General features: G+C 38.9%; 5 protein-coding genes and 2 long non-coding RNA genes across 12 annotated transcripts in view; 3 read left to right on the top strand and 4 right to left on the bottom strand.

Moving 5' to 3' along the window:
* Positions 1–1,317: 1,317 nt before the first annotated feature.
* On the bottom strand, positions 1,318–6,801 carry LOC110040122 (uncharacterized). Its single transcript, XM_089286422.1, has 2 exons — positions 6,674–6,801; positions 1,318–3,707 (listed from the first exon to the last, which is right to left on the bottom strand). Exons 1-2 carry the CDS (start codon positions 6,798–6,800, stop codon positions 2,761–2,763), a joined length of 1,074 nt encoding a protein of 357 aa, XP_089142548.1. The 5' UTR covers position 6,801; the 3' UTR covers positions 1,318–2,760.
* Positions 6,802–9,294: 2,493 nt separating this feature from the next.
* On the bottom strand, positions 9,295–21,343 carry LOC149113795 (beta-1,3-galactosyltransferase 6-like). 3 transcript variants are annotated; one of them, XM_089286420.1, is made up of 4 exons: positions 21,223–21,343; positions 20,982–21,010; positions 13,235–13,567; positions 9,295–12,444 (listed from the first exon to the last, which is right to left on the bottom strand). In XM_089286420.1, exons 3-4 carry the CDS (start codon positions 13,529–13,531, stop codon positions 11,611–11,613), a joined length of 1,131 nt encoding a protein of 376 aa, XP_089142546.1. In that variant the 5' UTR covers positions 13,532–13,567; positions 20,982–21,010; positions 21,223–21,343; the 3' UTR covers positions 9,295–11,610. The 3 variants fall into 3 exon arrangements, with proteins under 3 accessions (XP_089142546.1, XP_089142547.1, XP_089142545.1); XM_089286421.1 differs by lacking the exon at positions 20,982–21,010 and having other exon boundaries at positions 21,223–21,338; XM_089286419.1 differs by lacking the exon at positions 21,223–21,343 and having other exon boundaries at positions 20,982–21,215.
* An 18,033-nt stretch (positions 21,344–39,376) lies between these two features.
* On the top strand, positions 39,377–53,659 carry LOC149113794 (uncharacterized). 3 transcript variants are annotated; one of them, XR_016206342.1, is made up of 4 exons: positions 39,377–39,646; positions 40,245–40,410; positions 43,019–43,193; positions 47,106–53,659. It is a non-coding gene; the product is annotated as an uncharacterized LOC149113794 (long non-coding RNA). The 3 variants fall into 3 exon arrangements; XR_016206340.1 differs by lacking the exon at positions 47,106–53,659 and having other exon boundaries at positions 43,019–43,362; XR_016206341.1 differs by lacking the exons at positions 39,377–39,646; positions 40,245–40,410 and having other exon boundaries at positions 42,931–43,193.
* On the bottom strand, positions 53,569–80,366 carry LOC149113793 (uncharacterized). Its single transcript, XR_016206343.1, has 5 exons — positions 80,284–80,366; positions 80,132–80,195; positions 64,444–64,514; positions 61,582–61,680; positions 53,569–56,618 (listed from the first exon to the last, which is right to left on the bottom strand). It is a non-coding gene; the product is annotated as an uncharacterized LOC149113793 (long non-coding RNA).
* Positions 80,367–82,849: 2,483 nt separating this feature from the next.
* Positions 82,850–97,428, top strand: LOC110068635 (short transient receptor potential channel 4-like). Of its 2 annotated transcripts, none has more exons than XM_020776043.2 (18): positions 82,850–82,996; positions 85,265–85,312; positions 86,115–86,251; positions 87,015–87,209; positions 87,603–87,819; positions 88,094–88,146; positions 88,669–88,696; positions 89,424–89,709; positions 90,050–90,403; positions 90,977–91,003; positions 91,289–91,481; positions 92,357–92,500; positions 92,954–93,032; positions 93,210–93,334; positions 93,639–93,794; positions 94,569–94,734; positions 96,075–96,298; positions 97,005–97,428. In XM_020776043.2, exons 2-18 carry the CDS (start codon positions 85,288–85,290, stop codon positions 97,203–97,205), a joined length of 2,610 nt encoding a protein of 869 aa, XP_020631702.2. In that variant the 5' UTR covers positions 82,850–82,996; positions 85,265–85,287; the 3' UTR covers positions 97,206–97,428. The 2 variants fall into 2 exon arrangements, with proteins under 2 accessions (XP_020631702.2, XP_089143563.1); XM_089287437.1 differs by having other exon boundaries at positions 86,052–86,251.
* Positions 97,429–99,205: 1,777 nt separating this feature from the next.
* LOC110068417 (uncharacterized) lies at positions 99,206–107,826 on the top strand. The gene is made up of 6 exons (XM_089287444.1): positions 99,206–99,889; positions 100,011–100,285; positions 100,848–100,962; positions 102,512–102,634; positions 104,327–104,560; positions 105,023–107,826. Exons 1-6 carry the CDS (start codon positions 99,823–99,825, stop codon positions 105,331–105,333), a joined length of 1,125 nt encoding a protein of 374 aa, XP_089143570.1. The 5' UTR covers positions 99,206–99,822; the 3' UTR covers positions 105,334–107,826.
* A 2,194-nt stretch (positions 107,827–110,020) lies between these two features.
* Positions 110,021–121,896, bottom strand: part of LOC110068419 (mitogen-activated protein kinase kinase kinase 1-like) — a 15,413-nt gene continuing 3,537 nt past the window's right edge. Inside the window, exons 5-17 of the mRNA XM_089287431.1 lie at positions 121,279–121,392; positions 120,871–121,141; positions 120,548–120,635; positions 119,767–119,896; positions 119,308–119,511; positions 118,900–119,021; positions 117,235–118,243; positions 116,368–116,511; positions 115,046–115,208; positions 113,872–114,003; positions 112,886–113,028; positions 111,805–111,936; positions 110,021–111,213 (exon numbers count right to left, since the gene is read on the bottom strand). Coding sequence (XP_089143557.1) covers positions 111,067–111,213; positions 111,805–111,936; positions 112,886–113,028; positions 113,872–114,003; positions 115,046–115,208; positions 116,368–116,511; positions 117,235–118,243; positions 118,900–119,021; positions 119,308–119,511; positions 119,767–119,896; positions 120,548–120,635; positions 120,871–121,141; positions 121,279–121,392 — 2,799 coding nt within the window. The 3' untranslated portion in view covers positions 110,021–111,066. The remainder of the gene's footprint in view (positions 111,214–111,804; positions 111,937–112,885; positions 113,029–113,871; positions 114,004–115,045; positions 115,209–116,367; positions 116,512–117,234; positions 118,244–118,899; positions 119,022–119,307; positions 119,512–119,766; positions 119,897–120,547; positions 120,636–120,870; positions 121,142–121,278; positions 121,393–121,896) is intronic.

Here is a 121,896-nt window from a genome sequence, read left to right as displayed (position 1 = left end):
GTCGCCGCTTGTGCTGCTATGGGAGTCTCTTTCACCGATGCTGCAAGAAGCAGCAATGCTTTCCGTCAGAGTGTACTCTTCAGGGTACATGAAGGTGTAAACATAATCTCTCACTTCCTGCTCAAGGTTGGTGGTGATTCTGCTTCTTGCAGCATTGGTGAAATAATTCCCTTCCAAGAGCTGTGCGGTGTATGGCCCATCTCTTCTAAATAACGACGTGGCAACATCCTCAACTTTAATACACTCTTCCGGGACGGCCGTTCTAGGAGGGTACACAAGGCATTGTGGAAGATCATTTCCTAGCGGGTTTCCAACACAGATTCCATAAACTCGTTGGACGTTGTTTTCAGTCCGCTTCCTCTTTCTTTCATTTGACTTTCTGCGGTTTTCTTTTTTCCTTCTCCTTTTGTTGATGTGCTGTTTGAGTATGCCCTTGAATATGCTGTTATAATTGCTCTTATTTTCTAGTGCTTCCATGTCCTGCGTGACCTTCGTCAACTTAGCTTCCATACATTTGATCTGTTTTACATTAAAACTGTGGGCATTCATCAATTCAGATGAGGGAGATGCCAATGAGAGGCCAAATGCCACACGCTCAGGGCGAGCCATAACTAGGAGATCCGAAATTGACTTCTCTTTCTTTTGATTTGTTTTTCAAACAACAGCTCTCTGTAGTATAGGGATTGTAAATATTGTCTTCACAGTGAGCACAAAACGTGAAGTAGGGGGATAATAGAGCAATATTAAAAAAGTTGAAATCTAAATATTGTTTGTTCAATTTTTTTTTTGGGGGGGGGTCATCCCAAAAAATGACCACTATAAGGGGGGGGCCACGTGAAAAAATTGGTAAGCTGAGGGGGGGTCATGCGATGTTTAAATGGTGCTTCCCAAATCCCACCAGCCCCCCCTCCCTCATAAAAAATGAACGGTCCCTTACAGTACGTCTTAATAACTTTGAAGGTAAGTTTCATGATAATTTTGTTTCTATTCTCTATAAGATCATGATAGCTACATGAACGATGCTGTCTAAGATTATTCTTTTAACTAAACTGTCTTCTAACTTACGTCAGAACACTTTTGTTTTTCGTCGATTAATATAGGTAATCAAATGATTTCGAGTGCAATTTGGAATAATTAAGCACAAGTAAATTTTATTAAGACTAAAAAAAATTGGACGAGCCGGGCTCGTGAAAGTTAGTCTTTAAAAAATTTGCGAGTGCTTATTTATTCCAAATTGCACGCGAAAAATCATTTGATTACTTGTTAATAATGTACAAGTGACAATTTCTGTCACGCTTCAGTATTTTACGTCAGAAATGAAGCGTCAAGTTAGTGTATCTTTATTGTATGAAAATTAATTCAAGCGTAAAACTTCATTACAAGTCATGTATGAAAACTGAGCAGTTTCGTTTAACTGTGAAAAGTAGTCTTTATTTTACATTTGAATTGAAGAAATTGACCACAAAGCAAAAGAAAACCTCCCTGCTGTTTTAATACGACTTTTTTTGCAACTGTTTTTTTGAGTGATTGAAAAACTCTGTGCCGCGTTCAAGCTTGTCTTCGCCGAGAAGCAACTCTTCAACCCAGCACAAGTTGCTTTAAACAAAATGCCGAGAAACACAAAGCTAAAATCTACCAAGATACTGATTTTCTTAGTGACTGAAAGACATTTATTAACTTCTTCATTGGACGTTGTACAGGTTAGATTTGCGTTTGTCGCGTTTTGTTTGTGAACTATCTTACCTAATCTCTAAGCTTTGTTTTTTCGCAAAAGTAGAACGCTTGCCCCTTTCGTCTTCAAAATTAAGATGTGGCAGGTTCTTAGGGCGTCTTGTTGTTGCGTTCCTCTTCGCGTTTTTTGAAGTAGTACTAATGGAATTTTAAAATTTACTTTTTAAACTGGGATTTTGTCATGCCGTCGTGATCGGATCCGGCATTTTTCAATTCAGCCAAGCTCAAGTTTATGTTTTTGTCCTCACGTCGTCTGTGTATATTTCTTATCTTACACACTTCACGATAACTAGTTTGTAATTTTTGCTGAACTTTGTGTTTTGCTTTGTTATCAAGTCTCTGTATTTAAACTGATTTAGGTTAAGAGTTTGAATCTTCGTCCACCTTTTGTCCCCCGTTTTGTTTGGCCGGCTCAATTTTGTCGGAGCTGTCAATCATTTTCAATTTCACCGTTTAGCACTCAATTTCACTCTGCTTGCACTGGTGAAATTGCCCTGATTTGGGATTATTTGACATGTTCTCAGCCAATCAGACTGCAGAAATTCTTACTCAGGGGGGTAATCGTGCTCGTAATTTCAAATCGGCCACCGTATTTTAAAATCACTCGCGCGATTACTCCCTAAATTGTACTCCAATCGGTCCAATTACTATTACTAACAGTTAAACATTTAGCCCATTTCCCAACTATCTCCGTCTATATCAAATATATCTAGAAATTTCCAATAAGGCAGTACCTCTGCCTCCCCGGGGCGCTCCCTAAAATGGCATCCCTTAAATGGCCTCCCTAAAATAACTAGTGTATATCACTTGGTTGCACTAGATTAACACACTGAAACTAAATCCTACGATTGGTTCCTAGTATCCAAAGTTCAGGTAGTTGATTGAGAAATCTTTTCTTGGCTAAAGCTTTTGCCAAACTAGTGTCCAGGACATCACTGGTAACGTAAATAAAATACCTAACATTAGACCTAAAGTGCAATATTGCAATGTTCAACTGTGGTCAGATGCTCTATATATTACCTATGTCTTTCAGCTTTGGCCTTCAAAATGTGAGTATGGCACAATCGGATGGCGATGTGTTGTGTTCATACAGTAGGTGGTTGCAGTCTCGCTGTACCTCTTTAATTGACTGGTTTTTAATGTCTGAAACAAGGTGCGGTTTTGGTGAGCTGTAGGTGCTTTGTTTTGAATGTCCTCGATTATGACAGGTATTCGTTTGGAAAACATCGTGTGCCCCCGTGGATAACCACGATGTTGTCTGTTGGAGACAGTTATAGCTACATACGCGAGCGCCTGGCCTCGGAATATCAGCTCTGTAGAATAAATTACATGTAACTGAGAGATCCACCAACTCTCTTGGTCGTATTGTGTAGGGCAGGGCAAAATGTGCTTGATGGATTGATGATGAAAAGCGTTAAAGAGAGCATCGAACCACATCACTGGAACGACTATCGGTGGTTCTTTGATACCACATATCGATTGTCTTCTTTTCAAAAGCGCCCTACCATTATTGTTATAGTTTGCAACACCCACTGCTGGTTCATCATCCAAAAGCCATTGTTCAAAGGCTCTAAACGGTGACAGTCTCTTTATTTCTTGAGAACTAAACGAGTTGAATCCAAGATCTACATCATCATCTAAGAAGATGTAGTAATGGTAGTGACGTATTCTCTCTATTGCAACAAAGTAAAGCAGATTTCGCCCTGTGGTCCAGGTGCTTTCTTTGGCAAATACATAGGAAATGTGTGATGGCTTCTCGTCTTGACATTCCTCTTTGTAACTTAGTACTATTACGTCACAGTTGCAGGTCTTATTATCTCCGATCCTTGTCGATGAGGCCAAGTGTTGAGGAAGACATTGTTCGGTTTGAGTGAGATAAATGAATGGCTTTGAAGTTATAGAAGTTGACTTGTCAGCTGTTGTCGTTACTGTCGAATTGGATTCGGCTTCACGGAAGTGGGCAACTCTTGAAGTAACTATTTTAGCAAAGATCAGAAGAGAACGACAAAGAAAATTGATTTTGTTGTGACTATTAGAACAATAAATTAGAGTTTCTTTCACACACATTCCGGGAAAAGTCACGTGGCCTTGAAAGCGATTATCAACGGTTTTACATAGACGCTCGCTCCAGTTTTCTCTTTCGGGGGGAGGGGAGGGGGTGGGTTGGTGGCTGTAGCTTTCTAAGTAATCGTAAAGGTTATTAGTTACGTACTTTAAGAAAAAAAACAACTTTCTAACTTTCTGATTGGTGTGCTGAATCTTGGATACCAGGCTTTATACTTATGTTTGACCGTATATAGAGAAATATTGCGGCAACTGGTAAAGGAAAGATCTGTCGGAAAAAATGTCTGAATAACAGTAGATTTGGTACGCTTTTCTTTTTAAGGAAATAAAAGGAAACGCTATCATGCAAACTACAAAAACCAATTAACTGTCAATATTAGTTCTTAATATATGGCTCTCTCCGTGAACGGGCAAAATGAACTGAATCCGAATCCAAGATGGCGCTGTCTTGTCCCTTCAGGATTACCCGCTGTGTCCCGCCAAAAAGTGTTCTGTTTCCATATAAGAGATTCTATATTGACCAAGCGTGAGGTCAAGATGGCTTGGTATTGGCCTCATTCTTTGTTTTTTTCTTTTGCGTGTCATTATGGACTTAGACTCTGTGACGGTCAACAAACACCCAAAAGAAGAACTTGGCTAATATCCAGCCTTATTGTCCAACTGCAGCGAATACCGTCCAAATAACAGTGCAAATATACAGCGATATTGTACAGTTATTTTGTACAGCAAAAAACCTGTTTGCCGTACAGGTCGGCGAGCGCACGCAAAACTGTCACACTCTCCCTCTTGTTATTGATAAATTTATTGACCACAACAGTTGGATAATAAATCTTTTATGAGATGTTTTGGTGTGTAGTATCGCTTTTTATTATCCAACTCTGCTTCGTAGAGTACAAATAACGCCCGAAACGAGTATAAATATCACACGATATTTCTACTCGTCTCATTCCTCCTGGCCGTGTAAAAGGTTAAAGAGCTTGGCAAGTCAGAATTTTGGGACAAGAAATCTTTGGATAATAAATCACTTATTAGATGTTTCGGTGTGTAGTATCGCTGTATATTTTTACTCGTTGTTTGTATTTTGAATCGTCCTACGGGCTCGTCAAAATACGGCACAACTCGTAAAAATATACAGCGATACTACACACCAAGACATCTAATAACATATATATATTTTTACTCGTTGTTTGTATTTTGACTAGCCCCCGATAGGGCTCGTCAAAATACGGCACAACTCGTGAAAATATACAGTGATACTACACATCAAAACATCTAATAAGATATATCTCTTGACCTCACGTTTGGTCAATAACCCATATTTAACAATTAGATTATGAGCTCGAGATTTCTATGAGGTGATAGTTGATAAGGCCGAAGGCCGAATCAACTATCGCCTCATAGAAATCGAGAGCAATAATCTAATTGTTTTAGTAGAATTCTAACTGAATTAACACAAATAATGGTTTCCAATTATTTTTCTACCCTTTATTGAACTTTACACTTTAACAAAATCGCACGTATTGAATTGTCCTTGGTAAATTTGCAGTTGCTTTTACGTCCGCGCACTCTTTCTTCAATGATTTCAAATTTTTAACTCAAGAAACTGTTAATGTCCTTCTTTCAGTCTTCCCAGGAATTTAATTATCCATTTACATCTTAACTTTCTTCCAAAACTTCGGAAAAACGATAAAAACGTCGCATTTGGTGGACGACCGACAGCCACTGCACCCTAATTAAACAATAGAGTGTTTATGTCGAGGAACTATCGGCTGATAGTTGCCTTGCGGAAATTTGCTGTTCCTAAAACAAATATACAAGTTTTAAGAACATCAAATTTCCAAGGGCAACTATCAGACCAATAGTTCCTAGACAGTAACACTCTATTGTCTTTATTGTTCACCATTAAATTTCTTCCGCGCGCCAGTTCAAAAATCGCATTAATTTTTTTAAAATTTTTACGATAAAAGCCGTGAAAAGCCAAAGAAAAAATTTGAGAATAAAAAACAGATAAAAACCCCATATAATTCAATTTCAGTTGCTTCTTTTCTATAAGCCCGCTTGTTTACAGAAAACTTTTCACGGACGAGTACTATCCATCCGGGCATTTTTCTTGGACGGGCACTATGGGCTTATAGTAGGGAGCTTAAGCAAACCACGACGACGACGGCAACGAGAACGTCACCAAACAAAAGCTTTAATGACAAAAACAATAGCTGTGCATGTCCGTTATAAATCTTTGTACATTTCTTTGCCGTCGTCTGCAAAACAACAACGTAAAATGAGCAAGTTCTGCGTCGTCTACAAAACGTGGACGACGACGGCTAATTGTTCGTATTTCTGTTTGGAACTGAACTCCGTCGTTGCATATTTAGCTTAAGCACGTTTTTAGAGCCACTGGCGTACTGAACAGATCTAGACAATGGCGAATTTCGCTTGTAAAATATAGGTTCGTTTTTTACTAAGCGTCGTCCTCGGTTTCGTCGTCGTCGTTGGTTAAGCTCCCTAGTGTCTTTCCGCAGATGAACAATATCGCGTCACGTGATCAATTTAAACCAATAAGAATCGGAGAAAATGTAGTGGTGAACTGTAATGGCTGATAGTATACGAGTAGTTCAGCCAATCAGATTGCAGCATTTGCATTAGTATACTAGTAAAATTCTACTAAAACTAATTAGAGTATGATACGAAATGATGTAATCGAAAGGGCCTGTGCAAGGACAACAAAAGAGGGTTAATTGCAGATCTCGGCCGATGGAAACGAAGCACAAAATTTGTCATTCAATATCCTATGGCAATTAAGGTCACTAAACTTTACACTGATGTTAATAGGAATTCGCTGTGCATTCTTGAAGGTAAAAAAAATGTAAGGTTTTCTTACCTGTATAGTTTGCATCCAGTCTACGTAACTTAAATGTTGAACTCCAGTGTGAAAGAATAATTATAGCCAAAAAAGACAATCCAACAAAGAGAGCAGTAAACAACTTCAGGAATTCTATTTTCTTCATAACTTCAGCAGATTAGTAGTAGCCTTTTTCCAGCACAAAACCTTAAAAAGAAAGATACTGAATTATATAGTGTGATGAACCTATAAATGTACAGCATGTAACACCATAAACCCCTAACACCTACAACAGACGTAATAAGGTTAACCGTAAATGTCATGAACCGACCAATTCCAATTGACAGTCACATGATTTCGAGCGCAGTTTGGAAAAAAAATACGCACGGGTAAATTTTATAAAGGCTAACAATTTGTAGCAATTTAGTGTCTCTACGAGTTTATATTTGTTGTAAATTGTACTAGGAAAGCAGTACGTTTTTTCATCTTTGAGGTTGCAGAATTTGCGAAGGAAATCAAAAAGCAAATGAAAAGCAAAAACAATAGAACAAAAATGCAAAGTGAACAAAGGGCCTGCTGCAGTTCTCTAGGCTGAACTGTTTTTCAAGGGTTTGTGAAACTATCTGCCTTTTTTGTGGCTACTCTTGCTAGGTAACGTAGCCACAAGTTAGGATAACTCCTGCCTTTCTCGCCAATTTTTATTGACTACTTACGCGCAACGTAAACGTTCTGGTTGGGAGCTCGAGTTTTCAGGCTGAAGAGTTTATTTATGATATGTTTGTCCTATTTTGGACTAGTAATCACACACAGCATTCAAACAATGTGCACAGCGAGTTTCTTTGTAAAGAGATTTTAGGCTTCTTGAAGGCGTGGAGAGAATTTTCTGCGAAAAAGGTCGCGGAAACGATCGCGATATTGTGAGATGGGCATTAGTACAGTTCAGCATTGCGAAATGCTATATGTACTATTGATCCCAAATGTACATACATACATAAATACAAACTTTATTGAAGCTCCCTAACTGGGGTTTTAAGCTACAATAGAAATGAAAAATGCAAATGTATGATCGGAATAAACCGCGGAATTCAAGATATTCAATTTGATTATAGATGAACGGATATATGCCGAATTCCAGCCTTCAGAACAGCCACATGGCAATAACGATAAGATAATACTAAAATGTTTACTATACTAAAATGTTTACTAAACTAATGTCGGCCTCTACATAAATGACATTATGGCGGTATCCATAATCTCGTGTTTTTTTCTGGACTCGTTTGGGACAAATTGACGTATTCCAACGTTTTGCTTGTGTATTATCAACTATAGTATTGCATGAATATGGAGCAAATCTTAAATTACACATGTACACGCACACATACGAATTACCATTACAAATTTTATGACGTTAATAATAATAATTACGTTCTAATTCGCTACGCTCAAACGAACTTAAATTATTTTCCCCTTAAAAACATAGATAAATAAATAAAATAAATTGATGGTTGGATGCTCAGGCAGTCCAACCAAAAGGACCGCGAACTTCACAAAGTACAAATAAATAGTGGTCTTACCGCGAAAAAGCTGCAAATCACTAGAAGACTTAAATCTTTTCGAAGTGTTACCGCTGTTACTCTTTGCTTCTTGTCGCTTCTTCTCAGCGGCAGCTTTGGCTTTGCGAATCTTCTTCTCATCTTCAGAGTCTGAGGCTAAATCGTCGGACTCATACTCTTGGACAACAAGCCAACCATCTTTGTTCTTGTCAGCGATTTTGATCAACTTCTGACGCTTTTTGATGATCCATTTTCCTTCTGCAACCAACTTGTGAATATCAGCCGGACTGTCAGTACTGTCATCGATTTGTGCCAATATATTGTCCAACCGCAAATTCACCTCGAACTGCTTTCGGTTACCTTTATACTTAATGTCCGCGGCTTCTTTATCGGACTTCGCACTTCGTTCAAACTGCTTCCCTTTCTCTTCCAACCGCGAGGTCAGATAGCCTTTAAAAAGCGAAAAAGCCTCTTCGACCAACTCTGACTTCGAAGAAGAGTTTTGAGATACAACGTCGGCTTGGGCGATGGAAGGCGCCGAACCACTCTCTGTAGTAAGGCTCGCAGGAGTCTTCTCACCCATCGAAATGAAATGAAATAAACGCCAGGATGGAGAACGCGGACGAGAGGAATCTAGCAACTCTTTGAAGCCTTAAATACTAAACACCAACCAATCACAAAATCCCTGGAGACACGCCCTAACGGCGTGCTGCAACAAAACACGAAAAACATAAACTGCTAACGAACTGTATCAACTTCGTAACAGCGGAAAATATATTATACATGCAAATGGTTCAGCGTGCTGATTGGCTAAGAGCACGTCAATTAATCCTAAACAGTGCAGAAAGTTGAAATTTAATTGTATGTATATTATTAACAAGTAATCAAATGATTTTCCTCGTGCAATTTGGAATATATATATACGCAATCGTAAATTTTTAAGAATTTAAATCGACGCGAATTTAAAAAATTGCTGTAAAATTCGATCTAAACACTAGCGAAGAGGGTTTGGGATATTTTAAACCATAGTTAGTGGGGGGGACTGGTTATGAAGACCAGCAAACTCCAAAGGGAGTTTTAGTCCCCACCCCCACTTTTTCACAAGGATGATGTTTTATTTTGTTTTATTATGAGGTACCAGACCTCCCTACAAACTTACACATCTGACCCTCATTTTCAAGCCCTCCCCCCCCCCCCCCCTAGTGTAAAATAGGCTCCGTCCCTGATATTTTAGATATACATCGTAACGTGTGCTGATTGACCAGCTACTACTGTTGTCTCTGAACTAAGGCCAGCTAGAGGAAGTTTTATCGCAGTCTTCTATAATTAAACAAGTATACATTGTTTAATATATAGACATGTATTTTTTCTATGCTAATATTTCAACTTGCACATATGAATGTAAATAATTTTTATTTTTAATCGGTAGCTGCCGGTTTCGCCTCATGGCGAGTTCGCCCCCACCAAGTTCGCCCCCACATCGACTCAACTTGATCGAGTTCGCCCCCAACCAGATCGAGTCGCATATAGAAATTATTCCTCGTTCTTTTATCCACTGCCTCATTAGATTACTGGTGGCGAGGAAACTTCGCTTGGTGGAGAGGTGACTTCCCTTGGTGGAGAATTCATTGGTGGCGAGACTCCCTCGAACAAGCAAACATACATAGACTGAAATGGTTCTTCGAAAACGTTCAATAACTCGATGACAACTACGTAAACACGAACACTAAAAGTTGGGGTCGAACTCGAAATAGAAATTTTATAGCGGGGGCGAACTCAGTGGGGGCGAACTCGCCATGGGGCGAAACCGGTATCCTTCTTTTAATCAGTTGTTGTATTGGCATCCCTGAAATAATGTTCAGTTCTCTCAAATATTGATTGAGCATTTTTTGACATTGCCCACAAACCACCATGGTTTAAGGATGAAGTTAACTTCTGGCATTCAATGGCATTCTGGTCTTCTAATTTGCCAGCCTTAAGGATGGAGATTGCCTGCTCACTTTCTGATGATTTACTAGCATGCTTTGTATGAAGTTTATGAAGCACATAACCTCCAATATACTGTAGTCCAGCTTTTTCATCTGACAGTTTAGTTAATGGGGCACGTGTATAAATGCTTTAAATTTTCTCCTTACTGTGTGCTAACATACAAACAGTAACCTTGGTAGACAGTAGTGTAGCGGCGTCCCCACCCCCGGCCACTTTTACACAAGGATGAGGTTTATTTTGTTTTAGTATGAGATACCAGACCTCCCTACAAACTCTCGCCCTCGGCCCTCATTTACAAGCCCCCCAGTTGAAAATAGGCTTCGTCCCTGATATTTTAGATATTATTATTATTATTATTAAAGATCCGCACAGCTATTGAATTCACCATCAGCTATTGATGATATTGAAGCTGGTTTCGTCATTGGCTCCGGGCAACAACAAGTTGCCTAGGGAAGCCAAGAAACACCCCTTGTTTGCTTTTTCTCTTCTTTCTACATCTCCAGCACCTTTCTAAGAATTCTTGCCGACCCCAACAATGCACATCTCTGGATCAGTCCAACAGGAATGCCCACCTCAATGGCTCTCAGATTGTCATTCAATCTCAGTGGTATTGATCCCAATGCTCCCGTTATTATTATTATTGTTATTGTTATTGTTATTGTTATTGTTATTGTTATTGTTATTGTTATTGTTATTGTTATTGTTATTGTTATTGTTATTGTTATTGTTATTGTTATTGTTATTATTGTTGTTGTTGTTGTTATTGTTATTATTATTATTATAACAAACTGGCACCAACTTCTTACCATCTCCGAACTGTCTCTGAAGAGAATTTAGATAAAGTTTTGATCGACTCGTAGATTTATACTAAAACAATCATTAGATAATTCGATTTGCATGCTTCATAGTTGACTCGCGCTGCGCCTTTCGTCAGATACGCGACAGAAATCACGAGCTAATAATCTAAATGTTTTATATAATAGAAGGTATGAGAGAACTCCAAGAAGCTGTGGGAATACTCTGTTACGTTCATTGTGTTCCCACAACATTTCTTGTTTTCTAAACTTCGTTTCAAAATGTTTACTATTTCTTCGACGAAAATATGAACATGACACAAGAAATATAAGTGATAGAAATAATGCACGAACAAATTTGACTGCCTTGTTAATGAAATGCTATGTATTCAATATCTTAAATCAGCACTGAATGTACAATCTGATTCTCTTCTTGCTAAAGTATTCATGTAATTAGCTTGGTACTCTCCGTATGCAAATTCGCTTCAACTTAGCCTCTTCACAAACCGCTTTTTATCATTAATTATGTAACCTTGATAATGGGGCAAGATGCACCGAAACGTCGGTTTCTATCACTTATATTTCTTGTCTCGTGTATTTCCAAATCGTTTCTTATAAAATATGAACGTTGCAATTTTTTCTAATTCTTTTTATTCCCGCCAGCTTGTGAACTCCCCTTGGAATTGCCGCCCCCTTTACTCACTGGTATCTGCTTTTTGGGCCTAAAATTTTCTCGACTGTAGATAGCCGGCATAACTGTTGAATTATTCCACCTCGGGTTTTCTCTACAAGGTCTGGGATCGAAACGAAAGTCTCGTCCAAACACACGGTGGTCAAATCTCGTAGTCTTGCAATAAGTTGAAAAGTCGGGAGTAGGCATCGCATCTTTTGGACCATCGTTGTCATTCTTCCCAAATGCCCTCATCTCCTCAACGTAGGTGCCGTGAATCCCAAGATACGAGTCGCACACCTTGGAAATATTTTGAAATTTTGGCAAAAACGAAGCGGGCGGATGATGATGCAGTCTTGGATCATGGAAATACCTTTTGGGCAAGTTTTGCATCCACAGGCCTATTTGCTGACCACCAAACGGGTGACATAACGTCTTGTTCTCGTCTTGCTCTACAAATTTGTGGATCACATCGTTTGAAAATATCACGAACGCCTCATCCACCCACGTAATACCTACTTGGCAGTGAAAATGTCCCCAGACTAGATTGCTGGTCGGCCTTAAGGGAAGCTCATTTAGAAGTCTCTTTAAACACACAAAGTAATCGTCATCGATCTTCAGAAGGTACTTGAAATCAAAATTAGCATTCACCCATTTGATTTGATTTAGAAAGCGCATCCCGAATTCCATGCCTCCTCGAAGCGGTTGAAATACCATGTCCTGGAAGTCGTTTCTTTCTTGGAGTAGACTGATACGCTTAGAACGATCCTCAATGATACCATCGGTAACAAAGAAGCATTTCACCTGTTTAAGACAAATTAACTGCGATTAGCAGTTTTCTAAAAATGTCTTTAGAACACATGTACATCTCTAATTATCTTGGAAAGAAATAATATATCTACTTCAGCTTGCAATTCGTTCAGGAGGGTGTTATTATCAATCAGCAAGAATATACTTTCAGCCAGTGAGTAGATGAAGGCCAAAATCAGTCCCAATTTTTCTTACGAAACGGCGACGTGCATTGACTTCGTGCTCTGATTGGTTCATTGTGATTCGCCATTTTGATATCTTTGGGTTTGGTTTTACCACACTTTTCCACCTTAAATGGTGGCTCACAACGGTTTTCAGCATTTTATCAGCACTTTGATGTCATAAGTAAGCTGATGCCATAAAGAAGCTGTTGTTTCGTGCTTCACTAGAAACAGCGAAATAACTGGCCTGGGTTACAGAAAACAGGATTTCTCCCTCTTCAGACGAAACCTCTTTGTTAAGTTGGTTAAAAACGTTTTTCTTTTTGAAGTTTTTAAATTGTTTATTCGAACAATGATTGAAGAGATGTTTCCGTATCTTTTAATCGGACAAGCAATCATTATCCCTAAGTAATTTCCGATGCCTCCGCCAATCATAAAAGTCCAAAACTCTTGCTCTGCAAAATTAGGAACCTACGATATCACTTTTCTCAACATTCCCTAAAAATAGGTATCCAAAGGGTACGTGGGCGGGATACCTCATTTGAATTAACGGACACGAGCCTATGACAGTAGTGTGATATACCACAGGTATCCCACACCAAAATAACTTTTATTATATTTACCTGGCTTTCTGTGCAATGTCTCCACCATGTGGACCTGATAGCCATTCTTCTGTCGGACTTATGTGGTGCACTGTTGGTAACAACCAATAGATGCACTCGTTCCTTGCCACTTCCTAAGTCGTTAAAGTTCATCAGTTGAATGAAATCGTCTGGAGGTGTTTCGTACAGTAAAATGGATGCGTTTCGTAGCAATCGCGGCATGCCTAAATGTGTTACATTATAAACCATCAAAAGTAGAGAGCTTGCGAATCCCAGACCAAACACTGTATATACAAAGGATTTTATCCTACACTTCATGATGCGTGGCGCCGGATTGAAATGCAGTTGTTAGATCTAAGAGAAAATTGGTCAAGAAAATAACATCTCGATTAGTCACGATATATCTTCTTGCTAGTTGGTTAGTTTTAATGTTCGCATGCGGTGACAGTGCCTTTTAGTTGGACTTATAAGGGTAAATGAAGGTGTATAATGGAACATGAAGATAAATAAAGGAGTATGCAATTAAATGACGACGTATGAAGGTGTATGAAGGTGTATGAAGGTGTAAAGAACCGTGTAAAGAAATTGATCCATAATGCGAAAATTTCATACTGGAGGCAACAATTTGCTGACACCGACAATAGCAAGAAATTCTGGCAAGTGGTAAAGAATGCACAAGGCATCGGCACGAGAAAACCAATTCCACCAGTCTATGACAGAGATAGTAACATCCTAACAAACGATTTCGACAAGGCCGAAGCTATGAATGATTACTTTGCAAGCATTGGAACTCAGCTTGCTGAAAAGTTTGACCACGATGCCGTGACTGCTCAGCCATTCGAGACCATTTATCGTATAACACCCACCATAAACCAAATTGGCCTGTCCGAAAAACAAGTTAAGCTGAAACTATCTCGGATAAAACAAAAAACAGGGGGTCCTGACAAAATAACGTCACGTGAAATGGCGGAGGCAGGCGACACCCTCTTTGAAGGTCTCTTCAGTATATTTAAGAACAGTATTCAACGCGGCCTCCACCCGAGTAACTGGAAAATTGGAGAAGTAATCCCAGTTTTCAAGAAGGGGTCCAAGTCAGATTGTGCGAACTATAGACCTCTGACGATGCTAAATTTAAACAGCAAAATCTTAGAGAGTATTGTTTGCGACTCTCTAAACAATCATCTCGAGATGCATAGCCTTGTTCACTCAAACCAATGGGGGTTCAAGAAAGGAATCTCCACTGAATCATTACTCGTCTATCTCACTGAAATATGGAAAAAGGCAATTGATACTGGCCACAAAGTCGGAGTTCTATTTATTGATTTTAAAAAAGCTTTTGACACCGTCGACCACAACATCCTACAACTCAAATTATCACCTGCAGGAATATCAGGTGGTTTCCACGAGTGGATCGTAAGTTACCTCTCAAATAGATGCCAATTTGCCACTGTAAATGGAGTAAGATCTGGGCTGCGACCAGTCAATATTGGGGTCCCTCAAGGTTCCCTCCTAGGTCCTAGACTTTTTGCAATTTATGCAAATGATTTACCCAACTCGTCCGCAACCGGATTTATTCATATGTTTGCCGACGACACCACCGTGTATTACATTGGGAAGGAGGTTGAAGAAATAGTGGATGCGTTAAACCGAATATTAATTGATTTTAAAAGCTGGTGCGACCAAAATCGCTTGACTGTTCACACTGGCAAGACGGAAGCAATGTTAATCTGCAAAGACGCATTTGTCGGCCCTATGAGACCACTGATATTTGGCAACTCATACATATATTTCACCTCCAAATCTACCTGCTTGGGTGTTGTAATCGACCACAGCTTGACCTGGAAACCTCAAATTAAAATCCTCCACTCCAAATTTGGAGGGAAACTAAAATTCCTAAAGTCGATGAAAGGACTGCCTACCTGTGTTCTTGAAGAAATCTATTACAAAGGCATTGTTGCAAGCATAACCTACTGCATTGCCGTATGGGAATCCTGTTCATTGTCTTCATTTAACGACCTAGAGCATTTACACAAAAAAGCTGCAAAACTAATCCATAAACTCCCTAGTGGAACTCCTGATTGTGACGCCCTTAAAAGGGCTAAATGGAAGCCATTGAGTTACATCTACAAGCGGAGGCTCGCATCGATAATGTATCAGGTGCATAATGATATTCTACCGGAGCAGCTACGGCCCTACTTGGAACTCGCACAAATGAGACTAGTTACAAATTAAGGCGCTCGAACGACTTCTCGCTAGCACGTTATCATAGTGAACTCGGAAGCAATAGCATAAGGTATAGAGGCCCTATAGTGTGGAATTCCGTCCAAAAATTCATAAGAAACGTTACTTCTCTTCAGCTTTTTAAAGAAAAACTTAAACTAGCCTCAAAAACATTAGACCAAATACAGTTCGAGAAAGAGGCGTGCCTTATTAAATTTAAGAATAGTGCATTTTTATATTTTTAAACACTCTTTTTTATACTTAATTTTAATAGAAATGTAAATTTTAAGTCATTTTAAATTATCTTTAGTAGCTTTTGAATCCTAAGGATGTATTTTTAATAATTTTAGATTTTAGTTTTTAGGTATATATTTTATGGCAGGTCCACACCAGCCCTCTGGGTTGCCAGACGCAGACCTGCCTCATCAAAAATATATGTATGTGTATGTATGTATGTAAGGAGTATGAAGATAAATAAAGGAGTGTGAAGGTAAATGAATGTGTATGAAGGTAAATATAAAGATGTACGGAGCTGCATGAAGGTGTATAATGGGGGGAACCATTTAGCCGAAAATGTCGGAAATTGTGCGAGAAGCATCAAATAGACTGACTGCAACTGGTAAGAAATTTTCGAAAATTTGCATTAACATACTATTCTGCATTTTCGGAAACTGAAACCTGATATTTTTGGTTAAATGGAAAAGCGCTCAATATTTTTTAGTGGCCGTTTGAAATGTTTCTAACACTGGCATGCTGCTGTCTATACAGTATGAGGTTTTACAGTCTGTTTGGAAGTTTTAAAGTTTTCAAAAGCTTGGTTCCTTTTCAATCTGCATGTCCTAATTCAACTGCCGGAAGATCACGGTAGCTGGGAATATTATAGTATTTACTTTCATGATATTTATATGCAAAGGTTTTGTAATGTACAAGCAAGTTAAAATTAACGACACCATTTTCAAGTTCAAAAAGATCAGAAATAAACTGTCAGAAAAATATTAACATATTAAATAATTAATTAATATGCAATGTCACGCAAATGTCCAAACGGTAAATGTTTGGCGACCAAACATCATCAAACATTGTTTGGTCACCAAACATGCTGATGTTGAAGTGAGTGGCCAAACGGTTAAAACATGTTTGATCAAACACAGATCAAACTATGGATACAAGCCGCTGAACAAGCGTGGGACGCATGCGCGCGCCAAACATGTTTGAAACGGCTATCCAAACAAACAAAACATCGCCCATCAAACACGAGAACAAAAGAAGTGTTTTAAGTTGTTTGATCGAATGTTTGATGGCCTTTGATGACCAAACACGATCAAACACGATCAAAGAGCACCAAACAAGGTGGCCAAACGGTAAAACGCTAGGTCACCAAACAATGTTTGATGGTGTTTGGTCGCCAAACATTTCCCGTTTGGACAGGCCTTGAAGTTTATTCGTTCCCTAATTATAGCTGACAAACATGCAAGGTTCCTAACGGTCCATTACAAAATAAGATTAAAACAGTTACCTTATTTGAAACTTACTACAAATACATTAAATAAATAATATAATAGTTGTACTGAAATCAGAGCAAGCTTGTTAATTAGAGGTTTTCTAGTTCTCAATTGAAAACCTTTCAACAACAACTTTATGATAAGGAGCAATTAATGACAAGGCAAAATTATTGATGCATGGCCAGTATTGACCTGAAAATAAAGATGATATTGTTGTCATTGTTTGGGGCTCACGACACGCAAACCGAAATTCATTAAACCAATCAACCCTCGTCAATTTGTTGCTAAACGTAATCAGATAAAATATTCCACTTTGATCTGCATTTTGACGCAACCGACATAATGAGACAGGAACTTACATGTAAAAACTATCATTTCCCTTCTAAATCGTGAAGGAAATCCGAGGGAGCAACTACACAGTACAGGGCCACTTTTGAAGGTCCATAGATTTAGTGGCTCGTTTGGCTCGCCAGTGGATAAAAGGACCAAGAATAATGGATGATTAAAAGTGGCCCTGTATTTTCTAGTTTAGCGACTACACAATAAAGGGCCACTTTTGACGGTGCATAAATATCTCCTTATTCTGTAGTTTAGCCGAGCAATCAATGACAACGAAAAATCTTTGTTGCGTGGCCAGAAATAATGCAGCATGTATAGGTGGTTTGCAACCATTCCCAAGAGATTCAAATGACAAAGACTGGTGGCCATGTTGGATGACAGGAACAATAAAGCTAACAAGAATTCTTTTGTTAATGGTTATCCTACATGGCGGCAATGACGTCTGTAGCAAACGATCAAAGCGATCAACAAATTCCTCTTATTCATCAAGGAAAACACGCTGAGATGACAGTGACCCTAGAAGTTTCTTCCAGTCTTCAATGGTGTTAAATCAGCCGTGTTAAATATATTTCAATTTGCCCTGACTTCTCATCAAAATCTTAATTTTCCCTGGGTCAAAATTAAGATCGAAGACCATTTCCTAACCTGGGACTAACCATTTTTTGAGAAGGCTACAAAACGGAACTTTGGTCATTTCGCTGTCAAGTGATATTAAATTTCACTGGTGCTTCCAAGAACTCTTTGTAAACTAGCTTATTTAAATTAGAAACTGCATGATATTTACATTACTGCTGATACAATATGCTATTCAACCACTTAAGACACAGTCTTAGAAGCAAGCGAGGCATATCATACGTTATTCAAGATTAGCGAACGGGAAAACCGGCTATGCCACGGCCATGAAGTGAAAGTTGGAAAATGAATTCAGATGGCTAAATACCCGAAATTTTGAACAGCCACACGTACAAAGAACCGTTACTTCCTTTTTAAGCTAGCAAAACAGGGAAAAGTCCGACCTGGCCGTAAATCAACATTTTCCTTGAACTCTAAATACCGTAAACTCTTGTCAAACCCAAATCCAACACGATACCGCGCTGGACACTACAGTAGCTAACTTTCTGTCTTGCAGGCATTGTTAATCTTAGTGACGGAGTAACTGATGAAGATGAAGCCACCGCTGCGGGGGGCTTCAAAGATCTTCAGGCAGTATGTTCAGATCTGTTTCGTCGCGGTGGACACTCAAACTCAACGTCGATTTACAATCTTATTAACGCAGTCGACACAACTTTCGCGAATACCCCAACCACACCACGAACTTTAAACGAGGTTAGTCACGAAGTTCTACGAGAAACATTAGTTCCTTTCATATAATTTTAAGCACTTTTGGAATTTTGATCATAACTAACCTATACCTAAAGTTCACTTCCTCTGAAAAGTATGTTCGCAATTGACATAACATTGGAGAAATCAGTTGTTTCACTCATTAATATTGTGAGGTTCCTTCAAGCAGCTTCCTCTATGCTCAAAATTAGGCGGAAAGGAGCAACCTTAAAATTCCTAATTTTCTACCTAAACTTCTTGTTTGGGTAGTCTCGTCGATGAGAAGGGTTTTTGACAGTCAATAGAAGATAGCTCGTTAGTTATATGGCAACATACGCTGCGATACAGAGATTCTCGTTCGGTGAGCTCTCACTGAGCAGAAAGAGAAGCGAATCTCTGTCTCGCAGGGTAATGGCAATAAAGTTTGGCGAAACGTTCAGAGGAGGCTCGCAATTGTTGACGGTTAAGTCGTTTGGCTCGCCTTCAGCGCTGATTGCAATCGGTTATCTTCATATTTTCCGACGAAAAATTAGTGAAAATTTTTATCATATATTCTGTGGTTACACTGAAGTAAGACAAACGCAAAATTTCGGCCGAACAATAATTTTGCTCAATTTTAAACCGCTTTCATTATCCCCTTCACTTTATCATGAATAAACTACAGCCATGCTTACTGAAACGTTCTCATTCTCGACATAGCATCGAAGATACTGCACACGGATTAGAGACTTATATTGATTTGTTTCTTACTAAAACTTGTTGCTCAAACAATCCCATCGATAATGGGTGTTTCAAAAACAGTAACTCTTGATTAGCAATAGTCTTTGTGAAACACTTAAGAATCGCAGCCCTTCGTTCCGCCATAGTGGCTCGCCTTCAAAGCCGACCAAAACCGACTATCTTAACAATTTTCAAAGAAAAAGACAATCTTATTAACGCAGTCGACACAACTTTCGCGAATACCCCAACCACACCACGAATTTTAAACGAAGCTAGTCACGAAGTCCTATGAGAAACATTAGTTCCTTTCACATAATTTTAAGCACCTTAAGAATTTTCATCATAACTAACCTATACCTAAAGTTCACTTCCCCTGAAAAGTATGTTCGCAATCGACATAACATTGGAGAAATCAGTTGTTTCACTCATTACTATTGTGAGGTTCCTTCAAGCAGCTTCTTCTACGCTCAAAATTAGGTAGAAAGGAGCAACCTTAAAATTCCTAATTTTTCTCCTAAACTTCTTGTTTAGGTAGGCTCGTCGATGAGAAGGGTGTTTTGACAGTCAATAGAAGATAGCTCGTTAGTTATATGGCAATATACTCTGCCAGACAGAATTTCCCCTCTATTTCTGCTCAGTGAGAGTTCACCGAGCTGAAAGAGAAGGGAAATTCTGTCTCGCAGCTCGCAGGGTAATGGCAATAACGTTTGGCGAAACTTTCATAGAAGGTTCGCAAATATGGTTGACAATTAAGTCTTTTGGTTCGCCTTCAGAGCCGATCTAAATCGGCTTTCTTCATAGTTTCCAACGAAAAACTAGTGAAACAGTTTAATCGTCTATTCTGTGGTTACACTAAAGCCCTGTAAGACTTAAACGCAAACTTTCGGCCGAACAATAATTTTGCTCAATTTTAAACCACCTTATCATGAATAAACTATCCAGCCATGCTTAATGAAACGTTCTTATTCTCGACATAGCATCGAAGATGTTGCACACGGATTAGAGACTTATATTGATTTGTTTCTTACTAAAACTTGTTGCTCAAACAATCCCATCGATAACGGGTGTTTCAAAAACAGTGACTCTTGATTAGCAATAGTCTTTGTGAAACATTTAAGAATGGCAGCCCTTCGTTCCGCCATATTGGCTCGCCTTCGAAGCCGACCAAAACCGACCATCTTAACTATTTTCAAAGAAAAATACAATGGATTCTAAAACGTTGATTTGGTAGTTTGTAACCTAACTACAAAATTCCACTCAAATCGTATTAATGCGTTTTAATGTCTTACCCCATTTTAAATTTTTATATCGACTTGCCTATCATGGGTAAACCTTGTTAATGCTAAGAAAGTGTTAGGATAAATGCAACTTTAGACGGACACATGAATCTTATGGGGTAAGACACATAACTGCTAAACAGAGTTTCGTCTGTAACAGCTCGGATAGTTGCAGCTCCGTGCGGAAAAAAAATGGAGCAGGGCGAAAGGGCGAAATGATTTTCTCCATACAATTCGCGCAGCTATTAATCAGGACTGACAAACAAACTAATACTCAATACTCTAGAAACGTGTAGAAAACACTACATTGATCCTTATGCCGTTCTGACATAACCAAAGTCACCTGATGTACATATGTTTGCTAGAAGTGTTACTACTCGTGTCCCCTACCTGGAGAAATTGTCTGAGCCTCAATTTTCCTGAAAGAAACCACGTGATGCCAGTCAAAGGTGTAAAAATGAGTTCTGAGACTGTGGTCACGTTAACGAAATTCCACTTCATGTCAATTCTAAGCAAATAATATCCTATCGGCCAAACCAGCTAAGCTCACGTTCTGCTTCACTGTTCGTCAATGGGATTATGCTCAAGACGAAAATTTAATGCATAAATTACAATTAGGGACACAAACCACCTTTGTTTTGACACTTAGTTTAGCCGGAGGGTCTTCTTAAAATTGAAGTTCAAGTCCACTCCTTGTTTGCGACGTGTTACGTGTTATCAGCTGATTTAAGGCCCGTTCCAAACGCCGCTCCATTCATGCGCCGAACCACCCTGCAAGCAGAGCCTTTTCTTACGGTACATATGCTTTGTACCGAGAAAAGACTGCACGAATCGTGTCAAGATCTTATTGAGCATGCTCCGGGCGTTGCTAAGATACAGTTTCGAACCCAGGCCGGGTCGCCCTTTCACGGGTCTCGACTTCCGGTGGTGCGGATCGACTCCGTGCGAATCGAGTCGAATCGTTAAGTACCTCACACGAATCGACTCAAGTTTGTAGTCACGTTTCAAGAACGAGTAACGCTCATGTATCATTATTTCACGAGTCTTGACTTCCGGTGGTGCGGATCGACTCCGTTCGAATCGAGTCGAATCGTTAAGTACCTCACACGAATCGACTCAAGTTTGTCGTCACGTTTCAAGAACGAGTAACGCTCATGTATCATTATTTCACGGGTCTCGACTTCCGGTGGTGCGGATCGACTCCGTGCGAATCGAGTCGAATCGTTAAGTACCTCACACGAATCGACTCAAGTTTGTAGTCACGTTTCAAGAACGAATAACGCTCATGTACCATTATTTCGCGAGTCTTGACTTCCGGTGGTGCGGATCGACTCCGTGCGAATCGAGTCGAATCGTTAAGTACCTCATACGAATCGACTCAAGTTTGTCGTCACGTTTCAAGAACGAGTAACGCTCATGTATCATTATTTCACGAGTCTTGACTTCCGGTGGTGCGGATCGACTCCGTGCGAATCGAGTCGAATCGTTAAGTACCTCACACGAATCGACTCAAGTTTGTAGTCACGTTTCAAGAACGAGTAACGCTCATGTATCATTATTTCACGAGTCTTGACTTCCGGTGGTGCGGATCGACTCCGTGCGAATCGAGTCGAATCGTTAAGTACCTCACACGAATCGACTCAAGTTTGTAGTCACGTTTTAAGAACGAGAAACGTTTATGTATCATTATTTCACGGGTCTTAACTTCCGGTGATGCGGATCGACTCCGTGCGAATCGAGTCGAATCGTCAAGTGCCTCAGACGAATCGACTCTAGTTGGGTGTATTGGACATGAATGAAACTAAAGAGCCACCAGTTAAAGTTTTTATCCTCATCAGGTATAAGAGGGGTATAAATTTATATCTTTTAACAACTTTTCACCTTAATAGCTTGCTTCGTCTGGAAACAAACACATTTTGAATATCAGAGTTATGGTGGTGCGTAACATAAAGCCATGAAAGCATTTGTCAAAAAATAGTTACTTATCTCGTGACTTTTAACCTTTTTAGAAGTTAAAGTATTAGGTAAAGTGCTTAATATTTAGATGTTTGCTTGTTCAGTTCAGATAATCAGCCACCTAGATATCCAAGGTAACTTCCAGATGTTTACAATATTTGCCTGCTGCAATGTTGGTGTACAATGGAGGTACACCAACATGGTAGTTTCATACTGGGCTCTGTAAATTTGCACAAAATATTTCAACAAATATCAGAAGCTTGGGAAGATGCACAGCCTGTAGAGCTAAAACTTGGAAAGGTTTCTTCTTTATTAATCTTCTATAACATCACAATGTGTTGAATTTATCCACTGAATGGTCAATTCGAATTAATTTTTGTGTGACAGTGCAAACCAAGAATACCAGCTCTAGAACTCTATGTCTACTTTTTTCCTAATTTAATTAATTAAAAGTCATTTGCTTTTATGCTTATTTAAAGTTTTCATCAGCAATGTATATGCTTTCATGAAAGGTCAGCACTGGCATCATGTTTGTCAGTACCATAGTTGCATCTTGTGTCATTAATTGTTGAGTACTGTTTGAGAAGGATCAAGAACCATTCATTTGATGTATTTCATGTGATCTGAAGAGTTCATGCAAGTCTTCTGAGTTGTCTTGCAGGTAGGATTGTCAAAGTTTAATTAGCAGATCTGGAGAATGTAACTTTGGTATCTTTTTTACTTACTTTGTATGATTGCAATCAACAAATGACACTGGAAGATCTTCCTGTCTTTGCTGAGGCAATGTTGTCCACTGTTGCAATAGGCCTATTAGGAAAATTATTTCAAATATGATCCTTGTAACCTTTTCATGAAATATATGATCTTGAACATGATGACACTTCAGTCTGGACTTAAAAGAAGAGAGTGACACTTTTGCAGTGTTTATAAATTGTTTGCATTCCATCTAGTGGCTTCAACTGTCTTCTCAGTTTAAGTTTATTGTCCTGGTCCAAATAATTATAGACATCTTGATCTTCCATTTAGGTCTTGAAACCATTTGCATTCCAGTTAGTTGCTTTTCTTTTGTTGTCCTTAGTCTGTATTGAATGTGAAGGTTTAAAAAAAATATATAAACAAATTGGGATGTCAAGTCATCTTGGCAAACATGCATATCTGGGGTTATGCAATCCCAAGCTTCCTCTTTTTGAAAGAGTCAGTAGATCTGATCTTGTCCTTGCCTTTAGATCATGAAGGTTATGCAGTCTTGAGTGACAGTGATAACAATTGTGTAATCTAGATGTACAATAAGGATATAGTTCAGAATCACTCTGTCGTAAATGCTGTGTCTTTAGGGTTACCATACATGTATGCCTTTTGAAGTGTCATGCATCTAAGCGATGTAGCTAATTTGACATGTAAACAACAAAAACATGTCAGAGGATATTTTATTTTGAAATATTTCCTTTTTTCCTAAGAGTGATTCTTGTACAGTCACTTCATATATTTTTTAAATCCTATTTCAAAATTGTTCTGTAACTTTTATTTTCACTGAAATTGACTATGGCAAAATGCAGACAGTAACATATTAAATAAGCAAAAAAATTGCATTGACCTGTAGCTTTCTGAAGATGATGTGGACACTCCCGATAGGGGGCCTGGATAATTGGATGATTCATTTTATTTCAAAATTCTTGGTCTCGTTTGATAACCAGCTCTATAAGCTTTAATTTGATATAGGGGTTTAGGTATGTACAGTACAGTGTAAAAGGGGAGCATTACTTCTCTTGAATGCAAAACACCTCTCGAGGTATACGGTAACCTTAAACCATGAACTTATTGCTTCCTTCCATTTTTTGTGAAACAATTTATGACACAGCCACCTTTATGGCGGAGCTCCAAGCGGCCGCCGCCAAGCGGAGCCCCATAACTATAGAAACAGAACCACATGTACGCGTACAAATAAAAAACCATAGAACTATTTTTTCATGGTCAACATGGCTAGCAGTGTGGATCATGGCGGGTGCGTCCAAGGAAGCCAACGCCGCGGAACATGGCAGCCATAGTTTAATCGTCCATGTATGATATTGGACATCCATGTCATGGTCAATTGACAGCTTTCAAAACAAGGTATCTGCTGACCAGTATTATGTGACCATATCACAGGCTCAGCTAAAGAGCTCATCAAGGTCACCTGTTTTTTGAAAAGTTGACCGCTGACAAAGTACTGGTTTTCTATTGGATCGTGGGCTCAAGCTAGGTTAACTTGTTAATCAGGGCTGGGTTGTTCAGAAGTTATACTAGTGTTTTTCAGTGCTTATGTTTTATGTAGTTTGAGATTATTGAAACTCAAAACAGAAGGCCAGACATTATAAACAGAAAACCTCAACGCAAAATTACAAAACTCACATCAAAATCCTGGGTTAGCTTACTCGGACTTTGAGGAACCCCGCCCAGGAGCTCCACTTTTAGGTTTGGCTAAATCTAAATATTAGAATGTTTACAAATGACTCAGTGGTGGCGTGAATTTGTACATGTATTTTGTAACATAATCGTGCATTGCTATTTGCCTTCATGCTGTACATCCATCAATAATTCAGTTTTTTTTCATAAAATATGCTATTAATATTGTCTACCTTTTAAAAAATACTGGAATTCTACATAGCCTTAAGACACTTCTCAAAAGTGACTGTAAAAAGATACAGTTAAAGGTATGACAGCTGTACAGTATTAAGAACAACATACAGGAATATAATGAGATCCATTCCCTACTGCAAAATTGCAACATTCACAATGAAAAAATCCCCCAGGCATTAATGGTACAAAAAACACTTTGTGGATGAATACCTACATGTAGGCCACCATTAATAATTTTATAATTCAACTTCAATAATTGATGTGTTTTTTTCAACACGAAGATTGTGGACTACAGAGACTGTTAACTACTGGGTGACCCCATCAAATATATAATTTTGTAATTAAATTATGTCAAAAATTAATCAGTAAGCTACAAGTAAGTTATACCATCTACACATATTTTGCCTTCACTACATGTAAACAATTGATACACACTCGGAGGTTTTGATGCATATGTGCATTTGGTCAGCCAAATCCAAGATATGTTTAATTAAGACATCAGTAAAATTACAGCTAAATGGATAAAAAGTATATCGTACGTGCACCAAAATTGACCATGTAAAACCCCCAAAAATTGAAAATATGGACCGTGTATCCCCAAATGCAGTGACACCAATGAAATCATCTCCGTGTAGAGCTTTCTCTGCATGCAGGGTCACTGATTGATGTAGAAAAAATAGTTCATGTTCATGTGCAAAAGGGGAATATGGAGGTGCTATTAGCAATTTACCACGTTTCAGAAGAGTGTATGGATTTAGTATTTTGGAAAATTATATTCCATACTTGCTGCATCAGCAAGCCTAGTGTAATACTAATCATGCACTCGACATTTCAACAACAACAACAAAACCGAGGAAAACTACATAAACACAATATGCATATCACTACACCTGAATCAAACGAAGGATGCCAGAAATGTTACAGCAGTGCTGGAAATAATTTTTCTTCTTTAACAGGACATGTGTCCATTCAAATCTTCATTTTGGTCGGACATCTTATCAATTTGACCGGACATTAATTTGCATAATTGATTAGCATAATTAATTAGCATAAAAAAATTTATTAGCATATACTGTAAAGATTTTCAATACAAATTGTTCAAAACTGTATTTAAATGTGATTTATTTATCATTTATGATTAACTAGATGACTTTGTCTACTAAATGACTGCACCAATCTCTCCTGGTTATCTCCTGATTATATGTTCTTCAAGCAAACCTAGTTTTCTACACAGGAACCCATCACTAGGGGTGTGCAACTTCCTCAATTATTACTGTCCCGGTGTTTTCACAGACCGATCTTTTTTTAGTTTGAATTTACCGTGCATTCAGCCCCCGCAGGAACCTCAGTGACCAATCACAAGTACGGACTTTATAATTTCACCGGAAGATTAGGTCGTCATGTCCACCTGAGGCCTCCATTTTCTCCCCTTACCGATGCGTGCTCGTTTAGACAGGAACTGACTTTTTTCGAGGGAAAAAAAGCCTTAAAATAGACTGGTCTGTAAAATACCGTGACATAGGCTTGGTATGGGAGTTGCAGGCTCCTAGTGATGGGCTCCTGACCAAAGTCGACTCTAGGGTACATACATGAAGGGCTAACAGCATATCGCGGTGCATGTAATGCATAATAGGGCGATTTCTGAAAAGTAATTTATTTAGCAAGTACAGGAAAGATGAACACTTCTGCTTTATGATATGGCAGAAGCCCATAATGGGCTCCTGGATATGACTCAAACTGTCAGAGTCAAGGGCCCAAAATTAAAAAAATGCTTGAGTAGGCATTTGGCGACTAAGTGATAAAAATCAAGTGGAATTTTATTCAGAAAAGAACTCAATGCATAACATTTGCAAAGAAAGAATTTCCAAGACCTTTTTGGCCGATAATTTTGTGTATGCATTACAAAAGACACAATCGGTAGGCATACATGACGTACTTAATGCTGAAGGGTTTGCAATGCATTATAGGGCGATTTCAAATACGATCAGCCATTTGCAAGTTTTCCGATGTGGTGAAATCCTTTACAGCAAAGCAAAAGGACAGATTGCTTTCTTTTCTTATGTTGAATTTTATAGAAGCAAAGATCTTTCACTATGTATTTCTGGAAGGACATAATGACTGAGAAAATAACCGTTGCTGATCGTCAACACAGAGAAACGTAGTCGCCATTATGGTAGCCTGTGAACGCAGACGTATTTTCGGTAGTCGACTAAACCAGAATTTTTGGTCGCTAAAGATGAAATTTTAGCCGCATTGGCGACCGTACCGGTCGCAACTTCGAGCCGTTTTAACAATTTATATAACCAAATTTTATGGATGGACAATAGGTGTTGGTAAAATGTTCGGACACAATGTCCGATCATAATGTGAAATTGACCGGACATATTCAAAATTTGGTCGGACAATGTCCGATGACCGACTGTTATTTCCAGCCCTGTTACAGAAAATTCGTTTAAGATTGATTATCATTCCAGTTAAAGCCAACAAATGCATTTAGAAGCCGGGAAACGTCCAAAATCTTTAAGACTTGCGGTGTTCAAGTTTAAGAGTCCCTGTCCATAAATATGGAAAATAACTCGGCTAGGGTCGAAAATTCGATTTCGCTCATATTTTTACGGTAGGTAGGCTAGGGCATGACAAAAACTAGAGGATAGTTTTTTGGCAAAATATCCTTTTATTTCAAAGAAATATGCAAATTACCAAATTCCGTTAAAATCGTCATTTGACGCACCATTTTATCAAACAAGTTTGAGAGCCTCGCATGCAAAACCACATCATTCTTCCGTCTTTAAAACACTCAAATATTTTTGTGCAATGTTTAAATGTGTACTGGGTTGATTTTAGGGAATGTTGCGGTTTTTGTTGGGTGCAAAATAATTAAATTTCGAAGACATGTATTTCATTCACTTAAAAGTACGTCGTAAAAATAATTCACCTTCACCATGTGCGAAACCTTCAAATGGATCAAGCTTCTGGTGGTTGAATCGCAGAAGGATGGTCTACAGATTCCTGTAAAAATTTCTCTGGGCAAATGATTGTGAGCGACGCGAGAGCTTTTCAAAGTACGTTAAAAATGCAGATATTTGACCATCTGTCGTCAAATTTCAATTTACGGCTTAGACATATATTTTAGCACGCGCCACATGTCTTGAGCTATATTAAGTTGAAATAGACACAGAGCTGATAATTTCGAAATGTTCTAACCTTATTTGCGGTAAAAGGCAGGTCCAAACGCCGATTTGACGTGTTTCCGTCACCATTCGTCGCACATAAAGCAGACGTTTACTTTTGTTTACACAACGTCCGATGTACATCGCCAACTGTAAACTTATTTAATGGTCGAATACCATGAATCTATGACTCTCTTTCGACACATATGATCACCACTGCATCTAAGTCAAAAACGGCTAAGTGATTTGTAGATAGTTGCTTGCTTTGCACTCCACCAAAATATTACGTTTGATCATCGTTTGATCATCGTTTGATCTATTGCTGCTTGAATCCTTGCTTGCATATTTCTTTGAAATGAAAGGATATTTTGCCAAAAAACCTATCCTGTAGTTTTTGTCATACCCTAGCCTATCTACCATAGGAATATGAGCGAAATCGAATTTCCGACCCTTGCTGCGAAATTAAGAATTTGTCTGATTTTTACAGGCAGGCACTCTTAATAATTACTCGCGCTAAAGCGTAATTTGAATATTATTTTTTCCGACGGCTTTGCAGTCCTTTTTTCGGCCGTAGCTTTACCAGTCTTTTACCAATAACCTTAAAAGAAATTCAGCCAAACATCTCACTAAACCCAATAGATTAAACAAACAAAACGAGGAAGTCTCCATAATTTGTAAACGCAGTATGCATGACAACATAACGAGCGTCAAAAGCTGTCAAGGATAGCAAATCGATGGTTTTCCTTCTTCCAAAGGTAAACAGCGAAGAAATTATAGCAGTCTACAAAGTGGCTGTCCTTACTAACACAAAGAAAACTTCAAAACTCGCCTGGCAGTATTTACAAATACAGTTTCAGTTATTACTTTTAGACGTGAGGTTATCGGTATACGGCGAAAAACGACAGAAAACTAAGCTTGTTTGTTTACAATATGCAACTTTATATTCAACGACTCTAGTCTTATTTTTTGAAATTTATCAAATTTCTCCCAGTATGGTTCCAAATCAGATAATCAAGGAGACTTTAAAACTCCTATTGAAGATATAAGCCTTAACTTCTAAGCTTATCTCGCCGAAGCAACTACATAATTTTTATGGAAAATGCGAAAGTTTCTATGTAACAAAGTCGCTTACCACAATATGGCAGTTCACTTCAGTTTGAATCCTATAGGCAGAAACTTTCAGCAAAAGTTGCAAAGACTGAACTGAATTAATCTTTTCGATAGATCAACGAATCAACCACTTTTCCCGCTGTGTTTTTTCCTCTAAACACAAGAAACACGTTTGATTTCTCTTGTTGATCACCTCATGAAATCATGTGACTTCTTGGACGGCTGCACATCTCGACGCGCGAAGTTCTGTAGTCTTCTGAGTAAATTTTTCGGGTATTCCAGCTCTTTTCTATAGCCGTCGTTCGCTCTGCCTCACGGCATTGTTCGGTATTATTTCATCTCCTTTCTCAAGCCCTGACTCGATCTAATTCACAGCATTGTTCAGTACCATCTCGCCTCCTTTCTAGCCCTGGCCCGCTCTTTCGCGATCTTCTTCGTCACTTCTTTGGCTGTTAATCCTTGCCCTCTGTTGTTAGATCAACCCCTCCGATCGTTTGTTAACATAACAAATAAAAATAATTTTTTTTCCCTGACTTTTCTGAAGAATCCCGGTCAGAACAGATGGCATTCCTTAGCTTCCCCCGGGGGTTACCTCGAGACGCCCCTCCCCCTCCCCCAGAGTCTGTACGGACGGCGTTCGCTTGCTCGTACGCTTACGTCATAACCAAATTTTCTCGGCTTGATGGGTTACCAATTTTATTTAGCCATGGTGCTTCGCTGGCGCGCTTCGCGCGCTGAAGCTCCGCTAAAAAAAAATAGATTATGGAAATCGAAAAACAAAACTTCCACTGGATTTTCGAAGCACAATTCGTAAAGAAAGGGGAAGAAAACTTCTACCAGTGCGGCGCTTTCAAAGAGGTTTTCAAAGGGATCTGTTCTTTTCTGCTTTTATCCGTTCAGTACTTTTCGAGAAAAATCTTTCGAGCGGGTTAGAATGTAATTTTTGTCAGCAGCATGACGTCTCGTGACCAGTCATGCAGAGAAATGGCAAGACTTATTTTCGAACTAAACTTAGGATAAACACAGAAGATAAGTTTTTTCTGCCCAGTGCTTTCCAAAGAGACCTCTCCCGATCCAAACGGTGCGGTAGTTCTAGAAAAGCAGCTCTTTTCAACATGAATCTGCAAACTTTTGGAAATGTTATAGCAATTAAAAATTAAACATGCAAAAATTTGCGCGCGCATAATAAGATTTTTGGAGCGAAAGTTCTAAAAGACGGGAAAGAAATATTTTTACCGTCCTGCGCTTTGATGGAAACTTTCAAAAGGGATTTTTTTCGCCTTAACATGCTCAGTGCTTTTCGAGAAACGACTTTCGAAAGTGGTTAATAGAATGTCAGCAGCCATGGCGCCTCAGGCGAGCCATCCATACAGAGAAATTCAATAAAAGAATTATTTTCGAAGCACACCTAGGATAAGCACATAGAAGATAACTTTCTGCCAAGCGCTTTGAAAATGCTTTCAAAAGAAACCTCTTTCGATCCAAACGGCTTACACAGGATGAGATTTTTTCGGTGTCCTACTAGTAAATGTTTCCGGAGTCATCAATTTTAGAGTATTCGGATTCGATAGGCGTGAACACTGAAAGGATATTCGAATTCCTAACCGTTTTATACACGACGATAACTACGGGAACATTCATGATAAAAAAAAGAAACAAAAATTCATGATGGAATGGTTAACAAGTAGTTTGTTGCCTCGACAAGGTGAAACAAAATGTCGCCAAGAAGAAGGCCAGGAGTAGGTTGAGAGAGTCTGAAGTTTTCTTTCCACTTGCTGACCACGCGTTGTCCATCATGATGTCCCACAGGCATTTGTTCTGGAGTAGTCATGGTCTTCGATCGTGCCATCGTCTTCGTCCCCAATAAAGTCTGGAGAACGTCAACATTGACTGCGTCAATAACTTTGATTTCTGAGGAATATGGCCCATTATACTGCAAACTCAAAAATATCGGAGGCCGAAAAGTGTCTAGCCTGCGTTGCAGCCGGACGTGTCACAAAATCCCCGGTATACCGGTATACCGACTATAGCAGCGGTTTAGACTGTCTGCGACGCAGGCTAAAAAGTGTCCGGATTCGAAAGAAAATCGTTTACACGACAAATCTCTCCGGATTCAAACGGTTTCGTACGGTAAGAATATCGTTCGCGGTCAACAAGAGGTTGTTATTAACTTCAAAGAGGAAAAACGTACGGCGCTGCTTTGTGCGCATTGCTTGCCATACTTGCGGCTCAGACAATCGACTAGGTAATTTTTTTTTGAGAATATAAAGTACTTTATTGGTACGTTTCCTGCACTACTAGTACTTACATCAACTATCACATATATCGCTCAACCTACTTTACATTGGTTTCAACAGTACTAACGTTAACATTTCTCTTATGTATAACTTAACTAATTTCATTTTCTCACAAAAGCGCAAAACCTTAAGAGGTTTTGCGCTTTTGTAAGGGGCATTTTTTCGTAGCTAACTGACTAAAGCTTTCTATTCTGTACTTAAATAAAACTTTATTAACAAAGACAGAAAGATAAATAGCTTGGTTATGCATCTTACTGGTGTATATGTAGTATTTCATAAATAGGATTGTGTAATTAAATTTCTTTAATATTTCTTTTTCGTATGGGCCAGATGTGATACCAAATAGTTTCTCTTCCATTGTTGGATCAAATTTTGAGTTGTTGGCCGCGTTAAACCAGTCAATTACGTTGTTTACGAAAATCTTTACAAATCGACAGTTAAGAAAAGTGTGATCAATTGAATCTTTTTCACCTCAGTAGAGACATTCATCATCCGCTTTAATACCATATCGATGAAGCTCCTTTGTAGTAACTACAATCCTGTGAATTAATTTAAACTGGAATTCTTTCAACTTTGTCTCCTTGCAGATGCTCTTTAGGGAGGTCAAAATTTTTTTCCAGGCGTTCTCATCTAGTCTTATTATGCTGTTCCAATTCATTGGGCCAGTCTGGCTGACAGTGTGAATTTTCCAGTTTAGTGAACCATGGAAGTCTCTAGTTTTAGCATTATCCAGTTGTATTTGTGTAGAGTCGTCTAACTGAAACAGAAAGTTATTTCTTGTGTATAGTTCGTTTTCCAGTGGCTCTGTATTTCTCGCTTTTCTTTTGTTTTGTTCGACTCAGGTAATAATGCTCGCTGCATCGCTGCATTGGTAGAAAGAACGGCGGACTGTGATAAGGTACGGGAGGATGTCCTTCGGTTGATTTATTAAAACTTGGGCAAGCATGATTTTTTTTTCGGCATTTCACTATGAAGAAAACAAGGCTCCCCCTACCTTCTGAGGAGCTCTCTTGCTTATATATTCAGTGGTTTGTTTATATGGATGCAATATGCAAAGGTTTCTGGAAAAAAATGTGTCTTCGCACCGACATTTCTTGTATACCGCGAGAAATACACAAAGGGTTCGGAAACCTTCTTTAAGTTCATTTTGTACGGAAAAAAGTGTTTCCCCACGGAAACAATACCCCCAGCTTTCATTAGTGACGTGAAAATACTGCTGCTTGCCGAAAAATTGGGAAAGCATCTCAAATTCATAACATTTTTTGTTTACACGATGGACAAAATTCCCGCCCTTTTTCAAACTTGGAGCCTGACGCACAGCCAAAACTCGCGCAGGCTTATTACGTTTTTCCGCTCCGAAATTATTAACAGGTATACAAATCCGGCTTATGTGTCTAGGATACTGTGTTTTATGATGACATAAGGCTGAGAAGATTATTGTAACAAGAACTTGTAGTCCCTGAAGTGTGCCATTAACTCATTATTGGAACTTAGAAGAACTTAAATGATTATTTTAACTGAAAAGTCTTTTTCTTTTAGCCAAGGATGTAGGAAAATATCAGCGCCTACACTTTCGTTTCTATAGCCGGGGCATGGGATTGAGTGTGGAACAAATTGGCCCGATTTACACTGGAGACGGATCATCCGTCTGGGACGAGTTCGAGCTAGCTTGGGCAAAGGGTAGCTCGTGTGATTATCCGTCTGTGTATAAATACGGGCAAGCAGACGGATCATCCATCCACACGAGCTATCGCGATAATCCGTCTTGTGAGACGAACCATCGTGGATAACTCGTCAAGACGGATGGTCCGTCTTTGTGTATAAATGCGGGCAGAAGACGAACTATTTACGAAAACTGCACCTCGTTACAAGAAGCTAGCGGCTGTTTTCAATAAACTATCAATTTAAGATGTCGGACAAGTCAAATGATGGTTCGGACAGGCCCAGAAAGTCCAAAAAAGAACGTGTATGGACAGAAACAGAACTAAAAAACCTTGCGCTTGTTGTAGCGGACGAGAAAAAACAATACGCCGTGCGGCTTGGGGCACTTGCTTTGAAGAAGTCTTCGAACAATCAAGTCTTCGAAGAAATCTCAAATGACTATGAGAAGTTAATTTTGTCTGAGGAGTTCAAAGAAGAGAACGAATGCGAAAAAAGCGAGTCCAAAGGCCAGCAGAAAGACAGTGCACTGGACATGTCCAGCCAGGCTCCGTATTAAATGTTGACTAGAAGATTTGACTGTAGTATGTATGTATGTATGTATGTATGTATGTATGTATGTATGTGTGTGTGTATGTATGTGTGTGTGTGCGTGCGTGCGTGCGTGCGTGTGTGTGCGTGCGTGGGTGGGTGGGTGGGTGGGTGTGTGTGTGTGTGTGTGTGTATGTATGTATGTATGTATGTTGTGACTACGTATGTTTCGATTATTTTTTATGCAATGCACCTTTTTAAAGATTCATAATAAAACATGTTTCATTCATGTGTAGACTAAACGTGTTTAGGAGAGTGCACGCAGAACAAGTCTTGTCTACTGAAAGAAGACCGATAAGTCTTTGAAAACGCCCCTTATAGCGTGAAGGTGTCCCGAAAAATTACCGAAATTTCTTAAATTATATTAGGTTAAAAAGTTTTTGACATCTGGGATGTCATAAACTTTTAGGTATTTTCTGGTTTGTGCGTAGTTTTACCTTCATGTTCATCCTGGGCTTTTTTTCGGCGAGCGGGACGATCTGGCTCCAAGCAGTGCACGTGGTAAGATCCTTGTGTTCAGGTGTTAATGTCCCGAGGAAATGGGAAGGACTGCATGCGGCAGTCTAATTGTACTTCATAGTCAATTTTCCAAGTGTATGATCAGTATTTAAGTCATTGTAATTCAGAGGTAGATGCGAAAAGTCTCATTAGGTGTAATCGTAAATTTTCTGTCTCGCTCCAGCCTAGTATAGTTCCAGATCGATGATTTTTAAAGGAGCTCAGTCACGGTGTTTTGTCTTTTCTTTTTTTTTTTTTTTTGGCCACATACAAAATCTCCTTTAAATGGAAGGAAACCTGAAAATAATAGTTATCTAAGATAGAAAAACATCAATGAGATAATAATAAACCGTAAAGGAACAAGGATGGTCAGGGATGGCGAAGATTGACACGGATTGCGATCGACGAATTTGAAAAATTGAGGCTAAACTTTTCAAAATGTGCAAACCGTGACTGAGCTCCTTTAAGGTTTTTTCGTCTGAATGATTCATTTCTTGTATTTAAGCGTTAAACACAAGGTGGGGAAACAGACTTCTCAAATAGCAGCCAATCAGAGAAGGTATATAGTATAACGTCATCAGTCTGGAATTGCTCAAGGAGGGGTACGGGTGTGGGGGACGGGGGGAGGGTGGATTTGAGCTCCCGATAGGAGATGTACGTCGTTTCAGGCTGTGTTCATTAGAATCAACTGAAGGTATTAAACACGGTATCAGCGACTTAAGTTCGCAAGCAGAACATTTGGTCGCCTAAGCGGTTTTGGGATCCTTTGGGTACAGACGGGAAGGCTTAAAATGGTGGCAACGGAGAGCAAGAAAATAAAACAATCCTCGATTTGAAAGTACTGATTGATTCAGCAAGCACAATCCAGTGATTATTTTAATTTCTGAAAGACATTTCAGCGCTCAACAGACGCCATCTTGACGCCATCTTATCCACCCAAACGATCCCAGAAACCATCAAGCACTGAGGTTGTACTCAGTCACCCCACATTTCTAGATTATACGGATTAATAAATGATCTTTGTCTTGCGCGTAGAGACTAGAAGTAAGCTGTGAAAATATTAATCTATCAGTAGTTGTCGCTACCAATAAAATCATCATATAATTGCCACGTGCGCAAAATGTCAAATCTCTTCAATGACGAAATTTACATGACGTCATTTAACTACAACGAAAAACCCTCCAGTCACTGGGAGCGAGGTTGGGCAGTTCTTTTGCTGATATTTAAGGCTTTTGTGTTTGAATTCTCATTTGGGATTTTCAGAATTTAACGAGGAAAGAATATTAGAGAAAGAGGAAAAAAGAAAGTAATGGAGGGTGTTTTTATAGTTGTTCCGTATGAATGAGTCGATTGTAAACCTCAGAAAATGCATTTCTAGGCTTCTGATTGGTTCACTGATTCTTGAATATCAGCCATTATAATCCATCAAATATTTTCGCTAAAGCGCGATTGGTTTAAACGTGTCACGCGACTGAATATTCCCCAGCTAAAACTGGGGAATATCCGAGTGTTAGTATCACCCAACTAGTGGACTAATGCAAATCCTGCATTTTGATTGGAGAATACAAAAGCAAAAACCGACACAACGTAGAATGATTTTTTGAAGGTGTACTATATTTCGGCTGGCCAAACCAGCCTTCTTCGGGTGCAATGGAAGATTTTACATTGGTGCGTGTTTTTATGTAGCCGATATTTACGTAATACGGAAATACGCAAAAGTAATTGATAGTGTAAATTGAAGATAAGCATACGGTAAAATAAAATAACATGATAAAAGAACATAATAAAAGAAAACAAATGGAAACAATTAATATGTTTCTTCGCGGATGTTCAGACCATTAGGATCAATTAGGACCATTAGGACCATTAGGACATTATTGACCCGTGGCCCCAGCGGGCTACAGATCTAATTGTTAAATATTCTCCAATTTTCAAAACTGCGCGTGTTGCGAAAAATATTCGAAGGATAATAAACACAAAATATTGATGGACATTATCTGTTCCGAGAAGCGAACAGTTTTCCGAGAGCGTAGCTCGAGGAAAATATCCGAGCATATTTTCGCGCAAAATGGAAGCTATAATTTATAAATTTCCGAGCCAAATGGAGACTTGTTTATTTAAACCTGGTTTTGACCTTATGTGGAAAATGAGTGCTTATCATGGTCACAGAATGTCACATTTAACTCTACGACGTATGGTTGAACACAAATTAAATCTGAGAGGGAACAGGCTTGTCATGTTAGAAGACAACTGTATTATACAATTAACCAGGAGCCATAATCGGGGACGGAGACCGTAAGTCTTGGGATTCGCGCGCACCTATGATATGGGACAATTTTTCTATTTTTAGAACAAATTGCGCCATCCTGACGTCATATATCCGCGCGGATTCACGCACATGTCGGGGGCTCTCGCGTGGATGTTGTCACGTGTGATCAAATGGTGAGAGTTGAGAGAGTCTCTTGCGTATTTTTCACAGCGATGGCAGGGAATAAGGCGGGGAATACGAACCAGGGCGTTTATATGTAGTTTTATGCTCTGAGCTAACGGAAAAGGTGGGTTTTTCAGGGTCGAAAACAAGACTTCAATCTCGCGCTGGGAATGAATAATAAGATCTGCTCACGCTAGTTGTAAGCTTACGCGTATGTTTTTGCGTTTGTTCTGACTTAAGAATATAGCAAGAAAACTCTCTACTCTGGTATCGAGTTAATTTGTGAGTTTCTCAGACAATGGTTCATCAGAACCAAAACCTGGTTTGACGGTTTCTCATTGTTTCTGCTTGTCTGGTGAGTTTGCAAAAGTTTTTGAAAGGAAAGTCTGACGCGTACAATTAGCTCATTTGCATAGTGCAGCTCGTGCACTTTCAAGTCCGACTCGGTGTTTTCAGTTGTCAACAAATCTTGACAAAGATTTCTTTCGTTATCTTTTTTGCTGAGATGCTGTAACAAATTTGACGAACGCAAAAAAGGCAGCTAACATCATGTGTGTTTCTTCAACATAAGCATAGTGAAGTTTTACACTGCGAAAATGAAAATAGACAAGGAGTTTTGATAACTCGATCAACAAAATCGAAATCGTTATTCCAAGTTGATTAAAGAAAGCGTCATCGTAACTTTGCTGATTATTTCTGCTTTATTCACATATTTTCAGCTTAGCTTTTAATATGTTCTCAAACATTTATCAATCTTAAACATATTTAAAAACTATAGAGTTATTGTTTGAGTTCGATGTACGCTTTCACGGCGGAAGTACAGTTTGTCATGTTTACTGACTGTACAAAACACGCATCGGCGGGCGCTCTCATTCATCGATCGACAACAGAGAATTTACTGGATTTATACACGGATAAAACTGAGCAGTATATACGGAAGTGAAGTTATTGGGCCTTGATGAAACATCAAGCGTTGCTTACAATTCAAGCGAAACTCAAACGAGCAATTATTTTGTTTTACTTTTCGGTCGCGATAGACTGAAATTGCTCGCAAGCGTGTGGCAAGAGGAGCTAGGAAACTATGAAGTCCTGAAGCTCTGCTATATCTAAATATATCCAGCTAGTTTTTTTGCTTTGAAATGGAAAATCTGTTAATCTTCAACATATGTGAAATTTAAAGTAGAGTAATGTACAGCTCATGTAAAAGAAGCATCCGTCGGAACACAACTTGGTCAGCGATATATATAAGCTTACAGCGAAACATACCTAAATTCGGCACTGTCTTCCTTCACTCAAACTGGAGCAGCTTACGAAGAAAATACTTAAGCAAAATTCCAACAGACGTAAACGCGTTGAGTTGTGGGTTAAAAACATGAAAAATTTCGGGAATTTCGGACGCCATTTCCCCCGCGCGACATCCGCAAAAATCCTCGCAGCATGTACGCGCGTGTGCCGCAGGCGATGGCGCAATTTGTTCTAAAAATAGAATTATTGTCCCATATCATGGGGACAACCCCAATACTAGAAATGGCGCGCGCTTACGGTCTCCGTCCCCGATTATGGCTCCTGAATTAACTTGATTTATTTCTCAAGTCGTTTGATTGAGTAGGGTGTGATATTCTAGAAATCCTAGAACCGAGAAATAAGACCAGATCCCAGAGAAGTTTAAAAAGTTTCTGTTGCAAATGGGAGCAGAGGCTTGGGACAAGCTTTAAGGTCGGCACACACAAGGGGACTAGGGACTAGTCCCTGCAACAAGTCGCTGGGACCAGTCCCCTCGTGTGTACCGACCTTTATAGTCTGCAAATAGGTGATCCTCCGTGGTGGACAGGAGGTGAGGACGGAGGAGCACTCTGCTGGAATTTACGAGCCCCCAGCCCTTTCTCAGCCCCGAATTGGCGGCAAAACTTTGACAGTGCATACCAAGATCAGACATAATTTTTCACGGATTGCCTGAAACTTCCTTTGTCACCATCAGGAGTACACACACGCTCTGGATTTACATACTCCTGTCCAACGAAAATAAGATCCACTTACAAACTACTTCCGGACTGGAAAAACGAAAGTGTACATCGGCTCCATTAGACTTGAAGAGAAAGACTTCCAACTTGACACAGAACCCAGTTTTACTGTGGGTAACTTCCTGTGCGACGCTTCCACGCCTCCTGTTTGGCCTGTAAACGTTACAGGTAATGTGATACGCTTCATATTCTCAATTCTTGTCTGGGAACACGGTTGCGTTGAAAACGCGTGAGCGATGTTCACTTATCTCTAAGCGGTATTGTAACTGTGTTTCGAAGGGCGCAGGAGCTCGAGAACCCTTAAAGGATAAACCATGCTTTCATCTTTATCCCAGTCTTGTAAGAAAGAATGTGGACTCAGAGGCGAATTTTACCGCACGTTCACGCAGCAGTTTCCCGCTCTTTCCCGCGTATTTTCACGAGATGCGAAGTGTGTTCGTTTCCTTGACGCAAGAGAGACTGGGAACGAAAGAGAAACAAAACATGGCCGCGGAAAGCTTGTTAAAATGTTATTTTTACGCCAAACAATCGATGAAGAGACTGCCTTTAGTATTTTTAGCCTTTCCAAACGTATTTTCTGTTGTTTATATGTATTTCGATGCAAGAATTATGCCTGCAGCTGGCTGCAAAACACATAAAATGGGGACCACGTTGACTGACCTTCGCAAATAAACAACAGCCCGGTAGGAAATGCAAAACTGTTAAGGTAAGCTTAATCGTTAACTCAAAAGCTGTTATTTACGAATATTGGTTTTTATGCCTAGTCGTCGTCTCATTTTTTCCATTAGATAAGATTAAGATTTAACTTGCTCCAAGTGTCAGAAGTGTTTCACGTACAAAAGCGGGAATTCAAATTCTTACATCGCACACGTGCACCGTTGTTTTGAGCAAAAATATCGGGAAGCTACTGTTTGTTTGCAGGAGTCAATGGGGTGCGATTTCCCTCAAATCCCCTTCTTTTCCCGACTAATCTCCACCTTGTCCTGGGATAGGGTGGGTGGGTGGGTGGGTGGGGGGGGGGGGGTTTACATTGACTCTTACATATAACATACTTAACTCTCCCTCTCTCCCAGACCTTATTAGTTTCTCCATAAAAACTAAATTATTAATTCAAGATTTTTCGCCTTACCTCAGCACCAGAACAAAAGCTGACATAAGTTGTCAACTATTGTTCTGGCGCTGTTCTATTCGCCCGCAACATTGTCAAGCATGTAGCAGGCTGAGGATTATTACTTCAATGAAAAATTTGACTATTTTTAAACCCCAAGAAAACACAACGGAGGTTCTTTATATTTCAAATATAGTTTTTTCATTGATGAATCTTGGTGAAATCCCTGTCCCTGGGACACTGGACACACCTAAATGGACAGTGGACAATTTTAGACACATGATGGAAAAACTGGATGGGCATGAGTGGACAACTCTGGGTGGACAGTGGAAACGAAAAGCATTCAGACCTTGAACAACCAGGTAAATACACTGTCTAGTAATCATCTTGGATCATGTGTACTACAGAAATCTGCAGTCAAGTGTCACTCGATACCCTCGATCAGTACCCTGCAGATGCCTTTAGCACACATGATCCACCATCTTTGCTACTAGATGTTGTGGATAAAATTTAAGGCAAGGCAATGTGAACCTGAGGGAATCTCCTCATAGCTCTCATTGCTTTGGAACACCTCAAGTGCTATTAATAGTACATGTTATACTTTGTAGTGAATTAGACAGGAGGTTTAGGCTTTCCATTCAACCAGGAATGCTTCGGTGCAAAACATTTTAGAACATGGTTTTTGTGACATGTACCCCCTTTTTGAAAGCCCATAATGGGTGCTTTCAGAAACAACATGGATCATGTTCATACTGTACAAGTGATAAAATTATATTCATGCAATGCAAGCCAACTAAAAGTTAAGGGGAGTTTTAAAACCCAAAATTTTCAAAGAAAAATCAATTAACCAGGCTTTATCACATACGGAGCAAAATTACTGAGTGCTGACTGGCTGAGACAGAGGGCACTTTTGGTAATCAAGAGGGCATGATTACTTGATGCTGATTGGCTGAGCACACCTGCATTAAGTTAGTTTCTCGCTTCAAATGAATTTTCAGAAAGGCATTGCTTCTGAGTTTGATCTAAACGCAGTAATTTCATCTTAATGTGAATGAAAATCAACATGTAGCAAAATGGAGTCTTTTGGTGGAAAAGCAAAAGGAGTTTTCCATCCAAAATGTATTGATTTGCAGCCTGAAAAAATTTTGCTTGGGGACAGCTGGTGTCGCACGAAGCATAGAGTTACAGAATGGCAAGACTGCCAAACTGAAAGTTAATTTCTTTGTTTTGCTTTGGGTCACCTTATTAGTATCACAGGTCACTTTATCAACGTAAAAAACAGTGTAAATTTTGTTGGCATGTTAAGTTTAGCGGTAGAAATGAGAGTTTTGGATTCAAGAAGTTATTAGAGTTCGTTTGGACACTTGTTTACGTCTTTCATTGATCAATGAAGTAGTTTCGCGCCGTTGCAAGCTTCGAAAAACAGGTGAATAAAATAAGATTGCTTTAAGTCTTATTTGTAAAGAAATTGCTTTGAATGAATTGAGGTTGCTGTGTTTTGCGTACTATTATAGTAGGCGTTCTCTGTTCTACTGTTAGCCTGTTCTTTGATGACATCTGGCAAACCTGTTTACGCAACGGCAAAACCTTGAAAGTTTTTCTTTATGCAGAATTTTGCCCTTTATGTGATAAACAAATAATCGCAAGTGTCAAGTGTATTTTCAAAGTTTTCCAAAAGTTTTCAAGTTTTTTTCAAAAAGTTTTTCAAAGTTTTCCAAATTGCCCTTGTCACCTCACACCTCGGGCAATTTTGTAAAAACTTTGAAAATATGCGTGAAATTAATCCTTAATTGCCCTCGGGCCCATGTGATTACATATGCAAAGTGAAATTTTTCAATGGGGAAGGAAGGATTTAAACTGACAAACCTCCATAAGACAGATATCAGAGACCATTACACAGAGTTTCCATAATATGCATTTTACTCCTGGCTCAACCTTTACCTGTATCTTTTTTTCCATTGTTTTACCATAAAATCCCACATGAAAGCCCTGGGCTTATGTAACTTCATAAGGGGTTTTGAGTTGGCTTATAAACAGGGGGGCTTATAACTGAGGGGGGGGGGGGCGCATATAGGCTTAAAGCGGAATAAATGTTTCAGAGCGACTAGATGAAACGTATCTGAGAAACGAATTAAAGCTAACATACCATTACATTTAGAGCCATTGCCCTATGTACCCTATAATTACCCTATTGCCCTATCCCATAACTTTTGGTCAATTTAAAAATTTTGATGTTTGTAAAGAAACGGAAAAGGAACACACTTATACATTAGATTAGACTACGAGTAGTTCCTCTTTCGCTTAGTCCATTGTGGGTGATGCGAAAGAAAATCATGGGAGAAAAATGGCCATGTGAAATCCTGGGGTAAGGAACATGAAAGGAGGGACTTCCACCTACATGTAAGCCAGGTAGTTTGAATTATGCATTGCTCTCACAATGCAAAAATATGATTGGCTTATGACATTAGGAATGTTGACAACACGTTGTCAGCATTCAGTGAATGTTGACAACGCGTTGTCAACATTCGAGATACGCATGACATCTTGCAGGAATGTTTATCTCACTTTCCAGCAATATAAAGCTTTGGAACCGGAGCAAGTTGTGCTTTGCTAGCCATGATATTCTTGCGATTCTGCCAACATGCTTTGGAAAGAGTTAAATTTATCAAGTGTTTTGTTTGGCGAAGCTTTCTGCCTCGAACCCGAATGTGGGCGTGTGATTTTGCTGCTCCACAGCATCGTCCAAGAACAATTCAGTGAATATGAATTCACTGAGCTTGGCCTTTCTGCCCATCCATTTGAAAGATTGAACTGGACTTTCACTTGAAACTGGACATTCACCTGAAACTTTCCTCTTTAACACTTTGCAATAAATGTTTTTTTTTTTTTTAAAAAAACAATGGTCATTGGACTGAGTTCTTGATAATTTCACTATCAACAAGAATCTTTTCTGAATTTCTCAATACTTAGTCAGCAATGAACAAGATTGGACAGACAGTAGACAAACCAGGATGGGACACTGGATACACCTAGATGGACAGTGGACAATTTTGGACACAAGCATGATGGAAAAACTGGATGGGCATGAGTGGACAATGCTGGGTGGACAGTGGAAACCAAAAACATCCAGACCTTGAACAACCAGGTAAATACACCGTCTTGTAATCATCTTGGATCATGTGTACTAAAGGCATCTGCAGTCAAGTGTCAATCGATACCCTCGATCAATGCCCCAGATCAACACTCGACTGTGGATGCCTTAAGTACACATGATCCATCATCTTTGCTACTAGATGTTGTGGATAAAATTTAAGGCAAAGCAGTGTGAACCTGAGAGAATCTCCTCATAGCTCTCATTGCTTTGGAACACCTTGCTATTAATAATACATGTAATACTTCATTAGACAGGAGGTGCAAAACATTTTAAAATGTGGTTTTTGTGACGTGTACCCCCTTTTTGAAAGTCCATAATGGGAACTTTCAGAAACAACATGTATCATATTCATACCGTACATTTGTACAAGTGATAAAATTATATTCATGCAATGCATTGAAGCCAATTAGAAGTTAAGGGGAGTTTTAAAACACAAAATTTTCAAAGATATATTTCCTCCCAGATATAATGTTAGATTATGAGTAGTCCCTCTTTTGCTTAGTCTGTCATGTGTGGCATGAAAGAAAACTAGCAGAGAAAAATGGTCGCGAAATCCTGGTGGGCAAGGAGCATCAAAGAAGGGACTACTGCCTAAGCGAAGTCGTTTGAATTATGCGTTGCTCTCACAACGCAAAAATATGATTGGCTTATGTTAGGAGCGTTGGCAACAGGTTGCGAACATTCGAGATACGTGTGACATCTTGCAGGAATGTTTATCTCGCCTTCTGACAATATAAAGCTTTGGAACTGGAGCAAATCATGCTTTGCAAGCCATGATGTTCTTGCAATTCTGCCAACAGGCTTTAAAAAGATAACTTTTAGATTTACGCCTACAGGGTGAGATGCAGTAAAAATCATTACAAGATGCCTCCTTTGCCATCTTCTTTTTAAAACTTCTTTGGCAGTTTTGCTGAATGAATGAAGATACACTTCTCACAGCATGTTTTTGCCTCGTTACTCAGCTACTTGAAGAGTAGAGTAGAGCGATTTTATTCAGGATATCTCCCAGGGTTATTGACAACAGGCAATAATAAGAGGATGTCAAGATAAGAAATCCTACACCCAAAAATCAGTTGGCCGTGAAAGGTCAAACTCCCTGGCTTAGTCAGTAGTCCCTCCTTTCACACGCTCCTAGCCCTCAGGATTTCACGAGGACATTTTTCTCTCGCAGTTTTCTTTCATGTCATACACAATGGACTGAGCGAAACAGGGAGTACTCATAATCTAACATTAGATGGGCTTATATCTGGGGTGCTTATATCCGGAATAATACCTCTGTTAGCAAATAGAAGGGCTTATATCCTGGGGGAGGGGGGTTGGGCTTATAACTGGGGGGCTTCAGCATGGGATTTTACGGTGTTCCAAAAAAATAGAAACTTGAGATACAGGTTGTAAAGATTGACCCCAAGGCTTAGTATGGGATATGGATGCCCCTTGTGATACTCTCTTGATATTGGCGACACCAACATGCGACATTCAAAATTTTCTGTTTCCAGCATAATGTTCAGTACCACTTGTTTTACAAGAGTTGTGCATGCATGCAGCGATATTCCTGATCAAACATGCAGTCGAACCTCCGATTTCAACCTGACCACCTCTTGTAAGTGACTGCCTCTACTCAGTGACCAGTTTTCCAAAATACCAAAACTTTCCAAGTCAAATCACTATATTTGGAACCTCTTGTAAGCGACCAGCTCTCATAAGCGACCATGACCACTTTTGGGGCTGAAAGTTTGAAATTTTCATTTTTTTGCGAAGCTTCTTACAACACATTATTTTAATGTTGTCAGTTCCTGATTGAAGTTTAAGCAATGCAACTGGATGCAAATAGTTTTCTGTTAGCCTTAATTTACCTGTTGCCATGGAGGTGTCAAATCATGTGACCAAACAGTTGACAAACAAAAAAAGTTTCCAATAATGAAGTGTAATTTTTACAGTGTACATGTAGGTTAAGTTTGACCGCTATACATGTGGCTTTGAACGCTGTTTTTGTCAGAAAATATTGAATTCAGCATGGGCACTTCGTTCCCCTCTCCCTTAGGCTAAATTGGGTTGGGAGAAAATTTAACAAATTGAATATGGTTTAGTGTGGTCTGTACTCATATCGACAATGATATGTGTCATCACAGTCCCCTGTTTTTTACGACAATATCAACATCAAAGAAAATGTTTTTTTTGGAGCGCAAGCTGAAAAAGCCATTGCGTAACACATTGATGCGAACAGTGTTGTCTGGACTCTTATCGGCAATGACAAATTAACCAATCAGATTGCGAGATTAGTAGCAATTGTGGTAAAATACCAAAATTGCTTAAGTGCCTTTAAGTCCAGGCCAGGCTCCACTGTAAGGAGAAAAGAACGTGTTAAACTTTGAAATTTGATGAATGAACTCTGTATTTTTCTGTGTTCAAAGTACTGATCTCATGCAAGTGGACCGAACTTGGTGCAGCAGGCTTTCCGGAATTTTTGAATAGAATAAATTTGGTTAACGTTCTACAAATTCCACTTCAAGTGTTGTTCATGTACTGTAGTTTGGATTATGGCATTGTGAGTTTGAAATTGTTTTGGCCAAAAGAAATTGTGGTTTCCTTGCAATTTTGCCTACATGTGGCATTTTCCATCATTGGAATTCTTTGCTTGATTATTATTGCTTTCTGTATCTAAAATGCCCTAAAATAAAAGAATTGAATCATCAAAAATTTATTACTTTTTATATCCTCTCACTGATGATAAATTTCATCACACTATTATCAAAGAAGATTGTGGATCCACAAGCACTGCCAAGTGGATCCTCAGCTACTGTTAGTAACAATATATTATGATGCACTTCATTGTCAATAAGAGGACAGACACACAAAAAAGCTGGCATCAATATCTTAAATAAAAATAAGAAATTGTTAAGCATTCATCTTTAGGATTTCATTCTTTTTATGGGACAAATGTAGCTCCGAGAATCAAAAACAATGATCCTGGGCACCCTGAGAACTAATTTACTGTGCCTTTCAATAACATGTGTACTCTAAAATTCAAAGCTCAACCAACAAATGTGTTTTTCACTACTGGCAATTAATTCAGCGGCTCCTCCCAGCTTCAAACTATTGCCGAGCAATTGGTAATCAAATTGTTGAGCACAGTCCAGACAATGAAACAGTGCTCGGCAGTAGGTGGAAGCTTGGAAGAGCTGCCAAACATTTGATTGATGGTAGCGAAAAAACGTATTTGTCGGTTGAGCTTTGAATTTTAGAGTCCGCATGTTATTGAAAGGCACAGTAATTTGGAAGCTCAGGATGCTTGTTGGGTATAGAGTGCACTTATTGCAGACAAGGTGTTTCATTTTTTTCATTTTTATTTTGGAAGGTTCCTCACCCTTGTTAAGGCTTTACAGGATCTTTGAGGATCTCACAAGATCTTTAAAGACCTACTAGTGATTTAAGGATCTTTTAAGGATTCTTAAAAGATCTTTGAAAGATTTGCAAAGAATCTTAAATGAAAGATCTTATAAAGATCTTGCATTGATTTTCCAAGATTTTCAAAGGTCTTTGTGAGATCTTTGATCAAAATCTTGAGGATCCTTGAAAGATTTTCACCAGTAGAGTGAAAAATCAATGGAGTGAATATAGTTTCTGTAGACGTGTGCATTAGTCAGTTTGATTCAATGTTTACCGGTGACTTGATTTTTGGACTAAGCTATATACAGACAAGGAATCCTTAGTTATTAAAACTAGCTAGTTCATGTAAACAAAATATATTACATTTTTCATTTAATGACTTGTTATCCAAGCATAGATGTTAAGAAAGACAACAACTAAACCCTTGCAAGTGATAAAAAATACATCTTTCAAGTTCTCTTAGAAATCTCAGATTGGATTCCAAAATAACCTAGCACTGTGTTTGTTTCATCACAGGATGCTGGACCAGACAAAAAGCATCACATGACAGCACAGACTCAGAGGCCAGGAAAAAGACAAAAGGGCAGGCACGAGAGAGGATGCTTAAAGAGTCAAGCCGCCTAGTAAACAAGTTGACAAGATGGCTTATGGTAGCATAAGTAGTTTATTTATTAATAATTAGAATAAGTTGGCCCAGCCCGGGAGGCCTTTGAACTTGGGGTACAGCTGGCCCGGGGTTTTCCTCCTAGGAGCAAGTGGACGTACGGGGAGGTTTTTCACTCAGCTGTTGTTCCACAACCCCTGTTCAGGTTAGCTGGTTATTTCTTTAGTTTCACATAGTCTTCGACTAGGTTCTTGCATTGGTTTGGGGCAAGTAAAACTGAGTAAAAACCTTACATACAGTCACAAACTTATTAGAACAAACACCTCCTTGACAACAACAAGTGACGTTTTCATGACCTCCGCAAACCAATCATCACAACAAACTTTTGCCTCAAACAGACCCAGCATAAACTTGACTAACAATACATGGAGTGAAACTGAGAACATCTGATGCCAACGACTATTACATGTAACACATTACAAAATAACTTCTTTGTGACCTACAGTAAACAAACGTACCAACAAACTTTAACTACAAACAGAACAAACACAAACTTGACTTACAATAGATGAAGTGACACTTCACAACATCTAGCATTGACAACTTAACACCTTACAGATGACTTATTTATGACCTCAACAAACCAATCAACAAACTTTATCTTCAAACAGAACCTGCACTGACTTGACTAACAGCAGATGGATTGAAACTGACAACAGTTAACTGGCATCAACAATTACTTATACCTTACAAATTTATGACTTATTCATGACCTAAACCAACCAATCAACAAACTGTACATTATTTTGTGACTTCAAACAGAACCAGCACAGACTGTAACAACATCTGACACAAACAACTACTTACACCTTACAAATGACTTTTTCATGACCTTAACAAGCCAACCAACAAACTTTAACTTCAAACAGAACCAGCACAAACTTGACTTACAGTGGATGGATTGAAACTGATAACATCTGAAATCAACAACTACTTGCACCTTACAAATGATTTATTTGTGACCTGGACAAACCTAAAAAACTAGACCTGACTTCAGCACTTCATTTGAAACCTAAGATACAATCACCAATACTTTACAGACTACAGTAACTGCGCAAGCTGCATACCAATGCAAGGATTTAGCACTGAGTCAGATAATATTATCTAATGCTACATAAGTGTGTGTGCCACCATTATTCAAATAAGTGCTTTTCCTCTAAAAGAAAAATTATCTTCAAACATTTTGCTACTGAATATCACCATAGCTGTACACTGTACACTGTTTTACATTTTTTTTTTTTTACATTTTTACATTAATTGGGTCAATGACTGGAATCAGAGGTCTTTGCTACTGTATGTAGTTTTCTCTGCAGATTAACAACAAACTCACTTTTCAACTACATTTCAAGAGTTTATTAATCAAAATTCACATTATATGCAAACACAAGAAAGACACCTGTCCAGTAAATTATTTTCTTGTGAAGTTTTCACTGATCTTGGCAACTATCTGCAAGTCTCAATTCTTCTGATAAGACTCAAATTTAAAAATTTGCAAAGTTATGTTTATCTTTATAGGAAAAAAACAGCAAGGAACTAAATTATGGTAACTGTCTCATTGGACATAATTATGCTAAGGTTCCATCCTTAAAAATTGGAAGCACATTGAGTAACTTACAGCAAATTAATTCTGAGAAGGATGCAGGATGTCCAGTTTTTCAATTTCCAGCTCTTGCAAATTGGGGTGTGCAACATTACAGGCTAAGAAAAATTAATATGAATTAGTTGGTAAAACTCTTAGAAACTCTTAGCTAGCAAATACTTCACAGCCCTAAGGATAGCTTGCTAAATGATTTTTTACCACAATTGCTGCTAATCTCGCAATCTGATTGGCTAATTTGCCATTGTCGATAAGAGTCCAGACAACGCTGCTCGCCTCTTTCAGCTCACGCTCTGAAAAAACATTTTCTTTGATGTTGATATTGTGGTAAAAAACAAATCGAAATGTGGTTTAGTGTGGTCTGTACTCTTATTAACAATGATGCGTGTCATCACAGTGGTCAAAATTTGTTGAGGACTCATGAGGCGGCGCCTTGTGAGTCCTCAACATTTTGACCACTGTGATGATGCGTATCATTGTTGATAAGAGTACAGACCACGCTAAACCACATTCAATTTGTTAAACTTCTTATCTTAGTGTACAATGTACTTCTTTCACGAAAGCAGAAAAATATTTCACTACTTAACTCTTTTCGAGCAGCAATCAACATCACGCTGCCACTCAACCTTACTACTTACTGTAGCTTTCTTCAAATAATCTTAAAATGTTTTTTTGGTTAATTTTTCTTGTGCAGGAAACAAATTTAATTTTCTTTGGGAGTCAGTGATTGAAAACTAATTTCCTTTTTGATCCATCTATACCATTTTAAAGTGCTTGGCAGCTTGATGGTGGTTGTTTAATTCATAAACAATGGAATAGTTTTAATTATAAATTGAGCAATCTCAATGTACACTTAGTTAAGTGGATCTGCAAGCTCATTAGCACAAACTTAAACCATTTCTAGCCAAAAAATATTCACTTATCTCAAGCAAAACAAAAATTCCCAACTGTAAGCAAGGTTGGTTCACACCATCTTTTTTACCTTCTTGACTACATCGATGATTACTTTTAAGACTTACCAAAATTTTCATTAATGCAAATGTTCTTGGCCTTAAGCCAGAAAATATGACACCACCTGCTTGTAGGAAAGATTTAGAGAGTCAATCTTACTGAAGACAAAATGTTATCAGAAATTGGAATTAAGCAAAATTTAATTTAAAGGTCATTTCAGATTTATTTTAGAATTGGGCTATTTTAAGTTTCCAAAGTGTTATTTTCTTTTTGTCTTCAATCTCTCAATTTTTGTTGCATTTTTCCTGACTAAAAATGATATTTAATACTAATGTTAAACACAGTTGGATCAACAGTCTGCATTTTACCTAATTTTTAAGTTCATATGTTTTCTTCGTTTATCTAGAAACAAATCTTGATTCCCTCACATAAGTATAAACAAACATTTTACATCCTCGTCGAGAACTATGCAATGCAGACTGTTGATGAAAACCAATGTATATTAACTTGCTTAATGTTTCTTGGTTCTTTCTTGGTGTTGTAATGAAGGTTATCTTGGGCTTCCTTTAAAGGTTTTTCAGCGATTTCTCTGTTGCTCCAAAAAATTCTCAGAATTTATCAGGACTATATTTCTGGGCTTTCTCGGTTGCTCCAAAAAAATCTCGTGATTTTTAGGACAATAAATTCTATTTATTCTCACTACCCTGAGTGTAGCCTGCTCATGGTTATGGTTAAGGTTTCTGGCATTTTTTTCTGGACTTCCATCACCAAGAAAGAACCACGTTTTTCTTTATGAGGCTATTTATAATGCTAATGAGCTTGCATGTATCTACTAATTAAGTTGTTAGGTTCTTATTTAATTCCAGGACAGAAGGTGGCACACACATCAAGACCAAAGATTGGTCATATTCAAATCTAGCCAATCACGTCCCTGCTGGGTTGTGGAAGCTCTGCCTCTGAGAAGGTGTGTTTCTGATGTCCTCTGAAACATTCCAACTGAGAAATCCTGGGAAACTTTATCTGATCCTGTAATTCAAGCCGGGGACAGTTGGGCACTTGGAAGAGTTGGCCGTTTGCTCTCAAGTGGGGTGGACAGTGTGAAGGAAGGTGAGAGTTTGCTTTTCATGACTTTAGGGTTTCAGTTAATTTGTCACAATACCACACCATCAATTTCGGCCCAGCAAGATGCTCGTTTGTAGTCAATGTATCAGGAAATGTTCCCACAACCAAGGACGTAAAACAGGAGTGCTGAATTGTGGAGCTCAAGGAAGGTGCATTTCTAGAGAAAGCATAGACAGGGGAGATCACTGAATTTCATCGGTCTAACCTGATTGGATTTTTACAAATGACATTAAATTGAGCTGAGTCACTGGGGGTCTCTCTGATTGGGTTGCTACTAGGTCAGGTTTACTCTCTTTTCTAGTTTTTCATTAAAAAATAAACTTTAACTTTAAAATAATAAAATTAAATCCTATAGGCCCAATTATAAACAAAACATCTTTTGAAAAACAAATTATTACTAAGCATTATATTAAATTTCATTTTTCCTTTTGAAAAATTTTTCACATCATAAACTTAATTATTTTCATTCTTTGTTTTCATTTTCAATGAACTTATAGCATATTAATTTTTAATTTTCGAAAAATTCCTTTCATTAGTTTAATTGACACTTCACAAACTAAGGAGGACTAGCAAGCACCAGCTGTTTGGCACTAGGGTCTCTGGGATTGCCATGGTAACCAACATGAGCTGTGAATGGTCAATGGTTGCCTTGGTAACCATCAACTAATAGCTCATGCTAGTTACCAAAACAATCCCAGGAATCCTTATGCTGACAGCTGATGCCTAGTCTTCCTTAAGTTTCTGGAGTGTTTATTAACTTATTTGTCAATTAGAGGTTTATTAGAAACTAATATATGATAGGTGTTGATGAATAATTCTTCGTTGTTAGGCTTGTTAACTGTTAAATAAAACGGCGGCATTCCATTTAACAGTTAATTAGTCTGTCGATGAAGAGCAATTCTGAAACATTTTGCATTGATTTAAGCACTTTAGTTTATTCAATTTCTTGCCAACCGAGCCAATTAAAGAGGAATTCAAAATTTTTCACCACCAAGTTATTGAGTATAATTTATATAGATATAAATTGAATCAATATAGCATTTCTTAATTTTTTTTTGCAATAACAATAAAAATTCATAATCATAAACATTTGTTTTTAGGGGGTGTTTTTTTAGGTGGATTCAATTTCTTTTCCACTGAAATCTAGTAAAATTCACTAAATTCAGAGTTCCACGGATGATCACGCAATGCTCTTCCACAAAGTGAGGAGAGACATTGCGTGAGCAGAGAAGTCACGGATGCGAAGGACGCTATAGTGGGAATTTTGATTAACAAAGAAAAATATTGTAAATGAATAGATGGGGTAAGTTTCTAAAGAAACTGTGGTGCTGCGTCGGTGGGGAGTATAACAAGATAATTTGGTTTATCAACTGGTCTGATAATGTGAATTGGCCACCGTAAAGAGATCCGAAAGAGATTAGAATTTCTTTACGGTGGCCAATTCACATTACCAACCCAGCTGATAAAACCAAAAATATTTTAAACCTCTGCAATGGAAATTATTGAGTCAAGTTGAAAATTTAAATCATTTGAAGCCAAAATTCGGCCAAATTTAAAAAATAGAAGCAATCGCGACAAAATTTATTAGTCAACAATTTTCTACTTTTAAATCTTAGCGCGTGTGAATATTTAACTTAGTTCTTGAACACATAACTTTAGCTCTTACTTTGTCCAAAATTGTTAATATTGTTAGCAGAGATTCGGCTTTTATCTTTAGCTTGTTTTATTTTTCAACTAACAAGACCCACACGGCTTCGTATGTTAATTGCTCGTTTCAGATCACTTATGTTCTCTGGAGAATTGTCTTTCTAATTATTCATTCATTCGCACGGGAATTGGATTTGCATTTGAATAAACAACTCTCCAGAGTAACGCCACGTGATATGAAATGCGACAATAAACAAACAAGCTGAATACGCATAATTATCTAAACCTTTTGCAATCTTTTTATTTTTAAATCAAAACTAAAGCTTTTTTTGCCGTAATAATCGCCCAATTTCTTTCATCCAAATTAAAGAGAGAAACTTGACATCGGTAGCTTCACAGATGAAAGACTTTTAGTGACTTGTGCTCTTTGGTGAAGTTTGTGGAATGACGGTCGGTCGGAGGTTTGGTCGGAGGTCAGACTGGCGGATTCTGTTTTCAAATCTTTCTTTGATTTCAACGGTGATGCACTGAAATTGAGCGCCATACTTCAGCGCTTCTGTTTTTCTTGTCCTGGCTGCGGACATTTCCAACTTAAATGGGTTTTCATCCAAAATATTCCGGGAGGGCGAGCTTATTGGCAAATCTTTTATTTTTTCGATGCATTGACTTGCGGATTAGCATCTTGAACCAAATTACGAATTTGGCATTTTAATTATTTTTCAACTCATTAATTCCAAAATTACTCCAGTGTGGCATTGTGACAAATTAGGACTGAGACCCCGGAGGCATGGGGAGCAAACTCTCACTTTCCTTTACGCTGTCCACCCCACTTGGGAGCAAACGGTCAACTCTTCCAAGTGTTTAACTGTCCCCGGCTTGAATGAAAGGATCAGATAAAACAGACCAGGATTTTAAAGTTGGAATATTAAATGAGGACTAAAGAAACAACACCGACTCAGAGAGGCAGAGTGGAAGCAACCCAAAGAGCAGGGACAAGATTGGCTAGATTATTTTTTTATTAATTTTTTTTCAATAAAAGTAATGGACAAGAGAGACAATTTTTATTTCAATAAAATTTTGTTATCTTTCCACCCGTGTTGTTTTACTTTGCAATCCAACCATTTGAGTGAACCAGATAAACTCACCAAGAATAAGCCAAGCCCTGGAAAAGTCTTGGTAAAACGTTGCAGTACCATCAACACTTAGTTTTAGTAAACTGCTCGTTTCTTATGTCAAAGTACGCCACAGATACGTCTTTTTAGTACTTCAGACGAATGAAATATATTTAGAGAAATTGTACCGAATTGTTTTAAAGTCTAACGTAAAATTTAAACGTATCTGTGGCGTACATTGGAACAGAAACAAACCGTTTACTAAAACCAGTCTGGAATCGTACCGCTTAGTTTTGACAAGACCTCATTTACTGTAAACATAAGAGTTCCAGTCCCAAGCTGGACATATAAATTCTCCTTACCAATTGCCCCAAATGATTTAATCTTTGTTTTGAGAATTTGGTAGTATATCAAGACAATATCCCGAGTTGATGATTTTCAAATATATAATATTGTAAGGAGAAATAATATGCTCATCACTCTTAGGACTGCCTCAGAGTACGTTTCTCAAACCCTCTCCAATGAAAGAATGGTTTCCAAATAATGGCTGAAAAACCCGAGAAAATTTACAACCGTGTACAGATTATTTTATTGATGATTTGCCGGCTTATATTTGATTTCAAGACAAAAAGAAACGGCTCTGAAATATATTTGTTCTAAGCACGGGAAATACATCAACTCCAGCGTATTTTCAAGTGTATTTTCAATTCTATGATTTCCGATCATACAACATCAAGAAATTCATTCAAGAAGAACCGTGAAATTGTAAGCAAAGCTGTAATTCTAATTCTGCTTATGACAACTGGTTTGAAGTCATAAAAAGAAAACATGCAAATTTCTGCACGCTGTTTGCACGTAACGAGTAAATTTTTGCATACTAACAGGTCAAAATTATAACAGTTTTAACTTTTGCAATTAAATTGCTGTTATCCCTTAGTCTATCTTCTAGTTGCTTCTTAAAGAGTTACTCTGCTTTAGCTGAGGATCTAAACTCCACGACAAAGACTTCTGTACAGGTACTTGCATTTCTCATCTTGCGTGACACTATTACGTTCTTTTCGTAACACAAGGCAAATCAGTCACGCAATAATAAACATCCGTCGTTTTAGAGACCGGTATTTGCAGACTTGTTTTTTTAGAGAGTGTAAAGCAAAAGCGAAAATTTCGAAAAACAAAACACTCCGCCGCAATTTTGTTCAAGATTTTCATGACATCTGAAGGTATATTGGCGGAGAAGAGAGGAAATGTTTTGAGAAACGTACCCATCAAGGTTTACAGTAAATAGAGATTCAGTCAAACCAGTCCAAAGGTGACCTTCTGTGTACTTTGCCAAACTAATGTGGTGCTTATAAATTATAGATAAATTTCTCTTCTAATAAGTTAGCTGCACGAGACAGTTTGGGACTTTTACAAGGTAGTCACATTTCAGACTCAAGATGGTCACTTCCCGGGGGTCACTTTACACAAGGTGGTCATTTAGAGAGGTTTGACTGTGTTCAATACTTCAGACATGCAATATATTGTACCAAGATTTTTCTTCAGTGACGTTTTAATATTTTATCTTTTAATAATGTTTTTTTTAATAATTTTTTTTTCAAAATGTCGTTTGTATGATACCGAAGTTCAACAGATCAATGTCGATACATCATGTGCCAATCAGTTTCAACTGTTGGTCAGTCAATCAGCCAATCACAGATTCTGTCCATTGGTAAGCGAGTGAGTCAGGCAGTCAGTCAGCAGTCTCTCAACAGTCAATCAGTCAGTCAGTTAACAGTCCATCAGTCAATCAGTCCGTCAGACAGTCATGAATAAGTCAATCATAGTCATTCAGTTAGTCAGTCTGTCTGTCAGCAGTCAATCAGTCAGTCTGCTAGCAGTCAATCAGTGATTCAGTCAGCAGTCCTTAAAAAGTCAGTCAGTTAGTTGTGAGTCAATCATTCAGTCAGTCAGTCTGTAAAGAGTCAATCAGTCAGTCAATCAGTCAAAAAGTCAGTCATGAGTCAATTAGTGAGTCATTTAGTCATGAGTCCATCAATCAGTAATGGGCCAATCAGGTGGTCAGCCATGATTCAATAAATTAGTCAGTCAGTCAGTCTATCTGTCTGTCTGTCAGTCAGTCCGTAGTCTGTCAGTCTGTCTTAATCCATTAGTCTGTTTGTATGTCAGTCCATCAGTCAGTCAGTCAGTCTATCAGCAGTCTGTCAGTCTGTCTTAATCCATTAGTAAGTTTGTCAGACAGTCAGTCAGCTTGTCAGTCAGTCCGTTTTTTCCTCCGTCTCTCCGTCTGTTTGTCCATCGGCCTGTCCGTTTGTCCGTCTCTCTGTTTGTCCATCCGTCCGTCAGTCAGTCAGTCAGTAAGTCAGTCAGTCTATCCATCCGTCAGTCAGTCTTTTCATGTTTGAGTTATTGAACATAGTTTTGATTCTGTGAGTTTTACTGTGCCAGTTTAACGATCATTTTCACAGAATGAAATTTTGTTTTCTCTCACTTTTACCTGAAATTCTCTGTCATTGTTAATGTATAAAACAAATGGGACAGACCACAGCTACTTTAACAATGTCAATCAGCCAGTCAATTGGCACTGCAGCCCGATTACTCACTAAGTTATACCATCGCCAATTCAACAATTTTTCTTTGAAGGTGAAAATGCAATCTAATTCTGGAAAAACAGCTTACTTTGTAACATCACACAGAAGATAAATTTCATGGACAATTGGTTTAAAAGAATGTGACTTAATAGCTTTTCTTACTCGTTTCGTAAATAATCAAGGCACAAACTGCATGTCTGAGGTCAAATAATCAGAGCAGAGCTTGGCTTATTCAAGAGCTTTGTTTATCTGGTTCACCAAAGAGTTGGATTGCAAAATAAAACATGCAGCCCTTCTAAAGATAACTGCTTGAAGATTAAGTCCACTTTGTTCCTGTTGGCATCTGATCTGGAAAAAAAAAGAAAGCTTGTTTGTCAGGCTAAGAAATAATTTTATATGAGTATTAATGATTATTACCATCTACTTAAAATTGTAGTTAAGAGGGTCGTACAGGGCGGGTCTCTGGCACGGTTCACAAATGGAAAAAATAGCAAATTATATATCACAGATATCGAAATTTCATTTTCCTGAATCATGAGAATAAGCCAGCACGGTACTCTTTTTAATAACCTGCTCTTATGTAAGGTTTTGCGCTTTTGCGAGGGGCATTTTTTTTTAGCTAATGACTAAAGCTTTCTATAGTATTCTGTACTTAAATAAAACTTAACTAACAAAGACAGAAAGGTAAATAGCTTGGTTATGCATCTTACTGGTGTATAAGTAGTATTTCATAAATAGGATGGTGTAATTAAATTTCTTTAATATTTCTTTTTCGTATGGGCAAGATATGATACCAAATAGTTTCTCTTCAATTGTTGGAGCAAATTTTGAGTTGTTGGCAACGTTAAACCAGTCAATTACGTTGTTCACAAAAATCTTTACAAATCGACACTTAAGAAAAGTATGATCAATTGAATCTTTCTCACCACAGTAGAGACATTCATCATCCGCTTTAATACCATATCGATGGAGCTCCTTTTTAGTAACTACAATCCTATGAATTAATTTAAACTGGAATTCTTTCAATTTTGTCTCCTTGCCAGGGTCCGAAATTAACTTTTTTCGGCAGGCGCCAGCTGGCGACTAAAATTTTTTTGCAGTCGCCATATGGAAAAATGTGGTCGCCAAGAAGTGTCCACAAAATTTTTCCTTCACAGCGAAACACAAACCAAAATTCTGGGTCGCCACGGGCCGGCAAAATATTTGCATTCGATGTAATCAGGAATCAAACCAGTGCTGAAATCATCTTTTGACCACTTTGACAGATCTACATTTCCACCTTTTGATGGCTAGAGAATATCTAAATCTTCATCTAATTTCTTCGTGGATGTTCCGTCTCCACTTTGTAATAAATTACGGAAAGATTTCAGAACATCTTTGGACACCACATCGCCTAAATAAATATTCATGGAGAAAGAACGCATGGGGCCTCCTTTGCTCCCGCAATACGTATGTTGTGGGAAACCGCTGAAAAAACATGGCGGCGAAGCTTCGCACAGATTGTAGCTGTAAAACGTTGTGGTAGATGTATGATAACAGGAAAATTGGTTTTATACTTCAAAAGCAGCGGCAAGGTAAAAAGGAAGTGACCACTTGGTGGGCGGCTTTGAATTTTATTTTAATCGATTTGGCTGAAAATCAAAGTTATTGTTTGTGCAATTATCGAGGCATGAAATAGTTAATCGCCCGCTGGCGACCAGTTGTAAATTTCTGGTCGCCAGTGCAAAATTTTTAGTCGCATTGGTGACCGGGAAAGCGCAAATTCGGACCCTGCTTGCAGATGCTCTTTAGGGAGGTCCAGGCATTCTCATCTAGTCTTATTATGCTGATCCAATCCATTGGGCCAGTCTGGCTGACAGTGTGAATTTTCTGGTTTAGTAGACCATAGAAGTCTCTAGTTTTAGCATTATCCAGTTGTATTTGTGTAGAGTCGTCTCACTGAAACACAAAGTTACTTCTTGTATATAGTTCGTTTTCCAGTGGCTCTGTATTTCTTGCTTTGATTACTAAATATTTTGGGATTGCACTGGTAAAATTGGAGAAAATTCGTATTGCAGTCACACTTGTTATTAAATTCTTGGAAAGACAGTAGCTGACCATTACTGTTCAGCAGGTCTCTGATGGACAAAATATTACTGTGAAACCATTCTGTAATAAAAACTGGCATTGCTCCGACGAGAATTTCTTTGTTATTGAATAGGACAATATCTATAGTTAAGTTATACATAAGAGATATGTTAACGTTAGTACAGTTGAAACCAATGTAGAGTAGGTTGAGCGATATATGTGATAGTTGTTTTAATTACCAGTAGTGCAGGAAACCAAAAAGTACTTTATATTTTATAATATAATATTTTCATATGACATTTTTGAAAATCAAGTGAAGGACATCAAGGAAAGCTCTCTGTTACTTGGTTGTTCCTGATGCCTTACGAAACGTTACAATAATTATTCAGAGGTCACATTTGATGTTTTCAGTCTTAATAAATCTTCTGGAGGTCTTGCGTCTCATAATCACATAGAATAGAGTAATTAAATCACGGATATCGGTAGATAATTCAAGTTCCTCACAGTCCAGGCAGAACCTTCAAGTCATAGATCATGAAAAATAAGTTTCCTACATTCACATTTCATGGAAAATAAAATCAGCAAATTACGCATCACAAGAATACCCCTGTACGACCCTCAGTTAACTAAGAGGGAATTTAGTCAACATAATGTTGATGTCTTGTTGGCATAATCTCAAATAGTCTGTGAATCAGTCAGCTAAGAGGTCAGTCAGTCAGTCAGTCAGACTGTCTGTCAGTTAGTCAGTCAGTCAGTCAGTCTGTCTGTGAGTCTGTCACTCTGTGCATGTCTGTCTGCCAGTCGGTCTGTCTACCTGTCTGTCTGTAGTCAGTCTGTCTGTCAAACTGTCTGTCTGTCAGTCAGTCTGTCTGTCTGTCTGTCTGTCAGTCTGTCTGTCTGTTTGTCTGTCTGTCTGACTGTCAGTCTGTCTGTCTGTCTGTCTATCTATCTGTCTGTGTCTGTCTGCCTGCCTGCCTGCCTGTCGGTCTGTCTGTGTCTGTCTGCAATTTAGCCAATCATTTTATCTGTTAGTATATTTAATTGCCAGTTTTCAGTCAGTCAGTCTGTCTGTGTCTGTCTGTCTGTCTGTCAGTTTGTCTCTGTCTGTCTGCAATTCAGCCAATCATTTTATCTGTTAGTATATTCAGTTGCCAGTTTTCAGTCAGTCAGTTAGTCACTCAATCACCTTGCTTGCTCTTTACATTTGCTTAACAAACTGTCCATGGGAAGCACTCATTGTTACTTATTTCATTGCTACAGAAGTTCACCTGCTCAGTATGTCAAATAGTCTACATATCAGTTTATCGATGAGTTAACCTGTTAGTCAGTCTGTTTCCCAGTCAATCACCACGTCAGTTCTACTAGCTGTGGTGCTGATAAATTATAGATGAAGTTCTCGTCTAATAATTTAGCTGCATGAGATAGTTTGGAACTTTTACAAGGTAGTCACATTTCAGACTCAAGATGGTCCCTTCCCAGGGGTCACTTTTCACAGGGTGGTCATTTAGAGAGGTTTGACTGTGTTCAATACTTCAGACATGCAATATACTGTACCAAGATTTTTCTTCAGTGACTTTTTAATGTTTTTATCTTTTAATAATTTTTTTTCAAAATGTTGTTTATATGATACAGAGTTCAACAGATCAATGTCGATACATCATCTGCCAATCAGTTTAAACGTTTGGTCAGTAAATCGGTCAATCACAGATTTTGTCCATTGGTAAGTGAGTGAGAGAGTCAGGCAGTCAGTCAGCAGTCTCTCAACAATCAATCAATCAGTCAGTTGATAGTCCATCAGTCAATCCATCAGCAGTCAATCAGTCAGTCAGACAGTCATGAATAAGTCAACCATAGTTAGTCATTGAGTTAGTCAGTCTGTCAGCAGTCAATCAGTCAGTCTGCTAGCAGTCCATCGGCAATCAGTCAGTGAGTCAGTCAGCAGTCCTTAAAAAGTCAGTCAGTCAGTTGTGAGTCAATCATTCAGTCAGTCAGTAAAGAGTCAATCAGTCCGTCAGTTAAAAAGTCAGTCATGAGTCAATTAGTGAGTCAGTTGGTCATGAGTCCATCAATCAGTAATGAGCCAATCAGGTGGTCAGTTATGAGTCAATAAATTAGTCAGTCAGTCAGTCCGTCAGTCAGTCATGAGTTAATTAGTGAGTCAGTTGGTCATGAGTCCATCAGTCAATCAATCAGTCAGTACAGGGTCAATCAGTCAGTCACAAAGTCAGTCATGGGTCAATCAGGTGGTCTATCATGATTCAATAAATCAGTCAGCCAGCCAGTCAGTCTGCTTCAGTAGGAATGATCAAAAAACTCATACAATGCGTGACACTGCCGAAAGTTGTATATAATGCTCAAAATACTCTGAAAAGTGTCAAATTTGTTCTGATAAACTAAATTTTTTGGGCTTAGCCCTTCTTCGGTAGGTGGATTTAGCCACACCATACCAAAAAACTGTTCACATACACACACACACAGAAAGCATGCGCATGAAGTACAAAATAAACAAATAGGAAAACCATTGTTTTGGCATGCCTAAGTGTAATATGCGCTACACCCACAGTCACAAGAAATTAAAGTTAATGTTCAGTCCGTTCGGTCGAAGAGTGTCCAGCTTGAAGATTAACTTCCTTTCATGCTGCCTGCGGCTGATGTTACTCCCAGAGCACAGGCAGTCTGTTTGTCTGTCAGTCAGTCAGTCAGTCAGTCTGTAGTCTGTCAGTCTGTCTTAATCCATTAGTCTGTTTGTATGTCAGTCCATCAGTCAGTCAGTAAGTCAGTCTATCCATCCATCAGTCAGTCATTTCATGTTTGAGTTATTGTACATAGTTTGGATACTGTGAGTTTTACTGTGCCAGTTATCATTTTCACAGAATGAAATTTTGGTTTCTCTCACTTTTACCTGGAATTCTCTCTCATTGTTAATGTATAAAACAAATGGGATAGACCACAGCTACTTTAACAATGTCAGTCAATTGGTACTGCAGCCCAGTTACTCACTAAATTATACAATCACGTATTCAACAATTTTCTTTGAAGGTGAAAATGCAATCTAATTCTGAAAAAACAGCTTATTTTTGAACATCACACAGAAGATAAATTTAACAATTTCATGGACAATTAGTTTCAAAGAGTGTGATTTAACACCTTTTCTTACTCATTGTGTAAATAATCAAGGCACAAACTGCATGTCTGAAGTCAAATAATCACAGCAGAACTTGGCTTAATCAAGAGCTTTGTTTACCTGGTTTCCCAAAGAGTTGGATTGCAAAATAGAACAGGCATCCCTTCTAAAGATAACTGCTTGAGGAGTTAGTCCACTTTGTCCCTGTTGGCATCTGATCTGGAAAAGGAAGAATACTTATTTGTCAGGTTAAGGAATCATTTTATACAAGTTTTTATAATTGTTACCATGTACTTAACATTGCAGTTAAGAGGGTCGCACAGTTCCTGAATGGAAAAAAAATGAATCACAGCTCACAGATATCGAAATTTCATTTTCCTGAATCACAAAAATAAGCAAGGTACTCTTTTAATAAACTGCTCTTACACTCTAAACAGTGTTACTAGATCATATGACATTTTTGAAAATCAAGCGAAGGACATCAAAGAAAGCTCTGTTACTTGGTTGTTGCAGATGTCTTACAAAACATTACAAAAATTATACAGGGGTTGCATTATTTTGATGTTTTCAGTCTTAACAAATCTTCTGAAGGACTTGCATCTCAAAATCACATAGAATAGAGTGATTAAATCACGAATATTGGTTGCTAATTCAAGTTCTTCATGGGTCACGCAAAACCTTCAAGTCACAGATCTCGAATTTCCTACATTCATGTTTCACGGAAAATAAAATCAGCTAATCACTCATCACGAGAATACCCCTGTACAATCCTCAGTTAACGAAGAGGGAATTTAGTCAACACAATGTTGATGTCTTGTTAACAAAATCTCAAATAGTCTGTGAATCAGTCAACTAAGAGGTCAGTCAGTCAGTCAGTCAGTCCTGTCTGTCTGTCTGTCTGTCAGTCTGTCTGTCTGTCTGTCTGTCAGTCGGTCGGTCTGTCAGTCGGTCTGTCAGTCGGTCTGTCTGTCAGTCAATCTGTGCCTGTCTGCAATTCAGCCAATCATTTTATGTTAGTATATTCAGTTGCCAGTTTTCAGTCAGTCAGCCAGTCAGTCTGCCTGCCTGTCTCTGCATGTCTGTTTGTCTGTCTGTCTGCCTGCCTGCCTGTCTGCCTGTCTGTCTGTCTGTCAGTCGGTCTGTGTCTGTCTGCAATTCTGCCAATGCAGTTTTCAGTCAGTCAGTAAGTCACTCAATCACCTTGCTCGCTCTTTACACTTGCTTAACAAACTGTCCAAGGGAAGCACTCATTAATACTTATTTCATTGTCAGAGAAGTTCACCTGGTCAGTATGTCAAATAGTCTACATATCAGTTTATCAGTGAGTTAACCTGTTAGTCAGTCTGTTTGCCAATCAATCACCATGCCAGTTCTACTAATTGATCTGTTTTCTTAAACAGTTACATGTGCCCAGGCAATGAATAAATCAGTTCAGAGACCAACCAGAAGTTTAACAGGATATTTTGTCACTAATATTTTATTGGGATATATATAGTTAACATGCCTAAGTGCATTGTTGAGTTATACATGTATACAAGTAAGCATGTCATGGAAACTTCAACGAACACAAGGGAAGCACATAGAAAACAATGAGTTGATGCAATTCACAGGTGTACTTAAAAATTTCCAAGTGCTAATCAGTCTTTCTGCCAGTCCATCAACCAGCCAGTCAACCTCTCAATTAGCCAGTCAATTAGTTAATCATTTAAAATGGATAAAAGCCCAGTTCCTAGTTTATTTGTGAAAATTTAAAATGGAGTGCAAAAGAGGAATTCAGTGCAATTTCAAGGTTACCCCAGAAGACTGCAGTGAAAAAGAGAAGACAATTTGTCACATTTCAGAGCCTTGTGAGTTAGCACTTATGAGAAAGAATTTCAAAGTTGGCCATCTTTCTTGCCAATAAATGAAAGATATATTTTAATTAAAATGTAAAAAAAACATTACAATTTTGAGTAGTGCAAATTTTGCTGAAAAAAATGTGTGAGTGGAATAATGATTTTGAGCAAAGATTTTTGCAGGTCATGAAAACAAAAAACCGAAAGATGGCATAATTGTTACAATACGAATGCTACAAAGCAGTGTAATAACTTTATTAATCAAGAGTAATATAACGTAAACACCAGCGGATAAGCTGCACTTGCAGATAAGCTGCACCCCAAGTTTGGGAACTATAATTATTAATTTTCAAAAAAAGATTTTGGAAAGAAATTAAAATACATCACAAGTGGAGCTTGAGAAAGTTCTTTACAGGTACATTTCTTGATTTATTGAATGTAAACCAGCATAAACTCACAAACATTGAAACCAGAGAATACTTTAACTGAAACCCTTACCCAAAATTTTAGTTTTGCAATAGTATGGACATGATGTTTGCCAACTTTGACATATGTTTGATATTTCTCTGGTATTTTTAAACCGGTAATTTTTTCATGCCTGTCAGTTTTTCAGTAGAATTTGTCATGCAACAAGAAGAACACGAACACATTCATGCGTTCGTTCGTTCGTTCATAGCTTAGTAGCCAAGCATTTCACCAGGAGATTGAGTACTCTACACAAGTAGCTCTCGAAGCTTTCTTTGTTGACATGTAAACAGCTTTGTGCTGGAATGGAGATTCCATACTGCGGGATGTTTAGCTTCTCTAGAATGAGCTAGAATGGCAACCTAATAAACTGGCTAAAAGATTTTTTAATGAAGGTTTAATGCAGTTTAGCAGCAAGAAATGTAAGCTCGTGATTATGAACAAAAATGACTCTTTTAGGAGCCAATTCTGATATTCTTCGTTTATTGAAGTTCTTATTAGTTTGCTTAACCGGCTTACAAATTTTCGATGGAAAGTGTTAATTTGTGCAAATTTATTACACATTGTCCAGATGGTCTTGCACATAAGCCACATCCCCCATTTTTAAGGAAAATTTTGAGTAAAAAAGTGCGGCTTATCCGTCGGTGTTTACAGCAACTGTATATCACTTTTACTAGTTTACCTGGATAACTAGTGCATGTAAATCCTGATTGCCAAGTTTCTGATCCACTTGGTTCCCTGTTTACATCTCATCTGGAAAACAAAAATTAGGTCTCCTTGTAATTTATATGTATTTAGTTTCCGTTAAGCTCAAAATACTAACTCTCCTAATGAAATGCCAATATAGAATAGAGAATTTGTAGATTAAGGCAATGTCTCCTCAATGTTTTCTGAACTGAATGACATCAAATGGGGAAATTTTTAAGTCCCGGTGGGATTCAACTAACAATTGCCCTAATTAGCACAAGAAACATAAAAATTGAAGATTCTGGCAGATGTAGTCAAATGACGCCATCATGCCAATCGCTTATTGGTGTCTGGATGGTGTTACAGTAATTTTGGAGGCACCCTGTAGGCATAAAAGCCTGCTATAAAGAAACGCCATTGGTATAGAATGTACAAATAGTGCTGCTTTTTGGCTAGTTTTGCTGTTCAGAAAAAATAATTTTATATGGTTTATTAATAACTACTTATCAACCAAGAGTGAGTTCTTTATGGGAAAATCTCAAAGAGAGATCTTGTGGCAACACCAAGGTTTGAAATTTTCCTGTAAAATTTGCATAATGCAACTGGATTGAAATCCCATCCTTCAGTGGTTGGCCTGGGGAAGGGGGGTGGGCACTGCAGGAATTGACTTATGCATAGCAGCAAGGAAGAGCCATTAATTTTTTATTTTCCTTTGTTTGATAAATTCAATACCTGAGAACATTACGTAAAGAGGGAAATGGTCATGAAATCCAACAAAGTTCTTTGTTGTACATTTTTGTTCACTTTTTTGGCCTTGACCATGCATAAAAGATTGTGCATGGTCATGGACCTTCCAACATAAATCTAGCCGTCTTTGTTTGTTCATTTGATCTTTGCCAGCTTCATAACCATTCCACTCTATTAACTATGCCAAGACAAGGAATCCATACCATATATACATGGATAAGGCAAATCCAAATGGGTAAATAAGTAACAAATTTGATTTTGTTCTTAAGGTGGCTGAACACAGTTTTTGATACCTGTGTTTCATTCACCTTTCTCTCTAAAACCCTTGATTCTTTAGTCGCCAAAATGGCAGCTAGCAAGTTAACAACACAAACTTTGATTTTCTGATAGTTAAGCTGACATATGTGCCATTGCCATGGCAACATGAATAAATATAAACAAGCCTTTAAAATTGGTTTTGTTTATTTGCAGAAAATCTAGTCATTAGATTTTCTTCATCATTTGCATGTAACAAGTTTGTAACAATGCTCACAAGTTAACACTATTTTAATAATTTAAGAGAGATCTTTAATCATCCCTTGTTAAAGGTTCAATGGAATATCTAGAATTTCCCTTTGTTAAGTTCAATTTTTTTTCAATATTCCGGTTACTTATTTCCTAAAGTATTTGCGTGCCAAATTTCATTAAATTCTAATGAATGCATGGTTCTTGAGAAAAAGGCATATTTCCAAGAAAGCGATTCCACATTCAATTGCACTTTTTCGACTTACTATCCATGCGCTGCATTTAACTGGGTTCTTTTAGCAACAGACAAAAAGCTGAGAATTTGCTGGGTTCTTTGATCAGTAGCACAGTTCTGATGTACAAAGGCATAACATTGGGGTAAAATGCAAAAATTTATTTCAGAATTAATTTTTGTTAGAAATAAGTCAGAAAGTGAAGGAAATTGGTTCCTATCTTGAAATTACGTCATTTCAGTCAATTCAGATGCATTTTAAGCTAATTTTCCATCACCCATGATACAATGCAGCCACACCCTTTTTTCGTAAAAATGCATAAATACCATACTTAAGGAAAATTTTTACAAAAAATGTTAATCTTTGCATTCAATTTCATGGCCTTGTGCTTGACTACGTGCTTGAAACACGCAACATGTGCTCGGGGAGTTTCCCAGTCATTTCCTCACCTGATGCATTATTTTACTTCCTAATAAGGAAATCTAAAACAATGCTTATTGTTCTGTAGACTTTGGGATGATTTGGAAGTAAAGGCAGCATCGTGCTTGTCTTTGCTCAAAGTTTGATTGCTTACCTTCCTCAGGATCAAAACTGTTGACCTTATGTTTTGAACAAACTTTATGGAAATATTTTCGTCAGTTTTTAAAAGATTCAATCGATTTTGGTACCAAAATTTAGCTTGTCATTTGAGTATTTTGCTTATGTCAACATTGACACGCTCCAGTGCACTCGTCATAAACAATACGGCCAGCAGAATTATCACGTGCCAGATCACACCGCTTGCCAACTGTTTAGAACGCAGAAAGTGAAAAGCAACTTACTAGCATTACATTTTGAGGGTAAATTGTTTGGTAACTCAGGAATTATAGCTCGCACAATGAATTGAAAATTATCTGTTTCTCCCAAGGTTCAAAAGCGTGATGCATCATATGGTTAACACTCTCGTTGATTTTAAGGAAGATTTAGCACCAATTTTCAGGATTTCGTTTGCCACTTTGCCTAAAAAGGAACCTTTTTCATCATCTGTTAAGTCTTACTGTCATAAACAAAACTTAAGTTGGCAAAAACAAGAAAACAGTGAATAGTGAAGCCCACACGAGTTACGCGTGACGCCATGTTTTTGTCGCTAACTTTACAATTTGGCTCCGATTATATTTTTTCAAAAATCCTTTATTCTACTTCTGTTTAGTCCAAAACCATCTTCAACACATGTGCAACAATTTTGGAAAGTCCCAAGCAGATCTGATCATTGTGCACCAAGAAATTCTTAAAAGATTCACGCAAATCCGTGATTTTTCCATTAGCGTATGACAAGTGTGCTACTGATCTTTACATCATTACCTTTCTAACGTATCTTTGTAATACAGGTGTCTGTAAATCAAAGACCTCTAAAAATGACCCTAAGACCCTAACACCCAAAGACCCTTAAGACCCTAAGACCCCAAAAGCCCTAAACCAAATACCCCCACTAATTATCCAAGGCATTTTGACCCTGAATGAAGTTTTGCTCCTTCTTTTTCTGGCCAATTTTGTGATGTCAACACAGTGATAAGTTTTTAACCACCATTTTGAGCTGAGCAACCAAGTTCTCACACTTGGCCAGAAGTGATGTTATATATATATATATATATATATATATATATATATATATATATATAAAAAGTTAAGATGCTTCGAGCCAACAGGGATGCCACGCGCCAGAAGGATCCAAAAGGATTCGTAGTCCAAACCTCGAGTAATGAAATTTGTAGGCAATTGTGGAAAACGAGGACGGACAACTTCGAGCGAAAAAAATATATATATATATACAGTAAAAAATCTAAGAAATCTAAAAAAAGGTTTAAAAATTTAATAATTTAATAAAAATAAACCTTTTTTTAGATTTCTTAGATTTTTTACTGTATATATTTTTTTTTTTTCGCTCGAAGTTGTCCGTCCTCGTTTTCCACAATTGCCTATATATATATATATATATATATATAGGCAATTGTGGAAAACGAGGACGGACAACTTCGAGCGAAAAAAATATATATACAGTAAAAAGTCTAAGAAATCTAAAAAAAAGTTTAAAAATTTAATAAAAATAAACGTTTCGGTCAAAGACCTTCATCAGTTGCAGTGCAAGTGAATAATAAATTACAATAACCTTAAATAAGTTTACAGTATAAAAAATGACATAATATTACAAAGATGATTACATAACAGGGCGTGGTAACACATGAAAACGAAAAAATTAACCAATGATAAACAATCGGTGATTACTAAGCGAGATACTATGACAATGCGGTACAAAACTCAAAAGACACAAACCAAATAAGAATAAATAATCGAATATAATACAAATAAGATTAATATCAAAAAAGTAACGCGATTCGTCGAGTCAGCCAAAAGTGTGAAGGGACCCGCGTGTAAAATATTTAATGTTCAAAAAAGGCGGTCCCAAAATCCCCAAACAAAGCCCTTGAAACTATGCCGCGGCAAGGCACAACAGGCGCCCTAAACAGGGCCCTTAAACAACAATAATGTAATAAATTCCCCGATGGGGGCCCCTGAGAAAACCTAGCGCTAACAAAGCTAACAAGATCCAAGGTCAGGGCCTTTGAACACCTGAACTAAGATAACCGCCAAATTTGCAAGTTATTTTTGCGCTAATTGTAGTTTATTCTTTTTTTCGAGTGGAATTCCTGACGTTTATTCAAGCCAAAAGGTGCCAGAGAGAACAACTGTGCACTCCAATATGCCTCTTTAGTGATTAAAAGCTTTTCGATGTTACTTGTATTGTTTGCAAACAATACAAGTAACATCGAAAAGCTTTTAATCACTAAAGAGGCATATTGGAGTGCACAGTTGTTCTCTCTGGCACCTTTTGGCTTGAATAAACGTCAGGAATTCCACTTGAAAAAAAGAATAAACTACAATTAGCGCAAAAATAACTTGCAAATTTGGCGGTTATCTTAGTTCAGGTGTTCAAAGGCCCTGACCTTGGATCTTGTTAGCTTTGTTAGCGCTAGGTTTTCTCAGGGGCCCCTATCGGGGAATTTATTACATTATTGTTGTTTAAGGGCCCTGTTTAGGGCGCCTGTTGTGCCTTGCCGCGGCATAGTTTCAAGGGCTTTGTTTGGGGATTTTGGGACCGCCTTTTTTGAACATTGAATATTTTACACGCGGGTCCCTTCACACTTTCGGCTGACTCGACGAATCGCGTTACTTTTTTGATATTAATCTTATTTGTATTATATTCGATTATTTATTCTTATTTGGTTTGTGTCTTTTGAGTTTTGTACCGCATTGTCATAGTATCTCGCTTAGTAATCACCGATTGTTTATCATTGGTTAATTTTTTCGTTTTCATGTGTTACCACGCCCTGTTATGTAATCATCTTTGTAATATTATGTCATTTTTTATACTGTAAACTTATTTAAGGTTATTGTAATTTATTATTCACTTGCACTGCAACTGATGAAGGTCTTTGACCGAAACGTTTATTTTTATTAAATTTTTAAACTTTTTTTTAGATTTCTTAGACTTTTTACTGTATATATATATTTTTTTCGCTCGAAGTTGTCCATCCTCGTTTTCCACAATTGCCTACAAATTTCATTACTCGAGGTTTGGACTACGAATCCTTTTGGATCCTTCTGGCACGTGGCATCCCTGTTGGCTCGAAGCATCTTAACTTTTTATATATATATATATATATATATATATATTCACTTCTTCAAAATGACGTTTACATTACCAAAACTTTAGCAAAAGGAACTCACAGCTAAACTTGACAGAAATTTGCAGCTAAAATGAAATGCACACGTCATTTTATTTACGCGCAACCATGCGTAAATAGAGACTTTAGCCATGATGTCTTGATAGGAACTACATGTACCAACACACACGTTGTGTTATAAAACAAATTACTTGAGATGAAACATAAATCACAAAGTTTGAAAACTGGGTAATATGATTCCAACATCTCTTGCATCTAAATATTCCCCAGTTTTGAATGTATCACATGACATGTTTAAACTAACTGCACACAAGAAATTTTTGAGGATTATAAATTCACAGGTATTTGTAGGTCACCCAAATTCCGGCCAAGTGTGAGAGCTTTGTCACTCAGCAAAAGATGGTGGTTAAAAACTTAACACCGTACGCGTGTTGACATCACAAAATTGGCCGGATAAAGAAGAAGCAAAACTGCATTATGGGTAAAAATGCCTTAGAACATTAACGGAAGGGGGTCTTCATTTTAGAGTTTTTGGGGTCTTAGGGTCTTTGGGTCTTTGTTTTAGAGGTCTTCGTTTTAGAGGTCTTCGTTTTAGAGACACCCCCAAAAATGGAGCTATTACAGCCTTTACTGACTCATTATCCAGAAATATATCCTGTGGTTCAATTTGACCCTTGGCACAATTTGACAGTTTCCTTTGTTCTAGTACACAGTAATATATTATAATGTCAGTCATTGAAACAAAGGAATCTATACCAAATTGTACCAAAGGTAATATTGAACCACAACGTAAGTTATATGAACGTAATTGAATCAATGAAAGAAAAGCAAAGTTCATGTAAAGGTTGGTACAAATCACATGATTTCCAGTACAATCTGGAATAAATAATCATGCTTTGATTTTTCAAAAGCTAACAAAATCGTAGGAGTCTGTAGTGCAAGTGCAAGTGCAATTTATAGTCTTTGAAAAATTTGTGCATGTATTTATTCCAAAAATGAAGAGAAAACTCATGTGATTTATACTTATTATTATCGCACACGCTTATTACACATATCCAAATCTTTCCATAGAAATTTCATTCCACCCAAACCTAGATTGAACACAGTAACAAAATTACAAACACGGGAATGAACATAAAATAACTGACAACGACGGAGCATGAAGAGTGCAGAAAAACAGCAAAGCGAAATAAACAAGGAAACTTACAAAATGAATGTGTCAAACCCCATGCAAAACCAAAGACGGACTGTAAAGCTGTAGCAAATCCAAACAAGACATATACAGAAACTAAAACCGCTACTAACTAAATAAATTTACACACAAACCGAACATATAGAGTATGCAAATGAACATAACATGTACAAAAGGCCACAAAACAAAGGAAACTAATTACGTGAAAATTGGACACCAAACACGAAGCTATGACAAAAAATTCTTGCACCTACACTTATTGATAAAATATAAGTGACAATGTCTGTCATGCTTTGGGAATTTTCATGACAAATTCAGGTGTCAAGCTCCAAAACGTTTGACCTCTTTAAAATTCAAGGGTAAATAGTCATTCACTATCTTCAAGACCTACACAAAGAGTGTCTTTCCTACCTGTTAAATTTAAAGAATTTGAGAATAAAGCAAAGGGAAAATGAACAGGTCTTGGGTACTCCCAGAAAAATTGGGTGGGGGTGTGCGGCCCGCTTCCCAAAACCCTTACCCTCTTTATGACCAAAATCTGTGATTTTCCCTATCCTATTTGATTTGACCTGACCAAAAATTTGATACCCTATTTATGACCTGACCCTTAAATTAATACCCCATTTCAGCCTCACTTATTCCCCCACTAACGTGAGAATAGAACAAGAGTATTGGCAGAGCCTTTCCTTTAACCTACCCAGCACAGCACAGGCTGGATCAGACAAGCCTTTATTAAAGGCTAAGATATAAGATGGCAAAGACACAAGCAATGCCAAAGCTTGGGAGAAGTCGCTATACAGACTTAACTGAACCACATGGAGTGACCCCAATTTATTGGCAAATGACAAATAAAAGCCCTTCTCCAAGGGAGGGAGGGTGGGAAATTTTAAAGCTAAATTGTTACAAACTGTGTACTCTTGTGCAAGGTGCCAGGATAATGCCCTCTGACAGTGTATTGAGATTTATATAGCAAGACAGTGTCTCAAAGTTCAACCAATAGGTACAGCTGTACTATGAACTAAATAAATGCAACGTGGTGAGCTTGTTAGCAGTGAATGGGGCTAACAAATATATGAGCCAATCTAGGAGAAGTTAAGATATTTTACTACATTATACTGCAAGATACTGAAGCTAAAATACAGACACGAATAGTGTTTGTGCTAACAAGGGAACAAGGGAATGTTCATTCATGGTTTGAGCATTCAGTATTGTACTATTGTTTATCCTACTAGATTGCATGACAAACGTAAACAGCCTAACCCTCAAGGGGTATAATGTTCCATTAACTGCATTTTACCCACCAGTAAAAGCATTATATATCAAGGCTAGAGTGCAAAATCATACCCTATTAATGACCAAAATGGCCAAAATTGATACTCTTAATTTATGACCAAAATGGTTGAAAAATCATACCCTTGGGGGCCGCACATACCTATATAGCCCATATAAGGGAGTTAACCCCCACTGGGGTCTTCTACAGCTCTCTGGGCTTATCAGTATGTCATGGGTTTGTGAAACGCTGTATCATGTTAATTGATGAGGAACAGGAAACTTTTCAACATTCAAATTAAGATACTTGAACCAAAATGCAGAGTGAAAATAAAGAGCTAAAATCAACCAAGTGACTAATTTTCTCAGTCCAGGAGAGCATTTTATAATAATTAGAAGTTACTGGTTCTCATGTTGTCTCTCAAGTCCTTACCTATGTTTTGCTGCAGAGTACCGATTAGTCTCTTAACAATTAATTGGTTTTCGAGGAGGTTTTCATAGTTGTCATGTCAACCATTATTTCAAGCATAACCTTTTTAGTCTGAGCTTAATACTGTGGTATCAGGACCAAGTGCGGGTAAAAGAAACACAACGCCATGCTTGTATATACGGAAACCTTCCCTCTGTAATTTCACTTACTGATCACGTGACCTAAACATGTGTTCACTCATGAATATTAATGACATTACATCCCCCCTCTTCTTTGGATGAAAAACAAGATGTGAATAAAACTTACAGAATGAGTAGCAGTTTGTGAGTAACTCTGCCTTTAAAAGATAAACATTCTAAGAAACAACAACAATGTTCACTGTTCAATAATCAAAGCTTGATAATAAATGTTCAACTGAGATCTCTTTTTAGAGAAAAATAGTCCTGTAATGTCAGAAAATCTAATAGGCGGTTTGACTTGTCTTTTGGATCATCTCGGCAGACTCTCTTCTTTGGTCTCAGATGGGTTTTGCTGTATTCCTGGGGTCTTTTCATCATCTTTCTTTATACCGTTCTCTTGGCTTTGTGCAAAGTGCTTTGGAATAACTTTGAAGTGGGAAGAGTTTCTGGTGACACTCACTGTCTTTGAACCATTACTTGCTGTATTTGTACCCTGTTTCTTCTCCACAACGAAAGGTTTTGGATTGTAGGGGGTGCTTAACTTGTTGTGTTTGGGTTGTCACATGAGTACAACTTCTCCAGGCTTGATCTCTCTTTCTTGGGCATGTGCCTTGATCATGAGATCAGCGTAAATTTTCATTTTCTGCTTCTGCATAGCATCTCTCTGGGTGATGTTGGCTGATGGTTCTTGAGGTGTAAATTTTGGTTGCTTATACCAAGTGACTGGTAACTCTAGTATCGTGGTCGTGAGCTTTCTATTGTTTAAAGCTTCACATGGGGACACATTGGTGGTAGAGTGAGGTACAGTGTTGCACGATATTGACGGAAGAATTCATACAATTCTTGCTTCCAATTTTTGCCTTCTTAAGGTGGGCAATTCTGATGGATTTTTTGAGGGTCTGTACTAGGCGTTCAGCTTCTCTATTTGCCCTCCGCTAATACGGAGTGATTCTTCTGTGCTTGAATCCTAGGTACTCAGAAAAGTTTTTAAATTCATGACCATTGAATGGTGGGCCATTGTCACTTTTCAGGACATCAAATGCCCGTTTCTTGAAAGCACCGGAAACTTTTCGGGCCCGTAAAGCCATAACAAAATCTCAAACCTTACGATTACAGAGCTGTTTCATTCACATATTCTTAATATGAAGAGAAGTTCCCTTCATACAAGAAGTTTCAGGCGTATACACTTCTCCGTTTTTAGATACAGATGGACTAAAAATGGCTTTACGGGCCCGAAAAGTTTCCGGGGCTTTCGAGAAACGGGCCCTAGGTATTCCTTGTCTTGCAAATATTGCATCTAGTTTAGGGATCACAGCTTTGGCTGATGTTGAGGTGAGTATTTCTACTTCTGGAAAGTGGCTAAATTCATCTGTTACCACCATGATGTAATCACCAGATGGGAATCGCCCGGCAAAATCTATGGCAACTTCCTTCCAAGGTGCACTAGGAAGTGGGGTCATTCGAAGGGGTTCTAGTGGTGGTGATTTGGTTGAAGCAGCTTGACATGAAAGACATTTTTTGACCTTCTCTTCTGCTAGCTTGTTGATTCCTGGGAACCACACTTTGTCACTGATTAGTTGCTTTGTCTTTACAACTTCGTGTGCCAGGTCTACTGCTTTACTTTTGAGGTTAGATGGTATGACAATTCTGTTTCTTCTCAACACTTAAGCCCATTGAATACAGATAGTTCTTCCTTGAGCTTCTTGTAGTTTTGGACTTCTGGGACACTCCACTGGTCAGTTTCTACAGCTTTGATGACAGCTTGCATTTCTGCATCGTGTTTGGTTTCTTGTTTGATTTTTTCGAGTGTCATTGCTTTTGGTACAGCATTAATGAATACAGAGTTAACTTAAACTCCAGCCAAATTTGGTTCTTCTGGTGCTGTAGAACTGGGATGTTGGCTCATGAAATCAGTAGGGTTTTCTGCGTCTCTTCCAGGTCAATAGATCAGCTGACAGTCATAGGGCATTAGTCAAAGCTTCCACCTTTCAATTTGCAGGGAAGTTTGCTTGTGGTTTTTGAAGATGCCAATGACGGACTTATGGCCAGTGATGACAGAAAACTGGGCACCATAAACATGCAGAAGAAAATGTTCCACTTCCCATACTACAGCAAGCGTCTCTCGCCATTTGGGAATAGCCGCTTTCAACATCACTCAGGGCACGACTTGCATAAACAAGAACTTTACCCTCTTGTATCAGAAGACCACCAAGACCAAATGGACTGACATCGACAATGATTGCGGTCAAAATAAGACATAACTTGATCTCCAACAAGGGCTTCTTTCAGCTCATTCAATGCTCTTTGTTCTTCTTGCTCCCATTCCAAGGTGTGTCCTGTCACGTTAGCAAGCACAGTGGGGTTGTGATGGTGGCATAATTTGGTATGAGTCGAGGTACATACTGTGCCATACCAAGCAGAGACTTCACTTCACTATGGCTCTGACGAGGTCTTGCCTTGTGGATGGCTTCAACTTTCCTTGGATCAGGTTTCAGACCACTAGAGCTGAAAATGTGACCATAGCACTTGATTTTGGTCTTGGAGAACTCACACTTGTCTTTGTTTAGGCAAAGGTTGTTTTCTTTGACCTCTGAAGAATGCCACAGAGGTTCTTGTTATGCTCTTCCTGGCCTTTTCCGAATACAGTGATGTCACCTGAGATGTTTTTGCATCCTGGTAGACCAGAAAGGAGTTCTCTCATTGCTTCTTGGAAAATTTCTGATGTTGCATTGACTCCAAATGGCAGACGTTTGCACCTTCTTAGACCGACATGTGCACTGAAGGCTGTGATGTAATGGCTTTTGGGTGCTAACTCAAGCTGATGGTATCCCGAAGACAGATCTAATGTACTAAAATGGGTTGCACCATTCAAATCAGCAATGAGGTCATCAATGGTGGGCATGAGATGTTTTCCTCTCTTGATTGCTTTGTTTGCCTCTGGCATGTCAACACAGATCCTAACTTCTCCAGATTTCTTGGGGACAATGACAATAGGACTAACCTGGCCAGGGTGTTGGCCCTTCGACCTTTTCAAAGATGTCTCATTTCTCAAGTCTCTCGAGCTCTTTTTCTACATCTTCTCAAACATGGAAAGGAATTCGTCGATGGGGCTGTTGTCGGGGTGTCACATCAGGGTCAATGTGAAGTTTAACTTCTTTATTCTGTACTTTTCCTATGCCTCCAAACAAAGACTTTAACTCTTCTTTTAACGACTCTGGGGTGTGGCTTCCTGTTTTCTTGATGGTTGACGGTGTAAACATACTCATATTCTTCATCAGAGATTTCATCAGTTTCCACAGAGGCCACGTGGCGAGGTTTTGATCTACAAACATGAGCAAAATGACCAATTTTTCTGCAAGTGTTGCAGGTTTTTCCTCGCACTGGACACATATTTTGGTAAGGAGCATTATAAAATCCACCACAATTGCCACATTTTCGTGAAGATTTGTCTTGTTTGTCTCCATAATTACGATTGGGTGACTGTGAGCATTTGCACCGTGACTGGGAAGAATCTTCGGTTCAGTTGCGGGGGCAGCTATGTTGATCATCCTCTTTTGTGTTGATTTTGTTGACAGAATCATTTCCGGTATCTTCGACGTCTTTTGCTTGTTTGGGGCTAAGTTCTAACGTTCTTCCTTTAACAGCTTTAACAGGGCTTCTAGCGTTGGGTTTTCACAAAGCGTTCGGGGTCGTAGAGAGCTTGAAGTGCATGCCAAAATAATGTGCTCTTTGATCTCTTTGTCAATGTTGCCAAATTCGCAGGTTTTCGTGAGTTGGCGAAGTCTGGTGTGATAGCTGTCCAGCAATTCACCCTCTTTCTGTTTTGCTTGTCGAAAATTGTACACTTCGTAGGTGGTATTGACTTGTGGAGAGAAATATTCGTTCATTTTTGCGACTGCTGTGTCATAATCATTGTCTTCTCCAGTATTTGGTTAAGTGTTGAATATTTCATCTACGTCTGGACCAAGCCATTTTTCCCATCGGGACCTGCATTGCCATCGGCACGGACGTCGAATGATGGAAAATTTTGTAATGAAACCGCCATGAGGTTTGACAGGGTTGAACATGTCGCAACAGCACATGCTTACCACGAAAACTTTCTACAGGTATTCAGGAAATTCTTCAATGAAAAACCAGTCTTGTTGTAGCTATTAGGTGGATGGCTGCATCCTTGCCGCCAGATGTGGTATCGAGACCGAGTGCAGGTAAAAGAAACACAACGCCATGCTTGCATTATATACAGAAAACTTCACTCTGTAATTTCATTGACTGATCACGTGACCTAAACACATGTTCACTTATGAATATTAATGACATTACACTTACGTCTTTTATATTCACTGCTTGTCTTCCACATTTTCACTAGGAAGTAGTAATTTTTGTATGGTTGAAAATATTTTTTGACAGCCATTTTGTTTTCCTGAGATCAATTTTGCACTGAATTTCAAATTTCTAACCTAAACTTCATGATGTTTTCTGCACTCCTTTGGGGCAATTTGACCTGCTCTTAGCCAATGAGACTGCAGAGATTGTTGCTTGTACACATTGATATCAAAGAAAAAGGGTTGGCACTGGTATTATATTTTGGCAAAGTGCATCTTGGGACTGTGATCATCAATGCTGAGAATATCTTCAGAAATCTTTGAGATGTCTTCGGAAATCACAGACATTTTGGTTATTGCAGATATCTTTAAGGTGGCCAAACACAGTTTTCAAGAGCCTCTGTCTAATCCACCATTACTTTAAAGCTATTTATGCTTTGGTGCCAGTTTTTTGCAAGAGTCAAGGTTAACCACAGAAGGGTTTATTCTCACATTTTGGCTAAGGTGAGTGCTGTTGCCATGGCAATGGGGCTGGTTAAAAACAAGGCTTAAAAAATGGTTTTTGTTTATTTTAAAAAAAATTCAGTCGTTAGATTTTTTTCATCATTTGCCCACTATGAATTGACATTAAATCCCTTCTGTCAACACTGTTCTAATAAAATTTTGACATAGGCGACTTTCGTAATTCGCTGAAAATCATTTTCACTGCATGTTCTGTATTATTAAAAATTCCCTATGTCAAAATTCAGATTTTTTGCGATGGATCATTCGTGTGGTTTCTGAATTATTTTTTGCCAAATTTCTTGAAATTCTAACAAATGGATCGTTAGAAATCGGCAAGTTTCTGCAAAAGCAATCGGTCTCAATTTTTCGAGCAACTGCGCATGCGCTGCATTTAACTGGGTTCTCTCGGTAACAAAGAAAAAGCTGAGAATTGCTGGGTTCTTTGCGTCATTACCTTTTCTAACATAGTGTTGTAATAAACGACTAAAGGCATCAATACACTGCGTTTAATAATGGAGAAAAATAGCGCATATAGTGTGGGTGTTGAGTAAATAAAATGATCGCTCTATTGAAGGCATGCTTGTTTTTCAATCCTTGTGCGCACGCTGAATTGCATCAGCAAAAGCACGCATGAAAACTGTGTTCGGCCACCTTAAATATTTTCAAGTTGTCTTCCAAACTCCTGGCACTCCCTGAATAAACCTGTCACACCTCTAATTTGAGAAGAGTTGGCAGGTATAAAATTCTAAGATGTACCTAAATGCAGTCTTTGTAACATTGGGAATCCTAATAATTCAAGCTGAGTCTGTAACAAATACAGACTAATTAAGGCCTAAGGTGGCCGAACACAGTTTTCACACAATCTCTTGCTATTGCAATTCAGCACACGCACAAGGATTGCAAAAAACAAACATGGTGTCAATACCGTGATCATTTTATTTGCTCAATGCCCGCGCTATCTGTACTATTTTTCTTCACAATTGAACAGTGTATTGATGGGGGTGTCAAAGACCCCTAAGACCCCCTAAGACACCAAAACTTGAAAACAAACCCCCCCATTTTTTACATATTTTTGGGGGGGGCGGGGCACTCCTCTCCCCAGTAACCCCGGAAAAATCGACCCCCCTTGGAAAAATCACCTTTTTGTGAGGGAGGGGGAAGGGAAGCCATTCTAGTAATCTTTCATGTGTGCAATAATTGGAACGGTCTTCTGTTTGTACTCTCTCTTCTTTTTGTCACTTCCCCCCAAAATTGTCTTTTTCTGAGGGGAAGGGGTGGAGTTTTAAAATATGTACCACCCTCCACTCTTAATCTCCTGTGGAGAGCACAAAGTTGACAACCTGACAACTGTACTGTACTCCCCCTCACCCCAGTACTATCTCCTTTTTCTTTCCACCCGACCTAAAAAACTTGTCTTATTCATGGGGGGGGGGGGGGGGGGATTTTACAGCGCATTCAAAGTTAACTGAAACAGTAAAATACTCTACTTTTTAAGGTTCAATTTGTGAAAAAGCTCACTCGAATAGACTCGACTTGTAGCTATTCAGTCTAATTTTAGTTCACTGCTGTGACTTGCAACTTTACACAGACATTGCGATGCCGTGAGACTTTGTGAGGGGGAGTAGCCTGGCATAAAACTTTTTGTAACCGGTGCTAGTGTTGTGCGTCACCATACATGACTGAAAGTGTACAGGAAAGCAGATCCTGCCTGAGCCCTTGTGCAGACTACCAGTAAAACATAAATCACTTCCCGAGGAATTATGTCACAGTACACATCTGTTAAACTTTTATTAATCTAACAGCACCTTGCATCGATCTCGCCTGTACTTCCTAACTTTTGGTTATTACTAGTTTGTAGGGTTTCCAGTCCCCACGGAGAAAAGATGAGTCAAATTGGATCTCTGCGCATTATTCAACTCGTAAATGTTTTCAGAAAATCAGGAAATTAAGTGAAAATAAGTAACAATAATGAAAATAAGTAACAATAAGGTAAACTGACTCACAATTGACTGCACACAAACCTAGAAGGTTATACATTTTCACAAAAATCATTTTAATGGCCTGTGCGTAGTTTTGTCAATTGGTGAAAAAAGTTCAACACCAAACAAGGGTAAATTATGCTCAGGGTTTAGATTTTCCAATGCCGTTGACAAAGGAAAAAAACATTACAAGAATGGCCTCCCCTGTCCCCTCACGATTTTTCCAGGGGTACTAGGGAGAGGAGTACCCCCTCCCCCCACCAAAATAATTTTTTTTAAACAAAAATGGAGGGTCTGTGTTTTCAAGATTTGGGGTCTTAGGGGGTCTTTGGAGTCTTTGGGGTCTTTGGGGTCTTACGGGTCTCAGGGGGGTCTTTGTTTTCAAGACATCCCCCACCCCATGATCGCGTATTGAGAGTTCGAACTGCAAGCCTGAGACTCACGCCAAAAGGTGTGAAAGTTGGCAGGTATAAAATTTGTCGCTTTGTTTTTCTACTGACGCTTATGTATTATACCTGTTCTAGTACGCTTAGCTTATATTAAATCAAACTGAAACGCAGTCACATTGTAAATTAAAGTTTGTGGGTTTATGCTAAGCTTACCTTCATCCTACAAAGCACTGCATTGATCAACAAGCAAAACGTCTCCTCATTCCTCCTCCTGGCTCTGACATGGAGAAAAAGGGAAAAAAGTTACCTACTGTCTCACATCAAGTATTTCACTGGATCAAGCCGCTTTAAACCAAATAACAAACCTTTGAAAAACTGCATTTTTGCACACGTGCAAAATGGCAGCGAAGACTATTACACCTGCAAAGACCAATGGGAAATAGCAGGGTAAAAGGGGAGGGGAGGGGAGGGAGGGGGCTGCCTTGGATATAGCCTTCGATCAGGCTCTTCCGTTGGAGGCGCCGCCATCTAGCTTTTCGCTTTGGAGCACGTGCGAGTTTACGAATAACCTGCGATTTCTGCGATCAAATTTTTAAGGATTTATTTTAATAAATTATAAATTAACAAATTATCAGTTTGTATAACGCATACTAGCATAACGGGACGATCGCATTCGCTTCGCACAAAGATATTCTAAAATTCTAAAATTCTAAAAATTAAAAAAATAATAATAATAAAATTACAATAACATACTCTAATCAGTCAAACCTTTACTAAGCGGACCCCATATTCAGCGGACACCCTCTATTAAGCGGACAGCATTGCAAGTCCCATTTTTCTTTTCCCACATTCACAGTAAAAAATACCTGTATTCAACGGACATCTCTATTAAAAGCGGACGCGGTCGGACACCTTAAACTTTACTTTGATGGTCATTTCTACTGTTAGAAACCTGTATCAAACGGACACTGCAAAAAGAATGCATGATTTTTTTTGTCCACGTTTAGTAGATTGAGCTGTCACAGAAATGTAGACTACGAGTAGTCCCTCTTTCGCTTAGTCCGTCGTGCGTAACACGAAAGAAAACCGCGAGAAAAAAATGGCCGCGGGAAATCCTGGGGGCGAGACGCCCTCTCGCCCCTAGGAGTTCGCGCTGCCACTTATTTTATCGCAGTTTTCTTTCGCGTCAAGCACGACGGACTAAGCGAAAGAGGGACTACTCGTAGTCTACAGAAATGTAATATTTTGTTATTCGGTTTTGTTTTTCCAGAAATTTCGTTCTTGCTTGATTTTGTAAGCTTTCACATGATTCGATCAATGCCTCATATACTTGTCATTGTTTATGGAAATACGGTATTTCCGAGTTCTCGATCGTTCACGAGAATGCTATTTGACCCTTTAAAGGTCTTTTACTAGTAATACTGAGGAATATTAATATGACCCTTTTAAGACGAATTCTGAGGGAGCCTGTTTTCAACGGACATCCTGTATTAAGCGGACACTAGCATGGGTCCCGAGGGTGTGTCCGCCTAATACATGTTTGGCTTTATTCATCACTCGTTAACCAACAAAATGACAAGCTCCCAGTTGGCTTGTTAGCTCAGTTAGTAGAACACTGCACCGGTATCGCAGAGGTCATGGGTTCAACTCCCGTACAAGTCTGAAATTATTCAGACCTCTCAAGTCTCACGATTTTGTCGTGAGCGGTTTTTAGTTTAATCTCACAGTCTCACGACGAGACAGACAAATCTCACGATAAATAGAGACGCAAGCTGAAAGGATAACTTTTTTTGTATAATTTCATTTTTGGCTTGCTTAGGTGAGTTTCTTGCGCCAATTCTGTGCAAATCCATAGTTAAATTTGACAAAACCTGTTCAGTTCTTCATTCATCTGTTCGCTGGAAACACAGTCCATGACAGACTATCGTCCATTGCCCGATTTAAAGCCGAAAAGGACTAGGTACGAGTCTACACATTATGGGACTAGCAGCTATTGAGCCACACAGTCATAAAGTGCAGACCAAGCTTTACAAAATCCCCAAGTTTGGTGTAAATAGACCCAATAGTAAGCAAGATACAACCATTTGAAAATGTCAAAATTTACAAAAAATTGTATGGCCATCCGGACGCTATGTCCGGACGACCAAATATTTCTGTGTAATTTTGGCGTTTTTAAATGGCTGTATCTCAGTCAAAACTAGCCTGATTAACACTAAACTTGGGGATTTTGTTAATCACAGTGTTCTCTTTCTGACTATTAATGAATGAATGAATGAATGAATGAATGAATGAATGAATGCTTTATTTAACGTGGATATACGCTTAGCTTGAGAGCAAGTTTACAGGTATTCCACCTAATAACTAAACAACGCTAATGTCATATCACAATTCATCGGGTGAAATCACACATTTAATTCTGATTAATGGTTATGTGGATCAATACTTGCTAATCCTGTAATTTACAGACTCGCACCTAGACCTTTTCGGCTTGAAATCAGGCAATGACCATATATAGAACACCTGTTCCAAATTAGGTCATCATTATCAGTCTCTCGCATTTTGATCACGTTTTCAAAATGACGGAAATTGCTAATGATGCTCTCCACACATGTTTTAAGTGTTTTAAGCAGAAAAAAAAAAAACGCTTTCTCTTAATTAGAACCTGTGTTTACTTGGTTTTGTCTGCCGGTCGATCAATCTCCAGATTTTTACTGAAATCTCCAGATTTTGTTTACATCAGACTCTAGATTTTCGGTGTTTTGAGGTTGAGAGGTCTGCTGAATTTCATTTCAGGTTTTATTTTCACTACTGTTTTAGTATTGTTCATAACTGCGATGATCTCTCGCCTATTCATGAGATAAACATTGAAGCTAGGATTGTATAAACCAGGGCCTACAATACGTAATCAAAAGATATAAAGGCAATGTTCAATCTCCGTGACGGAAATGAAGCACTTGACCGATTGTAATTCAACTGTGACTGTACTGTCCTTGCTCGGAGCACGAAAACACAAACAAGTGTACAAGTAGCTTCTGTCTTAAATCCGATTTCTTGTCCCAGTTGCTGAACACTTTGCAGGTGGGTGTATGACTGAAGTAACTCGCTGGGTGCTCTACTATTAGCAGCCATCTGCTGACTATCGTGTGCGTGTTAAGTGTTAGTATACTTTCGTTCAATATCGTCAGAAAAGACTAGGTTTTACTCCGTAATATTTGAGCCCAAACCTACATGCTCACGACTGAATTGAACAGCATTAAGACTACACTAGTCTGAGGTACATACTCGCCAAAAGTTAACTGACGTCCTATTATGGGTCACTTCGAATCTCATATTAACTACGAAACTGTTAGTCGCGGTTACAAAGCACGTAGCTTCAACATATCGATTCTAGTTATTTGCATCGCCGATACAGTACTTAGTGAATCAGAAACAGTGTTCTCGAGGGGATTTGTAACATTTTTTTTCCTCAGCTACCACCCGAAAAAGTTACAAATCCTTCCAATATATTTTCCAGCGAGTTATTCAGAAAGTTCGATCCTCAATACTGAGCTGTAGAAGAAGATTGTATTTTTGTCCGCCTTGTCAAATTTTACGGGAAGCTCCGTTGCTTGAAAATATATCACCTTGTAGGTCTTGTAGTCTTCTCCACTGACTCCTTTGACGATGCAGCAATTTTTGTTAGGGTCTTCTGCTATCCATTTTGTGCATTCTCTGTACGCTTGCCTGGCGGTTCTCTCGGACCGTTCGTGACGAGGTTGGCCGCAGTTATTTGGCTGGAAACCGGGTCGCTTATAATGTTCAATACTATCAAAATTGCTATTGCTCGCCATAATCATGGAATATTAGATCTGCTCCAAAGTCCCAAGGTCTGAAAACGTTAAAGACGAGTTCTGTTGGTGACTGGTGTCTGGCAATAAACCTTTTCAAGTCTTCGTATCTAAACTTGTTCAGCATATATAATTTGACTGATTCCTGATTCAGTAACTTACAGTATAGAGTTCAAAAGTTAAAACAAAGGCCAGCATTGATTGACAGGCTTTCAAATTAATGTGACGACGCGCATGCATGGTTGCATACTCGGAAATATCTACACACTGTCGGTAATGTACTTTTTGATTTTTGAGCCTCTTTCAATTCCTCGATGCAAGGGTATATCGATGCTTTTACTCTCCTAAAGACGTCAGTGGAATGCTAAGCACTTAAAAACAAACATCGATTAAAGCTGATTTAGCATAACAACTGTAAGCATGTTTAGCTTTATCCATCATCGACCCCCGCCCCCGCAAAATGTAACAGCCCTGTAACAGATATAGAGTATCTATAATTATATACTGAGCACGGTATTGCCCAGTCTAGAAAATTTGTTTACAATTATTCAGCTGACTCGCTTATCCCATAGCATTGTTAACCTGCCAAACAGTCTTGACACGTGCTGACCAAATCCACTTGTTCAGTCGCTTTTTGCTTTCACGTTCCCTCGCGAACTCTCGTAAAATGAGAACTGTCCTCTGTAGTCTACTTTTTTGCCATTTGAAAGAAAAATCAACATCGTAATTTAAAATCGAAACTTTTTCACTTTGCATCCTAGTTATTGTAGTCATGGATTGTTGCAGCAAACGTAAAGGTGGAAAGTCGCTGGCGAAGCGTTTGGACAAGGGGAAGTCTAGTAGAATTTCGTTTAAAGGCTGGTTTTCATTAACGACGGAGTCGGAGTCGGAGTCGGAGTCGTGACCATAAGCGCAGAGCGATACAATTTAGCGAAAATCAAACCGACGGAGTCGGAAGCGAAATACCGATTCTGCTCATGACTCCGTCGCTTATGATCTGGTGAAAACTAAATTGTGGGAGTCGGAAGCAGAAGCCGAAGAATAAACCAATCACAATGCTCGATTCCAGAGAATGTGATTGGTTGGTTCTTCCGCTTCTTCTTCTGACTCCGACAGTGTAGCTTAGCGACACAAGTACAAGCACAAACATAAGCGCAAGGATGCGACAAAACGGCCTCGATACTAGCAAACACTGATCTATAATACACGTGCGGTCCTTTTCTTCGTAGCTTATGTTGGATAATATATATGTTCATGACAGCACCTTGAAAATACGATTTTCAACGTGGTTTTGAAACAAATTTTATTGTTTCGCTAACGGTTCACAGATATTTCAGCTGTCATTTCGGTAGTGTCTCTTATTTTAGTGCTGGTCGTGGATACTCAAAACCGGTTCCGTTTAAACAAATACAATTTGCACCGTCTTGGTTATTCAGGGTTATCAAGTTGCCTCAAGTTGGCTTCACTTGATGTGCTTTTTTTTTTGTCTTTTCTGATTTCTTTGTTCTTGGTAATAAAGGCGAATGCGAGGAACAAGAAAGTATGGAGTCAGGTGATCCAGATATAGGTCAGTATGGCTTTCATTGGAATCAGTAATTATCTACTCCTGAGCCAGAACTCCCCTTACCGCGCCTTGCATAGGGCCTGAATCCTTGCAGGAAAAGAGAGCGTCCTGTGTAACTTGCAACCGCATACTCGGAACGGAACAATCAAATTCGGTAGGTGGGGGTTGGGGGGGGGGGGGGCAAATTCCGCGCCCAAATAACTTGGCATCGTATGTTAAACTAGAATCCTCCGCCATTTTGAAAAGAAAATAACACTCACGCAACTGATGTAGCTTTGATAGTATTTTAATATTTAAAGTAATGTAGGTTTCTCGTCAAGTATTGTAAAGAATTTTTGATTTGAAGGCTATATATTTTAAACCATTTTTATATCCTGATGAATTTACCGTGTTAAAATAAAGTTAAGGTCAAATCAAGTTAAGATGCCTCAATATGGAAACTAGTACCAAATATGCTTTTCCCCCAGGAGGAGGGGGAAGGAGAGAATGGGGGATAGCATCGTTTCGAGCATGCGCCTGCAAGTTGCACAGCACTCTTTTTTTCCCACCAGGGTTCAGACCCTCTCACAGGACGAGTCGATCATGTTAATGTTGAACACTGACTTCCCATTTTACCTCCCCAAGTACAGTTTTCAGTAGGTTTCGCCTGGCTGTTTGAGCCTCGTCTTGAATTTTATTTGTTCGCAAATAGAAATCTTTAAACAATTGAAATTTAAATAAAGTGCAAATCGCCATGCTTTAGATTGAGAAAGAAGCTTTACAGGGGCTTCTGGGAGGAGAAATAGCTCTCATGTCGTGTATCTAGGCAACGACGATCCACGAAGCAAGGAAAGGAGTTTGATGCAGGCGATAAAGGATGGCAATTATGACGACATTGAGAGCAGAATCACACCGAGGGCATTCAAGTACTGCGAATCTAATGCCTTGTTGATGGGTATGAAGGTGGGTGCTGTGTAACGGCCACTTTTAATGGTGTATATATAGTACGCCTGATTCAAGAATCTCCCCCAGGCGAAGAAGAATCGTAAGCTTTGTTTCTAAATTTTGTTTCGAAATGTATTCTTAGCATGATCGAAGCTGCAAAAGAAACTAATACTTCACTTAGTCTTTCTACAAAGAACTCGAAGCTTTCGTTACTTTCCCTGTTTTTAAGAACATGCACTAGTTACCGTATACGAAACACAATTTACTGGGTGTAGAAAGGAGGATAATAAAGAAAAAGTAACCCTTAGGTTGCTAACTGGGGACATTAACATTAAATTCAAAGTATAATTGAATTCACTCGTTTTATGTAAACTTTATCGAAAAAAAACGCATTGTGATTTTATTAGAAATTTTGATCAACTGGCGTGGCAAAACAGAACAAGATGGTCACCATCTTGTTCTGTTTTGCCAGTTTACAGTTGTGTGCTTAGTTACCTGGCCTGTGAATGCAAGCGAGGCTGGAGGTGACCTTGCTTTGATACAGACCTCTCTGCTTTTCTCATTTAAATGCCAACTATTTAACTTACATAAGAACACTTTGATTTACACAATAAAAACAGTGAGGTCTTTATTAACCCAAGGTCACCTGTGGCCTCGCTGCCATTCAAAGGCCAGGTAGATTAACAGACGACTGTAAAATGATCTATTGATTCGTAAGGGTGAGAAAAACTTAATTTTGATTTATTTTGTTAATTAACTTTGTTGTTTATTGGATAATCAGGTAAGCTTCGAGCTGCGCAAATTGGCGGACGAAAAAGGACCGGAAGAGGAGAGATTTAATCAGTTGGCAAACGCCGTTGAGGAGTTTACCTCATGCTTACTTGATCCACTGAAAGCTGATCAACAAAGACGAGAAGAATTCGGGGATGCATTAGATGATATTTTAGATGATGCCATTCGCTTAAAACAGAAAAAGGTACCATTGAAGCTGAATATTGAGATCTTTGTAAAGGACAGTTGAGAACGTATGGCTTTGTTGTATGCTACAAGCTTACGGCTAGCCCGCGGTACAAATTGCACCGTGTAAATTAAACCAAACCCCCTGTCGCGCAACACACATTAAATATTGCAGGATCTTAAAACACGTTTTAAGCTGTGCGACAGTGGTAGGTAAAAGCAGAGTTGGATTATCAAAGTTGTACATCGGTTTTTTTGCATGGCGGGAACAGCGCGCTACAAAAGTTGCATACCACAGTTGTAGCGAAAGTTGTTGCCTCTAAATCGGCCTTAAGATTAATTTCTTGCTTTTGATGTTGAGCTAGATCACATGCAATAACCATGATTTTTCCTTTCTTTTGACCGACTGCAGTTTTTTACGCATCCGGTCGTGGATATTGAGATGAGACGCAAATGGTATGGTCGTGACTTTATGAAGAGTGGATGGAAAAGGTGGAGACCTATCTTCAGTGTTTGGTGTCTTCTGGACTTGGTGATTTCTCCAATCTTGTTTGTTTTGTGTCGGTTGATTTGTTATCACCGTGAAAGGAAAAGAGAAGAAGAAAAAAGGAGTGGAAAGAAAGAGAAAGGTATTTGTGAATAGATTCAATAAAATGGGTGTGGATAAGATTATACTTCGATGAAAACGTCAATTCGAAAGACATTTCAACCGCTAAAGAGAGAGGTTTTGTTTACCGAATCTGTATTATCTTACAATGCAGGTGATAGTGAATTTTACGGAAACAATTAATAACAAAAGTGAAAAAATTGATTAAGCCTTGAAGGTTCGTGACTGTTTGCTTTGCAATTTGGATCGTAAGATCTTCCTGCAAACCATGTTTAAAAGTAATCTCATTTCAACAGATATGCCACTCGAAGAAGTGACTACTGGTGAGGAAGAAACGCTAAGGCCGCAGGTAAGGGAACGGTCAGGTTCTAAAAAGAACTTTAAGGGGCTCAGTCACGGTATTTTGAGTTATTTTGACCACATTCAGAATTACCTTTAAATGGTAGGAAACCTGAAAATAACAGTTTAATAAGATAGAGAAACACCAAAGAGATAATGATAAACCATAAAGGAACAAGGATGGCTAAGGATGGAGAAGATTAACACGGATTACACTGAAACGACGAATTTGAAAAATTGAGGCTAAACTTTTCAATATGCGCAAACCGTGACTGAGCTCCTTTAAAGAAACGGCGCATACGCTTCTCTGAGGACAATGTAACGGCGTTTGAAAATCGATTATATGTGTTATATCCTTTGGCTTTCTCCTACTGTTTAATCTACCTAGGCTTCCCTTGGTAACAGAGAAAATTGTCGCTTAACATGCTAAGCAGTTGAGGCTGAATCGTATCCGATTGTAGTCACATAGTCAAAAATAAGAAATTGTGTCACTCAAATTATTTTTTCCCGCTTTTTCTCTCCTTCATTACAGAAAAAGAAAACCAAGAATCGGTTGCCAGGTAACCACGGTAAAACTTGTTAAATTAATTGTACGGTTATCTCCATCAAATGTTTCATTTCCTGTCGCTGGTTCTCTTGCGAAATAGTTCACTTCATAAAGACTGGGATAGAGAGTGCATGTACGAGCGAGACGGGGTTTGGGAGCGCTAAGGTGAACAAACATGGCGAAAGATTTTCTTCATTTGCCCTTTTGCAAAATGTCAGATGCGAGGATTTTCTGAAAGTATTCGTGCATAAAGTTAAACATCAGCTTGCATATTTTGGGATTTCTTTTGTGGTTCGGAATTCCCAAACAATCCCAGAATCGCCTGAGGGGCTACTCGATCCCAGGCGCCCACTCTTTCCCAAGCGAGCTATTGGACAATCTCTTTCCCAGGGTCTCTCCTCTCCCCTTCGTTGGCTATTGAATTGGTCCATACGTCATCGGCTAATTTGACATAATTCCCATTTATTTGGAAAGAAGTAAAAATTCAATGTTTCGAGAGCTCAGTTACTCAGCCGACTACCTCACCCCACTGGAGAAAACGCATATTGTGACGCCACAGAGACAATGCCCGTGACTCTAAACAAATACTCTCAGATGACTAAAATAGCAAGATGTACGAGCACTAATCTAAAAAAAAAAAACTATCCATCTGTGAAGTGAATTTTGAATTTACTGATTTACTGTGGTATTTTATTTCAAATGTTTCTCACCTGAAGTTATTTTGATTTTTGTTTATTTAGTGACACAGATTTATCAAATATCCTTGGACACGCCTTACTTCAAGTTTGTACGTGATAGTCTAAGCTTCGTAGTCCTGCTTGGCCTCCATTTTGCCCTGTGCTTAGAGCCATCAAGCGTACCGTTCAGTGGATTAGAGTGGGCCATACTTGTATTCTTTATTGGCCGCTATCTGGTAGAACGCGAACAGATCTTTGCGGTAATTCACAGTATGAAGAGGCAGAGAAACAGCGGAGATGATGGAAATCTGTCGAACATCTTATTAAAAGCGTTTTTGTTGTATCAAAGGTAGATACTTTATATGATTTATTGTTATATGCCCATGACTTTGCAAAATACACTGCCCGTGTTCATGGTTGCTTTCTGCTTACATGCAATCGATAATTCGAACGATGTATTGTCTAGTTACTTGATTGATTGATTGATTGATTGATTGATTAACGGACTGATGAACTGACTGACTGCATGCCTCTTTGATTGACTTTTTGATTGATTCATCGATCGATCGATCGATCGATCGATCCCGTTTGATCGGCCGACCGAACGACTGACCGAACGACCGACCGACGAATCGAACGATCGATCGATTAACTTATTGACCGTTACTGATTCCTTCGTAATCTTTCAGGGACTTGTGGAATAAACTGGACTTCGTCACTCTGTTAGTTTACTTGGCGATAATTTCATTAAGAATAGCTACTTTTATCACGTCTGGTTCAGTGGCAAACAACCGAGTCTTAGTGATTGCTGGCTACCTCTACAGCTTTAACACTTTGTGCCTCACGTTCAGAGTTTTTGGTCACGTGATGGAGCAGTCGAAAGACGTTGGAACCATCCAGATTGCCTTGTTCAGCATTCTCAAGGACATTCGCACAATAATTTGGCAGTTCACAGCAGCTATCTTTGCTTTTTCTATCGCTATAACAAAAGTCTACATGGCAGAGAACTCTTTTGTTGCAAATGCAAGGGACAGAAATGAGCTGTAAGTGTCCCTTTCAGACTCTTTCTCTTTTTTACACCCCATCTATACAACATCTACTAGAAGGAAAAACTATGGAGATACATCTCCGTACTTTGGCCGGGTAGTAACTTAAAAGCACCTAAAAGAACAGTTAAGTGGCAGCCACACACAGCTGTTTCCTTCTTTCAAAATTTCGGCGATCACCTATACATGCGTTCTCGACCGTTCTCGTTTAATCCATCTTGTAAGGTCTTTTTTAAAATTGAAATACCGCGCAAACAAATAGCTATTACTGATTTCATTTCTTTGATAAAAAAAAAAATGAGCATTTTATTAATACTTATGGCTACGGTGTTGATTCCAGCGTCCACTACATGTACATGTAACAGAACGAGTAACTGGTCTTTCACTCCTGACTGAAAGAGAATATTTTTCCAGTATTAAAATGTTATGCGTTTTTGCTGTAGTGATTAAAAGACATGGTCTGGCGTTTTGTAAGACAGTCCGTAAGTTCAGTTAAATATCTTAAGGAAAATCCCTGGTAATACAGTATTTATAACAATTCTACTTTTCTTTAACTTGTTTGTGTTACAGCGCTTGCAAAGAGTCCGGTATTTCATGGTAAGTTGGTGTGTCAAAAATGCCACGTACTAAAACTACATTTACAACCTGAGGTAAAATACCAGTTACAGGCCAAAACCTGAATACTATGCGTTCTAACTCTTTTATTAATCGTTTTATATTTAAATACGACTTAGCATTATATTTCAATTTGTATCCACGTCTACATCGTGTAACATAAGATATGTATTTTTATCTTTTAAAACAGCAAAAGCCATTATCATTATCATTATTATACGGGTCACATGATAATATCTTGTTTTAACGTCTTTCGTCTTTTGGCAGTTGGTGGAAGATGATTATCTACATGGGCTGGACTCTGTTAGGAGTCTCAGATGATTTTGATCCAATGAAGTCCGTCGATCTCCCTTCGATGATTCTAGCTCAAGTTCTCCTCGCTTTTTTTCTTATCATGGGAGTTATCCTTCTGATCAATATGTTGATAGCCTTGTTATCCAACACGTATCAGCGAATTGAGGTAAACGAGTGTTAAAATAAATTACTTAGATAGCCTCCTTATCCAACACGTGTCAGCGAATTAAGGTAAACGAGTGTTAAAATAAACTACTTAGATAGCTTCTTATCCAACACATGTCAGCGAATTGAGGTAAACGAGTGTTAACATAAATTATTTGATAGCCTTCTTATCCAACACGTATCAGCAAATTGAGGTAAACGAGTGTTAAAATAAATTACTTAGATAGCCTTCTTATCCAACACGTGTCAGCGAATTGAGGTAAACGAGTGTTAAAATAAACTACTTAAAAGACAAAGCAAGATACCTGTTGAGTTTTCGAGTGTGGTCATTTATCCTACGGTGCATTCTTTTGATACTATTCCGAGACTGGAATACTCGAAATAGACAGGAAATGGTAAATTTGGCGAGAAAATCATGCGCGTCCCGTGACGTGGCACCGGAAGTTTGGTCCAGACTATTTCGGTCACCCCCGCTGAGAGTATTTTGTTTTTAGAATATTTGTTCTACTGGAACACCAAAATCCATGTATTCAAAACTTGAATCTTTGACTCCAAAACGGAAAAAATGCCCTTGACAATGCCCCTCTCAGAGCACGAGACTGACAAATTACATATCAATGTTCCGAAACTACTCGTGTTGTTTTTTTAAGCGAATTTTTTGGTATTTCTTTCTTTCTGTACTCTGCATGCCAACAAAAGTCTAAAATCTAAATAACAAGTCATAAAATTAATTTGAAACCGCATGCATCACCCGTCTCCAAGTTCTAGACTTGCTCTGGCAAAAGTCAGCTCTCGATTCACTTTACGGTGACCAATTTATCTTTTGGAGTAATTGAAATAAGCCATGTTCACTTTACACTTTTGATTTTTTCCAAGGACAACTCGTTAAAGGAGTGGTCATTCAAGAGAGCAGCGACAATTCAGACGTACGATGAATATGATCCAATACCAGTGCCTCTTAATATCGTTTACAGCGTCTTCAAGCTCTGCAAACTGGTGGGCAAGAAGGACAGAGGAAAGGTATGAGCTAAGCGTGTTTTGGACGATGGGTTAAACACGTGTCCCAATAGCGGTTAAAGTAAAGTACAGTTTAAAAGGACGGGCCGACGATTCCACGTTCTTTCCTTGTATTCGAACGCTCACTAGCGATAGATTCCATGAGATTCAATGAGATGGAAGATATTTGTTATTATCTGTGTGGGCGGATTAGGCATTCAAACGTTAAAATTGCCTTAAAATTACCACTCTATGCATTTCCTTCTTTGCACGCTGGCAAAGATCAATTACTCGCGCATCCTGCAGCTTCTTTAATGTCAAAGTCGTGTTAAAATTTCGACCAATCACATATCATACATCAAATATTTCCCTATACATCAAGCGGAAGGACGTAAGTAAATATTTAACCTAAAGTTTACACGTCAATAATCGGTCAATATGGTGCTAAAATCTTTTATTCTTTCTTTGTATTTCAAGGGAATAATGCTGGAATTTATTGCCATCGACCTCGACAGGGAATACTTTAAGAAGTATGGGAACTTTCTCCCTTCAACAGGTAAATCTGTTTCCTATGCAAGCTCGAGTATTGGGTGAATGAACTCTTGTCTCTTTAGCTTATCATGAAAGAACCTGCTGATTAACCGTACGAGAACGTTTAGTTAAAAAACCAGAGGAAAGTGAGAAATACAGCTACTACGTTGAAACAGATTAACCATATTCCTTTTTTATTTAGCTGAGGAAAGAAACAACATTGTGTTTCGTGAAACAGTTGGAAACCGACAAATGGTCGGACAAATCCTGCGCTCGGCCTACATGCCCCAAGGAGTTGATAAAGGAATTCTGTTTTTTGGTCCTGAGGTAATCGGATCATGCGATGCACTATAGACATGTATAAAAGGCTACTCAACCATAGGTTTGATCGTTGAAAATTTAAATACATAGTTATTGTAGTGCGAGGTTTTGAATGAACATATTTGAGATCAGTAGTACCTTTGGAAGAAAAGTAAGGAAAGGAAACGGAAAGAAGAGGAAGGAATGAAAATATTCGCCACAGTTAACGTTCCATCTCTGGATCGTTTTTGTTTATATGTTAAATAGCATGCATACTGAAAGAGGAACAAGTTCCCGTTTCCGTTTATATTTGATATCCTGACTGTTGTAGGCATGGGAATCCCACATAGGCATACAAATAGAAGGCTCTCTCCTGACTTGTACTTCTACCGAGCAATGTACCAAATGCAGTCTTCGGCAACGTAGCCAGCGTTGGCCGAGCGCTAGATATTGTAAGCCCTTTTCTGTCGAGTTTCCTCATTTTGAGGTGAGTAAACGGCGATCTCACTTTATATGAACTATAAGAGCTAATGATCTGCTCGTAGAGGGTCAATGACGTCCATGAGCTGGCTATAAAAGGATCGCAATGATAACGATAATGACGACAATGAAAGGTTAAGGTAACGATGTTGTTGTTGAAGATGGCGATGATGATGATAATAGTAATGAAGGTGGTGATGGTGATGGTGATGATGATGACGATGACGACGATGACGACGATGACGACGATGGTAATGGTGATGGTGATGAGAAATGATGATGGTCATGGTCATGATGATGATGATGATGATGACGATGATGATTAAGATAATTTGCGTAGCAGGCGCTGGAGAAAAATGGAGCTCAAGTTGGAGCGGCGCCCGCGAGGAGGAGATTTTTCTTTCCTCCTCGCACGTCTCTTCCCTCGTGCACGCCGCTTTACCCAGCTCGCGCCCCATTTCTTTGTCAAGCGCCTGTTTCGCTGGCTATGCGAAAAAGAAGAATACAAAGATTTACCAACGTTTCAGCGGGGGGATTACCGAACTCAACTACCCCTTATTAACAAAAGGCTTAGGATTTTCCGAACAGTTGCAGTGGCTCAAAAGGCACCAAAAGACATGAACACTTTGTAGTTCAGTTGTTTAAACAAATGTTCTATTGAGTTGCATGTTGTTCAGTTAGTGGTAGAGACTGTCACGTTTTAAGCGAGCCAAGGCTTTAAAACTTTAAGGTGATCGGACTTGGGGGAACTAAATGATATATTTTTTAATCACTTCTTCAGGTTGTCATTTTAGAAAATGGACAACTCATAACGCTGGGAATAGGAGTGGTGAATGAGGGTTACGATACTTGCAGAATGCCAGGGTGGTTGGATGGATCTGTGGCATATCATAGCGATGGAAACCTCTACGATGCTGATACCTGTGATAATGGTACAGAAACCAAAGGTATTTAATTTCACAGTATTACACAGTCGATCGATAAGGCTTCGATTCATTCAAGTCTAAAAGCGATATTACACAGAAACCAAAGATATTTAATTTCACAATTTCTCAAACTCGTTAATAATTCACCAAGTTAAAACAAAGAAAGTCACAACCGTGAAGGAGGTTTGGATACCCGGTCTTAATTAGCATAGACTTTGACGATTTTACTTCTCCGTTCACTCCTTAGTTTCTATTTCGATTGAGAAGATATATCAAACACCTGAAACAGTGTTTCATCGGCTATCCAAACACCTCGAATTTCGTCAAAAACCCTCCGCTGCGCGCCGTATTTCCAACTCTCTTCTCGGTGTTTGGATATCCCGATGAAACGCTGTCTATCGTGTTTGATATATTACATCTCACACAGTCAATAAGGCTTCGATGTGATTCATTCAAGTCTATAGCTAAAGGCGATGTTACACAGTGAAAGTTAACGTAACATTGTTGGTTTAAAAGTTGTTGCCATGTAAAATAGTCTCCTTCGCAGCCGTTATTAGGGTCGTCACGCAACGCTTCTTCCCCACTTATGGCCGTTAGTGGAGAAGCGTTGCGTAACGACCCTAATAACGGCTGCGAAGGAGACTACGTGTAACGGCGCGCGTAAAATTTTTACGAAACAATTTGCTGCGGCAACCGATTGCAAGAAACAAAAAGAAAGGCGACATAAAAATTAAAGGATCAAGGAGTAAATTATCAGCGAACTAACTTTATAGATACAAATTCATGTACATTGAAGAGATAACGTTGATTTCTTCGTCGATAGCTGAGTTGATTTTGCTTCCACCTGGCTTTAATTAGTCTGTCGTAGTCACTGAGGAAAATTGTAAAGACAATGACTTTGTACAACTCCAAAAGATGATCATTGTGGTCCAGTAAACGAGGCGGAACGATACAATTACTGAGCATTTTTTTAAAAAACGGCAAAACGGTCTTAATAACTTGGTGCTTGTCTTAAAGCGGTTTTCAATTGAGTGCATTACAACCAAAAACAAAGCAATTGCTCAACAGACCAATCACATCAGACGCAAACCGCGCAACGAACCATCCAGAAATCGAAGCAATTACACGTAACCGACGCTAAGCGCCGAAAAATAATCCCGACGGAGTCACGATTGGTTTGGTTATCCTTCTCATTGGTTGAGAAAGTAGCACGAGTTTTCCAACCAACCACAACCCCTAAGTAAAGCAAAACTTAAGGAAACGAGAGTTGCTTTCGACGCTCATTTTAAAAACCTCTCCCATGGTTTGTGTGTAGCGCTTCTACCATATTTTTGCAATCATTGTGTCTTTTCGTGATCCAGGTCCCGCTGTTGCCTTTCGAGGGGATCGTGTTCTCTGCACAGTTATGTTTGAGAAGAAGCGTGAGAGAAAGGGAAAACGTCAAGTTGCAGTTTTGTTTACGCTGAACGGCAGGAAGATAATTATCAGTGATGAAGAGGAACCGGAGATTTACATTGACTGGGACATCGATAAACCGCTGTACCCTTACGTCAGCATGAATTACGGAAGTAGCGTGGTGGCGAAGGTAATATCTCAAATGGGGGAGAGGTGGGGGGCGTGGGGGGAGGGGTGGAATACTGCCCCAACGGAGAACTTTTGAGGAGAGTTTGGCGACCGAGTCTCATAGACCAACTGCTCAAAGGGAGGCTTTTTAGACGAAAACTACTCTGCCATGTAAACTAGAATCAATCACGAATTACAACGATCGTTGCATGAGGGCAACAACACTGCGATAGCATAATGGCAGAAGGGACGAGGGGGAGGGAAATTCTCCGAAGCTTACCAATTTTGTTGTTTTGGAATTAGACAATGATTTGTGATCTGATCAACCACAAGACGTGTTAGAGATATAACTTAACTTGCGTGGTGGTGGGGTCAAATTCTTCTAAGCTTACCTATTTTATTGTTTTGGAATAAGAAAATGATTTGTGATTCGATCAACCACAAGACTTGTTAGAGATATACCGTAACCGGCTGGCGTGGTGGTGGGGTCAAATTCTTCTAAGCTTACTGGACAGCTTTTGTAGTTTTGAAATAAAGATTTACGATGTGATCAACCACGAGACTTGTTAGAGAATTAACTTAACTTGATCGTTAAAAGCCATTTAAAAACGCCTTTAGCCAGCTGTAATAATGATTGCATAATTTTTTCTGGCATATCGTATGGAGTCACTTAACTGACCTGAAATTCAGTTTTGATTTCTTTGTTTCTTGCATGCTTATTATTCAAGATGTGCCCTAGGGAAAGTGAGGAGTTTAAAGTATCCAAGATGGCGGAACTGGACCGAAAAGTGACAAAGATAAAGGCAAGCTTGGAGGAGAACAATCGGAAACTTGACACCTTGTTAGCGAGATTTGCAAACCGAGAAACCACCAAGACTAGGCGTGAAACTCCGGACGAAAACGAAGGGAAAATCAAGGGAGATCTCTAATCTGTAAACACTAAACCTTTTTCGTTTGGAGTTTATTCGCCTGTCATGCTTGTAACGTACGTATGAGTCTTTCGATAAAACACAAAGCGTAACCCATCAAATGAAGGCTATTTCAAGCCGTAACGTTTTCCTAGTATGGCGACGCGGTGCTTTTGGTAATAATTTTAATCACTACTTTTGTAAGTATGGAGTTAATGTAATAAATCCAAATATCTAAATCTAACCCTAGTCTGCAGCCTGGATTTTTCCGCATTTTATCTTCCGGACCGCAGTCTGTCGGGAGTCTGTAGTCTGTGGTCCGCAGTTTCCGTTTTAAACTGACCGAATCAAAAACCCAATGTAAAATAAGCTTACTTACACTGTAAACCTTTAGTCAACCCCGGAAGATAGAAACCTACCACTATCAACAATGAAAACTGAGAAACAAGAGATATCAGATGGCTCACCTCTTAAATCTTTTCAAGCTGCCTTCTTGTGTCAAAATTCCATTCAAATTCGAATTCTTCAGCTGCAGGTTCGTGAACAAGTTGCTTGTGTACAAAAAGATCTGACATGTTTCTAACTGAGCACGAATTGTTCCGATACCTAATAAAGAGGAAAATCACTTGAGACCTGAAGAGCCTGTTCAAAATGGTTAAATCCGGCTACAAACTTGCCCAAAATGGCGGATCAACGTCCTGTTCCCAGTGCTCCTCGGCCTCTCTCGAGTGGAAGGAATCCGCTGAGCGATGTGAGTGCAGGCGCAGGGCTACACAGTTTTCCCGCGGATTTGTATAACGAACAGAGAGTGCTTGCCAGGTAAAAGGGTTTAGAATTTAGATATTTGGATTTGTTACATTTACTCCATACTTACAAAAATAGTGATGGAGACCAAAAGCACCGCGACGCCATTCTAGGGAAACCCCCATGAATAAGATGTTAAACTATATATTCGTTATATATTAAACTATACATTTCAGTTCAATAGTTAAATGTGAAAGCCCTTCCAAAAAGATGCCATGAAGTGTATTTTCAAAATCTTGACTCTGAAGGATTGTTTTTCCTCAACGAGCAATTAAGGACACAAAAGTATTTCCTCAAAGAGGTCTGACGTTTCTTTGAGGATGTGCATGTCTTCTAGCTTTTTACTTAAGACGTGCGCGTTTCATAAAAATGGCAAATTTTCAAGTCTAATTTTCTCACATTTGGCCCTGAAATCTAGTATCGCCATTTTCCGCCAAAACAAAGACAAAAAAAAAAAAAACATTTGTCAAATGAACGACATAACGATGAATAGTTCAATATGGACTACTAATGCCGGAGTTTGGGCAGTTTTGAATTTTCACATTTTTGCCGATTATTTGCGACTTTGCTTGATACTCCCTGACACTCACTCTTAAATATTAATGCTAATTAATGTGTACATAAGGAGGTTCTAACACTAATGCTCAGCCTGCACGTATGCCTAGTTTCCATCGACTTGAAAAAGCTTAAAGTTTTTATTAAATGAAAATAAAGCGGGAAAAGAGACTGAATTTTATTTGCTCAAGTAGAAGAAAGTAAAAAACAAAAAAAGCACGTCAGTTGTTATCTTTTTGGATAGGAAGTCGTTTATAGTCGCTGATTAAATTTTAATCAGCATACACAAGTAAGAAGGTTCTTGCTTGCTTGCTTACTTGCTGCAAGTACATGTATGTCTGGTTTCCATCGACTTCCGAAGCTTAACACTCGGGCAAGATTTTTATCATATGAAAATAAAGGGGGAAAACAGAAATTTTATTCGCTGAAGTATAAGAAAGTAAGAAACTCCACGTAAGTTGTTATTTTTTAGGATAGGAAGTCGTTTATAGTCGCTGGTTAAATTTTAATGTATACACGGGTAAGAAGGTTCTTGAGTTAATAGACCAGCCTGCAAGTGTATGTCTGGTTTCCAACGTCTTTCCACATTTATCATGCAAGCGTTTTGTTAAATGAAAACATAGCGGGAAACAGAAATTTCATATAAAGAAGTTCAGATTTCTGTGAAATGTATGTAGTTGACTGCATTTCTTTTCCAAAGCAGATTCTTTTAAACAGTCGATACCTTGAATTCTGTTCATCTTTCAGTTTTGACAGGTAAATTGGTGAAATAAATATTTCAGGTCGAGATAATGGCCAGATAATATATATCCTCTTAACTGAAAGAAAAAAACGAAAGTTTTGTTTAAAAAAAAAAACAGAAAAAAAAGTCGAAGGAATGAACGTCGATCTCAACTGATATTGTGAACCCTTAGTTCTATGTTTTTTTTTTCTTTTTTCACTTCCAAGTGTTAAAAGGAATATTTCACCATTTCTGCCGTGAATAAATAGCGCTTGGTAAAAATCGTTACAGCATGGACTTCCATGACGTTGCTGTCTTACAAGACCGCCGCTTCAAAGGTTATAGATGACGTTATTAGCGGTGAGAAACTAAATTGGTTTTTGTTTACAAATCTCTATTGGGTAATTGCTCTTCTACGTGACAACCTAATTCATCCTTAATTGAAAGACTCGAGATCCATTTAAACATGACAGGTGTCATAATAGGTTCTCTTACCCACTTTAAAATAATCATGAAAAGGGATAAAATTAGTCATTCTGCAAGTCTTAAGAGGTGAACATGGAAGTCACTCTCCGCTATCTGGTTATATTGTTTCTCTTTGTCTCTTTCTCTCATTCTTCGGAAGGTAAGTAATTTCTACTTCTCTTAACTTTCAATTTCCAGCTATCGACTTTGCTACTATTTCTGACACGATATGAAATCCTAACACGACACCATAACAGACAACTGGACTCTTTTCAATTAAGGTCTCATTGGAAGGTCCTCTGATGGGGTATCTTTTATCAACTTCGAGCAAGACGAGTATTCGTATCTGTTTATCACCAGTATTGGTTCAGATCTCATTGAAGATGGCAGCGAGTGTGGGTTTGCTTGTGTGCAAATCCCTTCATGCTTTTCTTACAACCTCGCGGCAGTCCCTGATATCAATAAAAAGAAGCTCTGTGAACTGCTTCCATCGGACAAGTACAACAACACGGACAAGTTCACTGCAAGCCCGATGTTCCATCACTACAGCATTCCGGTAGGTGGAAATTCGATTTCATTGACAACCAATATTGCAATAAATTATCTACACTGAGTCAAAATCTGCAAAATACCAAAGCTCACTATAGGAGCCATTGTTAAAATGGATCGCTTACAACGTTAGGTCAGGAAGTCCTGAAGGCTGAGAACAGGATATTATACATATTCAACTATCACGATATTTGTACTAAAACTCCAAGCACAGAACATGGCAACCTTCTTGGTTAGCGGAAGTTGACGAGCTGCACCCTTGCGTTAATACCGAACTTGAAGATGACAAGGCCAAAATGACGTACACAACGCGCATAAAACTGCAAGCAAATGAAACCTAGGGAATCCGAAGCCATCAGCCGCACGGAAGTATAGCCTTCTGAGGGAAATCTATCCGCCTCTTGCACGTGCTTCGAGTTTGCAGAAAACTATCTCCGCCCTCGCATGCATCTCTCAATCGCTAGAATAAATCCGCTTGCATCGTATGTGGGTTCACTCTAAATTGCAGCGGATGTGGCTGCTGTTTCGTAGGACGTTGCCTGGTCTTCACTTTAGGTTTTCGCTTTCAGTCTCCATGCAGCCGTTGGCCTTGTCAGAACAATGGAACTTGCGTATCACAGTACGAGAAGAACAGCTATGTGTGCCATTGCATGAGAGAATTCTCAGGAAAATTTTGCCAAACAAGTAAGAACGTTTTTCACTCTTATTGCATTATCGACGAAAAATCAATATTAAAGGGAAATCTTAAGGCAGAGGAAAATCTTTACCAGTTCTTTTCACTTCTTATAATTCCTGACACCAGAGGAAAAGAAATATACCTAATCGGAGACTGAACGAAAGAAGATCGCATGCAGGCAAGAAAATTGCGATTCGTGATGCCGATTTACAATTAACGACTTCTGACATCTTCCGCTGAGGCAACCTGAGAAGTTATTCTTTGCACCAGATTTTGGAAGAGACTTCACTGATAGTATTTCTGATATCGACTACATGTTTATTTCCCTGGTAAGAGTCTCCAGAACTTACAGCGGGGTTCTGTAATTGAACAATTGAAAGAGCAGATGCAGAAGTGAGGAGAAATCCATCCATTTAATGTTAACGACGACTTTTTTCCTCTCTGCCTCGCGTTTGGCTGCGTACTATGCAACTTTACCGATGCTATTTGCAATTACAAAGACATCTAGGTGTCCTCGGTAATCCGTGAAAGAGTCCGCTCCATCGAATGGTTCCAAATTGCTATGGAGATACATGTAACTGGACTTCTTGCTGGATTTTTTTCATACAGTTTGCTACGAAAGCGTTGATTCGTTTCTAAATTAATTTCATTAAAGACGTTGGTTTTAGTAAAACAGAATAAGGTCATGTTTGTATTAATGACTTTAGTCATGACTTTAGTTTAATTTAAGGTGATATCTCCATCCACTTGTATTTTGAGATTTGAAGAGTTCGTATATACTTGATTTTAGATTCTCATTGTAGATTTCCCAGTGTTATAGTTAAAGGATATTAAGTTTTAGTACAAACACCCCACAAGCTTCTTATTTTTAGATGCTATCGTTTTGAAAATAGGGGCAATCTAAGCACCAAACAGAGGAAACTTTTAGCCCTTATGTTCAGACAGGGGAAGGAGGGAAGGAAAGTAAAAGCTTTCAAACTTTGTCACTTTATCTGAAACGTACCCAACAACAAGTTGGCACGCTTCCATAGCAACCCTTTCTAGACGGACATGCTTTGTCATATGTCAGAATTTTCTTGCTTGTTTTAACACAATTCAACTTTGATGCTATTATATTTCGACATTTTTGAGACCTGGATCGTTTTTTTTTATTATTGAGGTCGATTAGCCATGATTCATTTTAAAGGTTTCTGATGTTATTGAAACCATGATGGATCCAATATAGTGGCTATTTGAAAAATTTTTATCACGACGTAATTGCCACGTATAAATATATGCTATCCCATGTTGTTTACCTTTCATAAGTCAGGATCTACTATATCCACTGTAAGTTTGGTATTCTTCAAGTAACATACACGGATTGTCCTCCCCCATCTCCCTGCTGTAAAAAATCAAAAAGAAAAACCTCAGAATAGAGCCAAGAGACTATGATACCATAGTCTCTTGATAGAGCTAATTATGTAAAATTGCATTTAATTTCCGTACATAATTACAAATAGAAAAAGACGTAATAAGGAGAGTTACGTAGGTACCAGGCTTTTCTTATTACTCTTATAGACTTGACAGGCATTAATGAGTGTGAGAGCAATCCTTGTCTTAACAATGGAACCTGTTCTGACCAACTTGGTGGATTCAACTGCAGCTGTGTACCGGGATTCTATGGGGATCGATGCGAAACAGGTTTTTGCTTGTTTGTTTGTTTTAATCTTAATTCCTCGTATTAATCTAAATGTGACAAACCAGCCTGAAGGCGGCATAAACTATAGCCGTTTGAAGTTCCATTTCTTAAAGGATATGAAGCGTCCTTAGAAGTTTTGCTTTTCATTAGACACTAGCTGACACTGGACAAGAGGACTTCACCGTTAGCATTAATTTCTGACACTGACTGCAAATTTGCAGCTTTGGGAAGAGTCTCTAGAAAATTGGCTGCACAATCATAAACGTGTAACAATTAAAAGCTAGCGATGTTTAAAGTTATTCAATATGGGCAATATCAGTATGCATGTTGTTTCTTCTATTTCCTCTCACAGGAATCAAGGCTAGTTACACGGTTTCGCCATCAGGCTCCATATGCGGCAATTGGTGCATCATCACAGCAATATTTAGATCCTTGTTGAATAAAAGCGATAGCTGAGAAATAGAGCTCTGAAAATAGCACTTATTGTTCAATAAGTTTTAAATATCTTTTGTTCGCAAATATGAGCTCAAATTCAATTCCGGCAAAAGAGGGATTAAAAATTCAAACCCATGAAAAGTTTTCTAGGCCGAGGAAAATCACTAAAAAGTTGGCTCGTTTAGGAAATGAAATTTTGCTTTACCAGATACTCAGATGGAAGAAGCATGCCCCGGTTTAAACACTAGCGAGCGAAATTTCAGAAATTTTGTGTAGACGAGTACGGATTCTTCCTGTATTACGTAATCTTATCAAGGCTCCGCTATAAGCTCGGGTTACTGCTGTTTTGCTATGGAATTACAATACTGATGTATTACTGTAACGTTACTACTCTGCACTCGTTACTACTGTGTTGCTGCTGTGTCACTGTTGTGTTACTGTCGTTGCTGTGTTACTCCTGTAAACCCACGGCCAATAGTCCTTTCCGGTTAGGGAATCATAATCCCGCAATCCTGTTCAAGGGATCAAGATCCATAATAAACGTCCCTATCCTATAGGACTTTCTGGGCTCAACTACCCCAGAATAGAAGAAAAATTCGAGTCTATGGGGGAAAGCGTGACTTGTATGGGAGCGCTTCATCCCACAAAATGCACGTAGTGTATTCCCCCGGACGAGCTACTGAGCGTGTCTGAAGTCTCTTTACTACTCCATTAATCCAATTAACCGTGTCCTGTACCAGCTTATTTTACAGTAGGGAATTATGGCAACTAATGTATCGTTCATAGCAGTTAGATGACCTGCGCCCCAATGTTTTATTTGAATGGCCAGGGAAGCGGGTGGGGTGGGGGGGGGGGGGAGGGAGGGAGGGGTGCATAGGAAGCAGTGGTAGCAGCCCCTATTCTGTAGCTGTGACGAGCAGCATATTGGGCAAGGTTCTGTATTAATTACTTTTGTGTTACTGCTGTGCTAATGAGTATAAGACAATTTGTTACTCATAATACGCAACTCACCGACAATAGACGACCTTTTTTGCTGTACCTAATTCCTTCCTCTTTGTGTACTAGTACACTAGCACAACGTTACTGTTGTTTCACTGCTGTGTTACTATTGTATTACTGCGCCGGTCACAGTTGTGTTACTGCTTTGTCACTCCTCTGTTACTCTAGTGATTTAACAACTGTGTTACTATATCTATCTTCTTACTATCGTGTTACTGCTATGTTCAGTGCTTAGTCATGTCCTTGTTTTTCTATTTTAGCCGGGTTATCCATTTCAGCTATAATCGGTGGGAATGCATCTTACCAAAGTCGCCTTCATCAATTCCTGACGCCTGCTGTTGGATTGAACAGTCGATGGGTGCTGTGTTACCGCGCCTCCTCTCACGGCTGGGCTGCCATTACCTTTCACAACAGGTGTGATGGCAAACGTGACACGGTTATCATCATCAAAAAGGGACAGTACGTGTTTGGAGGATACACTGACTTCCCCTGGGGTATAATATATTCAAGTTATCCATTATCAAACTTTTACAGTGTAACTATATGCTTTGAAAAGACCATAATTAAATTGTAGATCAGTATTCAATATGTTAAAGATTTTAAAAGTTCAGTTTCGTTTCACTTTTAATATAAATCATTGCTACTCCTATTCCCATAATATTAAGCTAAGCGCACCTCAGGTTAATAATAATTATTAAAAACCCGATCATTGGATAATGAATTGAAGAGTTTTCATTTGCTTAACCATCATGGGTTATGAACCATTATACTGCTCTACAAATATGGTAAGCCTACGCGTGATTTTGGGGCATTTTTATTTCTATTTTAGTCTAGTTTTCTACATTTTGGGGGCGTTTTTAAAAATTAACTGTTGCCCAACTTCTAGTTAAGTGGTTTCTAGTTGTTAGTCTTTTTTCCCCGTCATCAATATTTGCTTGAATGTTCCTGTTATCCAGAGTCCAGTGGTAGTTATACCTCCACCTCCAATGCGTTCATATTTTCACTCCGCAACAAAGAAGGTCTTGGACCATTCAAGAGCATGGTGGCGAATTCAGGATATGCAATTTACGGGAGCTCGGGTTACGGTCCAACATTTGGTGGAGGGCATGACATCCACATTGCTAACAATGCCAACAGGAACACTAATTCAAACACAAACTTTGGCAACTCTTACTCTGTTCCAAGTGGAGTACAAGAACAGAACACAATTCTGGCTGGAACTAATACCTTCTCACCTGATGAGGTGGAGGTGTTTTATGTCGGTTGACTAACCCTAACAGCCCTGCATTCACATTCTCAACTCATTCATATATAAGCAAGCTGATGAAGACGAATTATAAAATAAGTGTTTCCATTTTCTAGAGTTGTATGATCGTACTAAAAGTAGGTAGCCTTGAATTTTTATCTGATATTTCATATCCTTCGGTTTATTCATTCATTTTATTTATTTATTTATTTATTTTTGCTGTTGCTGTTCGTGAATGAAGTTTGCTGGCTTTTAGAAACACGACCACCTCATTGTGGCAGTTTGGTAACAATTGTATCAGGGGCGGATCCAGGATTTTTCTTAGGAGGGGCGCACCACTAAAGAATAGTTTTCTTTTTGCAGAATAACAGCTATATTAGAAAGCCACATGCCATCTCGGGGGAGGGGAGTGTGCACCCCCTTCACCCTCCCCCTAGATCCACCCTTTACTTGTATGCGTCCCACGCTGCAGAAATCGGGATACCCAATGACGCTTTTAACCATGCATATTTTGACATGCTGTGTATGCCAGTTGTGCTGGGCAGGGCGTATGCTTACCAAAATTTTGTTGTTGTTTTCAATCAACAGCTGAAATAGAGAAAAACTCTTTGTTTCACAGGCCAATAGTTAAGGATCTCAGTGACGGTTACTATAGTTTTACGATTGATAGTTAAAGATCTTTTTTGCAGTTTGGTGCGGGTGGTTAAATTTTGGGCTGTTTGTAGATAGATTGTAAAATTCCTGTAATAAAGCTCGTGATGATTTCCAGTCCGCACTGTGCAGTCTCAGCACCCCAATGTTCGGGAATCACTCTATCGATGGCCGATGCGAATCCATGTTATTCGTAACGAAACGTTTACCTTATCTTTAAAGTAATACATCAAACACGAAAGACCGTGTTTGACCACATTTCCAAACACCGAGAAGAGAGTTGAAAATACGACGCGTAGCGGAGTATTTTTGACGAACTTCGAGGTGTTTGGAAATGTGGTCAAACACTGTCTTAAGTGTTTGATATATCTTCTCAATCGAAACCAGAACTAAGGAGAAAACGGAGAAACAAAATCGTGAAAATCTATGCTAATTAAGATCAGATATCAAACACTGTCACGGTCATGATTTCCTTTGTTTAAACATGATGAATTATTAATAAGTTTGAGAAGTACATTTTAAATTCTTTTCTCGAAAGTTTGATTTTTACAGCTGCGAAGTTGTTTCATCTAGTGACATCGGAAAGAACAAAGCCTGACCCTCGCCTCCACAATGGAGGTAAACATGAAACTTTGAATTTGCTTCATGTAAGTAGATGCGAAATGTTACATTTTGTGACGTCTTACCTGACAAAAAAAAAAACAAAAACGTGAGAGTGCGTAGTACGGACTGGAAATCGTTGCTTCAAGACTATAGATATTTGTTGTGGTTAGCAGTCCGATTTTTAGTATAATTCCTTTCCCTTATAATTTTACGAGCATAGATACTCCATTCATTTATATACGAGAGAACATGATTATCTCAGTGATGTAACTATACGAATATAACATTTGAATGGGTTTCCTGGTGTCCTACACCAAATAACTCTTTTGGGCTTGTCGATATTTTTAATCTCGGATATTTTAATGTCATATCTTATATCTATTTATAGCAGTAAGGAATGTATGTGAAGCCCCGGGGAGATTCCCATATGAAAAGGACGGGGATGTTCTTCGGAAATTTTGAAAAGAACCCCTAACAGGTACAAAGATCCTGTTTTGTGGGCGCGGCTTAAAATTTTTGTTCATCACAAAGAAGTACCAATTCTACAAAAAGACATTATGTCCTGTCATATTTTTTCGGGTCAATTCCCTCAAAGGTACCGCAAAAGCTCTCGCTGTGGAACTTTTGAGACTGAACACCCAAGGATGTACGAAAACGTAACCCGTAAAAGGTTCGACGGGCATCCCCGCCCTTCATATATGGGGGAACCCCCCCACCGGGACTGAAGCATCAATTTCCGTCTGTAGACTCCCTAAAAGAAAAAGTAGTTGTTTGTTGGCTGACTCAGTTGTGGTTGACTTTTTTTTGATGGAGAATAATAAAATTGTGAACGTATAAATGTAAATGTAAATATTAGATAAATAAAGGTCTAGCTCATGTATCGCATGCCGTTGAGTTCCGAAAGTAATGACAGAGTAATGATCACTACCACTGATCCTTCAAGAGGGAAACTGAGAACTGTTAAATTGAATGAGCATTTTTTTTTTCTGCTTTTAAAGATTCATTTGCAAGTAAAAGCGACAGTCATTCAAAAATAAGTCTAAGGAATAGCTTGCACCAAAAGTGAGAGACATCATTACTTAATCGAAGTACTACGGCAGCATATAAGATAGTTACATCGATTAGCAAGGTTTACAACCTCTCCGTTATGCTTGGATATTATTTCCATTTGTAACTTGTAATTGAAAATTTGTAGATGTATATTGTTTTAGTCCTTGTGTAATAAAATGGTTTGATTAATAAATCTGTTACCATGCCAAATTTTGACAAGTGTTTGAGTAATACAACACAAATTAAGCAATCAATAGCAGAACCAACTCCCTATAAGGAGGCGCCAAAGTTTCCTGATCTAATGCATCTCAACAATGGCAAATTTGTTGTGCTCAATAAGAGATCAGGATGTCAATTAGTTCTGCAGCTAGTCTGATAAGACCAATTTCCCAGTAAAGTTACGCTGTTCACGTTAAAGGAACTCAGTAACGGTTTGCGCATATTGAAAAGTTTAGCCTCATTTTTTCAGATTCGTCGTTCGTAATCCGTGTTAATCTTCTCCATTCTTCGCCATCCTTGATCCTTTATGGTTTATCGTTTTCTCTTTAGTGTTTCTCTATCTTATTAAACTGTTATTTTCAGGTTTCCTTCAATTTAAAGGTAATTTTGTATGTGGCCAAAATAACTCAAAATACCGTGACTGAGCCCCTTTAAGTTTGTGTCAGCTTGTCAGTACGTTTACTCCATGCCAACTCGACTCAACCTATCCTGGGTCTCCGCAATCTCATTCCCAGCGTCTTCGTTCCCCTTGACCAGCGGTCGAAAAACGAGAGCTCTGGGAGCAACCATTTCAGGCGTGCGCCATAGATGCAGACTGAGTGAGAAAGACATCTTCGGAGACCCCAATCTCGTTCCCAGAGTCTTTGTTCCCCTTGACCAGCGGTCGAAAAACGAGAGCTCTGGAAGCAACCATTTCAGGTATGCGCCATAGATGCAGACTGCGCAGTGAAACCGGACGGGCAGAATTCGGTTATTACAAAATGGTTGCTTCCAGAGCTCTCGTTTTCCGACCGCTGGTCAAGGGGAACAAAGACTCTGGGAACGAGATTGGGGTCTCCGAAGATGTCTTTCCACTCAGTCGTTTCATCTTCATAAATAAGTACAACTGATCAAAGCAAAACATTACATATCACTGATCTTGAAAAGTTGTAGATTTTCTAATAGATTACATCGATCGAACAGAATATGGCCTCATTTTATTTGTGTCGAGACAACCGTCGGTCCCTTTATCTTAGCTGGTATCTGTTCCTCTCACGATCGTTAGAACAAGCAAGGCTAATTTACAGGGTACTCGCTTGTGGGTTCCATCAGACAGCCATGATCATTTCTCAGCACCACTTTCTCGACGTTGTCTTTTGGATAATCATCTGTGTCATGATTTATATTTGGCATTAACACCAAATCAGAGAGGAAACGAAAAGTTGGGTAAGTAATTCAAAAGAACTAGTTACGTTTTTTATCAACCAAATTCTCACGAAACTAATTTCTCACGAAAGAGATAGGTACAAATTTTGTAGCAGGGATCCCCTGCGCCTCAAATTATGGGGCTCTATGTTCGGTGGAGTTATGGGGTTATTGCACGTATTGTCACGGACAATAGACGGCTGAGTACACTACAACGGAGGAATTTGAAAACGCTTCTTCATTTATACGGTTAGGCCTACCGTCCACACTAATCCGTAACGAAAACATAACTTCATGAAAACACTCTTCAAACCGGAGGGATTTGAAAACGCCGGCTTTGCGTTTTAGTGTGGACTGAAAACATTTTGAAATCGAAGCTTTTCGAAAACGATGGGGTTTGATTATCATATCTTTCTGCCAGAGTTGACTCAAGACAAATCCAAAATGACCGGTGATTGTTGCATTTCTCCGGCGTAGTGTGGACGGAAAACATTTGATGTGTTTTCAGTCGAGTGAGACCTCCGTTTTCAAATTCCTTCGGCGTAGTGTGGACGCGGCCTAACTTGCACCCCGCCACCACCCTAGAAGTCCTTGCAACATTCCGTACAACAACGTCACAGCGTGTTTCGTATCTGCTCTGATTGTGCATGCAAATATGAAAATATCAATATTGCAATCTACAATTTCCCAGGAGAAATCCCTTAAATTCCTCATAATTTTACCCTGCTTTATTTACAATCAGCCAACCACTCGGAAGAATCGCTTTCCTGGCTTGAAGGAAACAATACGCGATGGATGATGCCATCATTTGACTGACAACCTCTTGATCTAAAAATTGACCTCCGTGATAACCTGCTCAACATTCGTTTTTCCCATACGCGCATGAGGACCGAACGATTGGCAGGAAAAAGGCACGCGTTTCCTCGCCTCCCCCCGCTTGGTATTTTTGTCTCTTTCGCGCTCTCTCGGTATGGGAAGAGAAAACGGAAGTCCACAAACGTTTCATACAAACATTTTAATTTTACATGATTCTTATTATTCTCAGGCCACAGGGCACTTGAACAACGAAACACAACAGTATCACAGTAAAGATTCAATTTCAGCAAGCCTTATGGCATTGTGCGAAACTCTCTGGAAAAAGTACGACTTTAACTACAACCATTGTTATACAATGTTTGAAAGTACAAACTTAGCTCGTACCCAGGTTACGCTCAACAGGTGATCTACCGCTGACCAAGGAGTTTAAGATTGGTAAGAATATTACCAGATTAAAAAGCTATCTTGAAAACAAAACGCTATATAAAAGTATGTTTATGTTAAAAGCCTTCCATAAGAAGTTCAAACTGATATAATACTAACTTTACATTCTCTAAAATAGACTATATGTTGCTACTTTGTTTTATATCTCAAAAACACGTACAAATCGGGCGAAAGACAACTTTCAAAGAAGAGATTTTTATGTATATACACGAGAGAAAAGGAGGTAAGCTGTTAAAATACGGTTGTACCATAAATTTACATCATAAAGAAAAGTTTTGTAACGTACGTTTTAGTAGAAATAGTAGACGAAATGTCTAAAAAGTTCTTTGAGAAAAATCGTTTTATGTTAGTATTTGTTCCATTTTTGTAACAGACAGTAAATAGTTGTTTTCCTAAAATTGCGCAGTTTGGTAAGAGTTTATACAGCTTTACATCACGACTGCGTACAAGTCATCAATTTTCAGGTAATAATATTAATCTCAATTACAACAACTCTGATGAATAACTGACTATGAAATAATGTCAAGACTCCAAACTTGGATGTAAAAGAACTGCTTTGAGCAGTTAAAAAGTAGAGGTTACTAAACGTGCTACGCAACAGCCGACATGACGTAAGCTTCGTACTGTTTCCTGATTGGACAACACGGCTCCGAAGTTTCTCGGGTTTCTCAACGGGTTTGCGCCCTTGGCGGAGCTCTCGAACACGACTTGACGAAAGAATCACGTGTATTCACTCACGTTGAGCGCACATTCTCAAGAAATAGTAATTAGTAGCTTATCCGACGTTTACATCTGAGTAAACAATGGATGTTTCAGGAGTTCCATAGCAGATGGTCTCTCATTTTGTTTGCCTTCAAGGCACCTTAGTAAAACGTCTCTAAGTGCTGGGTTTAGATTCTCAGGAATGTCGGGTGGGCACTCAGCGCAGGCAATCTACAAAAAAGCAAGAGAATTCTGGAGATTATTCAAGCCACAAATTCATGGACACATGTAGATTTTTATTTAATAATTGCTTTCTTATCCTTTCCAGTTGTGAATTAGAGACCAACTCCCAATTTCTCCTTACGAAAACAAACCAAAAAGAAACATATATGGTGAAGACTGAAAAAAATTGAGAACAATTACGTACATAAATTAAGAAAAAAAAAAATTCGCTTAGTCTCCAAGATTCAAAAATCTAGACGTAACAGCTTCAAAAAAAAAATGTCTCCGAGAAATGAATTGGATTTCAGGACTGAAATACAACACGAAAGACCGTGTTTGACCATATTTTTAAACACCGAGAGGAGAGCTAAAAATACGACGCGTAGTGGAGTACTTTTGACGAACTACGAGGTGTTTGGAAATGTAGTCAAACAAAGTCTTGAGTGTTTATAGATCTTCTCAATCGAACCTAAAACTAAGGAGAAAACGGAGAAATAAAACCGTAAAATCTATGCTAATTAAGATCAGATATCCAAACACTGTCCCGGTCATGATTTCCTGTTTAAACCTGATGAATTATAAACGAGTTAGAGAACATACCTTAAAGATAAGCGCCAAGTGATTGGAATGTTCATGGGCGTTCCATGGCGGTTTCCCGACAGCCATTTCTATTATGACACATCCTACACTCCATACGTCACAGCTGCGACCATAGCTCTCTCCACGCAAGACCTGTCACGTGACAAACCAGTTGGTACTACATGTAAGTGGTCGTGAATAGTCTCTTTATTTCTCAGATTAGATCTGCAGAGAAAATTACTCAGCGTACAGGGGGACGGGGCAGAGGAAGCGCTAGACTGTTCCAGAAGTTCAGTTAGTTGACAAGCAGCGCAAAAAACGACCAAATTCACTCGCACGAAAACCTTCCTGGTTTTCTCTCGCCTCTTAAAGGAGCTCACTCACGGTATTTTGAGTTATTTTGACTACGTATAAAATTACCTTTAAATTGAAGGTAACCTGAAAATGGTAGCTTACTACAACTAAGATGGAAAAACACCATACAGATAATAATACACCATAAAGGAACAAGGATGGTTAAGGAGGCAGAAGATTGACACGCATTACAAACGACGAACTTGAAAAATTTAGGCTAAACGTTTCAAGATGCGCAACCGTGACGTAGCTCCTTTAACCACACCCCTGAATCTGCCTAAGGAAGCACCTCCCTTCCCTCCCTTCCTAAGTAGTTTCTTCAAGGTCTTCACAGCCCAGCATGACCAACCCAAACCTTCGTTGTGGTTGATTTCAAAACACTCATACTACTCTGTGGAGGCGCGAAGGCCTCATGGTTAGTTTGTTCGCCTCCGGATCGAGCGGTCCGCGTTCGAGCTCTAACAGGGAACATTGTGTTGCGTTCTTGGGCAAGACACTTTACTCTCACAGTGCCTCTCGCCACCCAGGTGTACAAATGGGTACCGGCGAACTTAATGCTGGGGGTAACCCTGCGATGGACTAGCATCCCATCCAGGGGGTAGTAGAAATACTCCTAGTCGCTTCTTATTACAGAAACCGGAGATAAGCGCCGGCCGGATGAGCCATTAGCTTTGTATGCAGACTTAACCTTACCTTTACCTAGCTACTCTGAGGTGACAAGTTTTACGAACAAAATTAACACACATACCTCGGGAGCCATAAAGGCGATCGTTCCAAGCAGCTGTCCTTGGAATTCACCAGCGCCAGTCATTTGAGTTGCTAGCCTCGCTGCGGCACCGAAATCTGCTATGCGAATGTTCTGTCCTGATGAATCCACTAAGATATTTGCTCCTATGTACGGTAAATCAGGATATTGATACCTTGTGAAGAAGTCCGCACTGAAAGCCGACTTCTGAACCTCTATAGAAACAGGGCTAACGCAGTGAAGATAATTTACATCTTGATAATCTCAATAAACGGATGAAAATACTGTTCGAGGGAACTTGAAAAAAAATTGTGGAGACACTCGCCTACGGCTCGTGTTCTGACGCCTCTTCTCGTTTCCCAACTTCCCTTCGAAAGAAACACGGAAATTGTTTCATTCTGTTTCTTGTGGTAACACACTCTTAAGAAGAAAACTTTATGAAAATCGAAAAATCGTAATAATTACGCTGAAGTCATATTTGATGGAGAGCATTTTAAAAAACTGATTCAGTGAAATATAACTTCTTTAACAGACCCTGGGAATCACAGACTTGACTGGACGTTACTGGCAGGGAAGACGAATGAAAAGTGGCCATTACGTCAGATTGCTCTAAACTTTAACAACTATTGATTTCTAATGGTTACACATTATACATGTATTCTTAACCACGCAAGTTGTTTTACTGCGCCCTTCAATAACATGCGGACTCTAAAATTCAAAGCTCAACCGACAAATGAGTTTTTCGCTACTGTCAATCAAATCATCGGCGGCTTCTCCCAGCTTCCGACTACTGCCCCGCGCGCAGTAACCAAATCTTTGAGCAAAGTTCAGACAACGAAACAGTGCTCGGAAGCTGGGAGGAGCCGACGAAAATTTGATTGACGGTAGCGAAAAACGCATTTGTCGGTTGAGCTTTGAATTTTAGAGTCCGCATGTTATTGAAAGGCACAGTAAAGGATGGCTAACTTGCAAGTAATGAGTTCATTTACCTTTAATATCTCTGTGAATCACTTGGTTCTGATGAAGGTAGGCCACGCCCTGAAGAATCTGTCTGGTGTAGTCGATCACAATCTTTTCATCAAACGCACCATATTTTTTTAGAAGGTTTGTGATGGACCCGCCTGAAACAGAAACACGAGAAACGAAATTAGAGAACGTCGTTATTTGAAGTGAATGTAATGAGCGTTGCCGTCAGCTCTCCACTGTTCTAAGTTCTGAATAGATCCTTACAACAGATGCCAAAACAAGTCTTTCTCCTGAACAAGGATTAGTTTATCGCTACCGAGAAGCGAGTGGAACGCGAAATAAAGGTTGTTTTGTTTTATTTCGAACATTTTCCAGTCGGTCGAGCCAAAATTGTCTTACAATTTATATTCTCACTGAAATTTCCGAAATTTTTGAGCAAGTGGTAAAAACTAATCGAAAGCATTCGCAATAGAGCAGTTTTCAACTGAGAGTCGTACAACCAAAACCGAAGTAATCACTCTAGCCAATCCCAAAGGACACAGACAATTCAGTGAACCAATCAAAACTCGAAGTAATTACACGTAGCTGATGCAAAGCGCGGGAAAACGAGTGCGAGTGAGCTACAATTGGTTTTGATTTTACTTCTGATTGGATTAAAAAGTGGCGCGAGTTTTTTAAGCCAATCGTGTGGCGAAGTTGATGCAAAACCACTTACTTTTCGACACTTGAATGAAAATCGTTCTAGGAACAAAACGCAAAGGAGAAACCAAACATCTCATCGAAAGGGAAGAAGGGCAAAAATGTTTCACGACCAAGCGCCGACGTCTTAAGACGCTATTCCCCATTTGAAAGTGTTTAATTTATTTACCATGCAAGTCCAAATTCAAAGCCGAATATATGGGACTGCGTTAACTGATAAACTAGCAGATCTAATAAATCGTAAACATAACTAATAAATCGTAAAAACAGCTTCTTTGAAAGACTCAAGCGATTCTGCCAATGTTACACGACTGGGCAATTTGTTCCACTCCTATAGAGTCCGAATGGCAGGACTGAAAACTTGTAAAAATCATGCTTAACAATGTGTACTTTCAAAGCATGTCCCGATGAGCGTGTAGAAGAATAATTAACTGGGTGAAGATCGGCATTGTCTACATTTATTCAGGAGGACGATTCAATCAGTAAATTTGATCTAACCTGGCATCCACTCTAGGAAGATGTTGAAGTGCCCTGTGTGTTTTGTTGCACCCAGACATTTGATGAGATGAGGATGTTTCAGTCTGCCCAGCAGTGAAATTTCATCGTCTATGGTCTGAGTCACTTTGTTCTGTTCCTCGGTCGAATTACGGCAGAAAGAAACCTACCCAATAAAGTCAAATTACCTTGTTGCTTAAGAGAAAAGACATGTAATGTAACTGACATTGTTTTATCAGTGTTAATGCTAGAACGAGATAATGTCAACACAGAATTGAATTCAAAATACACTTAATACAGTGTGGAAAACACAACAATTAAAAGTCGTGGTTTACGTTCTTTAAAATTGCCATAATTTGAAGTGGTGATTTCATGTTGCTGTTTTACAGAGAAGTGTCTCAAGTTCAGGGCTCGAAAAAAAACTGAATTCCAGCTTGCCCTTGGGACAAGTAGCTCTTAAAGTTTGCTTGCCCTGGGCAAGTCTTATTTTGCTCTTTTAATGATTTAATTGGCAGATGATTTGCTTGATCTCTTGCCCATGGGGCAAGTGAGAATGAAAAGTTACTTTCCCAGAACGAAAATCTACTTGTCTGGGACAATGGGACGGCACTTTTTTCGAGCACAGTCAAGATGTATGACGCACTTACAAGACTCCTGTTTTGTGCTGGAGTCTAGTTCTCTCGCGATTCTATTCGCGCGTTCAACGATCGAATAAAAATACGAGAAAATAGCGGGCTGTGTTCCCCAGTCTATTACAAATCCATCAAACAGTTTATCAGACCTCAAGTTTAACTCGACGTTCCCACTGCAGTTGCTGAAGTGGTTTGCTCAACTTTGTTAAGGCACTTTTTATACTAGAGATTGAGATGCAAAATTCGTCTAAAGGCCCATTTACACAAGTGAGTTTTGGTCGCGAAATCGCCATTTTTGTCGCACTCGCCCAGCAACCAGCTGCACTTTCAGCGTGATTTGAGTTCAATTTGATTGCAACCTTACTAGAATTTCTACGAATCTTTATAAAATGACAGCTCTAGGTTTTGTTTATACATGTCTTGTAAACAATTATGGCATTCCTTTCGTGGTATATATTAGTTCGGAAGCTGCGGCGATATCATAATGAAATTACGGACGAAAAGCACTGACACAGGAGCTGGCTTTTACACGCGGCCAACCCCAGGCACGACAAAAGTCGTAGTGGAAATAGCGACAAAAGTTGAAGCGAATGATGCGCCAAAACCACCTACAACCACAAGGGACTTTGACAAAGTCTAAAAACCTAGCCAAACTTCGTCCAGATGGATTATACGTTGCATTATGAAATGTACCTGTTTGACAGCCATAAGCGATCCATTCATGAGATCTCTGACAGCATAACAAGATGAGTAGGCACCAGTCCCTAGTAGCTCTCCTTTTTTCCAATGAACTCCTTCCAGATACAGATGTTTTGAGTTGACGGCCTTTTCCAAGGACTACAGAGTAAATGACGCACAGTCAAGGTATAGTCTTTCTAAATATCTTACCCTGCCACTGTATGAGCTTTAGATGCATTAAATAATGATATATAAATCACTATTCTGTTTGCCAGGCGTGGATAGAGTTTACCATCTTGCTTGACTGTCCTCGTTTCCATAGATAAACAAAGACAGACAGACAGACAGAAAGAGTCAAGAGAGAAAGGGACAGACAGTTCTGTTCAGGGCTTGACTTTCAGGAAAAAACCTCGGGGCCAGCTGGCCCCTAAGTTTTCAGATTTAGTCGCCAGAAAAAGTATATCAGTGAAAAGCATGAAAAGTTAGTCACCAGTGAAAAAAATTTGGTCGCATTGGCAACCGCAGCAGTCGCAACGTTGAGCTCTGCTTTTACATTCAGGGGCTTGATTAAAGGCTGGGCACTTGGAAAATAGACCAGCTGTGAGGATGATTTGAACATCTAGAGAAAAGTGTTTCTTATAAAGAAGTTCAATTCAAAACGTTTTGCCTGGTTATGAAGTGAGTCACCCTCCTGCTGAAAACCTTAATGAAATCTGACATTTGAATACTGTCCCACAGAAGGAAAATAAAAAAAGGGTTGACCCACGTCACTAACAATATTACTCCTGACCTGTAAAATTAATGATTATACCATCAATGGTTACATGAACAAATATTTTCACAAATATTTCTTTTACGAATTCCATCAAGAGACCAACCCACCTCTGGTTGTGTAAAAACGATAACCATTTCATCACCTGAATCCAGACTTGCTATCTTAGAGGGGCCACGGTCATGCGAGGAGACAGCTATGGCCCTAGCCATGGCTTCTGCTTCCTCCTGCTCAATTATCTCCAGGCATTTCTTTCCAACTGCCAACTTGACAGGTGGCATTTGAGGAGAGTCCTCTATTGACCTGCTCCAATCGAGATTGAGTTCTTTATTGGGAGAAAGAGCATTGGGAGAAAAGCAAAACGACTCTGGTCTTTCGATGGTGTCCACAATGGATTGAAAAAGTTCAGATTCTGAAAAGTTGTCAGTTTCGTCATCTGATGCTGCTGATGACAAGCTGCCAATCGCTGAATCCCGATAGCTGGTATGTGAAGATGGCAGATCAGTGCTGGCTTGAGATTGAATACTATCAACAGTGTTGCTGCTGTGCGACGGAGCTGTACTGACTCTAGGGATTGCTTGAAGCTGACGATGAAGAGCACTGCGCTGAGCTGGCTTGAGCTTAGAGACAACTTTCTTGATGTGTTTAAAAGCAGATGGGGAATGTGATGCTAGTGAAGTGCAAGACATAAGGACAGCAATTGCAAGCTTGCTGACCTTGCTGTGGGAACAGTACGCAGCCTGCACAGTAAACTTCAACACTGACATCAGCCGAGTTACATTGTCCTGATAAATTTCATCTTCATCCTCACTGACATTTGCTCCCCTTGCCTGGATGAGAACACCAGCAGCCTCCATTTGGACAGATGCACAATCAGCCGAGAGCTCAAACTCGCTGACGTATTCATCCATTAGTTTCCGTAGAAACATAAGCCGTCCCAGCCACCATGGCCAGGTGGCATATTCTGCCGCAGTCCGTAAGATACAAGATAAAATGAAGTTCAGACCGCCCAGAGACTGTGGTTCGTGTTGTTCACCAAGCATTTTGCCGAGTGCCAGGTCTCCCGATTCATCCTTGCAGAGTTCCAGCAGAACCTGTATGGACAAGGTGCTAATACGCCTACAAGGGCCAAGAAGAATTTATTATTAGTAATAAATATTGTAGGTACAAAAACTGTGTAGTACTCATTTTGGTTTAATATTTCTAAAGTAATAATAAATGTATTACAGAATTTTAAGGAAAAGCAGTGTGAAGTACCACCAAAATAAATCTGTAATATACACTGCAGCCGTCACTAATTGCAACAGAATATAAACCAGTGTTCTGAGAGCCAGTTATTGCAACAAGATTAAACAACAAAGACAATTTTGCAGTCTCCTCAAAAAACTTTGATGGAGAAATGAATTGTGGCCTTAATCAGAAAGTTCTAATTAAAAGCACTAAATTAAGCAACTGGTAAAGGTAAAGTCTGCTTACGAGCCAAGTGGCCCTTCAGGCCGGAGCTTATCCAGGTTTCTGTAGCATAAAGCGACTAGGAGTATTTCTACTCCCCCCTGGATGGGATGCTGGTCCATCGCAGGGTTACCCCCAGCATTAAGTTCGCCGGTACCCATTTATACACCTGGGTGGAGAGAGGCACTGTGAGAGTAAAGTGTCTTACCCAAGAACACAACACAATGTCCCCAGCCAGGGCTCGAACCCGGACCGCTCAATCCGGAGACAAGCGCACCAACCATGAGGCTACCGCACCTCCCTAGGTTAAGCAACTGACTGACCGGTTAGAGTCAGCACACTTTGCTAACACAGCTTCCACAACACCAAACAGGTACTTCTGGATCTGTCTTTTTTCTTGTTGTGAGGAGTAAGTCATGTACATCACCAATACACGAAGAGTTCTCTGAAAAAATAATTTAGACATAGAGTTGGTGAGTGTTTTCCACAGTTTTGTCATCCATGGCAAGCAGGGTCACAATCAATATGAGGCAAAGCAACTGAAGGCACTTGCCTCAGTCATTTTTTGTTTTGTTTTGGAGGAGAAGAGAAGAGTAAACAGCGGTAACCTGGGAAGAGAATTAACTTAACCATGGACATTTACTCAGTCATAATTTTATTCTGGCTATGGAATCATGAAAGAGTGCTCCATATGTTGAACTAAATTAAATAATAAAAAAATTAATACAAACCAGTGCAGCCACATAAACTCGATAAACAGGATCGCCACACATCATGGATAACAGGGAACAGCCTGCTTCAAAGGCGGCCATGTTCTGTGTGCTGCTACCTTCTAAAAACACTGTGTTGATATCCTTGCTCAGGCGGCGCAGAGCTGTTTCTCGCACATTCCATTCACGAGAAAATAAGCAGCACACAAGGTTCTCTCCAAATGCCTGACGGTTAAGGCGTAACAATTAATCACAAAATAACATGAAAATCCTTTTTGAGTACCATATTGAGTACTTTAAACAGCTACATATGCAAGATTAATTAGCAAAGTAGAAATCATAAATTGTTGAGCAGGGGTCGAGACTACATTTATGTAATGGACACTCAAGTAACTTTTTGTTAAGTCTAAACGTTAGTCTCAGCTTAAAGCCAATAAATTTCTTCCAATTTTTTTTTTCCGGCTCATTATCATGTCCCACCTCAATCCATGGTTTTGCCAGTTCCATTTGGGCGGCTGGTACTGGGTCTGAATGCGGCAAAGTGACCTCCTCTGGCCCTAAAGGTGCTGCCACCCTTGGCAGTTCAGATCGTATACTGCGACTCGGAGATCTAACAAAACAAAACAGTCAAAAATAACTTACTATTCATTTGATAGTCAGAATACTGCCAACTCTGAGTGAAGAATGGTGTGGCAGGCTGTTGTTTTTTATTTGTCGTCTAAAGGTCACTGTATTGTCTTGCCAAAACTTATCAATTTTTCCATAGCATTTAGGAACTTGGAGTATTTATACTGCACCCCCCACCCCTTGCACCCTAGATGGACTACTTACATCCAGTCCAGCACAGGGTTACTCCCTAGCACTATATCTGGGGTACCCAGTCATACACCTGGGAAATTTAAAGAGAGGCACTGTGAAAGTGAAATGTCTTACCCAAGAACACAACGCTATAACTCTGGTCAGTAAGGTTGAAACCTGGGCCATTCTAACCATTAGGGCACCATACCTTGACTTATGTCACAAGTTCTATTTTTTAGTCAGGTAATAAAATTCTAAGTATGAGACGCTAACAATGGCATCAGGGAAATATTAGCCTGAGCCTACAGTTCTGGGAACTTCAAAATTGCACACATCTTGGGAAACAAAAACTTGGTCAAATATTTTTATTTATATGTTCTTCACACAAAATACTGAGGTTTTGAGACTTTTTGAAGCACTTTAATTTTATTCGTAGCTGCTGAAAATTGAATAGCAACAATACCTTTCTGTTCCATATGCCTCTGATGACCACGCCTTCCGACACAATGGACAGAACAGTGCCTCTCTCTGTCTTTTGCATTCTGCAGCCCCTGATCACAAAGATAAAATGAACAATTATACTATTATTACACTGAATCAGAACACAATGTTGTTCCCTAAAGAGTTAGGTTACACCAGGACGAAAACCAACATAGAAGGAGAATAGAAAGCATCTATTGTTGGACATTTAACTTACATGTAATATTGCAAAATGGCAGGTGTCTCATTAAAAGTCCTTTTTCATTGGATTGTTGGTACATTACCCTTAAATTTACACAAACTTACATATTTCCATGCAATGCTGATGAAGTCTGTTGTTGCATCCATCTTGACAGCTTGTTAAGCTTTCACCTTCGACCATTTCCAGCAAGCATATGGGACACACTTCTTCATCCTCACGTGCCTGGGTTAACAGTCCCCCAAGGCCTGATGTGCTTGGGGTTGATGGCGGTGTGCTTCTTTGACCTCTCGACCGCGAATTCTTCAACTGGCCACTTGTGTCTTTTTGCAAGCGTGATGTAACACGAGCGTGGAACTTGGAAAGTAAATTCTCAACCTTGAAAACAAATTCAGGACAGAAAAAAGATGAACTGAAATAGTCAAACCTCCACTAATAGGCATATTTGTATAATTGAATAGACTATTAAGAAAAAAAAAACTGTTACCTGCCTTGACCAGCAGAAGAAATCTTACCTCAAAGTTCTTCAATTTCAAGGTCCATAACAGAGGATCATTTTCTTTCAGTTTAAAAACTCTCAACATCACAAAAAGAAGATGGACACAATGTGGTCTTGTACAAGTACAACTCTGAAAATAATAAATTTTTTTATTAGTGCTTGGTTTTAGCTTTAAATAAAATTTACTTACATTGGTTCGTTTCAGAGTGAATTTAGGACATTCCCTTTCAAAAGGCTTGTGTTAATCAAATGGTTCTTTAACTGATACATACCACTTAAAATTTCATATTTATACAGAAAACACATTGAGAATTTATACTCGATGTGCTGTAAGAACTTTGCTATATATAATTTATTATTATTAAAATAATTGTTCAAGATTCTGTTCAGAGAACATGTACAATTGTACACTGTGACTGGTCAGTTTTATAAGTTATGTTCTGCAGTATAGTCTACTGGTTATTAAAAGGAGTAAATAAATGTAAATATTATTTAACCATTAACTTTACACCCATCACTTGTTTTGTAACTAACTCATAATGATGTTGAAGTACATGATAATGATGATGATGACGATGATGTTGTTGACGACAATGATAATGGCGATGATGACTAACTCCATTTAAGGGGTAGC

Source organism: Orbicella faveolata, unplaced genomic scaffold, assembly GCF_042242905.1.
Source record: "Orbicella faveolata isolate gen_17 unplaced genomic scaffold, um_ofav_v1 contig_14, whole genome shotgun sequence".
Lineage (NCBI taxonomy): Eukaryota > Metazoa > Cnidaria > Anthozoa > Scleractinia > Merulinidae > Orbicella > Orbicella faveolata.
This window is presented reverse-complemented; position numbering and strand designations above follow the sequence as displayed.

Excerpts from the sequence above, each read along its gene's own strand:
- LOC149113795 (XM_089286420.1), bottom strand. The coding sequence starts at position 13,531 with ATGAAGTGTAGGATAAAATCCTTTGTATATACAGTGTTTGGTCTGGGA. Across the intron at positions 12,445-13,234 it reads GACATTGCACAGAAAGCCAG|GTGAAATGCTTCTTTGTTAC; the intron begins GTAAATATAATA and ends TGTCTTAAACAG.
- LOC110068417 (XM_089287444.1), top strand. The coding sequence starts at position 99,823 with ATGGAAGTCACTCTCCGCTATCTGGTTATATTGTTTCTCTTTGTCTCT. Across the intron at positions 99,890-100,010 it reads TTTCTCTCATTCTTCGGAAG|GTCTCATTGGAAGGTCCTCT; the intron begins GTAAGTAATTTC and ends TTTTCAATTAAG. Across the intron at positions 100,963-102,511 it reads AGGAAAATTTTGCCAAACAA|ACTTGACAGGCATTAATGAG; the intron begins GTAAGAACGTTT and ends TTACTCTTATAG.
- LOC110068635 (XM_020776043.2), top strand. The coding sequence starts at position 85,288 with ATGGAGTCAGGTGATCCAGATATAG. Across the intron at positions 87,820-88,093 it reads GAGTGGAAAGAAAGAGAAAG|ATATGCCACTCGAAGAAGTG; the intron begins GTATTTGTGAAT and ends TCATTTCAACAG. Across the intron at positions 91,482-92,356 it reads ACACGTATCAGCGAATTGAG|GACAACTCGTTAAAGGAGTG; the intron begins GTAAACGAGTGT and ends ATTTTTTCCAAG.
- LOC110040122 (XM_089286422.1), bottom strand. The coding sequence starts at position 6,800 with ATGAAGAAAATAGAATTCCTGAAGTTGTTTACTGCTCTCTTTGTTGGA. Across the intron at positions 3,708-6,673 it reads ACTGGATGCAAACTATACAG|TTACTTCAAGAGTTGCCCAC; the intron begins GTAAGAAAACCT and ends TTGCTAAAATAG.